We start from the raw sequence: 144,179 nt of genomic DNA on the forward strand, positions 1-144,179 counted from the left end.
CGTCCTGTATTTGCTTGATATTGAAATCAATACCAATATTGATACTATCGATACCAAGGGCAGCAAAATATTATAATTTTGATTAAAAAATTAAAGGCAAAACGACTAAATGACTCATTGTTCTTAGTAAAAACAAAAATAGTATCGGTATCAGTATCGGTATTGTCCTGTATTTACTTGATATTGAAATAGATACCAATATTGATATCATCGGTACCAGAGGTCGCAACAGATTATACTTTTGATGAACAAACTAAAGGCAAAATGACAAAATTAGAAATTAAGAGCTTCGTTAAAATAAGTATCAGTATCAGTATTGTCCTGTGTTTACTTGATTTTGAAATAGATACCGATATTGATTCTATCGATACCAGGGGTGGGCAAACAGATTACGTTTTTCTTTGTTTGTATTTCTTCAGACATTAAAATGCAGACCAACAAACTATAATTTTGATTAACAAAACCAATGACAAAATGATTAATTAAAAATATTAGTATCGTCCTGTATTTGCTTGATATTGAATTCAATACCAATATTGACACCAAGGGCAGCAAAATATTATAATTTTGATTAAAAAATTAAAGGCAAAAACGACAAAATGATTCATTGTTCTTAGTAAAAACAAAAATAGTATTGGCATCAGTATCGGTATTGTCCTGTATTTACTTGATATTGAAATAGATACCAATATTGATTGATACCATCTGTACCAGAGGTCGCAACAGATTATACTTTTGATGAACAAATTAAAGACAGAATGACAAAATTAGAAATTAAGAGCTTCGTTGAAATAAGTATCAGTATCAGTATTGTCCTGTATTTACTTGATTTTGAAATAGATATCGATATTGATTCTATTGATACCAGGGGTGGCAAACAGATTATAATTTTGATGAACACATTTTTTGAGTTTTTCCTTGCCCGGATGTGGGTTTAGATCAGGGTATGTCGTTGTGTGTTTGTGAAGCCCATTGAGGCACTCATGATTGAGGGCAATATCAATAAAATGTGATCGATTGATATTATTTCATAGTATTAACTTTTCTGCTTTTCCTCATTACATTACATTTTTCTTTGTTTGTATTTCTTCAGACAATAAAATGCAGACCAACAAACTATAATTTTGATTAACAAATCAAACGACAAAATGATTATATTGAAAATATTAGTATCGTCCTGTATTTGCTTGATATTGAAATCAATACCAATATTGATACTATCGATACCAAGGGCAACAAAATATTATCATTTTGATTAAAAAATTAAAGGCAAAACGCCAAAACTATTTTTTTTTTTATTTGAGTAATAATTGTACGTGCATCGGTATTGGTCGTCCTGTATGTACTTGATATCGAAATCAATACCAATATTTATACTATCGACACCAAAGGTAGCAAAAAATTATAATTTTGATAAGAAAAAATAAAAATGAAAGAAAACACGACAAAATGATTTAATGTTCCTAGTTAAAGAAATGATCGGTATCCGTATTGGTATCGATCTGTATTTACTTGATATTGAAATCAATACCAATATTGATTCTACCGATACCAGGGCTAGCAACAGACCTAATGTTGATGAACAAATTAAAAGGCAAAACCCTAAAACATTTTTTTAATTTCAGTAAAAATTGTATATGCATCAGTATCGGTATCGTTCTGTATTTACTTGATATCGAAATTGATACCAATATTGACACTATCGACGCCAAAAGGTAGCAAAAAATTATCATTTTGATAAAAAAAATATTGAAAGGAAACACAACAAAATGATTTAATGTTCCTAGTAAAAAAAAAAAAGATTCGGTACCCGTATCGGTATCGTTCTGTATTTACTTGATATTGAAATCAACACCAATATTGATAATATCGATACCAGGGGTAGCAACAGATTCTAATGTTGATGAACAAATTAAAGGAAAAATGCCAAATTATTATTATTTTTTTTTTTTAAGTAATAATTGTACATGCATTGGTATTGGTTTCGTCCTGTATTTACTTGATATCGAAATAGATACCAAATAGGATTCGTCACACAAAAAAAAGAAAAAAAAGGGACAAGCGGTAAGAAAAATATGAATGTATTTGCTTGACATTGAAATCAAAACCAATATCGATACTATCGATACCAAGGGCAGCAAAATATTATCATTTTGATTAAAAAATTAAAGGCAAACCGACTAAATGATTCATTGTTCTTAGTAAAAACAAGTATAAAATTTGTGTCAGTATCGGTAGTTCCCTGTATTCACTTGATATTGAAATAGATACCAACATTGATACCATTGGTACCAGGAGTCGCAACAGATTATACTCTTGATGAACAAACTAAAGGCAAAATGACAAAATTAGGAATGAAGAGCTTTGTTAAAATAGGTATCAGTATCAATAATAATTGATTCTATCGATACCAGGGGTGGTCAAACAGATTACGCTTTTCTTTGTTTGTATTTCTTCAGACAATAAAATGCAGACCAACAAACGACAAAATGATTATATTGAAAATATTAGTATCGTCCTGTATTTGCTTGATATTGAAATCAATACCAATATTGATACTATCGTAACCAAGGGCAACAAAGATTATAATATTGATTAAAAAATTAAAGGCAAAACGACTAAATGATTCATTGTTCTTAGTAAAAACAAAAATAGTATCGGTATCAGTATCGGTATTGTCCTGTATTTACTTGATATTGAAATAGATACCAACATTGATACCATTGGTACCAGGAGTCGCAACAGATTATACTTTTGATGAACAAATTAAAAGGAAAATGACAAAATTAGGAATTAAGAGCTTCGTTAAAATAAGTATCAGTATCAGTATTGTCCTGTATTTACTTGATTTTGAAATAGATACCGATATTGATTCTATCGATACCAGGGGTGGGCAAACAGATTGCGTTTTTCTTTGTTTGTATTTCTTCAGACGCTAAAATGCAGACCAACAAACTATAATTTTGATTAACAAATCAAACGAGAAAATGATTATATTGAAAATATTAGTATCGTCCTGTATTTGCTTGATATTGAAATCAATACCAATATCGATACTATCGATACCAAGGGCAGCAAAAGATTATCATTTTGATTAAAAAATTAAAGGCAAAACGCCAAAACTTTTTTATTTATTTATTTGAGTAATAATTGTACGTGCATCGGTATTGGTCGTCCTGTATTTACTTGATATCGAAATCAATACCAATATTGATACTATCGACACCAAAGGTAGCAAAAAATTATAATTTTGATAAGAAAAAATAAAAATGAAAGGAAACACGACAAAATGATTTAATGTTCCTAGTAAAAGAAATGATCGGTATCCGTATTGGTATCGATCTGTATTTACTTGATATTGAAATCAATACCAATATTGATCCTACCGATACCAGGGCTAGCAACAGACCTAATGTTGATGAACAAATTAAAAGGCAAAATCCCAAAACATTTTTTTTAATTTCAGTAAAAATTGTATATGCATCAGTATCGGTATCGTTTTGTATTTACTTGATATCAAAATTGATACCAATATTGACACTATCGACGCCAAAAGGTAGCAAAAAATTATCATTTTGATAAAAAAAATATTGAAAGGAAACACGACAAAATGATTTAATGTTCCTAGTAAAAAAAAAAAAGATTCGGTACCCGTATCGGTACCGTTCTGTATTTACTTGATATTGAAATCAACACCAATATTGATAATATCGATACCAGGGGTAGCAACAGATTCTAATGTTGATGAACAAATTAAAGGAAAAATGCCAAATTATTATTATTTTTTTTTTTAAGTAATAATTGTACATGCATTGGTATTGGTTTTGTCCTGTATTTACTTGATATCGAAATAGATACCAAATAGGATTCGTCACAAAAAAAAAGAAAAAAAAGAGACAAGCGGTAAGAAAAATATGAATGTATTTGCTTGACATTGAAATCAATACCAATATCGATACTATCGATACCTAGGGCAGCAAAATATTATCATTTTGATTAAAAAATTAAAGGCAAACCGACTAAATGATTCATTGTTCTTAGTAAAAACAAGTATAAAATTTGTGTCAGTATCGGTAGTTCCCTGTATTCACTTGATATTGAAATAGATACCAACATTGATACCATTGGTACCAGGAGTCGCAACAGATTATACTCTTGATGAACAAACTAAAGGCAAAATGACAAAATTAGGAATTAAGAGCTTTGTTAAAATAGGTATCAGTATCAATAATAATTGATTCTATCGATACCAGGGGTGGTCAAACAGATTACGTTTTTCTTTGTTTGTATTTCTTCAGACAATAAAATGCAGACCAACAAACGACAAAATGATTATATTGAAAATATTAGTATCGTCCTGTATTTGCTTGATATTGAAATCAATACCAATATTGATACTATCGTAACCAAGGGCAACAAAGATTATAATATTGATTAAAAAATTAAAGGCAAAACGACTAAATGATTCATTGTTCTTAGTAAAAACAAAAATAGTATCGGTATCAGTATCGGTATTGTCCTGTATTTACTTGATATTGAAATAGAAACCGATATTGATACCATCGGTACCAGGGGTCGCAACAGATTATACTTTTGATGAACAAATTAAAGGCAAAATGACAAAATTAGGAATTAAGAGCTTTGTTAAAATAAGTATCAGTATCAGTATTGTCCTGTATATACTTGATTTTGAAATAGATACCGATATTGATTCTATCGATACCAGGGGTGGGCAAACAGATTACGTTTTTCTTTGTTTGTATTTCTTCAGACAATAAAATGCAGACCAACAACCTATATTTTTGATTAACAAATCAAACGACAAAATGATTATATTGAAAATATTAGTATCGTCCTGTATTTGCTTGATATTGAATTCAATACCAATATTGAAACCAAGGGCAGCAAAATATTATAATTTTGATTAAAAAATTAAAGGCAAAAACGACAAAATTATTCATTGTTCTTAGTAAAAACAAAAATAGTATTGGCATCAGTATCGGTATTGTCCTGTATTTACTTGATATTGAAATAGATGCCAATATTGATTGATACCATCTGTACCAGAGGTTGCAACAGATTATACTTTTGATGAACAAATTAAAGACAGAATGACAAAATTAGAAATTAAGAGCTTCGTTGAAATAAGTATCAGTATCAGTATTGTCCTGTATTTACTTGATTTTGAAATAGATATCGATATTGATTCTATTGATACCAGGGGTGGCAAACAGATTATAATTTTGATGAACACATTTTTTGAGTTTTTCCTTGCCCGGATGTGGGTTTAGATCAGGGTATGTCGTTGTGTGTTTGTGAAGCCCATTGAGGCACACATGATTGAGGGCTACATACCTGTTCTAACTCATTGGAATTCATGTGTCTGCTTACTTAAGTCACTAATATTACATTATTTTGTAAGCAGGGAGGATAATTTATCTTGAAAATAATTAATTTTCCTTCAAACTCTTGTAACTAAGTGATATAATTGTGAAAGACCGGAAGTTCATTTTCAATGCACTGCAGTCACCGCCACTATCTTTAGCCCCTACTGGGAAGTGAGTGGAAGTGCCGCACTTATCTTCCCCGCTGTCATCGAGGCTGCCAGTATTTTTAGGGGACAGCAGCAGCTGCAAAAGCATTTAACAGTATTCCACGGACAATGACACTTGGGGCTGTCTGAGGGCTGAGCGACGCAGAGATCGGGGGGGAACCGTTCTGAACCTGCCAAAGCGGAGACCGCCGAGGATACGGACGTTGGGTAACGACCAAACAGAAAACTTCAAACAATGCACCGGAGTAGACGGAAGGTGGCTTTGAAGAAAACATGTATCTGATTTTGACGTCAACTTGTGACGTTACTCAGCCTTCAGGAGACCGGTGGTATTGCTTCTTAGCTCAAAGACTGATTGCAACTGCGGAATGTATGTTGACGATCGCTGTTGGCAACTGAGGCGAGGTAGGTCATCTGAGGGGTAAACGGCACGCATTCACAAGGGGCAGGGGTCATTTCAATTAAATCAGACATTTTAAACACAGGGGTCAATCTTCTTTCTTTAAAAACACCGGTGGGAATATTGAAGTCCATACCGTGTCAGTATGCCATGTTGCACTGTAAACTTAACACCAGCCTTGAGTATTCCTTTGCACTGCAAGTACATACAAGGAAATATTCAGCAGATATACAAACTAGACCTGGTACTTTTTTGTAATCGTAGGTTTTACTTCCAGTATGAACTAGGCAAAGCAATCCATTTAGAAATCATGGAAGGAGCCGGTCACAAAACTCAAGAGAATGCTGGTAATGTCCTTAGAAAAACTGTATTTTCCTTTTAGACGTTGACTTCCGCACATCCTACTAAAAACTACCAAAACACTATTTTCCAAAAGACAAAGACGGAGGGATAAATGATAACAAATTGCGCAGTTGCCAAGTTATAAACTATTGTCTATAGAATCAATAACAGTGAAATTCAGATTCAGTGTTGAATTCTCCATTCCTTTGGACAATGACAAGACATGCGAAGGCCCGGCATATTTCAAACTGTGAGATCTCATGGGTGGGCATACGGTGAATTCACCCTAGGATTGTGTGAGCACGAGTGTTTCAGAACCTTCTTTGTGATACCTGACACATCATATCTTGTAGGTCTTATATTTAGGTTGAACTATTTTAAGCACTTTCCCACTGAAATACAGCACCAGCTGTACTGGCTGCTGTTGTAATCGGACCAAGGAACCGTCCACCTCACTGGCGCGGTGTGTTTTTTTCTAACGCTAATTCAATTAGGCCTGATAGTCATGCCATCCGCTTTGTGTAGAAACTCGCATCAAGCCTGACTACAGGTTCGGATCATAAGACACTCTTGGTTTGTAACCCTGATTGAACAGTCGATGACTTTGAATAACAGAGGTCCTGGGGTAGGCATGGAAACGTCTCAGAGTCCGACCCTGGAGGCAGGGCTTAAAAAGTGATGGATGGAAGGATCATCAAATTGAAATTTTTTTTCAACTGTTCGAATGCTCCAGTGAATTGCATTCCATTTTCATTGTGTCGATGGTAAACACATGATTAGACTAAAAAGTAGGGCTGTCAAAAATAACGAGTTAAAGGGGTACTGCACTTTTTGGGAAATTTTGCCTATTGTTCACAATGCTTATGAGAGACAAGGGTTTTTTTTTATTTTTGAATTCCAGTTTGTAATAATCATACTTGCCAACACTCCCGGATTTTCCGGGAGACTCCCGAAATTCAGCGCCTCTCCCGAAAACCTTCCGGGACAAATTTTCTCCCGAAAATCTCCCGAAATTCAGGCGGACCTGAGTAACGTGTCGACAGCTTATTTTCACGTCCGCTTTCCCACAATATAAACAGTGTGCCTGCTCAATGACGTTATAACTGTAGAATGATCGAGGGCGAGTTCTTGGTTTCTTATGTGGGTTTATTGTTAGGCAGTTTCATTAACGTCCTCCCAGCGCGGCAACAACACACAACAACAGCAGTTGTTTTCGTCTACCGTAAAGCAGTTCGTTGCCGTAAACAGCAATGTTGTGACACTCTTAAACAGGACAATACTGCCATCTACTGTACATGCATATGTGACAATAGCATCTACGGCTTTTAGAGAGTGCAGTGCACAACTGTGCACACAACAAGGAGACAAAGCAGAATGCATCATCAGAGAGGGTGTTCAGCATGGTTAGAAAAATAGTGACAGAGAATAGAACAAGGATGGACAATTCAACCCTTAACTCAACAATGAGTAGATGAGTGTTATGTGTGTGTATATGTGTAAATAAATGAACACTGAAATTCAAGTATTTCTCTTATTTATATATATATATAATAAATATATATATAAATATATATATATATATATATATTAAAAAATATATATATATATAATTGAAAAAAAAAAAAAAATATATATATATATATATATATATATATATATATATATAGCTACAATTCACTGAAAGTCAAGTATTTCTTTTATATATATATATATGAAATACTTGACTTGGTGAATTCTAGCTGTAAATATACTCCTCCCCTCTTAACCACGCCCCCGCCCCACCCCCGACCATGCCCCCCCACCTCCCGAAATCGGAGGTCTCAAGGTTGGCAAGTATGGTAATAATCGGCTCGTACTCGGTGGCTAGCAACGCCGCTAATGGGAGCATTCCATTCTGTCTCTAAATTACTTTAAAAATGCATCCAAAAACCGCCAACAATACTTCATGCATGTTCCGTAACTTGTCTAATAACCATGCTGTAGCTAAATTGTTTTTTATAAGGGCGAACACTGAATAACTCCTTTTCTAGCGTACTAACACATCGACTTGCGACAGCATGCTACAGCATTAGTCGTAAGCTAGTTACGGCAAGAGGTAAGCTATATACTACGTCAATGTCAGGCTTAGTCAAAAGATAGGACTCAGATGCAGAGTAGGGAATCATTCGGCAGGCTTTTATTTTGAAAGCTTCGTTTCACCTCCAGAGTCAGGGCAATTCAATATATACAATAACTAAACTCGTCGGCGAAAAAGGTTCCAAAAAAAAAAGGAACAACTGAAAATCACTCCGAAAGGAGGACAACACAAAAATAATGACAAACTATTCTTGGCGCCGTATATTCTATGAATGTATTATAAAAACAAAACGCTCCAGAAGGAGGAAGAAACAATGGCTATGAAAAAGTCTACACTTTCTCTAATCTAATAAAAGTTAACAAAAAATGTCACTCAAAAAAATTGAGGAAAAGAAAGGACTGTAAGAAAAACTGACAACTCACCACTTCGGCTGTAAAACTAAATAACACAAAATCCCTCTGCTGAGGAGGAGAAAAAGAAAACTCAAAATAGCAACGAAAGAAATCAGGATCAAGGTATACAAACACGACAGGAGGCTAGAGAGGCACGAATAAACGAGACAATCTGGCATAGAACAAAGAGAGGCTTGGGCTTATAAGACACATGAGGGTAATGGGGAACAGGTGAAAACAATCACCTCAAGGGCCAAGTGAAATTACACGGCGGGCCAAATTTGGCCCCCGTGCCAGAGTTTGACACCCATGGGTTAGACAGTTGCTTTGCGTTTAAGTGCTGAAGGGAACAATTCGATTGGGAAACAAGTGCTGGGAAATGGCAGGGAATGGAAGATGAAACGCCACGCATGATTTGCGAAGATTGGTTGAATTTGCGTGAATCGGTGAGATCGCAAGATTGCAACATCCTGGAGGGACTAATTACAGACACTGCTACAGAATATAGTAGAAAATATGGACATTTTACAGTCACTTACTGTATGATGTCATAACAGGCCTAGGGTTAGCATATGCACAGCTAAAACATCTGCAACTTTCCGCAACATGTTTTCAGTATTGTGAAGTGGAATTCTTGTTGAACATTTCTACTGACACACATGACAGCGCATGATATAATCAAACCAATGGGATACAATGAGAAACCATGGAGGGGACGGCAGATGTGGGGACAACTGCCCCCCACCCCCGGGCAACCGGTGCAATGGACGTCGAGTGGATCTAGTTAATAGTGTGAGAGCCCAGTCTATAGTGGGGCAAGCAGGGAATCATTTTGAGTGGAAACAAGTCAGCAGCGTAGAGACATCCTCAACTGATGCACAGATGAGTGGTCCACCCCGGGTCCCGACGTTGAACAGTAAGCGCATCATCTGTAGTCACCTAATAACAGAGGTGGGTAGTAACGCGCTACATTTACTCCGTTACATCTACTTGAGTAACTTTTGGGATAAATTGTACTTCTAAGAGTAGTTTTAATGCAACATACTTTTACTTTTACTTAAGTATATTTATAGAGAAGGAACGCTACTTTTACTCCGCTACTTTTATCTACATTCAGCTCGCTACTAATTTTTATCGATCTGTTAATGCACGCTTTGTTTGTTTTGGTCTGTCAGACAGACCTTCAAAGTGCCTGCCTTACTGGTGACGTTTTACTTCGTTCCACCAATCGGATGCAGTCACTGGTGACGTTGGACCAATCAAACAGAGCCAGGTGGTCACATGACCTGACTTAAACAAGTTGAAAAACTTATGGGGGTGTTACCATTTAGTGGTCAATTGTACGGAATGTGTACTGTACTGTGCAATCTAATAATAAAAGTTCCAATCAATCAATCAAAAGTGTGAACCGTACATCCCGTCAAAAGCCTAAAGACTGACCGCACATGAGGACGTTCCTGTCTTCACAATAAAAGTGCCGCTCCATTGCGCCTGCGCTTTCAAAACAAGAGTCTCCGAAAGCCAGCGCAAACAAGCTAGCAAGCTACGGAGTTTGACGCCAATATATTTCTTGTAAAGTGTATAAAAACGAATATGGAAGCTGGACAAATAAGATGCCAAAAACTCACCACTTTCATGTGGTATTAGACAGAAAGGAGGAACTTTTCTTCTCCTCCATTTGAAAACGTGGACGTTATCATCACTACTGTCTGATTACAATCAATGCAAGTCATCAGAATCAGGTAATACACCAACTTATATTCTAGTCTTCATGAAAGAAAGGAATCTATATGTTAAACATGCATGTATATTCATTAAAACACCTTTAACATGTAAACAAAAACAGCAAAATAAATACATATAAATTATATACTGTATATATCAATGTATATGTATGTATATATCAATGTATATGTGTATATATATATATATATATATATATATATATATATATATATATATACAGTATATATATATATATATATATATATATATACAGTATATATATATATATATATATATATATATATATATATATATATATATATATATATATATATATATATATATATATATATATACCGGTATATATATATATATATATATATATATATATATATATATATATGATATGAGTGTGTATGTTACTCATCAGTTACTCAGTACTTGAGTAGTTTTTTCACAACATACTTTTTACTTTTACTCAAGTAAATATTTGGGTGACTACTCCTTACTTTTACTTGAGTAATAAATCTCTAAAGTAACAGTACTCTTACTTGAGTACAATTTCTGGCTACTCTACCCACCTCTGCCTAATAACCTCCCCACCCCGGATAGGGCGGCAGAGAGAGACTGGTAGTCACTTTCTGCAATGTGCAGCAAGTGACGTGGAGGGCTCCGCCTCCTCACTAAAAAGCCGCGGAAGAAACAATGAATGAATGAAGGGTTTGTTCAAAGAGACATTATTCGTTCACATTTGACATTAAAAGTTTATAAATCGAAAAGTTTGCAAATAGAGGCGCTTTAATGTGAGGTTCCACTGTATATAAAATTACTCCATTTAACATTTTTGTATTTTTTGTTTTAGAAATTTCCATTGAAGGATCGGGACTGTTCCGGTTGCCTGTGAATAGTTTGGCTGTCCTGAGCAGCTGTACCTGAAACTAGGCTGACGGAGCCAACATGGATGTGTTTGGTGGTGCACCGCGTTTCCTGGCGTATCCCAGACCGGTGGTGGTGCAGAGCGGAGCCGATGCGGTCCTGAAATGTCAGATCGGTGGTGATCCAAGACCTGCAGTTTTATGGGAGAGAAACAATGAAAAGATCGACCTGCAAGGACGATACAGAGTCTTTGAGGATGGAAATGTTTACAACCTGATCATACCTACAGTTGCCATAGAGGATAGCGGGCAGTACATATGTAAAGCCAAAAACAGCATTGGCGAAACATATGCAGCTGCCACACTGAAGGTGGAGGGTGAGGCACAAGAGATAGAGTTACGAGAGGAGAATAAACCACGATTCCTCATCAAACCCTTATCTACTCGTGTTGGACGCGGAGAAGATGCAGTCTTCTCCTGTAAGGTCTGGGGGAACCCGCGACCCGAAGTTACCTGGGAGAAGGACGGCAGGAAACTCAGCGAAATATTTGAAAGCACTCACTTCAGTGTGAGTTACCAGGACGGCGGCTGGTTCCAGCTCAAGATCTCTAAGACTCGTGCGCCGGATGGCGGCGTATACACATGTAAGGCACGGAACGAGTTCGGGGAAGCACTGGCAGGAGCCGTGTTGCTTGTCGACGCGGGCCCCGGACACGAGGACGACGGGAACCGGAACGGCTACGCCAACGGCCACAGGAAAGCTCATCAAGGAAAACACAGGAGCAGCAGGCAGCTGTCCAATCAACACAAAGACGAAACGACGACCATGTCGACCAGGGTGAAGATGTTTGCCGTGACAGAGGGCAAACATGCAAAATTCCGTTGCTTTGTGACTGGAAAACCCAAACCCGAAATAATTTGGAGGAAGGATGGACGGCTCATACTATCTGGAAGGCGTTATTTGTTATACGAAGATAGAGAAGGATACTTTACACTCAAGGTTCGGTACTGCAAGCAGAAGGATAACGGAGTCTACGTTTGTGCTGCGTCCAATACAGCGGGCCAAACCCTCAGTGCGGTGCACCTCTCAGTAAAGGGTAAGTCAAAGATTACTTTGAGATATTATTTACTGAAGCATACTGATTCTGATTCTGATTACACACCAGTCAGAAAGTGAATTTATACCCGCTGTCAGATTGAGAGGGATGTGTGCGTGCGTGTGGTGTCGAGTCCTTGGATAGGATTTCCTTTCATTTGATGCTGGAATGACATCAGTGTGATGGGTCCAAGAAGGTACACTGAGCTCATGAGGTATATTCCAGCAGCAGTGTAATGTCTGCAAAGTCACTGAGCTTGTGGAATCACTGGGAGACGGAGAGAGACAGGGAGAGAGAGAAGGATGGGGATCATATTTCTTACATGGCACTGAGAAGTCCAAACACATACTGAAAACCAGTAGCGGGCCGTGCGTTTCTCACCCAGGACTTCAGTGATGTCCTACTTAGTCCGACTTCACCTCTCAAAACACCGTCAGTTATGTCACCACATGTCATCATCGTCGGCGGTCACTCGAACGAGTATGACGATCCACCTGGTAGGGGTGTATCCCTTTATGGAGGATGCCTGTGCGTGACTTTGTTTAACGTGGAGAGACTGATGCACAGACAGTCACCACACGATCCTTGACAGACTCGGGTCAGGGTCCAGTGGCATGGAGTCCAAAACGACTGGGGACCCTTTTCTGCTGCAGCCTTCTTCCGCCATCGCGGCCGTTGTGGTAGTTCTTAAATCTACCGTCTTCCGCCTGCTCCGCCGTTGAGGTCTTCACCGTATCCCTGGCTAGGGGGCAGTCAAGTACTAGGCCTTTGCCAAGGGCCGTCTGGGAGAACAGTAGTAAAGGGGTTAACCTCCTAGAGCCCCAAGACCCCATAGAGGAGCCTCCACTGCCGGATGCACTTTAACGTCATGCCCAGGACACCACATGTACACGGCTGGAGATACTATACAGAAACACACTTGCACACTACTGCGCATTGAATCCCCTCAACAGTGTACAAAACGGTCTATTTTCCGGCGCATTTAACATTCAATAAACCAGCTTCAGCAATTAAAACATATCTTACGTGGTACTGTCAAAATTAAAACATCCATCCATTCATCCATCTTATTCCGCTTATCCGAGGTCGGGTCGCGGGGGAAGCTGCCTAAGCAGGGAAACCCAGACTTTCCTCTCCCCAGCCACTTTGTCCAGCTCTTCCCGGGGGATCCCGAGGCGTTCCCGGGGCAGCCGGGAGGCATAGTATTCCCAACGTATCCTGGGTCTTCCCCGTGGCCTCCTACCGGTTGAACGTGCCCTAAACACCTCCCTAGGGAGGCGTTCGGGTGGCATCCTGACCAGATGCCCGAACCACCTCATGATGTGACTCCTCTCATGTGGAGGAGCAGCGGCTTTACTCTGAGTTCCTTCCGGATGACAGAGCTTCTCACCCTATCTCTAAGGGAGAGCCCCGCCACCCGGCGGAGGAAACTCATTTCGGCCGCTTGTACCCGTGATCTTGTCCTTTCGGTCATGACCCAAAGCTCATGACCATAGGTGAGGATGGGAATGTAGATCGACCGGTAAATTGAGAGCTTTGCCTTCCAGCTCAGCTCCTTCTTCACCACAACGGATCGATACAGCGTCCGCATTACTGAAGACGCCGCACCGATCCGCCTGTCGATCTCACGATCCACTCTTCCCTCACTCGTGAACAAGACTCCTAGGTTCTTGAACTCCTCCACTTGGGGCAGGGTCTCCTCCCCAACCCGGTATAAAAAAAATGAAACATGAAAAAAAAAGAAATAAAATATTTGAACTCACAATTTGTTGCACCCATGGTACAACTCTTAGTCTGTAGTTGGTCGTAGCCAGTTCATTTCGTGTGAAAGTGGCGGGCAAATAATTTCACCGCCCGGATAGCTACCGGTGTCGGCCGACCGCGTCTCACAAGATGTAGTTACTCTTTCGTATCCTTCTTGAAAATGGCCTTGCAAATATATATCTGACCACCTAATCAACATTTTGCTCTCCTTCTTTGTGAGTACCGATGAGTTTTCTGTGTCTTTCTATGGCTCCCAGTCATACCTGCCAACCCTCACCCACTTTCTGTTTTGGCAACTTGTGATTGGGTACTCACTTGGGACTCCCAAGTGAGTATCCAATCACAGGACGTGTAAATGTCACTTTCAACGTGAGGCCAGCTAGAAGGTCTTACTGACAACAACTCGTGATCTGATTGGCAATTGCAATTATCTATCAACTGTATGTGCCCGTTCACTTACAGTGCACAAACACCCGCATTGTTAATTCTGAAGACCAGCATGGCAACATAAACTAGCTGAATTCTGATTGGATACAAACTCTAACTTTAAAACAACAGCAGTGGAAGGAGCATAATATGACATTAAGAGAATATGAATACTTTTAGATAAGTTAAAACTAGACATATCAGATAATATCGGACTGCCGATATTATCGGCTGATAAATGCTTTAAAATGTAATATCGGAAATTATTGGTATCGGTTTCAAAAAGGAAAATGTATGACTTTTTAAAACGCCTCTGTACGGAGTGTTACACGGACGACGTAGGGAGAAGTACAGAGCAGTTGGGTCTCCCAGTCATACTTGCCAACCCTCACGATTTTCCCGGGAGACTCCCGAATTTCAGTCTCCCGGGGCAACCATTCTCCCGAATTTCTCCCGATTTCCACCCAAACAACAATATTGGGGGCGTGCCTTATAGGCACTGCAATTTCGTGCCAGCCCAATCACATAATATCTACGGCTTATCACACACACAAGTGAATGCCATGCATACTTGGTCAATAGCTATACAGGTCACAGTGAGGGTGGCCGTATAAACAACTTTAACACTGTTACAAATATGCGCCACACTGTGAACCCACACCAAACAAGAATGACAAACACATTTCGGGAGAATATCCGCACCGTAACACAACATAAACACAACAGAACAAATACCCAGAACCCCTTGCAGCACTAACTCTTCCGGGACGCTACAATATATACCCCCCCACCCACCTCAACACCCACCCCCCCAACCCCACCCACCTCATCCTCCTCATGCTTTCATGTCCCAAATTCCAAGCTGCTGTTTTGAGGCAAGTTAAAAAAAATAATGCACTTTGTGACTTCAATAATAAATATGGCAGTGCCATGTTGGCATTTTTTTCCATAACTTGAGTTGATTTATTTTGGAAAACCTTGTTACATTGTTTAATGCATCCAGCGGGGCATCACAACAAAATTAGGCATAATAATGTGTTAATTCCACCACTGTATATATCGGTATCGGTTGATATCGGAATCGGTAATTAAGAGTTGGACAATATCGCAATATCGGATATCGGCAAAAAAGCCATTATCAGGCATCTCTAGTTAAAACATTACTTTTATCTTCAATTATGACCATGTTTTTTGGTTTTGTTAGGCCAGCAGAGAACGCCTTGCTGGCCCTGACGGCACACTATTGCTAAAAACGTTACAATGTAGCAGAGATGCAGTGCATCCCGAAAGTATTCACTTTTCCCACATTTTGTTATGTTGCAGTATCATTCTAAAACTAAATACATTCATTTTTGTCCTCTAAATTCTACAGACAGTACCACTTAATGAAAGGGTGCAAGGTTTTTTTGATTTGTTTTAATGCAAATTAAATACAACTAAAAAACTACAAAAATGATATGTACATAAGTATTGTTCAATACTTTGTTGATGCACTTACAACCTCAAGTCTTTTTGAATAAGATGCCACAAGCTTGGCATATTTATCTTGGGGCAGTTTGTCCCATTCCTCTTTGCAGCACCTCTCAAGCTACATCAGGTTGGATGAGAAGCCTTGGTTTTCACGCATTATGTCTCTGCACATTGCTGCATTCATCTTAGTCTAGTCAGGGAGTTGACCAAGAACCCGATGGTCACTCTGTCAGAGGTACAACATTCCTCTGTGGAGAGAGGAGAACCTTCCAGAAGGACAACCATCTTTGCAGCAATCCACCAATCAGGCCTATATGGTATAGTGGCCTGTCGGAAGCTATTCCTTTGTGGAAGTTTGCCAAAATGTCCATGAAAGACTCTCAGACCATGAGAAACACAATTCTCTAGTCTGACTTCTCTAGTCTGACGAGACAAAGACTGAACTCTTTGGCGTGAATGCCAGGCATCATGTTTGGAGGAAACCAGGCACCGCTCATCACCAGACCAATACCATCCCGACAGTGAAGCATAGAGGTGGCAGCATCATGCAGTGGTGATGTTTTTCAGCGGCAGGAACTGGGAGACTAGTTAAGATAGCGGGAAAGATGAATGCAGCGATGTACAGAGACATCCTGGATGATGACAAAAACTTCTTATTCAACCTGATGTAGTTTGAGAGGTGCTGCAAAGAGGAGTGAGCGAAACTACCCCAAAGATAGATTGTGACAAGCTTGTGGCGTCGTATTCAAAAATACTTGAGGCTGTAATTGCTGCCAAAGGTTTTTCAACAAAGTATTGAGCAAAGACTAGGGATGATGTTTGATAAGATATTATCGAGTTCGAGCCCATTATCGAATCCTCTTATCGAACCGATTCCTTATCGATTCTCTTATCGATTCTCTTATCGATTCCAGATAGGTTGTTGCATATGGAAAAAAACACAATATTTGGTTTAACAAAAGCTCACTTTTATTTTATAAGAAAAAAATAAAATAAATAAATATTGACTGTTACCTCCCTAAAAAAATTTAAATAGTGACTGTTGTTACCCAAAGTATATTAAGTGGGATTTTTCAGAAAAACAAAAATATACAGTAACACATAAACAACCTGTCTCTGTGATCACTATAGGTGTATAAGTAATAATATAGTCTTAAATAAAATCAGTCCCTTGGGCACAAAACTGAAAATAATACAGCTCTCCAAAAAGTGCACTTCTGCTGCTATTGGAACATACTAACTACACACACTATGACACTAAGAACACCACAGTCATCAATCATTAATTCTTCCCCCCTTACATGAGAGCGAAGCCTGGCAATAATTGTATATTGCCTGTTTTGCCCTCACTATACGTGTTGAGGTTATACAGCTTGGCAGACAGCTAACAAACAATCCAAGACGTCTAATAAAGTTCCAAAGCAGATTAATCCATTTAGGCTCTTTATTGTTGTTGCTCTTGCTTCGTCTTTTCTTATCTTTACATTTGTCTTGCACTGGACTGTTATTTTATAAAAAATTTTAAACTGAAATACACACAATGACAAATGTATAAGCTATGTGATTCAATTAACATACTGAAATGTAATACACAATATGTAAATATTAGCTTTACACAAATATACAGTACTATCATCAAACAAATACTTCTGAGTGTTGAAACTATTTAGATGGTGGAAATATACGACTGGCAGACATTTTAAGTCCTCAAATCATCCATTGAAACAGTGCACAAAAATCGTTTTTCAATAAACATCTTAGTATCAAATTGAAACACTTTCCACATTGATATTGATCAATATTAAGGTGGAAAGTGTATAAAATAAACAAGTTACTAACAGTTTACTTACAGACTTTTCTTTTCCTTGGCTTGTAAGAGCTAACACAACTTGTCTACTTCTCAATTGTCTCAACCCGGAAGTGCCCAAACTAATGACGCGTAGTATTTCCATATCGCCACAAGGTGTCAGTAAGAGTCTACAATCAAATGGGCATAACAATGCGTCTCACAGGGCAATTCCTGTGGGAAGGGATTCGTTCTAAGGGATTCGAATAAAGAACCAACTATTTTTCTTTACTATAGTGGTCTCGATAACGGGTACCGGTTCTCAAAAAAGGATTCGAGTCTGAGGACTCGGTTCTTTTCTTATCGAACAACCGGGAAAACCGGTTTCGAGCATCATCCGTAGCAAAGACTGCAAAGAAATTTGCAAATTAAAGAAGCAATGACAGTCGAAACTAAGATTGATCTCTTACTCTCTAAAAGCTATTTGTCGTTTTTCTAATATATTTAAAGAAGACTTGATGAATGCAGTCAATGTATTCCCCCCAACACACATGCTATATGCAGGAGTCCCACCAGGTATTAACTGATCCCCCCCCCAATTCGCCTGCAAGGTTACTCGTCCAGGCTCCTTCAATTCCAATCATAGAATAGACTCTTCGACTATTTAGAGACACCCCTAATTTGTCCATTAAACTGTGTTACAATTGTATTTCTTTTATGATTACAATCGTTTCTGTAGGATTTGATTACAATCGTTTCTGTCATGTCGTAACAAGAAAAAGGAAGTTTGTTATGTACCATATCGTATCTGTAAGCATGTTTGAAATAAACTAAAACCATAATTTTTCTCAAGTAAAAATCACTAAACTTGCACATTTCCTGATCAAATATCGCCAATGTAATGTTTGCAGAAACATTTTTACACCATGATTTTCTAGTTTTTACACTGTGGAATAGATAGCCTGCGTAATATTGATAATGATGATGCAAGTGTGACATTGTTATTGTTGATTACAGACTATAAATATAGAACAATCATGCTGCGAGGTGCTGTAGTACCCTGACTCACCATGAAGAGGGGGGGGGGGGGGGGGGGGGGGCGTACACGAGCAAGCAAGTGCTGGTTGTTTCTGTCTCTTTTTAGAGAAGAAGCCAGCTGGTGTTGTTTTTGGCGGGAAACGAGACACATGCAAGCACGATTTTTTTCATTGCTTTGCTTAATGACTGAATCTGGTTGCCAATATAGAAGAGTATATATCCAAGCTCCGGAACCTCTCCAAACTGAACTTTCAGACAAAACAGAAGGCGATCATATTTTTACAACAAAGTAAGAGAAGAACAGGCAAATGTAATTCCCATAAAAATAAAAGGTAAGATCCCAAATGGTTGATAATTTTACAAAAGTAAATAAATAGGCTGTAACTGTCAGGACTTGGTCCTTGGGCTTTGTTTTTCCGGAAGGCAGCGGAAAGTTAGCTCGAGCAAGACGGGAATGTGAGGACATGATTTATTAAACACTATCAAAAAAGAACAAACGAAAGGCACACACAAGGGCAGAGGTAAAAAACTTGGCTAATGAAAACAAAAGACTTGCACAAAGGCAAAAGACTATGAACAAGAACATGGCATGAAAGACAGCCTGGCAACTCGAACCTTAAATAACAGTGACATGATTAGTGAAAACAGGTGCGTGACTCAAAACGTGAAACAGGTGCGTGACGTGACAGGTGAAAACTAATGGTTGCTATGGTGACAAAACAAGAGAGTGAAACCAGGAACTAAAAAGCGTCCAAAAAAACAAACAGCACATGGCCAAACAAAAACATGATCAACACAGACATGACAGTAACGAAGTATTTGATAGTGCAAGTCATGATTATGTAAGTGAATTATAGCCTTCTATTTCTTGTTATCTTAATGAGCGACCTGTCTTAACATTTATTAGACAGGGGTGTCCGACGTGCGGTCCATAGAAAACGTTGTAAATACCATTAAAAAACAAACATAAAAAGTGTAATGGAAGATCATACAGGTGTAACGATATAATGCTGCAATACTGACACAAAAGTTTTTTGTTTTATAACTGGCATTGCTAAAAATAATAATAAGAAGTGATAATCAATGGATAAATCTGAAGCTGATCAAGAGATTTAAGCATTGGAAGTAAAAATTGTATATATTCATATACAGTATGCAGAGGTGGGTAGTAACGCGCTACATTTACTCCGTTACATCTACTTGAGTAACTTTTGGGATAAATTGTACTTCTAAGAGTAGTTTTAATGCAACATACTTTTACTTTTACTTGAGTATATTTATAGAGAAGAAACGCTACTTTTACTCTGCTACTTTTATCTACATTCAGCTCGCTACTCGCTACTAATTTTTATCGATCTGTTAATGCACGCTTTGTTTGTTTTGGTCTGTCAGACAGACCTTCATAGTGCCTGCGTTTCAACAAATACTGTCACTGGTGACGTTCACTCCGTTCCACCAATCAGATGCAGTCACTGGTGACGTTGGACCAATCAAACAGAGCCAGGGGTCACATGACCTGACTTAAACAAGTTGAAAAACTTATTGGGGTGTTACCATTTAGTGGTCAATTGTACGGAATATGTACTGTACTGTGCAATCTACTAATAAAAGTTCCAATCAATCAATCAAAAGTGTGAAGGAAAAAAGACCATTTTTTATTTCAACCGTAACCCTAAAGACTGACTGCACAGTTCCTGTCTTCACAATAAAAGTGCCGCTCCATCGCGCCTGCACTTTCAAAATAAGAGTCTCCGAAAGCCTGCGCAAACAAGCTAGCAAGCTACGGAGTTTGCCGCCAATGTATTTCTTGTAAAGTGTATAAAAACGAATATGGAAGCTGGACATATAAGATGCCAAAAACCAACCACTTTCATGTGGTATTAGACAGAAAGGAGGAACTTTTTTTCTCCTCCATTTGAAAACCTGGACGTTTGTCATCACTACTGTCTGATTCCAATCAATGCAAGTCATCAGAATCAGGTAATACACCAACTTATATTCTTGTCTTCATGAAAGAAAGGAATCTATATGTGTTAAACATGCATGTATATTCATTAAAACACTATTAACATGTAAACAAAAACGGCAAAAAAAATAAATATAAATTATATACTGTATATATCTATGTATATATATATATATATATATATATATATATATATACATACATATATATATATATATATATATATATATATATATATATATATATATGTGTGTGTGTGTGTGTATATATATATATATATATATATGTATATATGTGTGTGTGTATATATATATATATATATATATATATATATATATATATATATATATATATATATATATATATATATATATATGATTTGTGTGTGTATGTTACTCATCAGTTACTCAGTACTTGAGTAGTTTTTTTACAACATACTTTTTACTTTTACTCAAGTAAATATTTGGGTGACTACTCCTTACTTTTACTTGAGTAATAAATCTCTAAAGTAACAGTACTCTTACTTGAGTACAATTTCTGGCTACTCTACCCACCTCTGACAGTATGACTAATTTTTCACAGTTTTCTGAGTGGGGGCTTATGGATCCGATAGTAGAAAGCTTTCGTCAGATTTTCTTAAAACTGTCATTGTTAAAATAAAAAAAAAAAGAACCAAGATCAATTATTTACCAATTTAAGGTTCCAAATACTTCATATTAAATATGCCATCTTTATAAATGTTTTGGGGAAAATGTTGCATATTTTGTGGTTTTGCCATATAAAAAGGTTTCTTTGAAAAAAAAGGGCATTAAATATAAACAAAATAAAAAGTTCATGGCAACAGATAGATCTGAAATCAATCTACAGAATGTAAAAATATGTTTAATATATATATATATATATATATATATATATATATATATATATATATATATATATATATATATATATATATATATATATATATATATATATTTTGTTTTTAACCTTTTAATGATTGAGACGGGGACCTTTAACATTTACCAAAATTGAGGGGAGCCCTAAGGGTTACAATATTTATCGTACTGGTTTTGAAAAAGAACATGCTTTAATTTTGCAGTGTGCGGTCCTCAGTGAAAAAAATTTGGACACCCCTGGATCAGAGAAATGTCAATTATACATTTAAAAAAACCTTCCAAAAGCATCAATGCCTCTCGTGCAGGGCTGTCTTGGCCTCAGAGGGGGCTCCGGGCTGAGGGGGTTTTGGGGCTCTTCCGCCCCAAACCTCAACCCCCCTGCTCTGAAAAGACAGTTCAGCAAAAAAACTCAAAATTTTACTCAACAGACAGCAACAAAGCAAATATATAATCCATAATTAAAATATATTTATGTTCATGAATACAGAATCAGAGTTCCGCCAACTTTTGTCTTTGATCATGAAAAGTGCAAATTCCTGGATTTTTATATGTTAAGAAGGATTTGAATCAAATACAGAAACATGTTAACACAATTGAATTGACAAATATTTATAGACAATATCTATACCGCATGCAGCTTTTTAGTGCTGCCCTAGTGGCTCCCTGGAGCATTTTTAAAAAAGGATTCAAAATGGAAAAAGATGGGGAAAAAATATATTTTTGTTTTAATATGTTTTTTGTTTGAGGACAAACATGACACAAACCTTCCCAATTGTTAGAAAGCCCACCGTTTAGTATGTGTGTGTGTACGCTTCACTGATGAGAGTATTTGGTAGGGGTGTAACGGTACACAAAAATTTCGGTTCAGTACGTACCTCGGTTTAGAGGTCACGGTTCGGTTCATTTTCGGTACAGTAAGAAAACAACAAAATATAATTTTTTTGGTTATTTATTTACCAAATTTGTAAACAATGGCTTTATTCATTTAACATTGGGAACACTATAATAATTCTGCCCACGTTAATCAACATTAAACTGCCTCAAGTTGTTGCTCAGATTAAATAAAATGACACAATTTTTCTTCAACATATAGCAAGTGCAACATTAAACAGTTTCAAGTCAACTCATCATCCTTAATTTATTACAGCATATAGGAAGCCTGTAGTTGATTTTTATTATGTAAATGTTATATTTTTTATCAACATGTGATAGCAGGGACCCTGCCATTCAAAACTAAGCTGCTCCATTACTAATGATTAATGTAACTATAGCTGAAAAAATAGTACAATAGTAATGGGAGAGACTATTCATCCCTGAACACCATGGAGTTCATGTAGGCTTTATGATGCAGTTACATTATTATATCAACTATCAGAGACAGAAACTCTTCATTTAACATAATGTCCTTTTTTGCTGCTTCAACACAGCTCAATCAACACAGAAAAAGGTAAAGTGAAATAACAGACAGACAGGGCTTTGCTGTCCGTAACACACACACACACACACACACACACACACACACACACACACACACACACACACACTCACACACACACACCGCAAAATAAGCTAACGTTACGCCAAAAGCGAAGTAGCCTTCACCTCAAGCCAGGAAGCGAGCGAGCTGAATCTGCCGTTTATGTTTCTAGAACGTCAACGGGCTCATAGTGATGTTACTAGTAGTTGACTGGGAGGTGTTTATTATAATTGTGGGAGAGTCCGCTGCTTGATGCTTACCTGCTAAACCCTAAGCACTGACTACATGCGCTCTGAATACGCACTGCTAATTGGCTGTTACCGCTCTAAATACACACTGCTGATTGGCTGTTACCGCTCTGTTTGTAACCAATCAGATGGTTGTGTGGGCGGGACAATGCTGGGTGCTGTGTAGAGTACTGACAGAGACAGGCAGAAGGAAGCGGAGCAGCTTGTTAAGACTTTAGCTTAGGCGGCTACTTTATATGTTATTGTGGAAACCCGTTCGGTACACCTCCGAATCGAACCGAACCCCCCTGTAGCGAAACGATTCAATACAAATACACGTACCGTTACACCCCTAGTATTTGTTGAACATCGTTTTGTCCCACTAATTTCGGCGGTTCTTAAACTCACCATAGTGTGGACTTTGACGCAACAGTTTGTTTACAGGTAAAATCGTCCACTCCTTCTTTGTCTCATTTTGTCCACCAAACGTTTTATACTGTGCGTGAATGCACAAAGGTGCGCTTTGTTGATGTTATTGACTTGTTGGAGTGCGAATCAGGCATATTTGGTCAGTGCATGACTGCAAGCTAATCCATGCTAACATGCTATTTAGGCTTGCTGTATGTACATATTGCATCATTATGCCTCATTTGTAGGTATATTTGAGCTCATTTAATATCCTTTACTTTTATCCTCTTTGTATATAATTTAGTTTTGCATGTCTCATGACACATTATCTGTATGTAATATCGGCTGAATTTCAGACAGTTGTTTGTGTGCCATGTTGTTCCAGACCACAGCAAACATTACCTAGCTTGCCAAAGATTGTAATAAATCTATCAAAAGAAGACGGCCTGCCGTTTCCTTCAACTTGTACACACACATTTATACCTTTGGCCATTAAAAAGCCAGTCATTTCCAGGAGTTATCTCACCTTCTGAGTAGCCTCTGATTTACTAATGGTTTCTAATGTTGTAAAAATGTGTAGAATAAAATATTACATTTCAACATTTCTGTCAACGAAGATTTTGCTTCAGCCTGCGACACATGGCCATTTTGATAGTAGGCTATTATAGCTAATAAAGACACTTATATAATGTGTTGTCTTCATTATAAGACGTATACACAGCTTTTCATTTTTTTCAGCTCCAGACAGATTTGTTTTTTGTATTTTTGGTCCAATATGGCTCTTTCAACGTTTTGGGTTGCCGATCCCTGATTTATACATTTATTTTCTGTCACAATTTTTTTTCTTTCCATGATTTTGCCCACTTCACATCTAGTCTTGTAAATACTGTAGGTATTGCAAAACAAAAAAACACAATTCCTTCAATTGTAACTATGAAATTGGTAGATTCCAAGTCAACTTTAAAAGGTTTTATGAATTGAGATTTAATTGGACAATTCAATGAAGGGGCTTTGCACAACGGGTGAGTGCAGTCCACGTTCTTTGGTTTACAACTGTCCGCTACAGACTGACGGTGTCAGTTACGAACACTTTATTTCCAATCTAACACCCTCAATGTGTTAATGATCATCCCATTCCACATCCTTGTCTCATCATTTTGCTCATCTTGTTTGCTACCCAGGAATGCCATGTACAGGAAGTCTGGTAGGACATTAGCGCTTTATCACACACCAGCAAAGAGGACTTTGGTTTAAACAAATATTGTTTTTTTTCCTCCACTGTGCCAGAGCCTCTTGTGCGGTTCAAACAGCCCCTCATTGATCTCGAAGTATGGGAGCAGGACTTGGCTGTTTTGGAGTGCGAAGTTCCAGAAGACTCCGTTCCAATCACATGGTATCTGGAGGATCGACGACTACAGCCAGGAGCCAAATATGGAATGGAGGAGTGGGGAACAAAACGCCGACTAACGATCCGTGACATCGGAGTAGATGATGACGGGATTTATCTTTGTGAGATGCCTGATGGTGGGAGAAGCATTGCTGAGGTAGCAGTGAAAGGTAAACCGTAAGATCAGATAATTGGATCTGAAAGGAATCCTCAACACCACATAATTATATGGCTCCACTCTAACTACTCTATTGATAAAAATACACTACTGTATATCATCCTGAAATGGTATAATGTAACACCACCTGGTTGGGAAACTCCATTGGCAGCAAGAACCTGGTTATGATTATCCCCTCCATTAAAATATTTTTACCGTGTTATATGACATAAAAGACTTAGAAACAATTTCTGTTTATTCGGACGATTCTGATTCCAGGTTCCTCTTTTCGATTCGATTCCAATTGTTTTAAGAGACATGGTAAAAAATTCCCTATGGAATCCACACAGGGCTATTTTTAGTCAGTATATAAAGATCAATCCTTTGGACTTCAAAAATAAATGTTATAAAGTTTATTTTTCACAGGAATACACTTTCACAAACTTTATTTTGAAAATCTCATAAAAACCATTGACACATACATACTTGCCGACCTTGAGACCTCCGATTTCGGGAGGTGTGGGGGGTGGGGGGGCGTGGTTAAGAGGGGAGGAGTATATTTACAGCTAGAATTCACCAAGTCAAGTATTTCATATATATATATATATATATATATATATATATATATATATATATATATATATATATATATATATATATATATATATATATATATATGTAAGATATACTTGAATTTCAGTGAATTCTAGCTATATATATATATATATATACATACACACACATATATATATATATATTTATTTATTTTATTTTATATATATATATATATATATATATATATATATAAGAGAAATACTTGAATTTCAGTGTTCATTTATTTACACATATACACACACATAACACTCATCTACTCATTGTTGAGTTAAGGGTTGAATTGTCCATCCTTGTTCTATTCTCTGTCACTATTTTTCTAACCATGCTGAACACCCTCTCTGATGATGCATTCTGCTTCGTCTCCTTGTTGTGTGCGCAGTTGTGCACTGCACTCTCTAAAAGCTGTAGATGTTATTGTCACATATGCATGTACAGTAGATGGCAGTATTGTCCTGTTTAAGAGTGTCACAACATTGCTGTTTACGGCAGACGAACTGCTTTACGGTAGACGAAAACATGACTGCTGTTGTTGTGTGTTGTTACCGCGCTGGGAGGACGTTAATGAAACTGCCTAACAATAAACCCACATAAGAAACCAAGAACCCTCCATCATTCTACAGTTATAACATGATTGGGCAGGCACGCTGTTATATTGTGGGAAAGCGGACTTGAAAACAGGCTGTCGACACGTCACTCAGATCCGCCTGAGTCTCCCAGAAAATCCGGGAGGGTTGGCAAGTATGCACATATTGTGTTGAATATGTGTTAGTTATGTGATAGAGATAGGGATGTTCCAATCAGGGTTTTATGCTAGAACATGGGTTTCAAACTCATTTTAGATCGGAGGCCACATGGAGAAAAATCTGGACTGGTAAAATCACGGCACGATAACTTAAAAATAAAGACAACTTCAGAATGTTTTCTTTGTTTAAAAATAGAACTAGCACATTATGAAAATGTACAAATTATAATGTTGCGGTTAGTAGTATTCTATCTTTATTTGTCGTTATTTATACTCTCTGAATTAATTATGTGACAATGTTCATCAGTCAACTCATTGGTGTTATTTTTCAATATATCCAGATACAAAAATAATATCAAAATCAAATTACAGGATATTATTTATGTAGTTTGCTCATTTTCCTCGACTGGTGCACAAACATTATGTGGTTTATTTTGTTTTACATATGTAGCATCATCTACAATGATACAAAGAATTGCTATTGCGACATCTAGTGGACACATTTAGAACAGCGGTTTCTCTTATTCAAAGATTTTGGCTTATTTTTATACCTAGCAAACTCTTCCCGCGGGCCGGATAAAACCTGTACGTTTGACACCCCTGCGCTAGAAGTTCCGATACCGATCATCCATCAGTAAAATTGATCGCATGTATTTTTAAAATTCATTGTTAGTGAGTGCTTAGGACAGTTTCAAAATATCAACACTTTTTAAACTCGTTCCTTATTTTCCTTTTATTACATACCATTGTTTGTGCAAATCCAAGTCAATAGTCAATAACTAAACAAAAGCAAACACTCATTTACTGTACATCATTTTGTCCTGTTTCCATAGCCTTATTACCTCAGTTTGTAAACTTTAACAAAAAGGATTTGAAAAAATTATTTTGGGATAATAAAAATATCGATCTACAGTAATATATACTGACTGATACAACCCTTTGGTATTAACACTACCAACTTATGGATCTATCCATCTTCCCCTTCATGTATGCCTGGCAGTGACTGGCCCAACAGTTGTTATATTCAAGTTATAGTATTCTCTCTGTAAACTCTTATTAATCTGCATGTTAATTTCGGTACTTTTCAAATATGATTAATTAGTATTGCGGTACTATACTAATACCGGTATACCGTACAACCCTCATGCACTGCATTGTGCAGCTAGGGATGTGGAGGGCTCCGCCTCAATAAAATGCTGCGCCTACTTTTTGCCTGCAGGCAGAACACACAATTAATGAATAAAGCTTACGGACACAGAGACATTGTTCGCACACGGAGGCTCATTTGGCTCGATCTAAAAGTTCTGAAATCGGAAAGCTCGCAAATAGAGGGGTTCGTAGATAGCATACTTGCCAACCCTCCCGGATTTTCCGGGAGACTCCCGAAATTCAGCACCTCTCCCGAAAACCTCCCGGGACAAATTTTCTCCCGAAAATCTCCCGAAATTCAGGCGGAGCTGGAGGCCACACCCCTCCAGCTCCATGCGGACCTGAGTCCGCTTTCCCACAATATAAAGAATGTCTACAGTAAAGCAGTCCGTCTGCCGGAAACAGCAATGTTGTGACACTCTTAAACAGGACAATACTGCCATCTAGTGCATTTGATGAAAGCACTTTTGTGCGTGCCACACAGCAATGCATAATCAGAGAGGGTGTTCAGCATGGTTAGAAAGATAGTGACAGAGAATAGAACAAGGATGGACAATTCAATCCTTAACTCAACAATGAGTAGATGAGTGTTATGTGTGTGTATATGTGTAAATAAATGAACACTGAAATTCAAGTATTTATTTATATATATATATATATATATATATATATATATATATATATATATATATATATATATATGAAATACTTGACTTGGTGAATTCTAGCTGTAAATATACTCCTCCCCTCTTAACCACGCCCCCGCCCCAACCACGCCCCCCGCACCCACCTCCCGAAATTGGAGGTCTCAAGGTTGGCAAGTATGGTAGATAGAGGTTCCAAAGTTGTTCCAAATCAGGTAAAATAATACTGTATATCAGAGGTCACCAAACTTTTCAAGCCCTAAATCTACTCTACTGTTAAATGAAAGGCAAAGTTATACCCCGCTTTTGAAACTTTACAACTACAACTCGATACTATAGTGGCAAACACAGCCGTAGTGTATCGGTCAGATGGTTCCTTGTGTTTTCAAAATAGCTGTTGACATTTACGGTATAAGAAAAGAGATAGGGAAACTTTTATCTAAGATCACAAAAGTGGTGGTTATTAGCAACCTATTTGCCGAAGAGTACAATCCATCCAGAATGCATCTGTATGTACAGTACTGCATACTTGCCAACCTTGAGACCTCCGATTTCGGGAGGTGGGGGTTGGGGGCGTGGTCGGGGGTGGGGCGGGCCGTGGTTGGGGGCGTGGTTAAGAGGGGAGGAGTATATTGACAGCTAGTCACCAAGTCAAGTATTTCATACATATTATATATATATATATATATATATATATATATATATATATATATATATATATATATATATATATATATATATATATATATATATATATATATATATATATATATATATATATATATATATATGTCTTAATAAGGTTATCCAAAAAATAGTGCTCGATACCGTAGTAGAGCGCAATATATGTATGTGTGGGAAAAAAAATCTTTTTTTCCCACACATACATATATACATACATATATATATATATATATATATATATATATATATATATATATATATATATATATATATATATATATCCTGAAAATATGCAAACAAAACTGTGTTTAGATAATTGATACTTCAAACTTGCATAAATAAATATTAAGGAATATAACATAACTTGGCTTCTGAGAGTTTCAAAATGTAATGAATAAAATGCTAAAGTTGTTGATAAACAAGCAATTATTTTAATAATTAAATATGGTCATTTTAAATGAATTATTATGATAATTTAAAATCAATTATTTGAAATATGTTTATTTTAATGTATAATTCTATGGCTGGATGTAATAAGGAGTCACGAAAAAATACAAATAAAAATACAATTAATTTTGATGTTTTTATCAAAATAAAGTAAAAATGTATTTAGTTTTTATTTTTATTTTTTATTAATAAATATATTTATTTTTAGGTAAAATAAACATAATAATACAATTTATCTCTAGTCTGGATGATTTAGTTCTTGTCACCCTGTTGACCTCCCGTCATGAAAAAAGGCTGTCCTCACTCAGGTCCGCATGGAGCTGGCGGGGGCGTGGCTTCCAGCTCCGTCTGAAAATCGGGAGATTTTCGGGAGAATATTTGTCCCGGGAGTTTTTTGGGAGAGGCGCTGAATTTCGGGAGTCTCCCGGAAAATTCGGGAGGGTTGGCAAGTATGCAGTACTGTATAATTCTGACCCTGTATAAAATGAGAGAAAATCCTAACTAAGGTAAAAATGTAGTTCCTGTCTTTAAAAATAATATTAAAAAATATTCCAATTTGAAAAAGTGCACAAAATCAACATTCAAGCCCAAACTTCTGACTGTACAGGTTTTTCTTTAGTTTGTAAGATCGCTTCATCAGTAGGTCATTTTCAATCTGTGTCTTTTCAGGTCCAATTTTGCGGAAGCTTCCAAGGAAAGTGGATGTTTTGGAAGGGGAAAATGCAGCTTTTTGCGTTGAGGTGGAAAAAGAAGAGATGGATATACACTGGTACAAAGATGGTGTTGAGCTGCGTGAAACACATCAGACCATCCTGAAATCCTTTGGCCGAACTCATATTCTTGTCTTTGTTAATACGATGCCCAAAGATTCCGGCCACGTGATTTTTTTGGTTGGCACATCTAGGACGTCCTCTCAACTAAGAGTGAAGGGTACGTCCCAATAAACTGCAGTACTGTATATCAACACAAATAGAATATTACTACCAGTATTCTGACATTTTTCACGGTCTTCTTTCAGCGGCCAAAAACTGTCCTCCGAGTTGTCCAGTGGGAGTGCATATCAATACAGAACGGGCAAACGCAGCACTTCTCTCATGGACTCCAGCTCAGGACTCACGGAAGAACCCTCCATCTGGCTATGTATTGGAGCGACAGGAAGTTGGCACCGGTTCACAGGAGTGGCTACAGTGTCTCACCACTGACTCTGCTACCTCAGTGGAGATCCTTGGCGATAGTGTGCCATGTGAAGCCGATTATCGGTTTCGTATTTGTAGTGTCAACAAATATGGAAAGAGCAACAACGTGGAGTTCCCCAGAGCAGTTCACTTGGGTAAGTTGAGATCAATGAATTCATGCCGTACTTAATCATTTTTAACTGCTTGAATCTATACCTATTCCAGTTCCAGTAGCCAGAATACAAGCCCCCTTGCAGGACGCACTGGTGCCAGAAGGACAGGACGCAGTCTTTTCTATCGAGTTATCTGCTTCTGTTATTGGATCGTGGTTTTTAAATGGTACACAACTTCAGGATGATGAACGTTTTGCCATGCGTCGCTCAAGAACACATCAGTCTCTTCGGATTCAAGGTGTTCGAGACACAGAAAATGGAGCCGAAATAACATTTATTGCATATGGCATTCGGGATTCAGCAGCACTGTATATTCAAGGTATGTTGGTGTTGTTTACCATTGAACAGATACAAACATATCAAATGATATTTGATTAATAGAAAAAATATTATTCTCATGTATTTTTTTGTAATATGCAGCTCCTCTCGTCAAGTTTTCACCAATGTCAGAAATGGATCGGAACAAATTTGTAGAAATTGGGAACCCAATCGTGCTCTACTGTGAGCTCTCAGACCCTGTAACTCCAGTGAACTGGTATAAGAATGGGGCCGAATTACAAACAACAGATGGTCTTCATATCCAATCAGAGGGTACGATGAGGAGAATTGTCATTCAGTCAGCAGAATTCTCACATTCAGGAGTGTATTGCTGTGATGCCATCGATGACGTCATCAGGTTCAATGTGGAAGTAGAGGGTAAGTTTGAGACATTCTTATGTCTTAGTGTTGCAGACAATTTCTTTTTAAAATGGAAAATTATTTGCAATATTCATCTTTTGAAATATAGATTACTGTCTTATTTAACCCTAAAAAGTTGAAATTATTCAAATATCCTTAGCTCCATCTGGGAGGTTTTCAGCAATTCCTGAAGCTGAGAGGAACAAAACCATCTACGCCGGCAGCCCTATTATTTTACAATGTGAGCTGTCAGACCAGGATGCCCAGGTGCACTGGTACAAAGATGGGGCAAAGCTCTTTCCTCAAAGTGGAGTAGATATTCACACCGATGGCTTGGTGAGGAAGTTGGTTATTCCATCAGCTGACTTTTACCACACGGGGTTGTACTGCTGCAAGACAAAGGGTGACGTCGTCACATTCAGTCTGAACATCAAAGGTGATTTCTTGTTACTTTTGGCTGTATTTTTTTATGCATCCTTTATTTAATATGCAAAGCACCTAACTCTCACAACACTAGTAATGGGAGCTGTTGCTTAACTGTAACCAGTTTTTGCATTAAATATTACTTGATTGAGTGTAAGTTTTTAAGTTTAACTAATTGCTAACAAAAAGTGGTCTTGATGTTTACATACGTTTGACATTAGATATTGGTTTAAATATATCTGTAGCTCCACCTGTGAAGTTCTGCCCAATTGCTGAAGAGATGAAGACAAAACAGACTGAAGCAACAAGTCCTGTTGTACTCCAGTGTGAGGTTTCTGATCCTGTTTGCTGGTTCAAGGATGAAACACAACTCATTTCAGACTCAGATTTAGAAATCCCTTCAGAAGAAAACACAAAGACATTAGTTGTTCAGTCTACAGAGCTGTGCCACTCTGGTGCGTATCGATGTACAACCAAAGATGACACCATGGACTTTCAAGTGGAGATAAAAGGTGACCTTTTTTCTTTTGCCCAAATGTTTGAACCTCACCCTTTCTTCTTCTGCATGACATCCCTTGAGCTCAAACGCTTAATACGTTGTTAAACAAAAACAATACCAAATGGCATAACATATCAATTTATTACTTAACAGCAACTTCATAATCTTCTTAGTAGTTTCTTTGTGAAGGTATTGATTTAGATTTCTGAATTTCTAATGCTAGCCATGCCAGTGATGTCATGCACTGATGTTGACGCTGAGAGAACCAAGTCCTTCAAAATGGGCGAACCTTTGGGGCTGGAAAGTGAGATTGCAGACTCTACTTTTCCTGCACAATGCTGTACAGATGGCATACAGCTCTTCCCACATGAAGAGTTGGACATACCAAGTAATGGCACATTGAGTCAACTCATTGTCCCTGCAGAACTTGGGCATTCAGAGCAGTACAACTGTGATGACCCTCTCCCTGTCAATGTGGATATTCAAGGTGATTATAAATGAATATCTAAATCCTAGAGCAATTTGGCAGACTGTCTTTAAACTAGGACCAACTAACATTTGATGCATCTGTGGCTTCCTTGTTTTTGTAACATTTGTAACAACTGTCTGTTTTTTTACAGACAGTTGAGCAGTTAACCCCTTTTCTTAATCAGTGTAAGGACATGTACTGTTTATCCACAATTATAATTTGAATTATCGCCTTTAGCTCCAACGGTGCCAGTGTCACCCTCACCGAAGTGTATGGAGACACAATCACTTGAGGCACCTTGTCCCACCGAGCAATCATGTGAGATCGCAAACCCTGTTGGCCAGGTGTCACTGCAGAAGGCTAAATTAACAAACTTAAGTTTGGAACAAGATTTTAAACTGGAAGCCATCAAGAAGACTCTTGTCATTGAACCAACTCATCCTTCAAATTCTGGATCATACTATCTTGCAACAGCAGATGATGTTGCTCCATTAGTTGTAAACAATCAAGGTGATTTATTTATCTCTTCTCTTTTTCTATGTGTCGTTTGACTCAATATCAAGCAGCTTTATTCTGTGTTACTTGCTTCTTGTTTGTTATTGTAATACAAAACTGATATCAGAACTCCGCAATGACTTGAAATGATAATACTCCACTCCAAAATGATTGTCCATAGTTCCAGCTGAGACAAATGGCCTAATTGTCCAGAGGGCTGAGTCTACTGAAGTGCCTTGCCCAATTGTTCAACAATTTGAGATTTCCGATCCCATTGCCAAAGCTTGTTGGTACAAAGACGGAACCCCAGTCAACGCAAAAATGGATAAGATTTCCGAACCTAAGAGCAGCGTCCAAGTCTTTCCATCTCCAGTCACATTTGACTTGTCTGGTGATGCAAGTTTTAGCTGTGAAACATCTGGTGCTCCGTTAAATGAGGAAACAAAAGGTGTTTTTACTTATCTTACCTGCAAGTTTACAATTCAAGTATTTTGTTTCGCGCCACAGGATTTGACCAAGCTCATTGTTTTCTCTTTGGCTTTGTCCAAACAGCAAAGCAGTGTCACTATGGTGATGAAATTGATGAGGTTTCTGATGCATCTGTCCAAATCACTGCGGATGTCAAAGGTGATTTTATGTATCTCATCATCAGTCATCCATGTTAACCCAACCCATATACGCCATTAACAATAGTTGTTAGTTGGTTGGTTGGTTCATCAATCTGAAGCACACGATTTGATGAAAGTTGCTTTTCGCCATCTTGTCCTTTCTGGTTTCATATTATTTTGTGTAGTTTGTGCTCTTGAACAAATGTGCGGTTGTTTAGTGGTTGTGTAGTTGCCTCAACTAACATATACTGTACTGTATGTTGTGTTTGTCATTACTTTCTTAACTGTAACAAAACATATTTGCTCTCAAAATGCTGCTTACAATCTTTGAGCTCATTCCATGTGTTACACATCGCCAGAGCCTCTCATTCATCTTACAGCCACAAACTTTTACCCTGTTGCAATGACAACAAACTCTTATAAAGGAATGCAATATACTTCTTCAAATAAATAAGTAAGTATCAGTGTTTTGTGTAAATGTTAATTCTATAGTATATAAGGGGGAACTATAAGCTTGATTTCAGACCAAAGCTGGTCGACCATCTTGTTTGTCTTTGCAATGGATTGCAGCTTAACTTCATCCTAACCCACACAATGATGTCAATGAAATTGTGTTATGAGAAGAAACACTGAGACCAACAACCACTGAAAACCTTTCTGCTTATAGCTACACTGCCAAGGTTTGCCTCTGAACAAGATCAGAAGGAAGGAGCTTGTCTTGAGGAGTGCCTTTTCCCAAAGTCCAAGTCCAGCATTTTCAACAATAAGAGTGGAGATACCAGGACGTATGAAGAACATTCCAACCACAAGACAACACTGTCAAATCCTGAAAATATCTCCAGCCCGATTTTAAAAAAAGATCAAAAAGAGCTTAACAACCAACAAGCAATAAATACCAAATCGCCATCTAACTGCAACTTAGTAAAGCCATCTATCACGGAACGTGACATATACTACCAAACTAAACATCTCACAGAATCCCAAGGTGGGAAGTCATTTTTCCACACACAGGAGCCAGAAGAGACACCCATTTCTGAACAGCTTATTGCTTCCTTGCAGACAGTCGCCCCATTAGATGTTTGTAGTTTTCAACAGAGTACATGTGTTCAATCAAAGGAATATAAGCTCAAGACTCAAACTGCCCAATTAGAAGAGCATAATAGCTCAGCACAGATGGCTGTCTTGTCAGAATTAGGTCACCAGCAAAATATTTCAAATCCTAAATCAAGGCGTTTTATTAAGGATTTAAAGCCTGCAACTGTTCCATTAGACAGGTTCAGTAACTCTGAAAAAATTCCCCACTCTGAGAAACGTTATAGCTCATTACAGTCCACAACCGTTCAAGCAGAGGAGCTCTGCAATTCCACAGAAATGCCAGTCATAATGACAAATAATCTTCTTAATTGCATCCAAACTATGACAGTCTACGCAGACAAACCGAGTGACTTGATACAGACTGATTTTTACCAATCTGAAGAAGTAAATAGCCAGCTGGATAGACCAACTGTTTCTGCAACAACAAAAAATACACCTGACTCTCCATGTTTTTTGGAACTGCGTGACTCTGTACAACCAGATTTTGTGCAATCAAGGGGCCACTCCAATTTCCAAACGTCATCTGTCAAACCGGAGGAGATCTTGCAAACAGAACCAGCTCTGTGTACCAAACAATATCCATCCTTGCTGGAAACAACAGTCCGGAGAGATCGTCATCGCAATACAGATACTGCTAAGGACCAAATATGCAGCACACTAAACCATGGGAAGGAATCTTCAAGGCAGTTTTCAGATTCCACCTGTTCCAAGCAGGCATCCCGTGTCCCATCAGAGTGCTATCCACCAAGGACATTTGAGAGTCTCAACAGTGTCGCTGCAAATAAGGTGGCTGTTGAAGGTGATTTAAATGGTTATCATTACCAAAAAAGAGCACTTCTTTGCAAAATTATCCAAAGTGAACATTTAATTGATAATCTGAGGAGAATATGAGCAAACAAAGAAATCATAATATGAGAAACATCAACCAAATTGAATAAAGCTCGAATAAATAAAAAGAAAGCTACTTTGTATGCAGTTGTGTTCAAAAGTTTGTACATACGTTTGAATCTCATATTAATTTTCTGACCTTTAATGTTTATTTGGACCATTTTTTCCAGGGTCAAGTATTTATACAACAAAAACAAAGTTTTTGGATTTTCTCTTGGATGATCAAAATTATAATGACCGGCTAAAATATAAATTGAGTACATATCACTAATATTTGTTTTAAATGTACCTTAGCCAGTTGTATTTCAACTAGATGCTTTTTGTAGCCATCAGCACGTTTCTGGCACTGACCCGGCTTTTAGGCATAGTCTGCGAACGTACAATAGAGTTGAGGTCAGTGCTTAGGAAAGGCCATTTCAGGAGATTCATGTTAGCGTGCTTTATCTTTTGCATAAGTAGTTCTAATAGATTGATGGCCTTTAGAAACACCCAAATGGTTCAACGGTTTCAGCTAACGTAAAGAATTTGGAGGTCGTCCTCCTTTTAGAGCCACGGAGCAGGAAGTTAGCACTAATCCGCTTGACGATTGGTACATTGTTCTTAGGTTTGACAGCACACACGTTGACGTGCACTGATGTACGCTGTATAATCATTCCACCATGGTAACAAAAGGTTCAAATAAGTCATTAAGCCTGGAATTAGTATGACATTCATGCCCATGGTGTCGCTATGTAAACTTCTGATTGCAACTCTTGATTAATTTTGATTACAATATTTATTTTGAATTGAAACTGTCATCTGACTTTTGAGTTTCGTCAAACAATTGTTTTGTTGATTCAGAAATAGTGATGCAATCTTCTCTTGATGTACCTCAAAACATCTCCAGCTCCAGCTGTGGAAATGTCAACACCGTGTCAGACTGTAACGGAGAAGTCAGTGGAAGTTGACGAGCCCACAGTGATGTGGAGTGAAGCATCAAATCCTAATTCCGAAGTCTCTTGGGACCAGGATGGCGTAAAACTACATGAAGATGCTGGGCAAGACATGCTGGTAGATGGTTCCATAAGCCAAGTGGCTTTACATTCGGCCACACAGTCTGATGCAGAGGTTCATGGCTGCACGACAACAGACGATACAGTGCAGTTTCAAGTGGACGCCAAAGGTGACACATTGTTTTAGTCTGATCTTCAAATAGATTTCCATCGAGATAGCATATGTGTAATGTGCTTTGTTATTATCACATGGGTTGGAATATTTCGGACAATGTTTTGCTGACTTTTTCTTGACTTCTCCCTGAGACGTTTGCTCTTGTGCCCCCATATTCTCCCCTGTTTGTAACAATGCCCAGTCTTCCTCAACCTCTTTGGATTTCCTTGCACACCCCCCTCATGAGTACTTTGTGCAATGGGGCAGTCATCCAGTTACTACAAATGGAAAACAACTATCTAAAAATAAGACACAATTGGTTGTTTACCTTCTGCTGGATGAACTGCCCTGAACTCAAAAAGCTGAACTGGCTCCCTAGCCCACTTGTAATAGCATGCTAACTTCAAACAGATAACCATATAACTAGACGCAATCGTGGTACACCAACATATGAAACTTGTACTAATGTCTTGCGTACCAGCAGTGTAATAACATGCTAAAAATCTTTTGTACCTTTTACTATGCTTTGGGGAACATATTGATTGATTGGTGAGCTGTTTGTGGGTTTTTTAGGTGGAACATTGTAAAAACAGCAGCTGGGTGCTGTGAAATTCATGTTACTGCATTAAAAATAACAAGTAACACACCATTTACCAACTTGATAATCCAACTTGTCTTAGTCTAAATCAGGGGTCGGCAACCCGCGGCTCTAGAGCCGCATGCGGCTCTTTAGCGCCGCCCTAGTGGCTCTCTGGAGCTTTTTCAGAAATGTATGAAAAATGGAAAAAGATGAGGGGAAAACAATCTATTTTTTGTTTTAATATGGTTTCTGTAGGAGGACAAACATGACACAAACCTCCCTAATTGTTATAAAGCACACTGTTTGTATTAAACATGCTTCACTGATTCGAGTATTTGGCGAGCACCGTTTTGTCCTACTAATTTTGGCGGTCCTTAAACTCACCGTAGTTTGTTTACATGTATAACTTTCTAGGACGTGTTTTATGCCACTTCTTTTTCTGTCTCATTTTGTCCACCAAACTTTTAAAGTTGTGCATGAAAGGTGAGTTTTGTTGATGTTATTGACTTGTTGGAGTGCTAATCAGACATATTTGGTCACTGCATGACTGCAAGCTAATCGATGCTAACATGCTATTTAGGCTAGCTATATGTACATATTGCATCATAATGCCTCATTTGTAGCTATATTTGAGGTCATTTAGTTTCCTTTAAGTCCTGTTAATTCAATTTATATCTCATGACACACTATCTGTATGTAATATGGCTTTTAACTTTTTGCGGCTCCAGACAGATTTTTGTTTTGTATTTTTGGTCCAATATGGCTCTTTCAACATTTTGGGTTGCCAACCCCTGGTCTTAATGTATCGGACAATAAGCAATTTTATAGTAGGGCACTTTTTCATGAGTATTTACATTTTGTCATACATCGACTTAAACATTGGATGGTAATCTTTATATACAGTACTCATTTGCAAAAGTGTATTAAGAAGCTGAGTGAGTTTTTACAATGTTCAATAATGCTCATAGAGATGTGTTAATGCTGTGAGTGATTTAGTTAAAACCAATAAAACCGAAGAGGTTAATTCTGTCTTCTAATTGAATACACGTTTAGTTAATTTTTTTCCTGACATGTTTCACTGTATATTAGATGATGTTTTATCTTGACATGTTTTGACTGTCACCTGCAGTCTTCATCTGAAGACTGACAGTTCAAACATATAAAGGTAAAACACCACCTGACAGACTTAAAATCATGTCCGTAAAAAATGTTCAACTAAACGTATCCTTTTCAAATCTAATCTCATTTTGCATTCCATCTTTTAGTTCCACTTCAGAAGTTTTCCACTGTATCAGAGGCTGACCAGACAAAGGCAGTCATGGCAGGCTGCCCCATTGCTCTGCAGTGTGAGCTGTCAGACCCCAGTAGACAAGTCACATGGTATAAAGATGGAACACAGCTCCAAACTCAAGGTGGAATAGACATCCAGTCCAAGGAAAACTTGAGAAATCTAGTTATTCCGACTGCCAAGGTGGTTGATTCTGGCGTATACTGTTGTGAGTCGAAGGATGACGACATCCAGTTCACTGTGGAAGTAAAAGGTGATGTTTTGATTTGTATTTTTAACTGGACTTGAACTATTAACTACCTGGAACCGAAAAATTAATGCTGAACAGGTTCACTAACCCACTTGATAACTCCAAACAGATAAATAATCACATAACTTACTGGAATCATGGCACACCAGCATTGGAAACTTGTACTAATGTCTTGCGTACGAGCAGTATAATTACACGCTAAAAGTCTTTTGTACTTTTTACTAGGCATTCAGCAACATTTTGATTGATTGGCAATCTGTTTGTGATTTTTCTGGGGGAAAACATTGTAAAAACAGCATGTGGTTGCTGTAACATTCATCTTGTGTCAATAACAAATAATACCCCATTTACCAAATTCATAATCCATCTTGTGTTAGTTTAACTGTACTAGTGTCTGGACCATAAGCAATACCCAAATCATCAACTTAAACAATGGGTGGGAATCTTTATGTACAGTACTTATTTACAACATTTTATTGATTGCATCAAAGGAGAAGCTGAGTTAGTTTTCAAAATGCCAAATGTTCAATTATGCTCATGGGGATATTTTAATGCTTTAGAACAGTATTTTTTTCTTAATTGCTTTAAGTGATTGAGTTGGTACCAGTTAACCCGAATAGGTCTATTCTGTCCTCTGAATGTATTTTTAGTTTCTTATTTTCAGACCAGCAGTCTTCACCTGTGACGTCGCAGGTGAAGACTACAGGTGACAATTAAAACATGTAAAGGTGACATCCCTAAAAACATGCCTGAAAAAAAACTAAAAATACACTTTTCAAAACTAACTGCGTTTTGCATTCCGTTCTTTAGTTCCACTTCAGAAGTTTTCAGCTGTATCAGAGGCTGACCAGACAAAGACAGTCATGGCAGGCTGCCCCATTGCTCTGCAGTGTGAGCTGTCAGACCCCAGTGGACAAGTCACATGGTACAAAGATGGAACACAGCTTTTACCTCAAAGTGGAATAGACTTCAAGTCAAAGGAAAACATGAGAAGTCTAGTTATTCCATCTGCCAAGGTGGCTGATTCTGGCGTATACCGTTGTGAGTCGAAGGATGATGACATCCAGTTCACTGTGGAAGTAAAAGGTGATGTTTTGATTTGTAACTAACTGGCCTTGCACTATTAACTACCTGGAACAGAAAATGTTCATGTTTTCAACCAAACTCACAATATTGTCAATTCATTTGCTTCTACCAAAATATTGCTTAGAGTTGCTCTACTTAATCATTGAAACCTACAGTACATATGCAGATACGGCAGGGGAAATAAGTATTTGATACATGCTGATTTTTAAGTTTACTATCTTACAAAGACATGGACAGTCCATATTTTTGATGCGGAATTTATTGTAACTGACAGACATGAGTTAAAAATAACCCATAACATTTCAAACAGTCAATTTCCATTGAAACCTCTCCATCATCATAGACAAGACCAAAGTGCTATCACAGGACCTTAGGGACAATATTTTAGACCTACCTAAGACTGGAAAGGGTTATAGGCCTGGTGAGAAAGAGACCACCAGATGGTATAATTAATCTCAATGGAAGAAGAGCTGATGAATTTCACTTGATTCGGTAAAGATTATTGTGAGAAAAGTGAGGGATCAGCCCAGAAGTACTACAAGAGTTAGATGAAGATATCAAGGGAGTTGGGCTACTATCACCGAGAAAAACATGAATAACACACTTTACTGGAATGGATTGAGATCTTGCAGAATGCCTTCCTGTCGAAGGTTTGCCAGTGAGCACCTGAATAAATCCAACCAGGCTTGGGAGAATGAGATGTAGTCAGATGAGACCACAATTGAGCTCTTAGAAAAAGGTGGATACATTCTGCTTTGGGTCTGTTTCTTTGAACAAAGTCACTACTGGAATGTATGCAATCCTTATGCCCAACGACAGGAAACGTCGAACCTCTGTTCTTGCCAACAAGGGTTTCTACACCAAAGTACTAAGTCAAGTTTGGTTAATGAGAAATACCTATTTCCCCTGAGTGTGTTAAACATACTTGGCCAATACAACTGATTCTGAAGAAATGTTAATAATTGTATAGCCTTTATTTTTTTGATTATTTTTTTAAGAAATTGTTTATTTGGGTTATAGTGAACTTAATATAACATTTATGGGCTGTTAATATTTTTGGACTGAACATTTGAGTTTGATTTCACTCTAATGCCAAATTTTAATATATACAGCAGGGCAAATACGATTTGGAGAGTTAGACAAACTGTAGAAGTCATCTTTGAAAAAGTGATGGGTTTGCATCAGTCATTACAAGTACAGTCATCCAACTTGAGCCATGGCAGTCTACGTTTGACGGAATAGTTCATCTATTTGAACAGATCATCATGTTTATGGCAGTTATATTTTAAGAGACAACACATTAAATGTTTTATGGTATTACGTTGGGGAGACTGGCTCAGGCACTTCAGTTTCTTCATGAGCCACTCTTTTATTGCTTTGGTTGTATGTTTGAGTCATTGTCATGCTGGAAGTCAGATCTTTGACCAAGCCTCAGTGTTCTCGCTGAAGCTAGGAGATTCTCTGCTAAGATTTTAAGGTACAGGTCTGTGCAATAAACAGAGGGGGGCAGATGTTATAGGTTTATACTTCTTTCTGCTCCTTTTCATTCATCCATCCATCTTCAACCGCTTATCCGGAATCAGGTCGCGGGGACAACAGCTACAGCAGAGACCCCCAGACTTCCCTCTCCAGAGCAACATTAGCAACTTCCTCCTGGGGAATCCCGAAGCATTCCCAGGCCAGAGAGGAGATGTAATTCCCCCATCTGGTCCTTGGCCTGCCACGGGGTCTCCTCCCAGTGGGACGTGCAACGAGGACCTCCCTAGGGAGACACTCGTGAGGCATCCGCACGAGATGCCCGAACCACCTAAGCTGGCTCCTTTCCAAGTGAAGGAGCAGCGGCTCTACTCCGAGTCTCTCTCGGGTGACTGAACTTTTCACCCTATCTCTAAGAGAGATGCCAACCACCCTTCTGAGGAAACTCATTTCGGCCGCTTGTATCCGCGATCTTATTCTTTTGGTCATGACCCACACTTCATGACCATAGGTGAGAGTAGGAATGTAGATAGCTCGGTAGACCGAGAGCTTTGCCTTCTGGCTCAGCTCTCGTTTCGTCACAACAGTGCGGCAGAGAGACTGCAATACTATCCCAGCTGCTTCGATTCTCCGGCTGATTTCCTTCTCCATCTTTCCCTCACTCGTGAACAAGACCCCGAGATACTTAAACTCCTCCACCTGGGACAGAGTCTCGTCCTCTACCTGGACTGTACAAAAAATCGGTTTCCTTTTCATTCATGATTTATTTTAACGCTATGTTGATTGTTTTTTGTTTGTTATTGAAATAATTAAATAAAAAACAACAATGGAAATGGAACAGATGAACTTCCGTTAAGCGGAATATTCGTATCCACATGTTTAACGATGGAGATAATATTATTGGCGTCTTTGGGTGCACAAAAAATCCATTGACATGGGTTGGAATAACGGGCAATGTGCTTTGCTGACTTTTCCTTGACTTCTCCCTGAGACTTTAACTCTTGTGCCCCCAGTTTCACAAGTGCTTGTAACAACACCCAGTCTTCCCTAATCTCATTTGACTTTCCTGCACATTCCCTTATGAGTAGCTTGAGTAAGGGGCAGCCATCCAGTAGCTACAAATGAAAAAGAGTTATCCAAAAATAGGACAGAATAGATTGTTCACCTTTTGCTAGATGGACTGCCCTGAACCCAAAAACATATTATTGCTGAACTGGTTCGCTAACACGCTTGATAACTCTAAACAGATAACTAATCACATAATTTAGCGGAATCATGGCACACCAGCATTGGAAGCTTGTACTAATGTCTTGCGTACCAGCAGTGTAATTACACGCTAAGAGTCTTTTAGACCTTTTACAAGGCATTGAGCAACATTTTGATTGATTGGTGAACTGTTTGTCGGTTTTCTGGGGGAAAAACATCGTAAAAACAGCAGTTGGTTGCTGTAACATTCCTTTTATGTCATTAATAATAACAAATAACACCCCATTTGTCAACTTCATAATCCAACTTGTGTTAGTCCTAATGTATTAGTGTTTAGACCATAAGCAATACGTGAAGCATCGACTTAAACATTAGGTGGCAATCTTTATGTTCAGTACCTCATTGGGACAGTATTTTTTTTCTTGATTGCTTTAAGCTATTTAGTCGGTACCAGTAAACCCGAATAGGTTTATTCTGTCCTCTGATTGAATATATTTTTAGCTTCTTATTTTCAGACCTGCAGTCTTTACCTGTGAAGTCGCAGGTGACAATTAAAACATGCAAAGTTGAAACAATACCTGACATCCCTAAAAACATGTCTGGAAAAAAATGGAAACTAAAAATACCATTTTCAAATCTAATTGCGTTTTGCATTCCATCCTTTAGTTCCACTTCAGAAGTTTTCAGCTGTATCAGAGGCTGACCAGACAAAGACAGTCATGGTCGGATGCCCCATTGCTTTGCAGTGTGAGCTGTCAGACCCCAGTGGAAAAGTGACATGGTATAAAGATGGATCACGGCTCCTATCTCGAAATGGAATAGACATCCAGTCAAAGGAAACCTTGAGAAGTCTAGTTATTCCATCTGCCAAGGTGGCTGATTCTGGCATGTACTGTTGTGAGTCGAAGGATGACGACATCCAGTTCACTGTGGAAGTAAAAGGTGATGTTTTGATTAGTAACTTTAACTGGCCTTGCAAAATACAGGTCTGTTTAATACACAGAGAGGGGCAGATGTTATAGTTTATACTTTTTTCTGCTCCTTTTCATTCCTGATTTTTTTAACGCTATGTTGATTGTTTGTTAATGAATTGATTAAATACAAAACAAAAATGGAAATAGAACAGATGAACATCCCTAAAGCGGAATATTCGTATCCACATGTTTAACGATGGAGATAAAATTATTGGTGTCTTGAGGTTCACAAAAAATCCAGTCACATGGGTTGGAATAACTCAGACAATGTGTTTTGCTGACCTTTTCTTGGCTTCTCTCTGATACTTTAGCTCTTGTGCCCCCAGTTTCACTCCTGTTTGTAACAACGCCCTGTCTTCCTTAAACTCTTTTGGCTTTTCCGCACACTTCCTTATGAGTAGCTTGAGCAAGGGTAAAAAAGGCTACGAATGGAAAACATTCTGTTATGAACTGGTCAAGGGGGGTGACCCCAGGATGCAGAGACGGAAGGCAAGTTTGAAATACAAAAAGGAATAAATTTAATAAGTCAAAAAGTGTAACAAAAGGCGATGGGGCAGAAGTGCACACCATGAATACTAACAAAACAGGTTCCTCAGTGGTTAGCAGGGGTAAAAGCCAGGGCGCACGAAGCACCGCATAAAGTCTTTGCTGCCTCAAAGAGGCTAGGGAACAAACACAAAGAAGTTAGAAATAACAGGACAAGGGAAAGCAACGTACCATGAGGCGAAGTAGGCGCATGCACGTGCGGAGTTCAGGAAACAATGACCAGCAAGGTCAAGCTGTAGGTGACGAGCCTAAATACTGGCGGGCTAATTGCGAGCAGGTATGTTAACAGGTCCGCCCCTCGCCGAGGACGAATCACTAAAACACAGGTGCAGACAAAAAAGAAGGCAGGAACACACTAAAACACAACACATTCATCCAAAAATAGGACAAAATAGATTGTTCACCTTTTGTTGGATGGAGTGCCCTGAACCCAAAAACATATTGATGCTGAACTGGTTCGCTACCCCGCTTGTATTAACATGATAACTCCAACAAATAAATAATAACATAACTCAGCGCAATCATGACACACTACCATTGGAAGCTTGTATTAATGTCTTGCGTACCAGCAGGGTAATTACACGATAAAAGTCTTTTAGATCTTTTACAAGGCATTGAGCAACATTTTGATTGATTGGTAAAATCTTTGTGGGTTTTCTGGGGGAAAAACATCTTAAAAACAGCAGATGGTTGCTGTAACATTCATTTTGTGTCATTAATAACAACAAATAACACCCCCTTTACTGATTTCATACACCAACTTGTGTTAGTCTAAATGTATTAGTGTTTAGACCATAAGCAAAAAGCAAAGCATCGACTTAAACATTGGATGGGAATCTTTATGTACAGTACCTTTTTGCAACGATTTTTCTATTGCATCAAAGGAGAAGCTGAGTTAGTTTTCAAAATGCTACATGTTCAATTATGCTCATGGGGACAGTATTTTTTTCTTATTTGCTTTAAGCAAATAAGAAGCTTATTAAAACTATCCACCATGGGTGCCCGAGCTTTCAGCTGCTCTGCCCTACATCTTTGGAACTCTTTACCACCAGACCTTCGTAATTTAGACTCAATATCCCTCTTCAAATCAAGACTCAAAACACACCTATTCCTGACTGCTTATTCATTGTAATCATCTTATCTTATCTATCTTTGTTGTTGTTGTTGTTGTTTTTATCCAATTTGATTTTATTGTTTTGATTTTGTTCGGTGTCCTTGAGTGCCCAGAAAGGCGCCTTATAAGTAAAATGTATTATTATTATTAAGTGATCTAGTTGGTACCAGTAAACCCACATAGGTTTATTCTGTCCTCTGATTGAATATATTTTTAGTTTCCTATTTTCAGACCTGCAGTCTTCACCTGTGATGTTGCAGGTGACAATTAAAACATGTAAGGGTGAAACAATACCTGACATCCAAAAAAACATGTCTGGAAAAAAAATGGAAACTAAAAATACACTTTTCAATTCTAATTGCGTTTTGCATTCCGTCCTTTAGTTCCACTTCAGAAGTTTTCAGCTGTATCAGAGGCTGACCAGACAAAGACAGTCATGGCAGGCTGCCCCATTGCTCTGCAGTGTGAGCTGTCAGACCCTAGTGGACAAGTCACATGGTATAAAGATGGATCTCAGCTCCTACCTCGAAGTGGAATAGACATCCAGTCAAAGGACAACTTTAGAAGTCTAGTTATTCCATCTGCCAAGGTGGCTGATTCTGGCATGTACTGCTGTGAGTCGAAGGATGACGACATCAAGTTCACTGTGAAAGTAAAAGGTGATGTTTTGATTTGTAACTTTAAATGGCCTTGCACTATTAACTACCTCGAACAGAAAATGTTCATGTTTTCAACCAAACTCACAATATTGTCAATTCATTGGCTTCTACCAAAATATTGCTTACAATTTCTCTACTTACTCATTGAAACCTGCAGTACAGATGCAGATACGGCAGGGGAAATAAGTATTTGATCCATGCTGATTTTTATGTTTACTATCTTACAAAGACATGGATTCTGATGCGAATTATATTGTAACTGACAGACAGATATAAATTGAAAATAACCCATAACATTTCAAACAGTCAAACCTCTCCATCACCATAGACAAGACCAAAGTGCTATCAAAGGATATTAGGGGCAAGATTTTAGACCTACACAAGATTGGAGAGGGTTATAGGCCTGGTGAGAAAGAGACCACTAAAGATGGAATAATTCATCCCAATGGAAGAAATACAAGATAACAGACAGAGCTGGTGCCCGAGTTTCTAATTCAAGAATTTTACTTCATTCGGTAAGGATGATTGTGAAAAAAGTAAGGGACCATCCCAGAATTACTACAAAAGAGTTAGATGGAGATATCAAGGGACTTGGGACTACAATCACCGAGAACAACATGAGTAACACACTTTACTGGAATGGATTGAGATCTTGCAGAATACCTTCCTGTCTAAGGTTTGCCAGTGAGCACCTGAATAAATCCAACCAGGCTTGGGAGAATGAGATGTAGTCAGATGAGACCACAATTGAGCTCTTAGGAAAAGGTGGAAACATTCTGCTTTGGGTCTGTTTCCTTGACCAAAGTCACTCCTGAAATGTATGCAACCGTGATGACCAACGACAGGAAACGTCAAACCTCTGTTCTTGCCAACAAGGGTTTCTACACCAAAGTACTAAGTCAAGTTTGGTTAATTAGAAATACATATTTCCCCTTAGTGTGTTAAACATACTTGGCCAATGAAATGGATGGCAGGCTCCAATTAGGAGATTAATCTTGTCTCTAATTTTGAGAAGCTATGACAGTATTTGGATGTCAAGAGACGGGGAGCGAACCTGCAACTCTCAGGTTTCCAGCACGGCCGCTATACCCACTACGCCATGCCGCCCCAATGTTGGGGAGACTGGCTCAGGCACTTCAGTTTATTTATGAGCCACTCTTTTATTGCCTTGGTTGTATGTTTTGAGTCATTGTCATTCTGGAAGTCAGATCTTTGACCAAGCCTCAGTGTTCTCTCTGAAGCCAGGAGATTCTCTGCTAAGATTTTAAGATAAAGGTCTGTGCAATAAACAGAGGGGGGAAGATGTTATAGGTTTATACTTCTTTCTGCTCCTTTTCATTAATGATTTATTTTAACGCTATGTTGATTGTTTTTTGTTTGTTATTGAAATAATTAAATAAAAAAAACAACAATGTTAATGGAACAGATGAACTTCCCTTAAGCGGAATATTCGTATCCACATGTTTAACGATGGAGATTATATTATTGGTGTCTTGGGGTCCACAAAAAGATGGGTTGGAATAACTCGGACAATGTGTTTTGCTGACTTTTTCTTGACTTCTCCCTGAGACTTCAGCTCTTGTGCCCCCACTTTCACTCCTGCTTGTAACAACAACCCGTCTTCCTTAAACTCTTTTGACTTTCCTGCACATTCCCTTATGAGTAGCTTGAGCAAGGGGCAGCCATCCAGTAGCTACAAATGGAAAATATCCATCCAAAAATAGGACAAAATAGATTGTTCACTTTTTGCTGGATTGACGTTTCTGAACCCAAAACCATATTGATGCTGAACTGGTTCGCTACCCCGCTTGTATTAACATGATAACTCCAAACAAATAAATAATCACATAACTCAGCGCAATCATGACACACTACCATAGAAAATTTGTACTAATGTCTTGCGTTCCAGCAGTGTAATTACACGCAAAAAGTCTTTTGTACCATTTACTAGGCATTGAGCAACAGTTTGTGAGTTTTCTGGGGGAAAAACAATGTAAAAACAGCATGTGGTTGCTGTAAAATTCATTTTGTGTCAATAACAAATCATACCCCATTTCCCAACTTCATAATCCATCTTGTGTTAGCCTCACTGTATTAGTGTTTGGACCATAAGCAATACCCAAAGCATCAACTTTAACATTGGGTGGGAATCTTTATGTGCAGTACTTAATGTGCAACATTTTATTGATTGTGTCAAAAGAGAAGCTGAGTCAGTTTTCAAAATGCCAAATGTTCAATTATGCTCACTGGGATATTTCAATGCTGTAGAACAGTATTTCTGCTTAATTGCTTTAAGAGACTTAGTTGGTAGCAGTCAGCTCGAATAGGTTTATTCTGTCCTCTGAATGTATTTTTAGTTTCTTATTTTCAGACCAGCAGTCTTCACCTGTGACAATTAAAACATGTAAAGGTGAAACAATACCTGACATACCTAAAACAATGTCTGGAAAAAAAATGGAAACTAAAAATACCATTTTCAAATCTAATTGCGTTTTGCATTCCGTCCTTCAGTTCCACTTCAGAAGTTTTCAGCTGTATCAGAGGCTGACCAGACAAAGACAGTCATGGCAGGCTGCCCCATTGCTCTGCAGTGTGAGCTGTCAGACCCCAGTGGACAAGTCAAATGGTCCAAAGATGGATCACGGCTCCAACCTCAAAGTGGAATAGACATCCAGTCAAAGGAAAACTTGAGAAGTCTAGTTATTCCATCTGCCAAGGTGGCGGATTCTGGCGTATACCGTTGTGAGTCGAAGGATGACGACATCCAGTTCACTGTGGAAGTAAAAGGTGTTGTTTTAATCTTGCAGTATTAACTACCTTGAACAGAAATTGTTCATGTTTTCAACCAAACTCACAATATTGTCATTTCATTGGCTTCTACTCAAATATTGCTTACAGTTTCTCTACTTAATCATTGAAACCTACAGTACATATGCAGATACGGCAGGGGAAACACGTCTTAGATCCATGCTGATTTTTCAACATATCTTACGAAGACATGGACAGTCCTTATTTTTGATGCGGAATGTATTGTAACTGACAGACAGGAGTTAAAAATAACCCATAACATTTCATACAGTCAATTTTCATTCAAACCTCTCCATCACCACCGACAAGATCAAAGTGCTATCATAGGATTTTAGACCTACACAAGACTGGAAAGACCACTAAAGATGGAATATTTCATCACAATAGAAGAAATACATGATAACAGTCAGAGCTGGTGCCCGAGTGTGTAATTCAATAATTTCACTTCATTCTGTAAGGATGATTGTGAAAAAAGTGAGGGACCCAGCCCAGAATTACTACAAAACAGTTAGATGGAGATATCAAGGGAGTTGGGGCTACATTCCCCAAGAAAAACCTGAGTAACACACTTTACTGGAATGGGTTGAGATCTTGCAGAGTACCTTCCTGTCTAAGGTTTGCCAGTGAGCACCTGAATAAATTCAACCAGGCTTGGGAGAATCTGATGTAGTCAGATGAGACCAAAATTGAACTCTTAGGAAAAGGTAGAAACATTCTGCTTTGGGTATGTTTCTTTGAACAAAGTCACTCCTGAAATATATGCAACCCTGATGACCAACGACAGGAAACGTTGACCCTCTGTTCTTGCCAACAAGGTTTTCCACACCAAAGTACTAAGTCAAATTTGGTTAATTAGAAATACCTTTTTCTCCTTAGTTTGTTAAACATACTTGTTCACCTTTTGCTGGATGGATTGCCCTGAACCCAAAAACCTATTGATGGTTCGCCTCCCCACTTGTATACATGATAACAAATAAATAATCACATAACTCAGCACAATCATGACACACTACCATTGGAAGCTTGTACTAATGTCTTGCGTACCAGCAGTTTAATTACACGCTAAATGTCTTTTGTACCTTTAGCTAGGCATTGAGCAACATTTTCATTGATTGATAAACTGTTTGTGGGTTTTCTGCGGGAGAAAACATCGTAAAAACAGCAGGTGGTTGCTGTAACATTCATTTTGTGTAATTTATAATAACAACTAACACTCCATTTACTAACTTCATAATACAACTTCTGTCTAAATGTATTAGTGTTTGGACCATAAGAAATACGCAAAGCATTGACTTAAACATTGGATGGTAATGTACAGTACCTTTTTGCAACAATTTATCTATTGCATCAAATGAGAAGCTGAGTTAGTTTTCAATGACAATTCAGTGACAATTAAAACAGCCATCCTTCCATTTTCTACCGCGTGTCCCTTTCAGGGTTGCGGGGGGTGCTGTGAAGGTGAAACAATACCTGACATACCTAAAAACATTTCTAGAAAAAAATGGAAATACCGTTTTCAATTCTAATTGCATTTTGCATTCCGTCCTTTAGTTCCACTTCAGAAGTTTTCAGCTGTATCAGAAGCTGACCAGACAAAGACAGTCATGGCAGGCTGCCCCATTGCTCTGCAGTGTGAGCTGTCAGACCCTAGTGGACAAGTCACATGGTACAAAGATGGATCACGGCTCCTACCTCAAAGTGGAATAGACATCCAGTCAAAGAAAAACTTGAGAAGTCTAGTTATTCCATCTGCCAAGGTGGCGGATTCTGGCGTATACCGTTGTGAGTCGAAGGATGACGACATCCAGTTCACTGTGCAAGTAAAAGGTGATTCTTTGATTAGTAACTTTAACTGGCCTTGCAGTATTAACTAAGTTAAAGTGTTCATGTTTTCATCCAAACTCACTATTTTGTCTATTAATTTGTCTTAAATCCTTAAATATTGCTTAAAGTTTCTCTAACTAATCATTGAAACCTACAGTGCATATGCATATATGGTAGGGGAAATAGGTTTTGGATCCATGCTGATTTTAAGGTACATGGTCTTGTGACCCCATCTTCTCTTCTGCTTGCAACAACGCCCAGTCTTCCTTAAACTCTTTTGACTTTCCCGTACACTCCCTTATGAGTAGCTTGAGCAAGGGGCAGTCATCCAGTAGCTACAAATAGAAAACAATTATCCAAAAATGGGACAAAATAAATTGTTCACCTTTTGTTGGATGAACTGCCCTGAACTCAAAAACGTATAACTGCTGAACTGGTTCGCTACCCCGTTTGTATTAACATGATAACTCCAAACAAATAAATAATCAATAACTCAGCGCAATCATGACACATTGGAAGCTTGTACAAATGTCTTGCGTACCACCAGTGTAATTACATGCTAAAAGTATTTTGTACCTTACACTAGGCAATGAGCAACATTTCGATTGATTGGTAAACTGTTTGTGGGTTTTTGTTGGGGAAACAATCGTAAAAACAGCAGATTGTTGTTGTAACATTCATTTTGTGTCATTACAAATAACAAATAACCCCCCATTTACTAACTTGATTATCCAACTTGTGTTAGTCTAAATGTGTTAGTGTTTGGACCATAAGCAAAACAATGGGAATCATATACAGTACTTATTTGCAAAAAGTGTATTGATTGCATCAAATGAGAAGCTGAGTTAGTTTTCAAAAAGTATATTTTAATGCTGTAGGAACAGTATTTTTTTTTTAATGCTTTAAGTGATTTTGTTGGTACTAGTGAAACCGAATAGGTTTATTCAGTCTTCTGATTTAAGACATGTTTAGTTTCTTATTTTCAGGTCTGCAGTCTTCACCTGTGACGTCGCAGGTGAAGACTGCGGGTGGCAAAACGTGTAAAGGTGAAACAATACCTGACATTCCTAAAATGATGTCTGGAAAACAATGGAAAGTAAACATACCCTTATCAAATCTAATTGCGTTTTGCATTTTATCCTTTAGTTCCACTTCAGAAGTTTTCAGCTGTATCAAAGGCTGACCAGACAAAGGCAGTCATGGCAGGCTGCCCCATTGCTCTGCAGTGTGAGCTGTCAGACCCCAGTGGACAAGTCACATGGTACAAACATGGAACACAGCTCTTACCTCAAAGTGGAATAAACATCCAGTCAAAGGAAAACTTGAGAAATCTAGTTCTCTCGTCTGCCAAGGTGGCTGATTCTGGCGTATTTTGTTGTGAGTCGAAGGATGACAACATCCAGCACACTGTGGAAGTAAAAGGTGATGCTCGGATTTGTAACTTTTAACTGGTTTTGCACTATTAACTACCTGGAACACAAAGTGTTCATGGTTTCAACCAATCTCACAATATTGTGATTAATTTGCTTTACCTTAAATATAGCTTACAGTTTTTCTACTTAATCATTGAAACCTGCAGATACGGTAAGGGACATAAGTCTTTGATTCATTCTGATTTTTATGTTTACAATCTTAAAAAGACATAAACAGTCTATATTTTTGGTGCTAAATGTATTGTAGCTGACAGACAGAATGTTGAAGAAAACATACAATTTCAAACAGTCTATTTCCATTCAAACCTCTCCACAACCATAGACAAAACCAAAGTGCTATCAAAGGACCTTAAGGACAAGATTGTAGACCTACACAAGACTGGAAAGGGTTATAGGCCTGGTGAGAAAGAGACCACTAAAGATGGAATAATTCATCCCAATGGAAGAAATATAAGATAACAGACAGAGCTGGTGCTCGAGTGTGTAACTCAAGAATTTCACTTCATTTGGTAAGGATGATTGTGAAAAAGGGAGGGACCATCCCAGAATTACTACAAAAGAGTTATATGGAGATATCAAGGGAATTGGGACTACAATCACCGAGAACAACATGAGTAACACACTTTACTGGAATGGATTGAGAGCTTGCAGAATACCTTCCTGTCTAAAGTTTGCCAATGAGCACCTGGAATGGGTTACAAGTTTGGTGAGAAAGAGACCACTAAAGATGGAATAATTTGTCTCAATGTAAGGAATACAAGATAACAGTCATAGCTGATGCTCGAGTGCTTCACGCAAGAAGTTCATTTAATTCGGTAAGGATGATTGTGAGAAAAGTGAGGGATCAGCCCAGAATTACTACAAAAGAGTTGAATAGAGATATCAAGGGAGTTGGGACTACAGTCACCAAGAAAAGCTTTGGTAACACACAATGCTGGAATGGATTGACATCCTGCATTGTACCTTCTTGTCTAAGATTTGCCAGTGAGCACCTGAATAAATCCAACCAGGCTTGGGAGAATGTGATGTAGTCAGATGAGACCAAAATTAAGCTCTTTGGAAAAGGTTTATTACAAGTAAAGTCACCAAACTTGAGGAATGGCAGGCGCCAATTGATAACAGCAGGAGATTTATCTTGTCTCTAATATTGACAAATTTATATTGGAAACAAATACCATGACATTACCACTTCTAGAATTACAGTGAGGGAATTATATATAAAAAATGAATAGTTGATCTGAATAGTTGGTCTATTTGAATAGATCATCAAGTTTATGGTAGATTTATTTTAAGAGAGACAATAAATTAAATATTCTATGTTATTATGTGGCAGCACGGTGGAACAGAGGTTAGTTCTGGTGCCTCACAATAAGGTCCTGGGTTGGAGTTTGCATGTTGTACCTGGGGGTAGGTTGATTAGCAACACTAAATCAGCCTTAGTGTGTGAATGTGAGTGAATGTTGTCTATCTGTTGGCCCTGCGATGAGGTGGCATCTTATCCAGGGTGCAGCAACCCCGTGACCCCGAGAGGGACAAGCGGTAGCAAATGGATGGATGTTATTCCGTTGGGGAGACTGGCTCAGGCCCTTCAGTTTCTTCATGAGCCACTCTTTTGTTGCCTTGGTTATGTTTTAAGTCACTGTCATGTTGGAAGTCAAATTCTGGACTAAGCCTTAGTGTTCTCTCTAAAGCCAGGAGATTCTAGGTACAGGTCTGTGCATTTAACAGAGAGAGGCAGATGTTCTAAGTTTTTTATTCATGATTTATTTTGATGTTACTACGTTGATTGTTTTTTGTTTTTTTATTGAATTATCACATAGAAACAAAAATGAAAATGGAAAAGATACAAATGACCATCCCGAAAGCGGAATATTGGTATCCACATGTTTAACGATGGATATAATATTATTGGTGTCTGGCGGTGCACAAGACAATCAATTCACATCTGAATTGCGATTCTTATTCATCTGGATTCTAAATGGAATCATTATTTTTAAAGATTTATAAAAAAAAAAATACATTTTTAAACAGATGCGACCAGAAAGAGCTTTTCTAACCTCTTTTGTAAAAATATCATTATAATTATTGTACCAAATATTACATTTCAAAAAAACGTCTCGAATCGAGAGTCGAGAATTGATTCTGAATTGAATCGTCATCCGAGGAATCTGAATCGTTAGTATTCCCTAAGATTCACACCACTATTGGTGTCTTATTCAGAAAGCCTTCTTTGTGTCATTGGCTGTTTCTTGTGTCAAATTTCAGACGGTTCTGTCCATTTTCATGCACTCCAGGAGCTCATCATCCTATGGGAAATTATGTTACCTACGGTTTTCTTGGTGACTTCCTTAAGATAATTAACCAGCTCCTCTCGTGTAATTCTCACTATTCTATGAACCATGCTTATAACACGAAGTACGTCTTTTAAATCTGAATTACAGTATTACTCTTTTGCTCATCAAGCTTTGTGTTGCTAGCCTTGTAGCCCATTCAGGTTTTGTTCAGGTCTACAGGTCATGTCTTTAAAGGGGAACATTATCACAATTTCAAAATGGTTAAAACCATTAAAAATCAGTTCCCAGTGGCTTATTTTTTTTTTCGATTTATTTTTAAAAATTTTACCAATCACGCAATATCCCTAAAAAAAGCTTCAAAGTGCCTGATTTTAACCATCGTTATAAACACCCGTCCATTTTCCTGTGACGTCACATAGTGAAGCCAACACAAACAAACATGGCGGAAAGAACAGCAAGCTATAGCGACATTAGCTCGGATTCAGACTCGGATTTCAGCGGCTTAAGCGATTCAACAGATAACGAATGTATTGAAACGGATGGTTGTAGTGTGGAGGCAGGTAGCGAAAACGAAATTGAAGAAGAAACTGAAGCAATTGAGCCATATCGGTTTGAACCGTATGCAAGCGAAAACGACACGACAGCCAGCGACACGGGAGAAAGCGAGGATGAATTCGGCGATCGCCTTCTAACCAACAATTGGTATGTGTTTGTTTGGCATTAAAGGAAACTAACAACTATGAACTAGGTTTACAGCATATGAAATACATTTGGCAACAACATGCACTTTGAGAGTGCAGACAGCCCAATTTTCATCAATTAATATATTCTGTATACATACCCTCATCCGCGCTCTTTTCCTGAAAGCTGATGCGTCCAGTTTTGGAGTTGATGTCAGCAGGCCAGGGAAGCTAGGGTCAATATTCTTCTCTTGATCATCTTCGGTGGAATAAGGGACGGTGTGAGCCAAGACATCCAGGGGGTTTAGCTCGCTCGTCTGCGGGAACAAACTGCCGCCATTGCTTGCCGTGCTACCGGGGTCCTTTGTCCCTGAATTGCTCACACACTCCGGCAGATTCAATGGGGGTCTGGCGGCAGATTTCTTTGACTTTATCGTTGGAAATGCATCTGCTTTGAGTGTCGCTGGATATCCACACATTCTTGCCATCTCTGTCGTAGCATAGCTTTCGTCGGTAAAGTGTGCGGAACAAACGTTCAATTTCTTGCCACTTTCGCATCTTTGGGTCACTGGTGCAACTTGAATCCGTCCCTGTTCGTGTTGTTACACCCTCCGACAACACACCGACGAGGCATGATGTCTCCAAAATTCACCCATTTAGAGTTCGGAAATCGGTTAAAAAAAATATGGTCTTTTTTCTGCAACATCAAGGTATATATTGACGCTTACATAGGTCTGGTGATAATGTTCCCCTTTAAGGTGTTTTGTCAACTACGCCTAGCAACGATTGCTTTTGCCAACAACAACAACAACAACAACTACTAATAAAAATGATGGCAGACTTTGTGAGTGCCAACAATGACTAGATTTAGGATTTGGAACCTATTCCTTTTGAGCCTGAATATACAGAGAATGAGCTACCGGCTTCAGAAGCTGTTTGCTAAGCCGATGCAGCTATGGTGAAACACTAAACTATCATGTAGCACTATTTCAAGTGGACGTTAAAGGTGACACGTTGTTTTTGTGTGATCTTCAAATAGAATTTCATCGAGATAGATGTGCCATGCATCTGTTGTTCTTATCACAGGGGTTGGAAAAACTTGGACAATAAGCTTTGCTGACTTTATCCTGACTTCAGAGAGAAGTCTTATTTCAGACCTGCAGTCTTTACCTGTGACGTCGCAGGTGAAGACTGCAGGTGACAATTAAAACAAGTAAAGGTGAAACAATTTCTGACATACATAAAAGAATGTCTCAATAAAAATGGAAACTAAAAATACCTTTTTCAAATCTAATTGCGTTTTGCATTCCGTCCTTTAGTTCCACTTCAGAAGTTTTCTGCTGTATCAGAGGCTGATCAGACAAAGACAGTCATGGCAGGCTGCCCCATTGCTCTGCAGTGTGAGCTGTCAGACACCAGTGGACAAGTGACATGGTATAAAGATGGAACACAGCTCCTACCTCAAGGTGGAATAGACATCCAGTCAAAGGAAAACTTGAGAAATCTAGTTATTCCATCTGCCAAGGTGGCTGATTCTGGTATATACCGTTGTCAGTCGAAGGATGATGACATCCAGTTCACTGTGGAAGTAAAAGGTGATGCTCGGAACTTTAACTGGCCTTGCACTGTTAACTACTTGGAACAGAACGTGTTCATGTTTTCAACCGAACTCACAACATTGTCAATTCATTTTCTTCTACCAAAATATTGCTTACAGTTTCTATACTTTGACCATTGAAACCTACAATGCAGAATCCCACTACTTGCATTGTTAACCGCTTCTTGTTAACAGTTTTGTACAATTTAAACACAGACACAGAAAATAGAAAGGCGTGTGTGTGTTCTTGTCTCATAAGAAAAGTGAACGATGGGCACAAGTTTATTTTTTTTAAAGTGCCGTTCCCCTCTAATGCTTTGGTTCTGGATTTGTCTCTCTTGACATGTTTATGTAAAGAAAATACAAAATTAGGAGGGGGTAAAATAATGATTTCCCCCTTTGCATATAAAATGAATTATTTCTAGGGATGTCCGATAATGGCTTTTTGCCGATATCCGATATTCCGATATTGTCCAACTCTTTAATTACCGATACCGATATCAACCGATATATACAGTCGTAGAATTAACACATTATTATGCCTAATTTGGACAACCATGTATGGTGAAGATAAGGTACTTTTTTGTTTTAATTGATAAAATAAAATAAGATAAATAAATTAAAAACATTTTTTTGAATAAAAAAGAAAGTAAAACAATATAAAAACTGTTAAATAGAAACTAGTAATTAATGAAAATTAGTAAAATGAACTGTTAAAGGTTAGTACTATTAGTGGACCAGCAGCACGCACAATAATGTGTGCTTACGGACTGTATCCCTTGCAGACTGTATTGATATATATTGATATATAATGTAGGAACCAGAATATTAATAACAGAAAGAAACAACCCTTTTGTGTGAATGAGTGTAAAAGGGGGAGGGAGGTTTTTTGGGTTGGTGCACTAATTGTAAGTGTATCTTGTGTTTTTTGTGTTGATTTAATTAAAAAACAAAAAAAAAAAAAAAAAAAAAAAAAAAACCTGATACCGATAATAAAAAAAACGATACCGATAATTTCCGATATTACATTTTAACGCATTTACATCTCTAATTATTTTTCTTTGGGATCCTGGAATTGTGGTTCCATTTTGACAGCAGTGACATTTCTTTAAAAAAAAAACTAAACAGAAAGAAAACATCTTTGTCTGCATATTGTAACAAAACGTCAAATCTTGCTGCTGACTTTCTTTTTTGTCTACCTGTAAATCAAGGAGTAGTCATGTTATCAGCCATCTTTTTTTAAATTTATGAAAGAAAAAATAACTTGTCAAAAACATTATGTCTGTTTTGGTTAGAGTCCTTTTTTGTGGTTGCTTGCAGCCAGTGTACTTTTACCTGTGGTTAACACATACATTTGACTCCTGCACACCTGCGAAGTCAATTACTGATTGCATGGTTTGTATTGGTGCTCTCAGTTGCTTACTGCTGTTTCTTGAAATCTTTTGGAATTACATGGATACTCAATACTCATATTTCTATGTATTAAGACTCTCTTTTTCTTGCAATATCTTAACTCTATAGCTCTTCCCACAAAGTTCTCAGAGGTCAAAGAGGCAGAAAGGAACAAGACATTTCAAGAAGGCAATGCCATTATCCTCAGCTGCGAGCTTGCTCAGGATTCTGTTGCTAACGTTGACTGGTACAAGGATGGGATTAAACTACAACCACAAGATAATCTGGAGATTCAGACAGAGGGTCGAAGACGAACACTAGTCATCCCTTCAGCTGAAAACACACAAAGTGGGGTTTACCACTGTGCAACAGCAAATGACACCGTCACATTCAAAGTGGATGTAAAAGGTGATCAGTTTCTTTCTTGACATCTTGTGTTACCACACACATCTTCATCCAAGGTAAGACTTTCTGGAGGTTGTACTGTCAACTCAATTGTTCTCTTCCCTTAGGCCGACTGCCACAAATTATGCCAGTCCCGCAATCAGAAAAATACAGAATGGTTGCAGTTGGTTGTCCAATCATTCTCCAATGTGAGGTATTGGATCCTTCTGCCCAGGTTTCCTGGTTTAAAAATGATACAGAACTTTTTTGCAAAACGGGTCTTGACATGAAAAGAGGTGGCAGCCTCAGAAAATTAATAATTCATTCAGCTAAGATGTCAGACATGGGCCTCTACAGCTGTAAACTCGCTGAAGATGTTGTTACATTCCATGTGGACATCCAAGGTGATTTCTTTGTTTTTAGGTTTGAGAAGTATAATGTACCATATGATTAATTTTGCTCAAAATCTTTTCCACCTACCAGCTGCTCCTGTAAAATTTGCAGCCATTCCAGACAAAGAAAAAAACAAATTGGTAGAGGCAGGCTGCCCAGTTAGGATGCAGTGTGAAGTCTCAGAGCCAACCGCCCAGGTCCAGTGGCACAAGGATGGAGAAGACCTGTGTCCAAAGAGTGACTATGAACTCCATAAAGAAGAAAAATCGAGAGCGTTGGTTATTAAAGCCGCAGAAGTCAGACATGCTGGGGTTTACTGCTGTGATTCTGCAGATGACCACATAGAATTCAAGGTGGATGTCGCAGGTGATTTATGTATTTTTAAAATCATTAACCTTTTCTTTAATTTGTTACACCTTAAACAACTTAGATCACTACAAGGGTACACACACTAGAAATGAATGAACTACTTCTTGAGGACACGAGAAGAATCCTGTGAGATATTTATTTTTCCAAGCTAAATCATCAGCAAATACAGGACTACACTAACATTTCAAATGTAGCCCATTAGTTATTTTAAACCCAAAGGTCACAAACCAGATGGTAAAAGAACATTTTAGTTATAATAACCCTGCTATCAAGTTAAAACCCCTTACACCTATTGCAGAAGGGAAAACGTGGAGTGTCCTTGTTTTTTTCACTCGTATTGCCTGAAGTTTGGTTTGGTTTGATCTAACTGTTGTCATAAACCCTGGTTTTAACTCAAAATCTCAGAAAAAAAGGATTGCATGCTATCTGAACTGCATCATACAGCAAAAAACCTGAGCATAATGATGTAATTTAGTCAGTTGGTTCTGGTAATATTTTGTAATGTACTAGGAAAATACATAGCTGGTAAATATTTCATAGTAAATGCATCGATCTGATGACATTACTTAGGGCATATTTCTGCAAATTATTATGCTTTTTGTTCTGAGATAATAGTGAGAACAAGCATTGACAAGATGCTGGCTGATGCAGATCTCGAGCTGCAAAACTTATTAATTTAATGTTGAATGAACTGAAATTCTTGAAGCATTGATTTGATTCTCAGCTTTCCCGGAAAATAAGGCAAGGCAGTCTGTTGAAGCAGGCAACCCAGACACAACCTATTGTATTGAAGCAGGCATCCCAGACACAACCCATTGTGAGGTCTCAGACTCTATGGGCAAGAATTGCTTGTGTAAGGATGGAAAAAATCTCTTTACGCAATCAGGAACAAAGATCAATTCAGAAGGCTGTACAACGACACCTGATGTGGACTCAGCGGTCTCTTCATTGTCTGGGGTGAACAGTCGTAAAACTGATGATGAGTCACATTCCAACGATTGCGATACACAGGTGGAAGGTGATAAGCTTAGTTTTTCTTGTCACAACCTCTAATACCCGCAAAAGTGTAATCATACGTCAAAACGCTCTAATGCATCACATGTATCACCCTTCTCACTGTGCTTCAAATGTCATTAACATTCATTTCTAATTTTTTGTGGAGTGGTAGCACAGTTAATGAAAACATCTTGAAGTCTGCATGTCTTAACAGCCATGCAGCTGCAGTGAATATGAGCTCCAAGAAAGAGTCGGTCTGTCAAGTGTAAACGTTTGTTATGTCCCTACTCTGCAGCACCACCGGTGACATTTGCAAACATCCCAGAGGAGGAGCTTTTCAAGAGCACCGTGGAAAAATCCCGACTCGATCTGTCATGCCAAGTTTCACAGGTTGATGGAGTTGTTAAGTGGTACAAAGATGGAGCTGAAATCCACTCAAACAACAATATAACAATGCAAGCAGAAGGCACCCAAAGAAATCTCTCAATCCTTTCAGCCCAACTCTCTGACTCGGGCACGTACACATGCCGTGCAGGAGATAACACAATAATGTTTAAGGTGAACATACGAGGTAAGGGAAGACCTTTTGTGAACCTAATTTGCAAGATGCAAATATTATGAGTACATAAAATGTACAGAACAGCCAGTTGACTGAGTGCGCATTTCCTATCAATCTCTCACAGAACCTCCGGTAATGATAATTTACCCTAAGGAAGATGTCCACCTTGACCGCCATGTACCTGAGGAAATTATTCTCAGCTGTGAACTCTCGCGTTCAAATGGCATAGTGAGCTGGTACAAAGATGGCCAAAAGCTCCAGGACAGCGAGAACATTAAGCTAAAGATAGAAGGTCCTTATAGACGACTGAAGATTCTGACTAGTGGAGTCGAGGATTCTGGAGAATACGTCTGCGATACAGCGGATGATTCAATATTCTTTAACCTCGGTATTACAGGTACGAACCATGACATTGCATGTTGTGCATGCATTGTTTTAATGTTGTACTGGATGTAAAACCTGCTCAGTGGCCTTGTGGTTTGAGTGTTTGCCCTGAGATCGGTAGGTCGTGAGTTAAAACCCCGGCCAAAGACTTGAAAAATGGGACCTCCCTGCTTGGCACTTAGCATCATGGGTTGGAATTGGGGGTTAAATCACCAAAATAATTTCCGAGCCCGGCCACCGCTGCTGCTCCCCTCACCTCCCAGGGTGTTGAATAAGGGGATAGGTCAAATGCAGAGGGTAATTTCACCATACCTAGTGTTTGTGACTATCAGTGGCACTTTAACTATGAATGCAAGTTTTAAAAGAGAGATTCGGCATATAAAACAATATGGATCTTGATAGGCTTCATGCAATGTGATGTTATTTCTTTACACCACCATAGATACAATAAAAAAAAAAAATCAGTCCTAAATGCCCTAATATTACCAATAAAAAAAATGGCTAAAATCCTTCCATATGATGCATTAAAAAAAACTGCATTTGATGATGTAGTATGTGGTGAGTGATGAGTAGAATGACCAAAGAAGAATGGGATAATTAGCCTACGGTATACTGTGTTTATTGATTGTATACAGGCCCTACGATGTAGTAATTGTAACAAAGCATGCAGAGCGTACTGTACATATCTTAACATATAGCTATCTTATTCTTTCATTCCAATGCAATTATGCATGCTGTGTAAGGAAATCATAAAAGTAAACATTGATTGCATTCAGTAATTTACTTACTCTACAAAGGCTAAACCCATGCCACACAGCACTCTTCATATAGTTTGTATCAGGGGTCTCCAACAGGTTACCAGTACTCATAAGCTACCAGAAGCTAAAAGAATGTTTACATAAGATCTTAGTATTTTATTATGCTTTCATTTAATGACGAATTACCACAAAATAGCATAAAGGCAGTGACCTCTCATATATTTTGGCTTTATATTGTACTCATTCCAGATCCATTAACTGTTGTCAAACGATACTGACAGATAACAGTACACGTCAGATTAACTGTAATCTGAATAGAAAACTTGTAGCAATGGCACTAATGGAGTAATGTCTATTTCTAGAACCTCCAGTACGGATTGTGTCGCCAAGTCAGTCTCAAATGGAACTGTGCCAACAAACATCAGAGAGGATGGTTCTGAGCTGTGAGATCTCACGTCCGCATGCAGTGGTCCGTTGGTATCGAGACGGACTTGAAGTAGAGGAGAGTGACAACCTCATACTAGAGGTGGATGGAGTCTACAGAAGGCTTATTATACCCGAAACAACTATTAAAGATTCTGCAGAATATGTCTGTGACACGATAGATGAATCCATGACATTCTTTGTAAATATAGCTGGTAAGGAAGTCAGAAAGCTTTGACAGGAAACGTGTCAGTGTGTAACCGTGTCTCACAATACTTTTTGACATTTACAGAGCCTCCTGTCCGCTTTGTTCGACCACGAAAGACATTGAGCAGGCTTGAAAAAGTGGTTGGAGAAACCTTGGTTTTGGACTGTGAGGTATCCAGACCAAATGCTGTAGTTTTCTGGAAGAAGAATGGAGAAGAAGTGGAGGGTCTAGCAACTGTCACCATAGTTGAAGATGGTGTATTGCGTCAATTAACAGTTCACTCACTAACACTGGAAGATTCAGGAATATATGTTTGTGATGCAAAAGATGATGTGATGGATTTCCATGTAAAGGTGCAAGGTAGGTCATATGAAGAGTTAAACCTAACAGTTAGCCTGAACTGTGCATTGTTGACTTGTTTCTGTAGGAAACAGGATCATTTATTTATTTTTCAACGTTTGGCTTTGTCTTTTCTTGTTCCTTTTCAGAGTTGCCTGTAAGAATTATTGGAAAAACAGAAGCAAAAACCGAAAAGCAATTCTTAGTGTCTGATGACATTATTCTAGTATGTGAACTATCCAGGGCAAACGCATCTGTCCGCTGGTACAAAAATGATCAGCCAATTGATGACAGTGAGCAATACTGTAGTGAAGAGCAGGGTGTTTTCCGTTCATTGGTAGTCCTAAACGCCTCGCTCGAGGATTCAGGAGAGTACACTTGTGATGCACTGGATGATAAACTGGTGTTCCATATCACTGTTGCAGGTATTTGCGTTGATAATTAGGATTGCAAAAATGTTTCGTTGAGCAGAAAGAAATTGATTGACTATTTGTTTTTGTTTAGAGCCTCCAGCTAGGATCGTTGGAAATTCTGGCCACCCAGAGCATCATATATTACTTACAGGAGAAGAACTTATTTTAGAGTGTGAGGTGTCTCGGCCCAACGCCACTGTTCAGTGGCTATGGAATGGCAAGATATTGAAACCAGACACTCGTGTCAAAATTTACAGCCATGACGTCATGAGGAAGCTTGTTCTCTCTGGTCTTGAGCCATCAGACTCTGGAAAATATGTTTGTGATGCCACAGATGACAAATTGATCACAATTGTTAAGGTCCAAGGTAAGTATAATATATTTGCAAATATCATAATAGAAACTAGTAAAGCACTCGGAAAGCGCAGACCTCTGCCAGACCTTACCTCCCAATAGTCAAAAAGTCTTGAATCTAGATTGTGATCCGACTCACCCCCAAAATGTAATCACTTGTTTGTATTTTTTTTAATTTATTACATGTCTTGAAACTTTTTGAGCTATTTATACCAAAATTAAAGATATGGAGTGAAGACTGTCTTTGTCTCTGTGGGTGGAGGCGGCGCCACTAGCACACAATTGAAGAAGTTGAGGGTTGTAACATAAACATAACGTACCCACGGCCGTAACTACCATTGAGGACAGCGAGGTCATGTCCTCTGTATTCATCCCCTTGCTTTGCAAAGGAGGAGGTCTTGGGTTCCATCCTGGTCATGGAAGAAATTTTGGTATGGTTTTTAAATTATGTTTAAATGATGTTAAAATTGTTTAATATGCTAAGCTTCAGCATATTAATAAAAACGTGAACTGTTACACAATCCTGCTGATTTTCAAAGATGTTAGATGATATAAAATGTGATAATTCTACCAATGAAAGCTATTATTGTTTATATGGTGCTGGGATACGCATGATTTCAGCCTTTCAAAGCTTGGACAACCAATTGTTGACCTCGGTATTGTCAAGACTTGGTCCTTGGGTTTAGTTTTTCTCGAAGGCAACGGAAAGTTGGCTCGGGCGAGACGGGAATGAAGGTACATTTTTATTTAAACACTACAAATACAAAACAAGGAAGTAAACAAAAGGCGTGCGCAATGTCGGAGAACAAACTATGAAACCAAACACTTGCACAAAGGCAAAAACTATGAACAACAAAAAACACTAACTGTGGCAATAATAAACAAAACTTACTTGGCATGGACAAAAAGGAGCAGCGTGAACGATGGACATGAAAAAAGAGTCAGAAATGTGCAGAGCATAAATGTGGGGATGTCACCAGAAAGACAAACTGAAAAACAATTAACTTAAATACTACAGACATGATTAACGAAAACAGGTGCGTGACTCAAAACGTGAAACAGGTGCGTGACGTGACAGGTGAAAACTAATGGGTTGCTATGGTGACAAACAAGAGTGCACAATGAGTCCAAACGTGGAACAGGTGAAACTAATGGGTAATCATGGAAACAAGACAAGGGAGTGAAAAGCCAGAAACTAAAAAGTCCAATAACTAAACAAAACATGACTAAGACAAAACATGATTACACAGACATGACAGGTATTTGTCAAATCCTAGTTACGGCCCTGAAAGTACCATTGTAGAAATTATCCGGATTAGGCCCAAACTGTAATCAGTTGTTTCTTATCCTATTGTAGACCTTTTCTGAAAGTTTTACAATGTTTTTTTTTAAATTATGTTGGTAACAAACTAAATAACAGACAAACCAACTGCAACGATTACATAACCGCCTGGCAGGGGTAAAAAGAGGTTTATTTTTAATTCGACAAACTGAAATTTAATAATAGCTTTTTATATTGTATTTTTTCCCCCACAGATGTACCAGTAAAGTTTGTGAATAAAAAGGCAAATAATAAAATCTTTGCCTATGAAAATGAGAGTACAACACTATGCACTGTTGTGAACCAAGACAAAGCTAATGTGCGGTGGCTGAAAGATGGCCAACTACTGAACAAGGACAACATTCACATCTCCAGTGAGGGCAATACCCACAAGCTCACTATTAATCCCCTGCAGCTGTCAGATTCTGGAGACTATGTCTGTGATCTAAGCACAGATGAGATGTATTTTAGTCTTTTTGTCAAAGGTAAGAATCTGACACCCCTAATCAAAATGAGCCCCTGATTCCACAATATATAATTCCGTGATGATAACTGTCACCAAGGTAACTTCTCTAAAATGATATTCTATATCCCCTCATCAGAAATGAAGGTGAAATTTATCCGACCGCTGGAGAACGTTGAGTCTTTGAAAGGCAGTAGCGTCACATTACGATGTGAGATCAATAAGCCAAAAGGAGATGTCCTGTGGCTGAAGGATGGCCAAGAAATCTTGCCAAGTCCTCGTTACAGAATAAGGGCACAAGGTCGAGAGCGAAGTTTTACTGTCCATGAACTATTGGATGAAGATGCTGGTGAATATGCCTGTGAAAGCACAGATGACAGAACCTCAGCTGTTGTCTCGGTTAACAGTAAGTAAATGTCCATCATTCAAGTTTATAGATTAATGTTTATGGGGGGAAAATGAATAGGTAATTCGTCTACTGAGAAATATTTGCCAATTTAAAATGACTGACTGATTGCTTTGCTTTCAGCTCCCCGAGTTGTGGAGTTCATAGGGGAACTTCATAGCGTTACTGTTTGTGAAGGAGAAGATGCAGTATTTAAGTGCATGATTTCACCAGAGGACGTTAAATTGGTGTGGTGCCTGAATGGCAAACAGGTAGCCCTGAATGAGCGCACTGTTGTTTCCAGCATTGGACTATGCCACATGCTCTGTATCCATAACTGCATGGTTTCGGATAGCGGCATAGTGACAGCTGATGCAGAGGGATTGGTATCAAAGGGCGAACTCCAGGTTCAAGGTGAGTGTTCTGTCCATCAACATAATATTGTCGGTAATATAATGCATTTGTCGTCATCACATGTATCCGTGGCTGTTACTATTATTATTTTTTTCCAATTATTGCCTTAATCCCATAATGTGTCAATGTTGAATATTTTGACTTCCATCCAAGAAACATTATACGGGTCATTGTCTTCAGTTTACAACGACATTGTTTAATGGTCATTGTGGCCACTGGTGTGATTTTTTTTGTTGACATTTGCCGAACTACACTGTCAAAAGCCAGCACTTTTTGGCTAAACCAAGCTTTAAAGGGGAACATTATCACAATTTCAGAAGGGTTAAAACCATTAAAAATCAGTTCCCAGTGGCTTATTTTATTTTTCGAAGTTTTTTTCAAAATTTTACCCATCACGCAATATCCCTAAAAAAAGCTTCAAAGTGCCTGATTTTAACCATCGTTATATACACCCGTCCATTTTCCTGTGACGTCACACAGTGATGCCAATACAAAAAAACATGGCGCATAGAACAGCAAGGTATAGCGACATTAGCTCGGATTCAGACTCGGATTTCAGCGGCTTAAGCGATTCAACAGATTACGCATGTATTGCAACGGATGGTTGTAGTGTGGAGGCAGGTAGCGAAAATGAAATTGAAGAAGAAACTGAAGCTTTGAGCCATATCGGTTTGAACCGTATGTAAGCGAAACCGACGAAAACGACACGACAGCCAGCGACACGGGAGAAAGCGAGGACAAATTTGGCGATCGCCTTCTAACCAACGATTGGTATGTGTTTGTTTGGCATTAAAGGAAACTAACAACTATGAACTAGGTTTACAGCATATGAAATACATTTGGCAACAACATGCACTTTGAGAGTGCAGACAGCCCAGTTTTCATCAATTAATATATTCTGTAGACATACCCTCATCCGCTCTCTTTTCCTGAAAGCTGATCTGTCCAGTCCAGTTAGAAATGCATCTGCTTTCAGTGTCGCAGGATATCCACACATTCTTGCCATCTCTGTCGTAGCATAGCTTTCGTCGGTAAAGTGTGCGGAACAAACGTCCAATTTCTTGCCATTTTCGCATCTTTGGGCCACTGGTGCAACTTGAATCCGTCCCTGTTCGTGTTGTTACACCCTCCGACAACACACCGACGAAGCATGATGTCTCCAAGGTACGGAAAACAGTCGAAAAAACGGAGCATGACAGAGCTGATTGGACTCGGTGTTTGTAATGTGTTTGAGAAAATGGCGGATTGCTTCCCGATGTGACGTCACATCGCTCCGAGAGCGAATAATAGAAAGGCGTTTAATTCGCCAAAATTCACCCATTTAGAGTTCGGAAATCGGTTAAAAAAATATATGGTCTTTTTTCTGCAACATCAAGGTAAATATTGACACTTACATAGGTCTGGTGATAATGTTCCCCTTTAACATGTAGCTGAAGCTATGTTAGCCTAGCCTGAAGTTACCTACGGGAGGCAAGCCTTTGAAAACAACTGTTATACAAGATCAGAGGTGGCCAAGGGCGGCCTGCCGGCGTCTTCAGTCTGGCTCGTGAGACGTCACAAGTTTAATAAGAAGGTTGGCCCGCGATACATCTCTGAGTTATTTTCAACTGTCTTAAAGGTTATTCATTGTCAACACGCTACCATATTATAGACAACAGTAGCACCTTCTACCATCCTAGTCACGTCCGTTGTGTCCTTGGGCAAGACACTTCACCCCTTGCTCCTGATGGCTGCTGGTTAGCGCCGTGCATGGCAGCTCCCGCCATCAGTGTGTGAATGTGTGTGTGAATGGGTGAATGTGGAAATAGTGTCAAAGCGCTTTGAGTACCTTGAAGGTAGAAAAGCGCTATACAAGTATAACCCATTTATCATTTATTTATTTAAATTTGGTCCATGACTGAGTTTTCGCAGATAACTTGCTGGCATAGCATTTATTTATATCACACAACTATAACACACTACTTGCTTATTGAACTTTGCGGCTATTATAAAAAATGTCTAAGTAGTATATAGAATTAAAAAATTAAACCCATTTAAATCCACTACCAAGCCTCATCGGTAAAAAGCAAAACACTCAGCATTTTAGCTGCTTGAAATTTTTGACTGATTTCGAAACTTTAAGGAGGTTGTCACAGAAGTAAACTTTCCCACACATGTTTATGCTTCAAATTGTAGTGTCGTCAGGGTTTGATTGTTCATAAAAAGTCAGGCTTTTGTCCGCAATGTCCAACAGTCAGAAAGTCGTCCTCTCGTTAATGATGAATTCATGAGCTTCAGACGAGTCCCTATGGTCCATTTCATCTTTAAATAACAATATATAAATAATAAATGTCAGTGTTTATCTCACGCCGACAACACAAACACATCGGCTTTAGCGTCAGCTTGATAGCATTAGCGTTCTGTTCACTTGGGCTGAGGCTAATAACTACACAAATGAAGTGTTACTGACTACTTTTACAACATGTAATAAAGTAAACAGTTAATATTTTATGTTATTTACTTTGGAATATATTTACATATGTAAATATATATATATATATATATTTATATATATATATATATATATATATATATATATACAGTGTTGGGACTAACGCGTTGTAACGCCGTTAGTTTCGGCGGTAACTAGTAGTCTAACGCGTTATTTTTTATATTCAGTAACTCAGTTATCGTTACTACATGATGCGTTACTGCATTATTTTACATTATTTTTTATGTAGTATCGGCTAGAAACAGAAGATCTGAGTGTGTTTTATTGCAGCGCTGCGGTGTCTTCCTTCTGTGTCACAAGGAAAAGAAGAGGCGTGCTTTGTGTGGGTGGGGGGGGGGGGTGGCCTCCCAGACCGTAGTTGAGGGGCGAAGGGGAAACGTTCCTCCAGGGCATATGTACTTCGGGGCTAACAACCTTCACTTTACCCGGAAGTGGGTCTTTACAGCTGAGGGTGAATGACGAGGCCGGCGGTTTGTTGCAACTTTGTGACTTTATTGGACGCAGCCATCCACCAAGCGAGAGCACCTGCACACACTCACTGTCGCCCGTCCCTCACCTCTCTCGCCCACTCACTCACTGTCACTCACCTCACATGCTGTCATATCTTAAAGGGCCAGACACACACACACATATACGCTACTCTCATAACAACAACAAGACATCATGGTGAAACCAGAAGTCGAGTTTCTTAACATGGAGACATTCTCAATACTTTTCTTTTGTCGAGCACAAAGAAAATAACATTTTAGTTAAATGTGAGTTGTGTCTTGGATCAAAGATCCTATCTACTTAAAGTCAAAGTTAAAGTTAAAGTGCCATTATGTTGCAGCTATTTAAAATAGTTTTGTCAATTTGTTCTGGCCTGAAATAAATTGGCCCTTTGAAACATATCTTTGTCTTTGTGTGTTGTATGTAGACCACACTGCTTAGCAGAGTTCAGTGATGCAAATGCATGTCAAGTTGATCAACAGATTGTATTATTCCCCAGTGCAATAACAGTACTGAAATGAAGGCTAAAAGGGCATTAATGGGAGCCTTAAAAAAAAAAGGAAGAAAAAAAAAAGGTAACTAAATAGTTACTTTTCACAGTAACGCATTACTTTTTGGTGTAAGTAACTGAGTTAGTAACTGAGTTACCTTTGAAATAAAGTAACTAGTAACTGTAACTAGTTACTGGTTTTCAGCAACTAACCCAACACTGTATATATACATGTAAAATTTTAAATGTGCTTTATAAATAAAGTTGATTTGATTTGATTTGATATATACAGCTCGTCATCAAACAAAGCCAGGACATCCTTCCGCTCCCTGAACGTTCGCGCACGTCTCTCTCGCCTCAGTGCCACCCCCCGCTGGCAACTCCTAACCACTTAGGACACCTCTGAAAGTCTCTTAAATATCGTGGAGAGTAGGAGTGATTCTTAGACTTAAGAAAGTTGATAAATCGCTTTTATTCTTAAGTTTGAGAGTAGGACTAAATTTCGCAAATTCTCAGGACTTAAGTGTAAAATGGCACTCTAAGACGCTTAATAAACACGGCCCCAGGAGTTCTGTCCTGAGTGTTTAGAACAATGTCCACGACTGCCAATCAGGAACCATTAGTACTCCAGCTAGTACAGTATACTTACTGTATGTGATAAATAAAGAGCCTATCAGACAATTTAAAATTGTTGAAAAGGTGCCTTTGATGGCTAGTGCTTAGCAGCTTCTCCTGTTAACCTCAGACTGGTAACTGACAGAGACACGTGGTTTGGCATAGTTGGAGAGTCAGATTCCTGAGAGCTTTCAGCATATGCGCTGTACTTGAATTTGCACCGTACAGTACATTGCTGAATTTGTTTGGTATATATTGTGTTTCACTTTGCCTGGGTGTGGTTTCCGAGTGTGCAGTGTCAAACAGTATCTATTAATGTGACTGATTTGTTTGGTTTTTTAGAACAACAGGTGATGTTCACCAAGAAAATGGCACCACTTACATCCGAGGAAAACAGTGAGGCAACACTGGAGGTGGAGGTGAGCCTAGATTCCAGTGAAGTGCAGTGGATGAAGCAAGGGGTGCTGATCCACCCAGGGCCCAAGTACACCCTGAAACACAAGGGTCCTAAGCACAGCCTTACTATCCACAAACTCGCCAAGTCTGACCAGGCCACCTATAGCTGTGAGACCCTTCATGACCGCACGCAAGCCCAGCTCACAGTGGAACGTGAGTGCGCTCGTGTTCTCACTATGCCATGTTGTTTGTTTACCGCCGTTGCCGATGGCGCCCCCGTCAGTTTCTTGTAAAGCAAGTTCAATTCAAACTGAGTAAGAGTAATTTGAGTGACTGAGGACTGGCGCAGCAACTCGTACTGCAACATGATGGCAACGGACAGCTGCCTGCCACCCTGCAGAATTAAACTTTGAGAGCAATGCCACTGTTTTTGTGGATCATAAGAAACAACAAGCTTGTCCACTAAAGTAATTAACCAGCCACATGACGATTACAAGTACCTTCAAATTATTATTTTTAATTCATATTTACTAAAAATGTTTTTCTTGCATGTTTCTGTTATTCCTGTGATCTTCTGTGAATTAAGGGCTGTTCTTTCATCACTAGTAGGGATGGGAAGGGGAGAGTCAGGACCTTAGGCTGTTCAGGCTGCTGGCACCGCCAATGAATTTGGATCTCCTCTCATTGCTTCTAAATTTACACACTGGCCTTCAAAACTAAGGTTGTTGTCATCGGGTCGCCACAATAAAACTCCCTTTTTTCACGGGGAATGGTTGTCTATGTTAGAAATAATTAAAAATGTTGACAGTTTCACCATAATCGAATGTCCTACATGTTGATTCTACGATTCCATGCACTAAATTAGTCTGGTTTCTCAAAGAGTTAGTTTTTTTTTTTGTATTTTCACGCATACATCCTACGTCCCACTGTCCGTGCATTCTCTCTATTAGTCATAAGTCGTGTGTCCTTTTAGCACGGATAAATGTATTGCCTTTCCAGTTGACCTATGACGTCAAACCAAAACATGTAATCATCTCAGACATGGACGAGTCCATAGCCCAGTTCTTGTTCGTACCTTATGTCCGCTGTAATATTGGTACAGATTAGAAATATTATGTCCGTAATGGATTTGCTGATGTTAAATGGCAGACAGCATCAACAAATGATCCTAGATTTGATCCCACGAACATGACACTATTACCAAGAAGGTCCTCCCGGAGTTGCTGGTTGTGTATTCGAAGCAAAGACTGGTGGGAGAGTGTTGTTTTGTAGGAATTTTTGGATGGAAAATTGAAAGAAAAACTTTCCAATATCTAGAAGTTTATACAATAAGTTCTGTGGATCGACGGAAATAGTTTTAAGTACGAAGGAATAGACTGTTTGTGCCCCGATACTGCTTCAGATGAGGGTTGCTAGCCAGTTGTGCGGAATACAGAGTTATTTCTAATCAGTTTGCACCGTGAAGAGGTATGTGCTATTTCTTTAGCCTTGTAATACACCTGCTTCATTATTTTCCATACAGGGAGCGGTTGCTCAGTGCCAGAGCTTGGTCCGCATTGCCGGCAGTAAGTCGGACACGTTTCCAGTGAGGGTTGGACTCCGCCAAGGCTGCCCTTTGTCACCGATTCTGTTCATAACTTTTATGGACAGAATTTCTAGGCGCAGTCAAGGCATTGAGGGGATCTGGTTTGGTGGCTGCAGGATTAGGTCTCTGCTTTTTGCAGATGATGTGGTCCTGATGGCTTCATCTGGCCAGGATCTTCAGCTCTCGCTGGATCGGTTCGCAGCCGAGTGTGAAGCGACTGCGATGAGAATCAGCACCTCTAAGTCCGAGTCCATGGTTCTCGCCCGGAAAAGGGTGGAGTGCCATCTCCGGGTTGGGGAGGAGATCTTGCCCCAAGTGGAGGAGTTCAAGTACCTCGGAGTCTTGTTCACGAGTGGGGGAAGAGTGGATCGTGAGATCGACAGGCGGATCGGTGCGGCGTCTTCAGTAATGCGGACGCTGTATCAATCCCTTGTGGTGAAGAAGGAGCTGAGCCGGAAGGCAAAGCTCTCAATTTACCGGTCGATCTACGTTCCCATCCTCAACTATGGTCATGAGCTTTGGGTTATGACCGAAAGGACAAGATCACGGGTACAAGCAGCCGAAATGAGTTTCCTCCACCGGGTGGCGGGGCTCTCCCTTAGAGATAGGGTGAGAAGCTCTGCCATCCGGGGGGAGCTCAAAGTAAAGCCGCTGCTCCTCCACATCGAGAGGAGCCAGATGAGGTGGTTCGGGCATCTGGTCAGGATGCCACCCGAACGCCTCCCTAGGGAGGTGTTTAGGGCACGTCCGACCGGTAGGAGGCCACGGGAAAGACCCAGGACACGTTGGGAAGACTATGTCTCACTTGCATTTGTTCTGGAGTCTGAATGAAGCCGACGTTCTCTATTTCCTTAGCTACCTTTTTAAACAATTTGTCAAGCAAACATACAGAATCCTCTTCATTCCAGTGGTTGACAACATTTTTGAATGAATGGGATATGCTTGCGGGTTGTATTCCCCACGTTGAGACTGGCACATGCACGATACGAAGGGTCCCCGCCAGCAGCACACACCCACTCGAGAGAACTGGTTTTCAATCGCATTATGTAGGTGTGTTAGTCCAATTTTTTAAAAGCCAAACACAATTAGATTAAGGTGTTTCCATTGGTTATCGAATGCTTATTTTGAGTCGAATTACTTTAGTGCATGGAAATATAGTCAATGTGACCCGTTTTTAATGTTTATGTACACTGAAGAAAAATATAAACATAACACTTTTGTTTTTGCTTCCATTTTACATGAGTTGAACTCAACATCTAAAACTTTTACTATCTACACAAAATACCTATTCCTCTTAAATTTTGTTCACAAATCTGTGTTACTGAGCACTTCTCATTTGCCAAAATAATCCATCCAACCTCACAGGTGTGGCATATCAAGACGTTGACGCTGTTAGTACAGGTTGTAGAGAGCGTTAAATGCTGTACCATCACGGCACGCCCTTCTTTTAATTGTTAGGGTGAAAATCTGAGAATATTTGCCCCGGGAGATTTCTGGGAGAGGCGCTGAAATCCAGAAGTCTCCCAGGAAAATCAGGAGGGGCGGTAAGTATGCAGCTGAGCCGCATCAGAGTGATCAAAAAGCCGCATGCGGCTCCGGAGCCGCGGGTTGCCGACCCCTGGCCTAACCAAATCATTTCTGCTCAACTGTCAGAAACTGTCTCAGGGAAGCTCATTTGCATGCTCGTCTTCCTCATCGGGGTCCCCACCTGACTGCAGTTTGTTGTTGTAACTGACTCGAGTGGACAAATGCTCACATTCGATGGTGTCTGGCACGTTGAAGAGGTGTTTTCTACCCGGCTGAATCCCGGTTTTCACTGGTCAGGCCAGATGGCAGACGTTTGGAAGAGTAGTTTGCTAATGTCAACGTTGTGAATCAAGTGGCCCATTGTGGGGTTGGGGTTATGGTATGTTATGGACAACGAATGCAAGTGCATTATATTTATGGCATTTTGATACCGTGACGAGATCCTGAGGCCCATTGTTTTGCCATTCACCCCGAGACCATCACCTCATGTTGCAGCTTGACAATGCACGGCCCCATGTTGCAAGAGTACACAACTCCTGAAAGCTGTAAACATCCCAGTTCTTGCATGGCCAGCACACTCACCGGACATGACACCCATTAAGCATGTTTGGGATGCTGTGGATCCGCATATACGACAACGTGTTCCAGTTCCTTACAATATCACGCAACTTCGCACAGTTATTGAAGAGGAGTGGACCAACATTCCACTGGCCACAATCAACAACCCGATCAACTCTATGCGAAGGAGATGTGTTGCACTGCGTGAGGCAAAGGGTGGTCACACCAGATACAAACTGCTTTTCTGATATCTCCCTAAACCCCAATAAAGGAAAAACTGCACATTTCAGAGTGTTATTTTATTGTGGGTAGCCTAAGGCACACCTGTGCAATAATCAGTGTTGGGACTAACTGTACCGGCGTTAGTTTCGGCGGTAACTAGTAATCTAACGCGTTATTTTTTATATTCAGTAACTCAGTTACCGTTACTACATGATGCGTTACTGCGTTATTTTACGTTCTTTTTCATGTAGTATCGGCTAGAAACAGAAGATCTGAGTGTGTTTTATTGCAGCGCTGCGGTGGGGAAAAAAAGGCGTGCTTTGTGAGGGTGGGGGCGGGGAGGGAATCCCATAGCGCAGTTGAGGAGCGCAGGGGAGACGTTCCTCCAGGGCCTATGTACGTCTTCGGGGCTAACAACCTTCACTTTACCCGGCAGTGGGTCTTTACAGCTGAGGGTGAATGACGAGACCGGCGGTTTGTTGCAACTTTGTGACTTTATTGGACGCAGCCATCCACAAAGCTAGAGCACCTGCACACACTCACTGTAGCCGCTCGCTCACCTCTCTCGCCCACTCACTCACTGACATCACTCACCTCACATGCTGTCATATCTTAAAGGGCCAGACACACACACACATACGCTACTCTCATAACAACTAACAAGACATCATGGCGAAGCCAGAAGTCGAGTTTTTTAACATGGAGACATTCTCAATACTTTTCTTTTGTCGAGCACAAAGAAAATATCATTTTAGTTAAATGTAAGTTGTGTCTTGGATCAAAGATCCTATCTACTTAAAGTTAAAGTTAAAGTGCCATTATGTTGCAGCTATTTAAAATAGATTTGTCAATTTGTTCTGGCCTGAAATAAATTGGCCCTTTGAAACATATCTTTGTCTTTGTGTGTTGTATGTAGACCACATTGCTTTTTGAGTTCAGTGATGCAAATGCATGTCAAGTTGATCAACAGATTGTATTATTCTCCAGTGCAATAACAGTACTGAAATGAAGGCTAAAAGGGCATTAATGGGAGCCTTAAAAAAAAGGGGGGAAAAATAAGTAACTAAATAGTTACTTTTCACAGTAACGCATTACTTTTTGGTGTAAGTAACTGAGTTACTTTTGAAATAAAGTAACTAGTAACTGTAACTAGTTACTGGTTTTCAGTAACTAACCCAACACTGGCAATAATGCTGTTTAATCAGCATCTTGATATGCCACACCTCTGAGGTGGGATGAATTATCTTGGCAAAGAAGAAATGCTCACTAACACAGATTTAGACAGATTTCTGAACAGTATTTGAGCGGTATTTGAGTTCAGCTTGTGAAAAATGGGAGCTAAAACAAAAGTGTTGTGTTTATGTTTTTGTTCAGTATAAATACTGCTCCTTGCAATAATTAATCCGGGGCAACCTATAGCCACAGTGCCTGCTCACGCTTACCATTAAAATCAGTGTTTGCAAATTAAACTTACCTTTTGTTTTACTACTTTTTGCATACTGCGGTTCTCTGAGGGAATTTGACGTTTCAATTTTTCCATACAGGTCGAAAAATCACAATCAAGAAAGGCTTGACTGACATAAAAACCATGGAGAGAGAAACCATCTCCTTTGAAGTTGAACTGTCACATCCCAGCGTGCCCAGCACCTGGTGGAGAGATGGAATCCAGCTTAAGCCATCGAATCACTTTCGATTGAGCGCCAAGGGACAAGTCCACAGCCTGACTATTTCAAACCTCTCAGTGGAAGACACTGCCACCTTCATGTTCTGCGTGGATAATCTGAGGACATCAGTGAAGCTTGTCGTCAAGGGTAAGTCATTTCAAGATTTACCTCATCAATATGAAACAGCCTATTTTTTTTCTCAGATTTACAGTAAAATTCTAAATTAAGTTTGCACTTACAAAATGTTAATAATCCATTTTGTGAACGTTGTGTGGCTAAAAGGTACATTGGCCTCAAAGTGATTTTCAAGATACAGTACATTAATATTTTAACTAAAAGAGGCCTTTATTAATTACGTATTTTAAATGATATCTGGATGCTAAACCTATTTCAAATTAACTCTCAAGTTATATCACTATCCGAGTTTGTTTATAGAAATGGAAGTAGTTATGATTATGACTATTGAAATAATAAATCACACATAATCATTTTTTGTCAAAACATAATAAAAAGTTGGGTTTTTTTCAGGATGAACTTAAAATACTGTTGCCAGGTGAACTTAATTTGACCTTTCCTAAACATTTTAGTGCACATATCTGTTCAATGTTTCAGTATATTGTCCGAAGGACAAAATTCACAACAGATGTATTTTACCATGACTGTGGACCCCGACTTAAACAAGTTAAAAAACATATTTGGGTGTTACCATTTAGTGGTCAATTGTACAGAATATGTACTGTACTGTGCAATCTACTAATCAAAGTTTCAATCAATCAATCAAAAAATGGACCATGAATGTATCAATACATGTTTTAATTAGAATTGGCATTAAAACCTCTACATCGTGACGTTCACATTTTGACGACATGTGAGATATAGCCATGTCCACACAATGACAAATATTTTAAGAACACTTAATTTTCTATTTAATACATTCATTGAAATGCAGGTTTTTGTCTTTAAAAAACTGGCATTTTGGAAAACTCCAGCCGGAGTGGAGATTTAAATACACACTATCTTCAGCATTTGTATGGAGAAGGGTAAAACAGCTTTTTGGTTTGTGTAATCACAAATGTGCAGCATTATTTTGTGTTTTTCAACCTTATTTAACTACAGAATATGACATTAATAACTTAAGTTATCAACACTGAGCGACGCATAGGTGTTTGTTTCATTTTGTGCCGCAGTAGACACAGCAAAAGCACAAACATTTAAAAAAAACTGTCAAAGTTTTCTGGGCTCTGTGTAAGTGTGGTCTGATATGAAACAAACATTATTGTGAATTTATTATGATAGAGTTGTTAAAAGATAATGTGGGCCTTTTCAGGCTTCTGATTGGTCAACATGTACATGTGTTTTTAATAGGGCTCTCAAATGATTAAAATATTTTTTGCGAGGAATCACATTTTGTACGGAGCCCCTAAAGGGACATGGGGGAAATTTGTTTTTTATAAAAAAAAATTATTTTTATTTTTTTTAGACATGTATCATTTTATAAAGTTATAAAAAAAAAATAAAAATAAAATAATTTTTTTATTAAAATTTGTTTTTAGACATGTATCTCGTGCGCACGAGAAACTATCTCGAGAAACTATCTCGTGCGCAAGAGATACTTTCTTGTGCGCACGAGACACATGTCTAAAAAAAAAATAATAATAATAATTATACATTTAAAAAAAAAATTTTTTTTAAACTTTATAAAAAGTTTCTCGTGCGCACAAGAAAGTTTCTCGTGTGCACGAGATACATGTCTAAAAAAAACTAAACAAAAAAAAAAAAACATAAAAAAAACAACCTCTCATTCGCACGAGGGTTGTTTCTTTCAGTTATTAATATTTCTGGTTCCTACATTATATATCAATATATATCAATACAGTCTGCAGGGATACAGTCCGTAAGCACACATGATTGTATTTTTTTATGACGAAAAAAACAAAAACATACCCCCCCCCCCCCTCTCCCCCACACACACACCTTGTAGCGTCCCGGAAGAGTTAGTGCTGCAAAGGGTTCTGGGTATTTGTTCTGTTGTGTTTATGTTGTGTTACGGTGCGGATGTTCTACCGAAATGTGTTTGTCATTCTTGTTTGGTGTGGATTCACAGTGTGGCGTATATTTCGAACAGTGTTAAAGTTGTTTATACGGCCACCCTCAGTGTAACCTGTATCACTGTTGATCAAGTATGCGTTGCATTCACTTGTGTGTGCGTGCAGAAGCCGCACATATTATGTGACTGGACCAGCACTCGTTGGACTGGATGAAAAGCGGATGTGGCGATTATCGGGAGGGGCACTGAAATTTGGGAGTCTCCCGGGAGGGTTGGCCAGTATGAGAATTAGCGGTGAATGCGCTGTTACCGCGGCACCGCCGCTGTACATAATCGGCGGGCCAGCTCTGGTGTTAATTGGATATTACCTCAAGGGCCAAGTGAAATTACACGACGGGCCAATTGTGGCCCGCGGGCCAGAGTTTGACACCCATGATCTAAAGGATATTTCTGTATGGAGTTTGCATGTTCTCCCCGTGACTGCGTGGGTTCCCTCCGGTTACTCCGGCTTCCTCCCACCTCCAAAGACATGCACCTGGGGATATGTTGATTGGCAACACTAAATTGGCCCTAGTGTGTGAATGTGAGTGTGAATGTTGTCTGTCTATCTGTGTTGGCCCTGAGATGAGGTGGCGACTTGTCCAGGGTGTACCCGCCTTCCGCCCGAATGAAGCTGAGGTAGGCTCCAGCATCCCCCGCGACCCCGAATGGGACAAGCGGTAGAAAATGGATGGATGGATCTAAAGTATCAATATTTTGATTTAGGCATCAACATTAGAGCATGAAAATATGGTATCGACTGTATCGATATATCAGTATCAAGCCGCATATTATTAGTCAAAAAAAGTGGTCTGTCCGTGTGGTCAACGTTATTTAATTGTTCTCACTATAGCAAAAGTTAAATGTAAAATAAAAGTAATGAATGAGCACACACTGCATAATTTAAAATATATAAATGGTGGGGGTAAATAAATATGTCTCGATAACTTATATTGGCCACAAAAGTGGCCCACACAGAGCGTATCAAATGACAGACGACGGGGGCGTGATAACAGAACGGAGTGGCACTTTGGCCCGGCTACTGTTGCCTTTATCCCGGCTCACGGTCCCAACACAAAATAGCCTCGCATGACCCAATGTAAAACAGAAGCTTTGCTCAGTCTTCTCTGTCAGCTGTTAGTTTAACCTCATGCTGGAAAAATAATCAGCTCACTGCCAAGTCACTCGGTATTCATTCTTGTGAGCTCGGGATTCGGAATTTCATCCAGATGATGACAGCAGAATCACAATGTCACCAAAGTAAAGAATGCATAACTTAACGGAATAGATATATTTTTGTCATCAGGGGTGGACTGGCCATTGGGGTACCTGGAATTGTCCTAGTGTGCTAATTGATCATGCTGATTAAAAAGCTGTTTTTTAATTTATTTTTGCTGTTCCTTACTTTGGTAAAAATGGTAACTCTCCTGCTAGGGCTGGCGTGAAGACATGCCACTGCAGACACAACAAAAAATATACAATTGTGTGTTTATATGTACAAAACCCAAAACCAGTGAAGTTGGCACATTGTGTAAATCGTAAATAAAAACAGAATACACTGATTTGTAAATCCTTTTCAACCTATATTCAGTTGAATAGACTGCAAAGACAAGATACTTGTCAGGTTCAAACACTGATGACATCTATTAATCAGATAAGAAGCAAGGAATCATGCAGAGACAGAGTTCAATTCAGCTCATGAGGAGAACGCATGGAGCTGCACACTTAGTCACAGTCTCGCCCTACGCTCTCAGGTACAGCTTCCGCGTCCCTCTATTTATTCAGGAGTTCCTTAGTCAACATCACTGAGGCCGCCTCTAAAAGGAGTGGTCACATATATCATGCAAAGCAGGTCCAGTATGCGCAATACGTGACGGAATGTGCTGGGGCCTTGTGATTTCGCCTTGTCTCTGCTTCGTCTGCGTGCTGTCGTCTTATCTTGGTTGAGGTCCTTGAAGTCCTTGGCTGTTAGCGGGCTAAAACAAAGATAACATCTGCGGCTGAGGCCACCCTTCAGACAAGAAGTTTTGTCTTTGCACAGATAAGAAAAATACAGCTTGAGCACAATAGCTAATAACTATGGCAACGGACTTTAAGCATACTAAAGTTGTGTGATAATATATATACATGATTATTCTAACAATACTTAACGTTCGAACTGGTAAATGTTGTTATTTTTTGCAAATATTAGCTCATTTGGAATTTGATGCCTGCAACATGTTTCAAAAAAGCTGGCGCAAGTGGCAAAAAAAGAATGAGAAAGTTGAGGAATGCTCATCAAACACTTATTTGGAACATCCCACAGGTGAACAGGCTAATTGGGAACAGGTGGGTGCCATGATTGGGTATAAACGTGGACGCATGTGGAAAAAGTGCAATATATTTATCTGTACAGTAAACTATTTATTTATTTATTTATATTTATATATATTTATTTATTTTATATAAATATATTTATATATTATTTACACATATTTATTTAAAAATGCACCTAATTGCTTTTTTATCCTACACTACAATGAGCTTATGTAACAAAATTTTGTTCTTATCTGTGCTGTAAAGTTCAAATTTGAATGACAATAAAAAGGAAGTCTAAGTCTAAAAGCAGCTTCCCTGAAATGCTCAGTCATTCACAAACAAGGATGGGGCGAGGGTCACCACTTTGTGAACAAAATGCGTGAGCAAATTGTCGAACAGTTTAAGAACAACATTTCTCAACGAGCTATTGCGAGGAATTTAGGGATTTCACCATTTACAGTCCGTAATATCATCGAAAAGTTCAGAGAAGCTGGAGAAATCACTGCACGTAAGCGGCAAGGCCAAAAACCAACATTAAATGCCCGTGACCGTCGATCCCTCAGGCAGTACTGCATCAGAAAGCGACATCAGTGTGTAAAGGATATCACCGCAGGTCACACGTTTTTTTTGTGCTGAACTCACGGGCCACCAGTTGAATAGCCAAAATGATGAAGAAGAGAGGACTTAAAATTGGTGGTTAAGAGGGGAGGCGTATATTTACAGCTATAATTCACCAAGTCAAGTATTTCATATATATATATATATATATATATATATATATATATATATATATATAAAGAAATACTTGACTTTCAGTGAATTCTAGCTATATACTGTATATATATTTATTTTATTATATATATATATATATATATATATATATATATATATATATATATATATATATATATATAAGAGAAATACTTGAATTTCAGTGTTCATTTATTTACACATATACCCACACACAACACTCATCTACTCATTGTTGAGTTAAGGGTTGAATTGTCCATCCTTGTTCTATTCTCCGTCACTATTTTTCTAACCATGCTGAACACCCTCTCTGATGATACATTCTGCTTCGTCTCCTTGTTGTGTGCGCAGTAGATGTTATTGTCACATTTGCATGTACAGTAGATGGCAGTATTGTCCTGTTTAAGAGTGTCACAACATTGCTGTTTACGACAGACGAACTGCTTTACGGTAGACGAAAACGTGACTGCTGTTGTTGTGTGTTGTTACCGCGCTGGGAGGACGTTAATGAAACTGCCTAACAATAAACCCACATAAGAAACCAAGAACTCGCCCTCCGTCATTCTACAGTTATAACGTGATTGGGCAGGCATGCTGTTTATATTGTGGGAAAGGGTACATGAAAAGAGGCTGTCTACACGTCACTCAGGTCCGCATGGAGCTGGAGGGGGCGTGGCCTCCAGTTCGGCCTGAATTTCGGAAGATTTTCGGGAGAACATTTGTCCCGGAAGGTTTTTGGGAGAGGCGCTGAATTTCGGGAGTCTCCTGGAAAATCCGGGAGGGTTGGCAAGTATGATATTAATGTTTGGCACAGCCAGGAGGGGATAGAAAGAAGACAACAAAGAAGACAGGGGGAAATTGCGGGGATGAAGGGGGATGAGACCGAGAGACAACTACAACAAAAAATAAAAGCAGCAACGTCAGCAAATACAATATATTCAAATATAATACCAAAAAGTATAACAAAGAATGGAGCAATACAAATTCCAATCAAAAACACTATTGATAATGAGTAGTAATAACTACAGTAATACAATACAACAATACATAAATGTAATGAATACTTGAACTACAAAGGAAAGTAGATAGTGTGTGTGTGTGTGGTGGTGGTGGTGTGGGGAGGGGGGGGTTTATAGTAACCTTATAGATTGTTATAGTAAAATAGTAAAATAGGTTAAGCTTTAGCAGTATTCTGCGTTTCTCCTGAGTTCCCCCAGCTGGGGGGGGGGGTCGATAGTAACCTTATAGATTGTTATAGTAAAAAATAGGTTAAGGTTTAGCAGTGTTCCGCTGTTCTACCCAGTTCCCCCAACTGGGAACAATGAACAACTCCCCATCTTTCTTTGATTACCATCAAAACTAAAGATGTCCGATAAATGCGTTAAAATGTAATATCGGAAATTATCGGTATCGTTTTATTAATTATCGGTATAGTTTTTTTAATTTAATTTATTTATTTATTTTTAAATTTATTTTTTATTAAATCACTAAATTGGCCCTAGTGTGTGGATGTGAGTGTGAATGTTGTCTGTCTATCTGTGTTGGCCCTGCGATGAGGTGGCGACTTGTCCAGGGTGTACCCCGCCTTCCGCCCGATTGTAGCTGAGATAGGCTCCAGCGCCCCCCGCGACCCCAAAGGGAATAAGCGGTAGAAAATGGATGGATGGAACATAAAAAACACAAGATACACTTACAATTAGTGCACCAACCCAAAAAACCTCCCTCCCCCCACAAAAAAGGGTTGTTTCTTTCTGTTATTAATATTCTGGTGCCTACATTATATATCAATATATATCAATACAGTCTGCAAGGGATACAGTCCGTAAGCACACATGATTGTGCGTGCTGCTGGTCCACTAATAGTACTAACCTTTAACAGTTAATTTTACTAATTTTCATTAATTACTAGTTTCTATGTAACTGTTTTTTTATTGTTTTACTTTCTTTTTTATTCAAGAAAATGTTTGTCATTTATTTATCTTAATTTATTTTATTAATTTTTTTTAAAAGAACCTTATCTTCACCATACCTGGTTGTCCAAATTAGGCATAATAATGTGTTAATTCCACGACTGTATATATCGGTTGATATCGGTATCGGTAATTAAAGAGTTGGACAATATCGGAATATCGGATATCGGCAAAAAGCCATTATCGGACATCCCTAATCAAAACTGACAAGCTGAACAGTCGACAGGAGTTGTGGTTTCATACCATGAATTGATTAAAGTGCACCCCGACTTAAACAAGTTGAAAAACTTATTCGGGTGTTACCATTTAGTGGTCAATTGTACGGAATATGTACTGTACTGTGCAATCTACTAATACATAATCAATCAATCAATCAATCTCACTCGCCTGACAAAGAGCTCTGAGAGCAGGAGAGTCCAAGGATGTGTTTGTAGTGGGCCAGCCTGCACCCAAAAGTTCAGGCCCAAATTGTTGTCCCGGTCCACCTCTGTGGACCAGTATAGTTGAACATATGTATGCATTTTTGAATTTGTGGAGGACGAAAAAAGTCAATTATTTTCATTTGCCTCACTTTACCTGTCTTTTCCCTGCCAGAGCATCCAGTGACAATTTTAAGAAAACTAGAGGACCAGAAATTCCCTGCGGCTGCGACACTCTCCATCGAGTGTGAGCTTTCAAGGCACAATGTGGACGTGAAATGGAAGAAGGCAAGTCCATACTCAGGAGTGTAAATAATTGTTAAATTACGTTTCCATTTGTAGTCCTCGATCAAACTTCATTGATTAACTCCTTAGCAAGTTGTCCCTTCTGGTGGACATTTATCAACATAAAATCATGTTTGCAAAGGTAATAGCCTAATCTATTGCAGGTTATCAAAGTAATAATAATATAATATATATTATATAATATCACAAATATTATATAATGCACCTGGGGTCTGCCCTTCTCATTACAAAAATATTTTCCTGAAGCATATTTTGTGAAGGTCTCTTTTCACACTGGAATTTGATTTATTTCGGGTTGAGCATATTGACAAGTACCTTATTTTTTGGACCATAGGGCACACCGGATTATAAGGCGCACTGCCGATGAATGGTCTATTTTCGATCGTATTTCTTATATAAGGCGCACCGGATTACAGGGCGCATTAAAGGAGTCATATTATTATTTTTTCTAAATTGAAAGCACTTCCTTGGGGTCTACATAACATGTAATGGTAAGATGGAGTTAACTGTTTTAATGACATTTACTTAAATCAATAACGGAGCAGCATTTCCTCATCCGAAAAAAACAACAAGGCCGGAAATATGTTCCGTGAAAAACCGTCCGACCGGAACTCTCTAATAACTAAAGTTGCTTGGGTAGATAATGTCAACTCACTACACCGGTATGTTTTAGCGTTTTCATGGTGAGTTTACTGACAGATATAAGTAAGAACTTTACACTACTTTTATATTAGAAATGGCAACAGCCGTGAGGGAGGGGCAGAGACAGAGAGAGCGAGAGAGTTATGATAAACGCGCATGCGTCGCCAGGCTCTGCTTTTTATCCATAGACTTATCAGATTACATTTTTTATTATCTGTAGCAGGGGTGTCAAAAGTGTGAACCCGGAGGCCATTTGCGGCCCACAACTAATGTTTTAAAGGCCCACGGCACATTCTAAAAATACTTTTAAAATAAACAAAAACATAACAAAAGTGAAATAAAAAAGCTTAAAGGTGCAATGTTGACTAATAAAACAAAGCTGTTTTTTTCTCTTTCAAACTGTCATTGCTCAAAACATAATATTGAATCAAAATCAATGTTATTATGAATTATTTACCTATCCAAGGTTCCCATTACTTCAAGGGGAACATTATCACCAGACCTACGTAAGCGTCAATATATACCTTGATGTTGCAGAAAAAAGACCATATATTTTTTTAACCGATTTCCGAACTCTAAATGGGTGAATTTTGGTGAATTAAACGCCTTTCTAATATTCGCTCTCGGAGCGATGACGTCACAACGTGGCGTCACATCGGGAAGCAATCCGCCATTTTCTCAAACACCGAGTCAAATCAGCTCTGTTATTTTCCGTTTTTTCGACTGTTTTCCGTACCTTGGATAAATCATGCCTCGTCGGTGTGTTGTCGGAGGGTGTAACAACACGAACAGGGACGGATTCAAGTTGCACCAGTGGCCCAAAGATGCGAAAGTGGCAAGAAATTGGACGTTTGTTCCGCACACTTTACCGACGAAAGCTATGCTACGACAGAGATGGCAAGAATGTGTGGATATCCTGCGACACTCAAAGCAGATGCATTTCCAACGATAAAGTCAAAGAAATCTGCCGCCAGACCCCCATTGAATCTGGCGGAGTGTGTGAGCAATTCAGGGACAAAGGACCTCGGTAGCACGGCAAGCAATGCCGGCAGTTTGTTCCCGCAGACGAGTGAGCTAAACCCCCTATCGACCTTAGCTTCCCTGGCCTGCTGACATCAACTCCAAAACTGGACAGTTCAGCATTCAGGAAAAGATAGCGGATGAGGGTATGTCTCCAGAATATATTAATTGATGAAAATTGGGCTGTCTGCACTCTCAAAGTGCATGTTGTTGCCAAATGTATTTCATATGCTGTAAACCTAGTTCATATTTGTTAGTTTCCTTTAATGCCAAACCAACACATACCAATCGTTGGTTAGAAGGCGATCGCCGAATTCGTCCTCGCTTTCTCCCGTGTCGCTGGCTGTCGTGTCGTTTTCGTCGGTTTCGCTTGCATACGGTTCAAACCGATATGGCTCAATAGATTCAGTTTCTTTTTCAATTTCGTTTTCGCTAACTGCCTCCACACTACAACCATCCGTTTCAATACATTCGTAATCTGTTGAATCGCTTAAGCCGCTGAAATCCGAGTCTGAATCCGAGCTAATGTCGCTATAGCTTGCTGTTCTTTCCGCCATGTTTGTTTGTGTTGGCTTCACTATGTGACGTCACAGGAAAATGGACGGGTGTATATAACGATGGTTAAAATCAGGCACTTTGAAGCTTTTTTTAGGGATATTGCGTGATGGGTAAAATTTTGAAAAAAACTTATAAGCCACTGGGAACTGATTTTTAATGGTTTTAACCATTCTGAAATTGTGATAATGTTCCCCTTTCACATCAAATATTCCACTAAGAAAAATATTTTTGGTGGAGGATTTTGCAAATTTGGTAAATAAATAACCCAAAAATGTATATTTTGTTGTTTTCTTACTGTACCGAAAATGACCCGAACTGTGACCTCTAAACCGAGGTACGTACCGAACCGAAATTTTTTGTGTGCCGTTACACCCCTATATAGAACTGATTTTCTTTTTGATAGATTTAAATTGTATTTAGAATCAACTTGTTTACATATATTTATCCTCGATTTTTTTCTGCCAGAAATAAACCCATACATGAATTAAGTTCCACTGTTTGCTAACCATGTGTTTATTTCACACAGTCAATGGGCTGCAGTTTTGGATAAAAAAATCAGAAAAAAGTTACTGTTTTGATATATAAAGTTCTTGAATCGAATCACGTCGTATCATTCTAGATGAGTTAAATTAGAGCAATGAAAAAAATATAGTCATTACATTTGTCTATTCTACAAAGTCATCACTGTTCAGTCACATATGTCCTGAAGTTGTTGGTGAATAATTCAATTTCATTTTATCAACTGTTGTTTTGTTTTCTTCTTCAGAATGGCAGCGAGGTGAAGCCTGGCAAAAACGTACGCATTTATTCAGTCGGACGGAAGCGATTTCTTCAGATTACAAAATGTCACGTCTGTGATTCTGGTGTGTACACCTGTGACACCGGAGACGTGACGACATGCTGCACAGTGGAGGTCTATGGTAAAGCCTGTTGTTGTTAAATAACCATTTAGGTGTTGTCAAGAAGGCATCTGGTTGATTTACAAAAAACTGGAAACAATCTCCATCCCTCCATGATCTATATCGCTTCTCCTGTGCAGGGTCCCCAAAGGCAAGAGCCTATTCCAGTTGATACATTTGAGAGACAGGTTAAAACCCAGAAATAATACAGTACCAAGCAATGATGGGGCCATTATAAAATAATGGCAGCCTTCCCTTTCACACTACACCCTCAACATAGAGCATGTTGTCTAAAACTAACCAACTTGCATGTTTTGGTTCTGAGGATTAACCCACAACAAGCAGAAATTAGAACATGCAGGCAATGAGCTTCAACTTGCAAACTCTACACAGAAGGGTGGATCAAACAGAAACATCTCCATGTGAGGTTGTTACGTTCCCAGATGGCTCAGAGTCTAGGGATCGTAGGAGAACGCAACATAAAAGTGTATAAACCAAATGAGTTGTAAATTAAAGACACCGAAGCCAAGAATTGAAAACAAAAACTAGTGTTATTGAAAAGTAACCATAGGGGGGTGGGGAGTTACAACAAGACACACTAGCCTAGCTTGGGAATACAGGTGCTGTCAAAGAAATGAACAAAACATACCAAAAGACACCTCTGAAAAAGAAAGGTAAGATACTAACTAAAGCTATTTAATTAGCATAAACCAAAAACTTACCTACCTACTCTAGCCAAAGAGGGGGTCCAAAACATACAAGGGTGACAGCCACCACTAAGCCTGGTGTCTCTATACACAAACAAATCCTACATGTGTAGTGTATATAGGCCTCTGTCTAACCTTTCCCAAGACTACGCTGGATAGTCGAACCTCGGATTCAGGAGGAACAGTGTGGTTTTCGTCCTGGTCGTGGAACTGTGGACCAGCTCTATACTCTCGGCAGGGTCCTTGAGGGTGCATGGGAGTTTGCCCAACCAGTCTACATGTGTTTTGTGGACTTGGAGAAGGCATTCGACCGTGTCCCTCGGGAAGTCCTGTGGGGAGTGCTCAGAGAGTATGGGGTATCGGACTGTCTGATTTTGGCGGTCCGCTCCCTGTATGATCAGTGTCAGAGCTTGGTCCACATTGCCGGCAGTAAGTCGGACACGTTTCCAGTGAGGGTTGGACTCCGCCAAGGCTGCCCTTTGTCACCGATTCTGTTCATAACTTTTATGGACAGAATTTCTAGGTGCATTCAAGGCATTGAGGGGATCCGGTTTGGTGGCTGCAGGATTAGGTCTCTGCTTTTTGCAGATGATGTGGTCCTGATGGCTTCATATGGCCAGGATCTTCAGCTCTCGCTGGATCGGTTCGCAGCCGAGTGTGAAGCGACTGGGATGAGAATCAGCACCTCCAAGTCCGAGTCCATGGTTCTCGCCCGAAAAAGGGTGGAATGCCATCTTCGGGTTGGGGAGGAGACCCTGCCCCAAGTGGAGGAGTTCAAGTACCTCGGAGTCTTGTTCACGAGTGAGGAAAGAGTGGATCGTGAGATCGACAGGCGGATCGGTGCGGCATCTTCAGTAATGCGGACGCTGTATCGATCCGTTGTGGTGAAGAAGGAGCTGAGCCGGAAGGCAAAGCTCTCAATTTACCGGTCGATCTACGTTCCCATCCTCTCCTATGGTCATGAGCTTTGGGTTATGACCGAAAGGACAAGATCACGGGTACAAGCGGCCGAAATGAGTTTCCTCCGCCGGGTGGCAGGGCTCTCCCTTAGAGATAGGGTGAGAAGCTCTGTCATCCGGGGGCAGCTCAAAGTAAAGCCGCTGCTCCTCCACATCGAGAGGAGCCAGATGAGGTGGTTCGGGCATCTGGTCAGGATGCCACCCGATCGCCTCCCTCGGGAGGTGTTTAGGGCACGTCCGACCGGTAGGAGGCCACGGGGAAGACCCAGGACACGTTGGGAAGACTATGTCTCCCGGCTGGCCTGGGAACGCCTCGGGATCCCCCGGGAGGAGCTGGACGAAGTGGCTGGGGAGAGGGAAGTCTGGGCTTCCCTGCTTAGGCTGCTGCCCCCGCGACCCGACCTCTGATAAGCGGATGAAGATGGATGGATGGAAAACTTACCTACCTACTCTAGCCAAAGAGGGGGTCCAAAACATACAAGGGTGACAGCCACCACTAAGCCTGGTGTCTCTATACACAAACAAATCCTACGTGTGTAGTGTATATGGGCCTCTGTCTAACCTTTCCCAAGACTAGGCTGCAGATACTTACAAAAGTTGAAAGGTAAAACAAAAAGGAAGACTCAAAAACAGGTGGCACAAGTTTAGCAAAGAGCGTAACAAAAATGATTACAAAACAAAATAGCGTCAAAGACAAAGTAGCGTCTCGCAAAGCTCCACACAGCATGTCAGAAAAAGAATCCCCCTCATCCAGTGGTGAGCAGGTGGTTTTAAACAGGCTGGGAGGATGAATGGTGGACTGGGATTGGCTGGCTGATCAACAGGTGAAATGAGCAGCAGCTGGGAACAGGAACCGGTTGATTGGCAGCAGAGGCAGTGATTGAGTGTGACCTGTACAAACAAAAGAAGAAGAAGAAACACAAAACAAACAAACCACCACTACGTGGAACGCAACAGAGGTGACAATGCTAACATCTACCAACCCATCATTAACAAACACCACCAGACTATAAAGTATCACACAATTTGAACACATTTGGAGATTTAAAAAGAGGGGAGACTTGAATATCTTGATTTCTGATAATCAAGAAGAATACTGGAGGTCCAGAGCTTCCCTGGATAGTTGTATTGTGCCTTCACCAGAAACGACCGTTTAGTTCTAGTTTGACTTTATGACTATTGGCATCTTACGCATATACTTTTCAGTTTCTTCCAGTCAGACAACTTGTCTGACTGTTCGACAAGAAGACATAATGAACCTCTTTGAGCTCAAGAGCCTAATTGGATGCAATATAAATCGCCCCCCAGAAATACTGTCTGATCCAACAGCCATAGAAACCAAGAGACACAGTAAAACACCCAAAGGCATGTTGACAGACTACTTTAACTTTATGCCATAAGAGGCGAATGTCACAAAACGAATAATACGAAAAATGGGGCGAAAGTGATATACTGTATCAATATATTTCAAGCGTCAGATCTAGTTTACAGTACATGGGCTACAATTTTTAATCAAGGGTTAACCCTTGTGTGGTGTTCGGGTCTGTGGGACCCGTTTTCATTATTTATTAAAAGAAAAATTATACAATGAATTAATTTTTCAAACTGAGACTCACTGACTTTGGCTCATTTTCTGTGAAGAACATGTATCAGAATACATATTTAATGACCACACACCATAACCCCCCCCCCCCCTACACATTTCTATTACATATAAGATGTCCGGGTCCACTGGACCCGGGGCTAATAGAAGTGTGGAAATTGATGTTCTGTGTACCACACACACACACACACACACACACACACACACACACACACACACACACACACACAGCAGGCCTAGACAGGAGGAGGACAGAGTGTAGGTACACAGAACATCAGAGGGTCAAATGTGCGAGAAAATGAGAGCAGACAGTGTTGACAAACAATGTTGCAACCTTGTGTGGGAACCGCAGGTGCAGAAACACAAAAGAAGAATCCCTGTGGGATGCAGAAACTGTCAGAGAAATTTTCCGTGCAACTTTCATATTGTTGTTACTCAGCCAGCGTTTGTGGGTCTGATGGACCCGTTGCATTGTGTGGCTTTTATTGCCTCACAATCAAACACTTTTGTGTTAAAATACTGAACATATGTTTATTGGGATAAGGTAAACACAAGGGTTAAACACTTTTTGGCCTTCTGCTAGCTGCAAGTGTGTTTTTTTATAAGTGACCTCTGATCAGTACAATTCAAAGGACATGAAAATATTGACATAATAATACATCAGATGTCTGATTTATAAAAGTGTGCATTGGAATACTTGTGTACGCACGTAAGCCGAAAATAGTGAATGCACAAAATTATTCAGACGTATTAACAACATGCATTCCCAAACCTGCGTACACTCTTCCTTTAATCAATCACACTCAACCTGCATATATGCAAGGTCCGCCTCATATCCCCCGACATGCCCACTTCCCACCATAAATGGTGAAGGTACAACCTCTGAAGTAAAATGCAAATCAATGAGCCTGTTGACCGATTACATTTCGCTATCAATCAGCAAAACAAAGACCAACAAACATATTCAACAACACAGATATTGAGGTGATTATGGATGAGATAGAGATTTAATTGAAGTAATAGTGGAAAATATTGCATTCCAAACTCATGATTTAACGTTTTTGAGAGTTAATCAAGTCAACTTTGAGTGAAGCATTCTTCTTAATGCAATGTTTTGTTAGAACAATGTTTTTACAAACAATATACACTTGAGTTTGTTGTGGGAAATGCTAACAAAACTTGAACGTTGCAATGCAGTCCAACACTGCCATCTGCTGGGAATTTACAATCATTACAATAACGCTGATCAGTCATGTGTAAGTCAAGGGCTGCTGTGGTTTGCAAACTGAAAATATAGCACATGCATTTCAGGGAATCGAACAGGAACCACATATTTGTATTATAGCCGTAAATGAATGTTGGACATATGTATTGACAGAACGAGAGCTGGAGATCCTGCAAGCCCTGGAGGACGTAAGCATCCTGGAAGATCAGAATGCTGTATTTGTGTGTGAGATCTCACTGGAGGATGTGCCGGGGGAATGGTACAAGAACAGGGAGATGATACAACAAACTAGTACCATCAAGATCCGCCAGGAAGGTTTGTGTACATTTTGATTCATTATTTTTTTTTCCGAAATTGAGCAAATCGTATATGTCTGCGGGTCGCTAAAAGTCTTGACAAGTCTGAAATACAACTTTCAGTTGTTGGTTTTTTTTTTTTTTAAAAATGTGTTTATTGGATTTTTTTTTACATAAACAGTCCAGAAATGCATGTCAAATATTATTTTTTTGCTCCCCCAAACAAGCAACCCACGGACATTATATATAAAATAAAATTAAAATGACAAACTAGAAACAAACAAAAATCGTTTCCACAGAGTGTTTCCAGAGCGGCCAGCCTGAAATGTGGGTGTCAGGGACAGATGCGGAAGGAGATTTTTACAACAAAGTTCTAAAGTTTAGTGATACATCAGATAAATCAGATTGTAGGTGGGGGTTTTTTTACCCTTTGCGTTCATATTTCGCTGTGTTTGTTGCATTTTTGTTGCGTTTCGCTTGATTGTAAAATATGTCGATCGAAAAGGTGTGTGACGTTCATATGTTGTCAATATTCAGTGTTTTATCGTTCATAGTTAATATTGTAAATCTCACATTCTTTATCTACATGTACATTCTCATTCAGTAAAAAAAATAAAAATTCCATTCCGTTTTTTCAGGCGGTCTGTCATTATCGTGAGGTTTTGTATTAGTGTTCCTAAAAATCAGATATACCAGCCCCCAGCCCCCTTTTTTCGCAAAATGTAGCCCCCCGAGTCAAAATAGTTGCCCTGGCCTGATCTAAAGAATGGTTGTCCAAGTTAGGAGTTGGTTAGGGTTAGGGTTAGGGTGAGGGAAACAGAAAAAAGCAGAATAAATAAACAATAGCCTACTTACCAATATATCTCAATTGTTTTCTTCAAACAATATGATGTACAATTGTCATTATGGAAAGAGGAGTAACACCCATACTTGCCAACCTTGAGACCTCCGATTTCGGAGGTGTAAATATATATATATATATATATATATATATATATATATATATATATATATATATATATATATATATATATATATATATATATATATATATATATATATATATATAAATACTTGACGTTCAGTGAATTCTAGCTATATATATATATATATATATATATATATATATATATATATATATACGTGTATATATATATGTATTTTATTATATATATATATATATATATATATATATATATATAAAATAAATACTTGAATTTCAGTGTTCATTTATTTACACATATACACACACATAACACTCATCTACTCATTGTTGAGTTAAGGGTTGAATTGTCCATCCTTGTTCTATTCTCTGTCACTATTTTTCGAACCATGCTGAACACCTTCTCTGATGATGCATTGCTGTGTGGCACGCACAAAAGTGCTTTCATCAAATGCGCTAGATGGCAGTATTGTCCTGTTTAAGAGTGTCACAACATTGCTGTTTACGGCAGACGAACTGCTTTACGGTATACAAAAACGTGACTGCTGTTGTTGTGTGTTGTTGCCGCGCTGGGAGGACGTTAATGTAACTGCCTAACAATAAACCCACATAAGAAACCAAGAACTCGCCCTCCATCATTCTACAGTTATAACGCTATTGGGCAGGTATGCTGTTTATGTTGTGGGTTAGCGGACTCAGGTCCTCATGGACCTGAGTCCGCCTGAATTTCGGGAGATTTTCGGGAGAAAATTTGTCCCGGGAGGTTTTCGGGAGAGGCGCTGAATTTCGGGAGTCTCCCGGAAAATCCGGGAGGGTTGGCAAGTATGGTAACACCACATATGGTATGCCTTATGAAGCTATACGCGATTGGTCCATGAATCGCAATCTGGGAACCACCATTGGGCATTCTTGTGTCATCACGTCTGTGATAGGGTTACTTACAGTACAAGTGATTATTGTATGTTTTCAGGGACCAAACACTTTCTCCTAATGTGCAATGTGCGGCCAGAGGACTGTGGCGAGATTAGATTTGTGGCCAGACATGTGCACTCTGTGGCTCAGCTGAAAGTAACAGGTAAAACAATACAACTCTCAGTCCTACCACAGCTTTTGTAACTTCAAAATGTCTAAAACGCTGTGCCGTCGTTTTCAGAGATTCCCGTCAGCATTGTGAAACCTCTGCAGGATAAGACCGTCCCGGAGACGAGCCGAGTGATCTTGGACTGCACCGTGTCCAACCCGAGATGTAGTATTCGATGGTACAAGGGGAGCAACGTCATCCTGCCTTCGGAACGCTTCGAGATCAGCAGCGAGGGAGGCTATCGCAAGCTAATCATCCAACAGGTGGCGGTAGCTGACGAAGGCACCTACAGTATGCAGGTCGGGGAATATACATGTTCGGCAAAACTGACCGTGGAGCGTAAGACTAATCATGAATAAAATATATATATATATATATATATATATATATATATATATATATATATATATATATATATATATATATATATATTATATATTATATATATATATATATATATATATATATATATATATATATATATATATATATATATATATATATATATATATATATATATATATATATATATATATATATATATATATATATATAAACAGTGTAACTGCACTATAAAATATGTCTGTAATATATTTGTTTCCTTATTTAGTTCTTTTAAAGAGTATTTTGGCATTGTGTGGGTGTACCTACCGAAGGTGCATGTTGAAATAGTTGTTACTGTACTATACTGATGTACTATGAATTCCTCCAAACAACACAGCAATGTTTTCTCTGTTGAAGTAACACATGAAATATGTGAACAAAGTGGTCAAAGTTAGAAATCGGAGCCGTGTAGAGAGAGTATGGTCAACTCAGATTTAAAGTTAGTAGCCAACATGACGCCTGTAGTCACATGAGGGGCTTTTGACCAATCATTTAGGAGATCCTCTGGCCAAACTCTCTCTGATTGGTCAAAAGCTCTTCACGTGAGTACAGGGCGCCATGTTTGCTACCAACTTCTGAAACTGGGATGGACATACCGTCAGAAATAACCTTGCCCCGCCCTCTAGACATTTAACACGAACACAGTACCGTATTTTTCGGACTATAAGTCGCCGTTTTTTTCATAGTTTGGCTGGGCTCCAGTGCGATTTATATATGTTTTTTCCTTCTTTATTATGCATTTTCGGCAGGTGCGACTTATACTCCGAAAAATACGGTATTTGTCTTCTATACATTTATACAAATATGTGTATACCATATATAAAGAGTATTACATCATACCTTCACTGATGACAATTGCTGACAGCCTAACCGCCTTTTACATGGGCCACTATGTCATCGTGGAAGAATTAAATTGTATTATTTTATTATGAAGAGCCAAATATTTACACACATATCAGTACAATGTTAAGTCGAATGTAAAATATGTTGGCTTCACTGTATCCTTTATTTTCTTTCATTTCGTGGGCGTATGGGAGTTTGGAACGTCCCCAAACGCTGCTACGCCAATTTCAAGGAAGTGTAACAAGTGGTTTATTGACAAGAAATAAATTCTTTTTTTTATACAATCGCATTGTTCCAATGTTTTTGATGAAAAGAGTCATTCTAGAAATATATGTCATCCCCTAACACACATTTATTTTACATGGCCATCCATTTTCTACCTGCCAGTGTTGCCAACTCCTCAATAAGGAAAGTAGCTATTGGCCGTCCTAAAAGTCACTAGATGACATCATGGCCTCATTTGCATAATTACTCAAAACATCCATTAAAACAGTGCACAAAAATTGTTTTTCAATAAATATCTTACAATCAAATTTAACCACTTTCCACCTTAATATTGAGTTACATAAACAAGTTAAACAGTTTACTTACAGACGTATTTTTTCCAAGGCTTGTAAGAGCTAACACAACTTGTCTACTTCTCAATTGTCTCATGAACTGAACTGACATTGTCAACCCGGAAGTGCCCAAACTAATGAAGCGTAGTATTTTCACATCGGCACAAGGTGTCAGTAAGAGTCTACAATCAAATGGGCATAACAGTAATTATTGACTAGAACTCCATATGAACTTTCTTCTGTTGAATCTTAGTTGTTGTCCTTTAAATTTAAGTCAATTTTATTCTACATTGTTAAAGGGGAACATTATCACAAATTCAGAATTGTTAAAACCATTAAAAATCAGTTCCCAGTGGCTTATTATATTTTTCGAAGTTTTTTTCAAAATTTTACCCATCACGCAATATCCCTAAAAAAAGCTTCAAAGTGCCTGATTTTAACCACCCGTCCATTTTCCTGTGACGTCACATAGTGAAGCCAACACAAACAAACATGGCGGAAAGAACAGCAAGCTATAGCGACATTAGCTCGGATTCAGACTCGGATTTCAGCGGCTTAAGCGATTCAACAGATTACGAATGTATTGAAACGGATGGTTGTAGTGTGGAGGCAGGTAGCGAAAACGAAATTGAAGAAGAAACTGAAGCTATTGAGCTATATCGGTTTGAACCATATGCAAGCGAAAACGACGAAAACGACACGAGAGAAAGCGAGGACGAATTCGGCGATCGCCTTCTAACCAACGATTGGTATGTGTTTGTTTGGCATTAAAGGAAACTAACAACTATGAACTAGGTTTACAGCATATGAAATACATTTGGCAACAACATGCACTTTGAGAGTGCAGACAGCCCAATTTTCATCAATTAATATATTCTGTAGACATACCCTCATGTCAGCAGGCCAGGGAAGCTAGGGTCGATATTCTTCTCTTAATCATCTTCGGGACGGTGTGAGCCAAGACATCCAGGGGGGTTTAGCTCGCTCGTCTGCGGGAACAAACTGCCGCCATTGCTTGCCGTGCTACCGAGGACCTTTGTCCCTGAATTGCTCACACACTCCGGCAGATTCAATGGGGGTCTGGCGGCAGATTTCTTTGACTTTATCGTTGGAAATGCATCTGCTTTGAGTGTCGCAGGATATCCACACATTCTTGCCATCTCTGCCGTAGCATAGCTTTCGTCGGTAAAGTGTGCGGAACAAACGTCCAATTTCTTGCCACTTTCGCATCTTTGGGCCACTGGTGCAACTTGAATCCGTCCCTGTTCGTGTTGTTACACCCTCCGACAACACACCGACGAGGCATGATGTCTCCAAGGTACGGAAAACAGTCGAAAAAACGGAAAATAACAGAGCTGATTTGACTCGGTGTTTGAGCAAATATTAGAAAGGCGTTTAATTCGCCAAAATTCACCCATTTAGAGTTCGGAAATCGGTTAAAAAAATATATGGTCTTTTTTCTGCAACATCAAGGTATATATTGACGCTTACATAGGTCTGGTGATAATGTTCCCCTTTAATAAGGTAAGTAGCTATTGGCCGTCCTAAAAGTCGCTAGATGACATCATCGCCTCATTTGCATAATTACGCCGGAGGAGAGAGGAATAGGGGAGAGATATAAAGGGAGTTTAAAAACATGGTAATTGTTCTGCCTTCACTATACGTGTTGAGGTTATACAGCTAGGCAGACAGCTAACAAACAATCCAAGATGTCTAGTAAAGTTCCAAAGCAGATGAATCCATTTAGGCTCTTTATTGTTGTTGATCTTGCTTTGTCTTTTTCTATCTTTACTTTTGTCTTGCACTGGACTTTTATTTTTGTAAAACTGAAATACACAAAATGACAAATGTATAAGCTATGTGATTCAATTAACATACTGAAATGTAATACACAATATGTAAATATTAGCTTCACACAAATATACAGTACTATCATCAAACAAATACAAACTATTTCGATGGTGGAAATATAAGACTGGCCGCCATTTTGAGTCCTCAAAACATCCATTAAAACAGTGCACAAAAATCGTTTTTCAATAAATATCTTGCAATCAAATTTAACCACTTTCCACCTTAATATTGAGTTACATAAACAAGTTAAACATTTTACTTACAGACGTATCTTTTCCAAGGCTTGTAAGATCTAACACAACTTGTCTACTTCTCAATTGTCTCATGAACTGAACTGACATCGTCCACCCGGAAGTGCCCAAACTAATGAAGCGTAGTATTTTCATATCGGCACAAGGTGTCAGTAAGAGTCTACAATCTAATGGGCATAACAGTAATTATTGACTAGAACTCCATATGAACTTTCTTCTGTTGAATCTTAGTTTTTGTCCTTTAAATTTAAGTACATTTTATTCTATATTGTTAAATGTTAGAGCAGGGGTCGGCAACCTAAAATGTTGTAAAAGCCTTATATAAGTCTTATAATAAAGGCAACACATGATGTAAATGTCCATATTAGCCGACTATCAAAATGACTATGTGTCGCAGGCTGACGCAAATCTTCGTTGACAGAAATGTTGAAATATAATATGTATTCTACTCATTTTTACTACATTAGAAAAACGAAGGGTTCTCCAAGGATGGGATAACTCCTGGAAATTACTGTCTCAGAATGGCCAAAGGTATAGATGTGTGTGTCCAAGTTAAATGAAACGGCAGGCTGTTTTTTTCTAATGGATAACGTTTGTTGTGGTCTGGAACAACATGGCACACAAACAACTATCAGAAATGCAGCCAATATTACATACAGATAATGTGTCATGAGACATGCAAATATAAATTAAATACATAAGTAAAGGAAATTAAATGAGCTCAAATATACCTACTGTAAGCTTTGCGTACTCACAGACTCACGGATATACACTCTGGAAGCCAGTTGTGCAGGGTTAAACAAAGGTTTAATGTTTTTTTTCCAGTTCTCACTCGTATTATTGTCCAGACTTTTCAGTCTCACCAGTCCTCCTTCTCTTCCTGCACCCGGCTGCTCACTGTTAAAGACAACAGATGATTAGATTAACACGTACCACCTGCGCAATCTAATCATCTGCCCGCTGTGTCTCGCCGTCAGCACATGCCACGCCCCCGTCTGATGGCGCTCTGTTTTCAGCACCATGGACAGAGGCGGTGACCTTTACTCCTACAAGCGCGCTGATCACACTCCCTTTCCACACCTACAAACAAGGTATAAGGATGCAATATGTACATACAGCTAGCCTAAATAGCATGTTAGCATGGAGTAGCACTTCAACAAGTCAATAACATCAACAAAGCTCAGGTTTGTGCATTTACGCACAGCATAAAACGTTTGGTGCACAAAAAGAGACAAAACAGGAGTGGCATAAAACACGTCTTTCTATGGTGGCGTCGGGGAAAGTTGTACATGTTAACAAACTATGGTGAGTTCATGTACCGCCGAAATTAGTAGGACAAAACGGCGCTCGCCAAATACTCTCGTCAGTGAAGCGTGTTTAATATAAACAGTAGGATTTCTAACAATTAGGAACGTTTGTGTCATGTTTATCCTCCTACAGAAACCATATTAAAAGTTTTTTTTTTTCTCCTATCTTTTTCCATTTTCATACATTTTTATGAAAGCTCCAGGAAGCCACTAGGACGGCGCTAAAGAGCCGCATGAGGTTCTAGAGCTGCGGGTTGCCGACCCCAGTGTTGGAGTATAACATTTGATCAAAAGACTGGAGAGTTGTGATATTCACAAACAAACCGAATCTATTGACTGACTCATTAATACATACTTGCCAACCTTGAGACCTCCGATTTCGGGAGGTGGGGGCGGGGGGACGGGGGGTGTGTTTGGGGGCGTGGTGAAGAGGGGAGAAGTATATTTACAGCTAGAATTCACCAAGTCAAGTATTTCATATACTGTATATATATATATATATATATATATATATATATATATATATATATATATATATATATATATATACATAAGAAATACTTGACTTTCAGTGAATTCTAGCTATAAATATATATTTATTTTATTATATATATGTATATATAATTATTTTATATATATATAAAATAAATACTTGAATTTCAGTGTTCATTTATTTACACATATACACACACATAACACTCATCTACTCATTGTTGAGTTAAGGGTTGAATTGTCCATCCTTGTTCTATTCTCTGTCACTATTTTTCGAACCATGCTGAACACCCTCTTTGATGATGCATTGCTGTGTGGCACGCACAAAAGTGCTTTCATCAAATGCACTAGATGGCAGTATTGTCCTGTTTAAGAGTGTCACAACATTGCTGTTTACGGCAGACGAACTGCTTTACGGTAGAAAACAACGTGACTGCTGTTGTTGTGTGTTGTTGCCGCGCTGGGAGGACGTTAATGAAACTGCCTAACAATAAACCCACATAAGAAACCAAGAACTCGCCCTCCATCATTCTACAGTTATAACGTGATTGGGCAGGTACGCTGTTTATATTGTGGGTTAGCGGACTCAGGTCCGCATGGACCCGAGTCCGCCTGAATTTAGGGAGATTTTCGGGAGAAAATTTGTCCCGGGAGGTTTTCGGGAGAGGCGCTGAATTTCGGGACTCTCACGGAAAATCCGGGAGAGTTGGCAAGTATGCATTAATATGAACGATGGGAAAGAGACGTTACAGTGACATGAGGGTGGAAACATTTTTCATTTACATCTCGCTCTGTAAAAAAAGACGGAAGAAGCAGCAGTTTAGCGAGAAAGTCACCAAGTTGTCAACAATAATCACGGTTCATACAATCAGTGACGTCATCATGGCAACCTTTTTTTTTTTTAATCATTACTAAAAAAAAAAAAAAAAACTTATGGTAAGTATTTACTTTTATAATTCCAAGTTTTCTTTATTTTGTACTTGTGGCTGGATGTTGTCAAGCTTAACATGTCCATCCTGTTGAAGGAAAATATTAACGAATACAATAATATTTAGTAACCTTTATGCACTGTCACCTTCTATAATGGGTCATTTAGCTAATTCATGGTACCCAAACATGTTCATGAAAAAAAATTAAAATAAAAAAATCTAATTTTTCGCGGCTCTTATTTGTAACGATTCTTAATCAATAATTTAAAAAAAAAAATTATAACTTTAAAAAAAAAAAATTAATTTGTCCTTTCCAGACACTCAGGCAAATCATATTGTTGATATAGATGCCCAAATCTGCTGGACAGATTTACTTTAGAAAAAATAAATGTTGGATGTTCCTCTTTATCAAATGTTTGGTTATAATCTTATTTTAAAAAACAGTTTTATTTTAAGTAATACAGAAATGAGTCAGAGCTGTGTATCTATAGAGGAATGTAGTTAGTCATAGAACTGGCTCCAAATGTTATCCAAAAAAAGTATGGATTTTGAATTGAGAATCGATTCTGAATCGGTATCGTTACTCTCAAGAATCAAATCAAATTAGAATTGTGAGATGCCCAATGATTCACAACCTTAGTGAACATGCATACTTTTTTTTGCCAAGTTCTGGAGGTATACAGCACAAAATAAGTTATTTGTTATTACAAATATCATAGTTGTCCACCCTGTCATGTTTTTGTCCCCCCTCCTGTTTTCATGTTTTTTTTTCAGTGGTTCTCAATCTTTTTTCACCAAGTACCACCTCAGAAAACACTCACAAGTAGTACTATAATGACCAACTGTCATGTCTGTGTGACCATGTTTTGTATTAGTCATGTCTTGTTTTGTTTAGTTATTGGACTCTTTAGTTTCTGGCTTTTCACTCCCTTGTCTTGTTTCCATGGTTACCCATTAGTTTCACCTGTTCCACGTTTGGACTCATTGTGCACTCTTGTTTGTCACCATAGCAACCCATTAGTTTTCACCTGTCACGTCACGCACCTGTTTCACGTTTTGAGTCACGCACCTGTTTTCGTTAATCATGTCTGTAGTATTTAAGTTCATTGTTTTCAGTTTGTCTTCCTGGCGACATCCCGCATTTATGCTCTTCATACCCCTGTCACACTCTGTTAACCTCTGCGCACTTCATGCCATGTCCAAGTAAGTTTTCTTTATTCATGCCATAGTTTGCAAGTTTGTTTCTTTGTTCACAGTTTTCTGCCTATGTGCAAGTTTTGTTTTCAATAGCCTACCGCCATTGTGCGCACTTTTCGTTTGCTCTTTTTTTGATATATAGTATTAAAATAAATCATGTACTCCCCTTCACGCCACATCTGGTCCAAATCTTTTGCACCTCGGGAGAACAAACCACGCCATAGTCCCAGTCGTGACACCAACGTTAAAATACAATACGGTAGCTTAGTAGGCCCAAGTATTCATTAAAAACAAGGCAGAGGTTTATTTAATATTGTTGTCCTTTACACACAATGCACAAACATCAACAACAACTACTACTCCACTACTGGTATGCATACTCCAGTTTAATGCAATTAAACAAATTATTTTCCCAAGTCAGCATTCATAACCTAATATTTGTTGCACATGAGTAAAATAATTTGCAACTGTCATCGATTATAAAGAAAAGCTGAACTTTCGCAGTCATTCCATTACGATCAACATATTTTTTGTTGACTGAACTATAATTCTGAAGGGACAAAATGTCTTTCTGAAAACGTACGCAGTTGGAATATGTTTACTTGTCTGTGACAGAGTGGACATATTTTACACAGTTTGTGTGTACAATGTTTGTTTACATTTAATTTACAGACAGTTCTGGACCTTGGCCAACATGCATTTCTAACAACTTGGGCTTTGTTTACTAGAACAGATACAAAGCAACAGTTAATCAATCAATCAATCAATCAATCAATCACAGCTTTTTTGTAAAGCCATTAATCACAAGTGCTTCAAATGTCTTCACTAACCACACTGATTTTCTCTGATCCGAACCCACATCCAGGCAAGGAAAAACTCTCAAAAGCCCTGTAATACAGGCTAGTTCTGAAGCCTAACCCATGAATCCAAATAATTTACCATGCAAAATATCATTTTTGAGACAGTATGTATCTACTTTGACCAAAATACATTTTGTTGTATGGTAAAAACGTTGGATAGCAAAGTGATGCATGTACTGTATGTTCCATAGCTGCAAGACTATTCCTTTGTAAACCACTAGATGTCAGCCTTAACAAAGGTTTTATTTGTGTTCAAATGGAACTGTTAACTTATGAGCTATTAAAACTATACACAATGCGTCCTCCCCTAACATAACACAGCAACATGCAAAATGTGGAGGATGTGGCATCGCACCAAGCTACCAATACCTACACTACCATGTGTTTTGCAAAAATCTGGGTTGTTAATTTTCAAAGTCCTTAAAACCAAGAGTTGTAGTATTGTTATATTTCATGTATTCCTCATAAAACATGTTAGTGACATGAGGCCATTTTGCATTTTTATTGATTTTTTCATTAATTTTAAGAAAGTTTTTGTATCACTAGCCCACTCTTCCACAAGTGGGTTCAATAATGCATACTTGCCAACCCTCCCGGATTTCCCGGGAGACTCCCGAAATTCAGCGCCTCTCCCGAAAACCTCCCGGGACAAATTTTCTCCTGAAAATCTCCCGAAATTCAGGCGGAGCTGGAGGGGGCGTGGCCTGAGTGACGTGTTGACAGCCTGTTCACACGTCCGCATTCCCACAATATAAACAGCTAATGATCGAGGGCGAGTTCTTGGTTTCTTATGTGGGTTTATTGTTAGGCAGTTTCATTAACGTCCTCCCAGCGCGGTAACAACACACAACAACAGCAGTCAAGTTTTCGTCTACCATAAAGCAGTTTGTCTGCCGTAAACAGCAATGTTGTGACACTTTTAAACAGGACAATACTGCCATCTACTGTACATGCATATGTGACCCACCCATAATGTGTCACATTTTTGTGTTGATTTATTTATTTTATTTTGTGGTTTGAATTCGTTTTTGGAGCTGTCATTACACATTTATCAGTATTCACATTGGTCAGTAGGGGGCAGTAGGGCGTTTCTTTCCAATTGAATGCTATCACCTGCAGACCGGAAGTGTCTTGTCATTCTGATGAGCGCGACCAGTCTGTGAACAATTGAAACGTCCTGTGTGCTTTTTCCTCCTGTAAAACAGGTTAGTTTTGGTGAATCAACTCACTGAATAATATCCATGTGATATTTATAAGTTTAAGTACACATTCTGATGGTGGAGCCTAACTCTAAAGTGTTTGTGAGTTGTAGTTTGTATTTGTGAATGAATCCAGTGCACAGCTGCAGTAATCAATACAAAAAGGCGACGTGAGTGCGCAATGTTTATATAGGAACTTCTGATCCTAATTCAGACTCCCAAATTAGAGCTCCCGTTTTCTTATTGATTTTATAATGTATATTTGTATAATGTGTGTGTTCTGAAATAGTGACAGAGAATAGAACAAGGATGGACAATTCAACCCTTAACTCAACAATGAGTAGATGAGTGTTATGTGTGTGTATATGTGTAAATAAATGAACACTGAAATTCAAGTATTTATTTTATTTATTTATATATATATATATATATATATATATATATATATATATATATATATATATATATATATATATATATATATAGCTAGAATTCACTGAAAGTCAAGTATTAACCACGCCCCCGCCCCACCCCCGACCACGCCCCCCACCTCCCGAAATCGGAGGTCTCAAGGTTGGCAAGTATGCAATAATGACCGCAAGCAGTTTCTATGGAATGTTCTATGAACCTTTAATACTTTGCAACTCTGACTGTCCCACTTACACATCTGATGTCATCTCTCACATCTGATGCAACTTGATTGTCAATACTGTCCCACTTACACATCTGACGTCATCTCTCACATCTGTAGCAACTCTGATTGTCAATAAAAAAAAAAAAAGTTAAGGAACCACTGAAATTACCCTCTGCATTTGACCCATCCCCTTGTTCCACCCCCTGGGAGGTGAGGGGAGTAGTGAGCAGCGGCGGTGGCCGCGCTCGGGAATCATTTTGGTGATTTAACCCCCAATTCCAACCCTTGATGCTGAGTGCCAAGCAGGGAGGTAATGGGTCCCATTTGTATAGTCTTTGGTATGACTCAGCCGGGGTTTGAACTCAGGGGCGGACACTCGAACCACTAGGCCACTGAGACTGTCAATAATGTCCCACTTACACATCTGATTTCATCTTTCACATCTGATGCAACTTTGACTGTCAATACTGTCCCACTACATGGCCATCAAACACAACTTGCCATGTGACTCTTCTGCCAACATGGCCACCAAACACAACTAGTCATGTGGAATATACCTGGAATATGAAAATATTACAAGTCTTCGTTTTAAAGACTTTGAAGAACAACAAACCTTGGGGTCATTTTGGTGCATGTAAGGCAGGGGTCGGCAACCCAAAATGTTGAAAGAGCCATATTGGACCAAAAATACAAAAACAAATCTGTCTGGAGCCGCAAAAAAAATTAAAAGCCATATTACATACAGATAGCGTGTCATGAGATATAAATTGAATTAAGAGGACTTAAAGGAAACTAAATGACCTCAAATATAGCTACAAATGAGGCATAATGATGTGTACATATAGCTAGCCTAAATAGCATGTTAGCATCGATTAGCTTGCAGTCATGCTCTGACCAAATATGCCCGATTAGCACTCCACACAAGTGTGAAGTGAAGTGAAGTGAATTACATTTATATAGCGCTTTTTCTCAAGTGACTCAAAGCGCTTTACATAGTGAAACCCAATATCTAAGTTACATTTAAACCAGTGTGGGTGGCACTGGGAGCAAGTGGGTAAAGTGTCTTGCCCAAGGACACAACGGCAGTGACTAGGATGGCGGAAGCGGGGATCGAACCTGCAACCCTCAAGTTGCTGCCACGGCCGCTCTACCAACTGAGCTATACCGCCCCAAGTCAATAACATCAACAAAACTCACCTCTATGTATCCATGCACAACGTTAAAAGTTTGGTGGACAAAATGAGACAGAAAAAGAAGTGGCATAAAACACGTCCTAGAAAGTTATACATGTAAACAAACTACGGTGAGTTCAAGGACCGCCAAAATTAGTTAGACAAAACGGCGCTCGCCAAATACTCGAATCAGTGAAGCATGTTTAATACAAACAGTGTGCTTTACAACAATTGGGGAGGTTTGTGTCATGTTTGTCCTCCTTCAGAAACCATATTAACACAAAAAATGTATTTTTTTCCCCTCATCTTTTTTCATACATTTTCGAAAAAGCTCCAGAGAGCCACTAGGGCGGCGCTAAAGAGCCGCATGTGGCTCCAGAGCCGCGGGTTGCCGACCCCCGATCTAAGGGGTAAGTGAAGGAGATTTGTACTATATTCTCTGCAGGTAGTGTGTCCGCACTACAATCAACATTATTGTACAATATACAGTCCTGGTGGGTGAAATTATACACTAGTCTGGCTTTCATAGCTGAGGGTATGGTTTTGACTCTCGGACAGGGTTTCATAAGGACCTGTACACAGTGGTTGTAGTAGGAATCTACAATATTATTATATTTGGAGTTGCTTTTGCATCAAAAGAATGATCCACAACCACAATCTATTCCTTAACTCTTCAATTTTGAATCGTCAAGTTCAATCAATACTGAGTGCCTGACCACAATAAAAAGCCATCGCCAATGGAGCTTTCATCCTATGATTCACCATGGCAACGGCAGACAGAAAAATGTGACCTTCTTTACCCACCTGCAACTGAATATTTTCATGGGTGATTAGGGTGAGTGTAAACACATTTTTAGGAAGTAAATAAATACGTACCTAAAAATAATAGGATAAAACTGACGTGAGGGACAATTGGATACATTTGAATGCAGTAGCTTATAGACTTATTTTTGATCTAGTGCTGTTGACTTATTAATACTTTTAATCAGGATTAATCCCAGGATATTATTCACTTGCAAAACAACTTTAAACATGAGCCCAATATGGGCACTATCGCAATTTTAATGTCAGAAAATCATTTTTTAAATGGACTATATTTTTCAGACACTAAAGCAGACTTAAAATGTAATTAAAATTCTACAATAATTTTAATTTGTTTTAATAATATTTATTTATTCATTTGATAGGGAAATCATATTACAGGTACTGAGAAAACAGACACTTGTCCCCCCCAAACCCCCCCCCCCAAAAAAAATTAAATAAAAAAAACAACAAATTATTAATAAGGAATAAAAAAAAAAAACTATTAAAAATTACAACAACAAAAAATATAAAACATTACAAAATAAATAAATATAAAATAAGAATAACACCCCCCGTCCTACATAAAATCCTTCTACGAGCTATTAATGATGCTAAGGCGATACTATACTTAAAAATCCATCCATTTTCTACCGCTTGTCTTTTCTAATCCATTTTCTACCGCTTGTTACTCTCTGTGTCTCCTCGCATATTGTCAAAAAATGCATTTTCCCATCGATGGATCTCGTTCTTTACTCATTTACTGTAATCGTATATGTTTTATTACAATATTTATTGCAGCAACATTTGTAGTTATATTTATTATACATTATATTTAGCCCCTGACTAAATTAACCACTTGTGTCAAACTTTTTAATTTTTGTGCACTTTTTTAAATTTATGTGAAACGATTTAGTTCAGGGGTCTCCAAACTACGGCCCACCAGCGTCCAAAATCAGGCCCGCGGGATGTCCCAAGTTTAAAAAAATAAAATAAAAAACTTTTTTTTTTTTAATTATAATTTTTTTAAATCTGTCCTTTCTTTTTCATTTTCCACCGCTTGTTACTCTCGGTGTCCCCTAGTATATTGTCTAAAAATGCATATACGTTAGGTCAGGAAAAAAAACAAGAGGCTATATCATCCCTACAAGCCTGTTTTGCAGGTTTCCCTGCTCTTCAGGGGATTTAACAGGCTTGTAGGGATGATATAGCCTCTTGTATTTTTTTTCCTGACCTAACGTATATTCCGCTCTACCCCGTTATTGAGCACTGTATAACGGATAAACCACAGAAACTTTGACTGTATATATACATATATACATATATATATATATACAGCCCAGCCCTCGGCCAAGTTTTTCAACCCAATGCGGCCCCCGAGTCAAAATTTTGGGGACCCCTGCACTAAAGCATTAAAAAATAACAAATAAAACATTGAAACAACACAATTTTACGGTAAAACTCTGCTGCATGAATTTTACCGCTAAAAACAGTGGTATTGTTTCTCCATTCCATTCCATTTATTAAATGTTTTATATGCTGTAAAAAAATAATAATAAAAAAACACTGCTTTTACGGCAAAATTCTGGTGACTAAGCTGCCAGTTTTTAAAGTAATTTTTTTTTTTTTTTTGCAGCTTATGTCAAAAAAAATATTGTTAATGTATTATATATATATATATATATATATATATATATATATATATATATACTGTATATATATATATACATACAGGTATATTCATATATTGGTCACTGTTAAACTCTCTGAGGGCAACCTTAACTGCAATGTGGCCCTCAATGAAAACCAGTTTGACACCCCTGATATGCACAATATTCATACTGTTCATGTTGGATCTCACACGTCCAGCGGGATTATTTGCTGACTCCAATGGGGGAAGAAACGTCACGGGAATACTTAGTGAAAAGATGCATGACAGAAAATAGTGAAAGGGTGTCAGGCGTGATCTGGCCTGACATGCAGAACTTAAAAATAGGGTAAATATTTTGCCGTGGAGAGTGTGACATTTTCCAAAATGTACGGGGTGTTATAAGTATGTAGGTCAGGCTGGAAAAGAGCACATGTGATCTATAGAAAAGTGCGTGAGAGTATTTTTTTTTTTTTTAATTTGACTATAATCCCCTGGTTTAGTTAATAAAGCTTTTATTATTATTATTTATTTTATTACTAAATTCAATCAACTTTAAAGTGTTTGTCGTCAAGCATTAATTTGTCGTGAAAAAAAAAAATTTGCACAATTTATAAACCAATTTTTGGATGTTTTTCAAAGTGTGTTAATAAAGTGTTTATTTGGACAGAATAAGGTCAAACTTGTGGACTGATGACATTCAAATTGTCATCAATTGGCTGTCGTCAATAAATGTGATTAGAAAAAAAATATACGCGTAATTTACACCAAAGTATGTCCTGTGCACACAAGGAAGTGTGTAAAATGTAGGTTAAAATCATCATAGGTCGCATTTAAAGGGAGAATAAATGCACACTTAAGTGCACTCTGAGTTATGTTTACGGATGGTTTAGTAAAGTGGTTCTCAATTATTTTTTTTACCAAGATTAGATAAAAACTTGGCTCTACCACCATAATGGCCAACATTAGAATGCAGTAGCGTAGTAGGCCTAAGTATTCATTAAAAACAAGACAGGTTTTATTGAACAAGTATATTTGATACACTTTGTATGAAAATAGGAAAATAAAACTGTACTTCTTTAGGGAACCACTAGATGGAGTTATACTAGTCTGAGAATCACTGGTTTAGTACATTATTTATTGAAACGTCAGCACCTTGTTATTTGCAATAATAACGTAAATAAATGACGTGCATTCAAGTAAACATTTGAAAAATGCTCTCGTATGACATTCTGACGATTTAATTGCATTTGGGGGGAATGTCGGTGTCTTTTAAAAGTTAATTTAAACTGTGCAAGCTAGGGATTAAATAAATAAATGATAAATGGGTTGTACTTGTATAGCGCTTTTCTACCTTCAAGGTACTCAAAGCGCTTTGACACTACTTCCACATTTACCCATTCACACACACATTCACACACTGATGGCGGGAGCTGCCATGCAAGGCGCTAACCAGCACCCATCAGGAGCAAGGGTGAAGTGTCTTGCTCAGGACACAACGGACATGACGAGGTTGGTACTAAGTGGGGATTGAACCAGGGACCCTCGGGTTGCGAACGGCCACTCTTCCACTGCGCCACGCCGTTTAATTGTGATTAATCACAATTAAACAGCATTTAAGTGAGTGATTAGTCCATATTTAGGACCGGTTGCATTTATTGTGAGTGGTTTTAAAACAGAGGGGTCAAAAGTGTGGCTTGGGGGCCAATTTCTCAACACATTCTAAAAATAGTATTTAAAAAAAAAAAAAAAAAAAAGATTAGAAAGTGTAATAAAAGAGCAATCAGGTGAAATGTAATGGGGGAAAGCTGCATTGTTGACTGTAATAATCCAAATATGCCATGTTTAGTTTTCTTTAAAGCTGTCATCCATCCATCCATGTTCTACCGTTTGTCCCATTGTAAAAAAAAATAAAAAATCTAAAACATTGGTATTAATTATTAACCTATTCAAGGATTCTATTACTACACATCAAATATTTTACTTTGAAATATTTTTTTGGGAAAATATTGCATATTTTGTGTGTCTGCCATATTAGAAAAAACTGTTTTTTCTTCAACGAAAAGGGCAAAAAAAACAAAAACTTAGATATTTTTAATATTTTTATGAATGGGGCACTTTTGGATCCCCAATAATTTTAGTAGAACTTTTTTTAAACTGTCACTGCTAAAAAATTTTAAAAAAAACAGCAAAAAAAACAATGGTGTCATGAACATTTCACCTATTTACAGCCCCAATTACTTCACATCAAATATATCACTCTGACTTTTTTTGGGAAGGAATTATCGCACATTTTGTGTTTTTTTTGCCATAAAAAAATGTTTTTTAAATAGCGTAAAACAAAAATACAAAACTGAAATTGATCTAAGGATTTAAGCTTTTTAATAACATTTTTTAATAAAACATTACTTATTTTAAAAATATCTATGACAGACCATTGTGGGTCCCTGAGACAAAAAATTAGGGGGAGCCCTAATGGTTGAAAAAAATCTATACATTGCATTTAGTTTTGAAAATGAAAAATATCAAAATGGACCCCGCATGCTTTGATTTTACAGTGGAAACAGTTTGGACACCCCTGGCTAAAGAAAATACATATCTATGTCATACAAGCAAACCTATACATATGTCTCATGGTTATACACAAATGATTGAAAATTTGTCTGTGGAGGGGGGCGTGGCCTGCGGGCCTGCCGCGGAGCGGGGTGTGCAAGGACCGGCCTCGAAGACAGCGGCAGGTGAGTAGATTGCCCGGTTGGGCCTTGTTATCTAATCACCTGTCGCCTTTATTAGCAGCAGCCGGAACGAGACAAGGGGCTGGAGTTGGAGTTGGAGTTGTAGTTGGAGCGAGAGAGAGAGATAAGTCGCAAGACAGAGAGCAGAAAAAGATGAAAAAGACGTCGAACAGTGTGCTGTCCTGGCGCGTGTGCGCACAATAAAATACATTATAAAACCAGACTACCGGGCTCCCGTGAAGGTCTTTTGGGATCAGGAGAACCCACAGGAGGGCAACGTCTACAGAGTCATTTAAAAAAATATTGACAAATAAATGTACTTTTGGTCAACATACTTTCCCTTTTCTTTTACATTTTCAGCAACGCACAAGTAGATAGTTAATTTTGCATAGCCGTCAAAGATGTTATATTTGAACCACAAGCTATAGTGACCTTTTATTTTGACTCTTGATTATACATATGTTGGAATCAGCAAACTGTTGTATGATTGGTGTGTTATATATTTAATACTGCATAAATAAACATCTTATAATGACTTAAAGCAAAACATATGAACCAGTTTAAATTGTTTGTGTAACAGCTTTGGAGCAGTGTTTGTGATCCCAGAGTGCAGAGGGCGGCAAGCGACGTGCAGGTAAGAAGAGTCTTATATTGAAGCATAGACTGACTTCAGTGATAGCAAAAGCAATTGATGTCCTTAAGCATGACTGTGGAGGGGGGCGTGGCCTGCGGGCTTGGTTATCTAATCACCTGTCGCCTTTATTAGCAGCAGCCGGCATGAGACACGGGGCTGGAGTTGGAGTGAGAGCCAGAGAGAGACACAGAGGCAGAAAAACATTTTTGCTGGAAAGCAAAAGACTGGCACTATTAATAGAAAATAAAACAGTGTTGTACCCTGAAATCCGGGCTATCGTGGCAGTGTGTGGTGGTCCGAGGAACCCACTAGAGGGCAACCTCTACAATGGCATAATCTAAGTAAACAACACAAAACATTTTGCATGTAGCAAGCAATAATCCAGTGCCCAATAAACGCTGGGATTGGTATATAAAGCTCTCTGATTAGAGCTCCGCGACATGCGACAAGTGTGCTCATTCAGCGCTCCTAGCAACAAGTGGCAACCAAAGGAGGAAAGGAGCGCTAAAAATAGAAATAAAAACTAAACATAGGAAAACAGTTACCTGCAGTAACTATAAAAATGTGACCCTTTACCTCCCTGCTTGACACTCAGCATCAAGGGGTTGGAATTGGGGGTTAAATCACCAAAAATTATTCCCGGGCGCGGCCACCGCCGCTGCTCACTGCTCCTCTCCCAGGGGGTGAGGGTGAAGGGTCAAATGCAGACAATAATAATAATACTCTTGATGTACGGTATTGATACAAACTTTAATCATGACAAAAGTAATGAAATACTTCACTTAATAATGTAGTCATTGTTCACAAAAATGCATTATTCACAAATAAGGCCGATAATAAATCAGACCAGAGTGCTACTGGCAAACGCTTCTCTAATGAAGCCATTAACAAAATGATAAAATCACACTATCAATACACATGATTTGACATGACATGATATTTAACAGCGAAGGACAACCTCAAACTACAAAATAAAATAAATAAAAAGTTAAACTTTGAAACAAAATATGCACTTAATATCACTATTTTCACGATTAAGAAAGTTAAGAAGTCACAAAGAAATCCACTTAATGGGTTTCAACAAACAAAACAAGGCATTAAGAATGTCAAATTACAAAGATTTTATGCAAAGAGCTGGGAGTTATTTTACAGCATGTATTAAAAGCCCCATGCACTAACGAGTACTTCTTAGATACACTTCATCTTCACAAAAATAAACTACTGGCACACTGCAAATTGCTCCAAAAAGCAATACATCAAATGTTAAGTTTTTGCATTACAAAGCATTGCAGTAACTTTTAAGTCCGTCCAAGTTGAATTGACACCGTCAAGAGCCGCATACATTCTTTACTTTTATTTTAATCATAATACCATCTGCAATACCTGTCAGTACCCCCCACTTGGCCCCAGAGCAAACAGAAATTAGTTACAAAAAATGACAATCTGGTTTTTGTATCAGATTGGTAGCAAAATGTAACGCGTTTCCCCCTTAGCATTATTTTCGGATTAAGGTTTTGGGTAATTTTGCGAACAAAACCGTACCGTATTTTCCCGGCTGTAGAGCGCCACAACCACCACATTTTTAAAGAAAAGAAATGTCCATGTATTTGTCATGATCTGTGGTCTGGATCATGTTTTTGTTATTTTCTGTTACTTTTAAGACCCCATAGTTCCTGTTTTTGTACATCCTTGTTTGTTTTAGTTTCCATGGCGACTGTTTTTTTTTAAATAGGCTTAAATAATAGTCTCTGACTAGAGCAGGTGCGTGTCCCGAACACATGAGGCAGGTGAAACTAATCAGTCGCCATGTAAACTAAAACAAACAAGGATGCACAAAAACAGGAACTATGGAGTCTTAAACTAACAGAAAATAACAAAAAGCATGATCCAAACCACAGATCATGACAGATTCCCCCTTAAGGACAGATTCCAGATGTCCAAAAAAAAACCCCAAAAAACAACAGTCGCCATGGAAACTAAAACAAACAAGGATGTACAAAAACAGGAACTATTGGGAGTCTTAAAACTAACAGAAAATAACAAAAACATGATCCAGACCACAGATCATGACAGTATTAGCCGCACCGGACTATAAGCCGCAGATATATACGTTGCTTAAGTTATTTACACAGAAAATTTTTGTAAATGTTTATTTACATACTTTAATTGTTTTCAAAAGGTGTCTGTAACATGGCAGTAAAACGGCGGATCAAACAAAACAGAAGTCATCATCATGGACCCACTAGCTGCCGATGCTAGCTCTCCAATCAGCTAAAAAAAACTCAATAACTCCATGTTGACGTTTTGGTGTATTTGCGAAACTGAAACAATACAAAAAGAATGCCATTGTCAGTTAATAATACTAATGCAGACACTAGAAAACATTCAGTATTAGTGAATGCTAACAACGCTGGCTTCCTTACATTACGATAGAACATACGGATATGCATGAAAACACTCCTAGAGACATCACACATGTGACGGTTTAGTAAATATGAATTGTTTTAGTTGTATTGTAAATTAGACAAACATTGCTTGGAGTGATGAATGAATAATTATTTTGAGTAGAAACTATGAAGCTATGGTGTAGATTGCTCAAAAAGGTTAATTATGTCTTCTTATTCATATACTTTTGAACATTTTCTTGTAATCAGACCATATTTTGGGTATATTAGATGGAAATCTTTGTTTCGACTGTCATCTGCAGTTTTCTTCAGAAGGGTCACCTGACCACTGTGACGTCTTGCCTTTCAGCTGTCCTTATAGGCGTGGCCAACCAGGCAGACCTGGCAAGTCAGGTAAAGATTCTATCTAATGTACCGAAAATATGGTCTGATTACAAGAAAATCTGAAAGAGTATAGTGTAGATGACTAGAAGAGGGAATGGCACTTCTACTTCCGGTTGAAAGTTCAGTCTAAACAGAAGGGCAGTGCAGCACCTGCAATAGCGAACTCGTTTTAAATGAAATAACACACCTGTCGTTGCTATTTTAATTTTTTTTAACTACTTGCATTGTGGCCTGTCAGGGAAGAACAATCCAAAAATCGGCCGCGCCGTTTTGTAAGCCGCGGTGTGCAAAGAGTAGGAATAAAGTAACGACTTATAGTCCGGAATTTCCGGTACGTAACCATCTTGCCTCGGGCTTTCTCGGTCCGTGTTTGTACTCGATTCCCAGTTTCTTCGAAAAGAGACAGACATCACACAAGTGACGGTTTAGTAAGTATGAATTGTTTTAGTTATATTGTAAGACTTACAAACATTGTTTGGAGTTATGAGTGAAGAATCCGTACCAGTAGAAACTATGAAGCTATAGTGTCGATGACTAGAAGAGGTAATGGCACTTCTACTTCCGGTTGAAAGTTCAGTCTAAACAGAAGGGCAGTGCAGCACCTGCAATAGCGAACTCGTTTTAAATGAAATAACACACCTGTCTTTGCTTGTTTAATTTTTTCAAACTATTTGCATTGTGGTCTTTCAGTGAAGAACAATCCATAAATCCTCCATGCCGTTTTGTAAGCCGTGGTGTGCAAAGCGTAGGAATAAAGTAGCGGCTTATAGTCCGGAATTTATGGTACGTAACCATCTTGCCTCAGGCTTTCTCGGTCCGTTTTTGTACTCGATTCCCAGTTTCTTCGAAAAGAGACAGACATCAAGTGACGGTTTAGTAAGTATGAATTGTTTTAGTTATATTGTAAAACTTACAAACATTGCTTGGAGTGATGAATGAAAAATCCGCACCAGTTGAAACTTTGAAGCTTGTTTAATTTTTATAACTATTTGCACTGTGGCCTTTCAGTGAAGAACAATCCATAAATCAAACAACGCGGTGTGCAAAGCGTAGGAATAAAGTCGCGGCTTATAGTCCGGAATTTATGGTACGTAACCATCTTGCCTCAGGCTTTCTCGGTCTGTGTTTGTACTCGATTCCCAGTTTCTTTCGAAAAGAGACAGACATCACACGTGACGGTTTAGTACTTATGAATTGTTTTAGTTATATTGTAAAACTTACAAACATTGCTTGGAGTGATGAATGAAAAATCCGCACCAGTTGAAACTATGAAGCTTGTTTAATTTTTATAACTATTTGCACTGTGGCCTTTCAGTGAAGAACAATCCATAAATCAAACGACGCGGTATGCAAAGCGTAGGAATAAAATAGCGGCTTATAGTCCGGAATTTCCGGTACGTAACCATCTTGCCTCAGGCTTTCTCAGTCCGTTTTTGTACTCGATTCCCAGTTTCTTCGAAAAGAGACAGACATCAAGTGACGGTTTAGTAAGTATGAATTGTTTTAGTTATATTGGATGGATGGATATTTGCATTGTGGCCTTTCAGTGTGCAAAGCGTAGGAATAAAGTAGCGGCTTATAGTCCGGAATTTCCGGTACGTAACCATCTTGCCTCGGGCTTTCTCGGCCCTTGTTTGTACTCCATTCCCAGTTTCTCGGAAAAGAGAACATGAGATACGTACGCTCTGGTGCAAGTTGCAGGCAACAAATTCTTGTTCAACTTTCCATGTCACTCAAATGACACAGCGGTAAAACATGCACATGATTCCCCTTCATCCGAGAGCTTTCTGTTGCTTGAGAAGATCGTAGATGTCATCGACGCTGCTTAGTCTTTCGAAGAAGGGGATGAGGTCAAGGAGCTCGCTATCTGACGTGTCATCAAACCAGGAGGCAACAGGAACCTGTAGGATTCAGCAACACAGTGGAAGCAAACGTTGAGAAAAACTGTACGTCAGTTTATGGCAGAGAAGGAATTCGTGGAGAGCGTACCGCGTTGTCTGGGTGAAAGACGTAGGAGGCCGGGGAATTGTCGATGATGATGACTTTGTTGAGGTCTCTTCCTAAGTGACTCAGGTCTTTGACATAGTTTCCTTTGTGAAAGACGCAGGCCTCCCTGAAGAGACGGCTCCGGAAAGCGCCGCATCTATCCAAGATGTCCGACACGGGGTCCGCGTACTGTTGCAACAGAAAGAAACTTACCGGTTAACTCAGGGGTCGGAAACCCAAAATGTTGAAAGAGCCATATTGGACCACGACTACAAAAAAGTAATCTGTCTGGAGCCGCAAACAAATTAAAAGACTTATATAAATGTTATAATGAAGACAGTCCAATATTTATAAAGTTTCACAAATTCCTCAGTAAATTCGCTGAGTCTGTTTAGCTGATAGTAGAGCTAGCTTTCTATTTTGAAATTATTAAGGTATGTACAAAACATTGACATAATATTTCTGTGTAAATAACTAATTTCACAATGTTTTTATCTGCGGTTTATAGTCCGGTGCAGGTAATATATGGAAATAAAAAAATGTATTCTAAAGTTTAGTGGGTACGACTTATATGTGCGCTCTACAGTCCAGAAAATAGTAATAAGATTGCCACACAATGTACTTTCATTGGCAGAAGAAACATTAGATATTGTTCTGGCTTCTTCAGAGCCATATTATTTTTACTTGAGTGTTAAAGTATGTTTATCTTCTTCCTTCTTTTTTTTTTTAGAATGTTTTATAATGACAAATAAACAGGTTTGGGGTACATCACTTCCAGTTTTATGAGTATAGAGCGATCATTTTCTCGACAAGTTTGTAGTGGGGAATGTCGTCCCTAGATGATAAAAGACAGTAAGGTCTCTCCTATTTGTGTTAGCATTTAAGCTAACTAATGAGCTAACGCTATCATGCTTCTCCAGTAAATAAGCAGTATCACCGGTCCTTTAATGTATTCAAGAGTTGTCAATCACAGTTTAACGAACATTTTAATTCAAAACGATAATACCAACCGTCAGGAGTTGTACTGCCGTCTATCATTCAATCCAATCCAATCCACTTTATTTATATAGCACATTTAAACAACAAAAATGTTTCCAAAGTGCTGCACAACAATATTAAAAACGATATTAAAAACAATATTAAAAACAATAATAAAATCAATATTAAAAACAATATTCAAATCCCACCTCCAAAGACATGCACCTGGGGATAAGTTGATTGGCAACACTAAATTGGCCCGAGTGTGTGGATGTGAGTGTGAATGTTGTCTGTCTATCTGTGTTGGCCCTGCGATGAGGTGGCGACTTGTCCATGGTGTACACCGCCTTCAGCCAGATTGTAGCTGAGATAGACTCCAGCGCCCCCCGCGACCCCAAAAGGGAATAAGCGGTAGAAAATGGATGGATGGATGGATATCCTTAGCTCCACTAATGACTGAATAAAAACAAAAAATAAATAAATATAAAAACAATATAAAAACAATATAAATATGATTAAAAACGATTTTAAAGGGTAAAACCAATTAAAACAGTAAATAGAAATCCAAATTTATAAAAACAACACAGAGGACAACAGAGGACAGAGGACCACACAACTCAAGTAGTGTTAAAAGCCAAAGAATAAAAGTGGGTCTTAGGACATCATTATACTCTTTATTGTTACATCCCTAACTACAACAACTAAATATTACATTTGTTTAAATATAAACAAAGTTAGGAAAAAGTGTGGTTATTTTATTTGAAACTAATATATAGCGTCAATTTATTTGTCTGTGACATAACCTCATGATCAATGTATAACAATCGTTACCAGCAAAAAATCCCAGGTCAATGGGGGTTACAATGGGATGGTATAGCTCGGTTGGTAGAGCGGCCGTGCCAGCAACTTGAGGGTTGCAGGTTCGATTCCCGCTTCCGCCATCCTAGTCACTGCCGTTGTGTCCTTGGGCAAGACACTTTACCCACCTGCTCCCAGTGCCACCCACACTGGTTTAAATATAACTTAGATATTGGGTTTCTCAATATAAAGCACTTTGAGTCACTTGAGAAAAAGTGCTATATAAATGTAATTCACTTCACTACAATAAATTATCAACTGACTGCAGCTACTTACTTTAAAATATGTGGTTGTCGCTTCCATGCCTCAAACCACTTTTATTTCTGTTTTATGGATTTTAGAACAAAGTTAAAGAACAATCCAGAACTTTCCAACCTTCATCAAGGAGCATTGTTCCTATTTCCATCTAAATACTTGTGTGAGACTGGATTTTTGGCTCTGACCACAACCGAGAAAATGGACAGTAAAATCCCAGGACTCACTGAAGATGGGTACCTTCCACTTTTGTATCTATATACTATACGGTACCAATTACCGGCGGTACTCAACGGTACCAATTTCCAAAATATATATTTTTTTAAATACATACACATATATATATATATATATATATATATATATATATATATATATATATATATATATATATATATATACATATATATATATATATATATATATATATATATATATATATATATATATATATATATACATACATACATACATACATACATACATATATATATATATATATATATATATATATATATATATATATATATGTGTGTATGTATTTTAAAAACAATTTTTTTTTTTTATTTATTCATTTAATTTTTTAATTTTTTTTTATTTTTTTATTTATTTAGTTATTTATATTTATATATATTTTTAAAACATTTTTATGTTTATCTTCTTAAAAGACATATGTCATATTTTAAAATGATGGTTTTGTGGGAGCCAAGCACAGATACGTCAATTTCCAGTACTTCTCCAGCAGACATTGAAACATTGTTAAGAACTCGGTGAACTAGGTCCTGACGTTAAGCAACTTCGTCAATGTTGGGTTCTGACTTTTGACGTTGATTAGACCATTGAATTTTGGTCTTTTACCAACTAATATTCTAAAACACAAATACAATGTTGAAACAACATGCGTTTTGACGATGTTTATTAAATATCAGGTTGTCACGTTGATTTGACAATTGAAATGTGGTCATTTCCCAACCAACAAAGTGAATTAAACGTTCAACGTTGTTTCAAATTCAGTTTTAAAGGACATGAGTCAATATATTGTGCCTGCTGGGTCTGTGTGTGAAAAAATATCATTTTTCATTTAACATTAAACAATCAGCTGATAACAATAACTGTGCTGTCCAGTTTATGTACCGTATTTTCCAGACCATGGGTTGCACCGGATTATAAGGCGCACTGCCGATGAAAGGTCTATTTTCGATCTGTTTTCGTATATAAAGCGCACCAATTATAGGGCGCATTAAAGGAGTCGTATTATTATTTTTTTTTTCTGAATGTTAAACACTTCCTTGTGGTCTACATAACATGTAATGGTGGTTCTTTGGTCAAAATGTTGCATAGATTATGTTTTACAGATCATCTTCAAGCCGCTTTCTGACAGTCGCTTCCGAACGCGCCGTTTTGTGGGCGGTCTTATTTACGTGACTCACCTTCGGCAGCGTCTTCTCCCTGTCATCTTTGTTGTAGCGGTGTAGCGTGCAAGGACGGGAGTGGAAGAATTGTCAAAAGATGGAGCTAACTGTTTTAATGACATTCAGACTTTACTTCAATCAATAATGGAGCAGCATCTCCTCATCCGCCGGAAATGTGTCCCGTGAAAAGCTGTCTGACCGGAACTCTCTAATAACTAAAGTTCCTTGGGTGAATAATGTAAACTCACTACACCGGTATGTTTTAGTGCTTTCATGGCGAGTTTACTGACAGATATAAGTAAGAACTTTACACTACTTTATATTAGAAATGGCAACAGCGGAGGATGAATATTCCATAACAAGAAGATAAGTAAGTAAAAGAAGAAGCTTATCGGCTACGGTGTCGACACGGACTACACGGCGGATGCGCGGAATTTTTCAGGACTTATGCAGATCCCAAATAGAGATCAGCAGGTACCAGAAGGTAAGAAAAGTTGCTTTTGTATAATATTGCGAAACAAAACGGCAGATAATATGTCTTTCCTTATACACACACCATAATAATACTCATATGTTGAAGCACAGTACAATCAATCAAGCGGTGCGGCTTCATAGCTTACCAAAGTCGTACTAAAACATTTTGATCGATTTTCGAGCGCCGTGTGTAATGTTCTATATTTTCAATGGAACATATAAAATGTTGGTGTTGTTTACTTGAGTCGCCTACACGTATCTCTTATGTTTGACTGCCATCTACTCGTCACACTTATCATTACACCATGTACCAAATAAAATAGGTTCGAGGCCGGTAAGCAAAACCAGAATTATTCCGTACATTAGGCGCACCGGTTTATAAGACGCACTGTCGAGTTTTGAGAAAAAAAAAGGATTTTAAGTGCACCTTATAGACGGGAAAATACAATATGTTGTTTTGTTAAACTTCTGAGTTTCATTTGCGAGTATTATATACTAGGCTTTGCATGCGGTTGCAATTTCAAGACATTAAATGGCAGTGGTGTAAAGGCTAGAGTGTGTTGCCGTAGCCCGGAAGTAGCCATGAAGCTGGATGTGCCAGTCTTGTTTTTTGTTGCGCCCTAAAAAGTGTTTTTTCTGTAAGTATTGTACTTAGCACACACCATCTTAGTTGTAGTTTTTATTACCAAATTTAAAGGTGTTGAAATCACCATGTAAAATCGCTACTATCTAATCGGTAGCATGAAAATGAGCATTGAGTTAGCGCGTTTTGAAACGTGGAGCCGTACTGTACGTTCATGTGTTTTTTTTCTGTGAGGCATTCTTGCTTTGTTGGCATGGAAAATTGCAGCATTACCTAGAAGCAGTCCAAGTGTTTGAGCCTGCAATCGGACGTGACGTCACGTGCAAATAAGTTACCAAAATATGGCATATTTGATTTACGTGAATCAATACCCGATCGTACTGACGGAATTTGGCCGATGCCTGTAGAAGTACCGAATTCAGTACCATTCTCTAGGACTCACACACATAAAAATGTTTTATTTTACCTTATTATAAGACAACTACAAGCTCTAATCGATGACGATTGTTTTGTAAAGTGTTTTATTTGGATATTTTGCTTTTAAATGAAAATAACGTTAGTTTCCTGTAAAGTCTGCCCCCGTTTTGCTCCCCTCACGTAGTTAAAGGCAACAAACATATCAGTGACAGCACTTAGCGGCAGCCAATAAATATTTCTCTGACAAGTTCAATTAATAATTATCTTTAGTATCTTTTAAAGGCTACATTTTTTAAACAGCTCTCAGTGCTATGTGCTCCCTATAGCGTTGCCCTTGGCTGTAAAATTGGACCTAGAATTATTTATGTAAGCCGTACCCTTTGTGTGCGAAGTGTTTTATGGTAAGTCAACAACCCACGACACGCAAAATGGACCCCCAGTAATTCTGAACATCGGATTTTACGACAGCAGCTGCCGAATTCCTCATGGTGTAGACCACGTTCTTAGCCGCGCACCTTTCAGTCAACTTTGTGCAGCTCTGTTTCAGAGCCAACTAACCTTTGAGAGGCTCGCGGTGAATAAAACACATTCAAACATCTCCCCCATCCGCTTGAGGAATTCATCAACATGGGGTCTCTTCGACACATAAACCTGGGTAGAAAGACAAAAAGATGAGAAAGAAGTGAAAACTTCAGTCTGGAGCATTACAGATACTGTAGATACAGTATATAGAACACAGAGAAACAGTTCTAATTGACCATTGACCATCATGAATACTCTTTATTTAAGATATGCATTAACATTAGTGGTGGCACCTAACGATTCAGTCCGATTCCTATCCTTGGGTGGCAATTCGATTCAGAATCGATTTTCGATTCTAACCGATTTTCCCAATATACCATTTCGTAAAATAATTACAATACAACTTTTTAAAATGAGGTGACAGGTTAGAAAAGCTGCTTTGGATTGCATAGGGATTGCCTAGACAACGTCTTTTTAAAAAAGTAGTCTTAAAAAAATATATATAAAAAATTATATATATATATATATATATATATACATATATATATATATATATAGTCGAGGTAATTGTGATTCAGCCGTTATACAGTGCTCAATACCGGGGTAGAGCAGAATATACGTTTGGTCAGGAAAACTCCCCTGAACAGCAGGGAAACCTGCAAAACAGGCTTATGGAGATGAAATAGCCTCTGTGTTTATTCCTGACCTAACGTGTGTGTGTATATATATATATATATATATATATATATATATATATATATATATATATATATATATATATATATATACGGTTTATATATATATATATATATATATATATATATATTTATATATATATATATATATATATATATATATATATATATATATATATATATATATATATATACAGAATATATATATATATGTATGTATATCTATATATTTATATATGTATGTATTAATATATATATATATATATATATATAACTATATATATATATATATATATATATATATATATATATATATAACTATATATATATATAATATATATAATAAATGCGGTATATATATATATATATATATATATATATATATATATATATATGTACTGTATATGTATATATATATATATATATATATATATATATATATATATATATATATATATATATACCGTATTTTCCGCACTATAAGGCGCACCTAAAAACCTCCAATTTTCTCAAAAGCTGACAGTGCGCCTTAAAATCTGGTGCGCCTTATATATGGACCAATATTGAGCCACAACAGGTCTCGCAACCCCAGCCTCTACTGTAGCGTCTATTCTATGCGCCTTATAATGCGGTGCGCCTTATATATGAACAAAGTTTTAAAATAGGCCATTCCTTAAAGGTGCGCCTTATAGTGCGGAAAATATGATATATATATATATATATATATATATATATACATATATATATATATATATATATATATATATATATATATATATAGTATCAAAAATACTAATTCATTGATTTTTGAAAATTATGAATCGATGTGTAAATAGGAATCGTGAGTTAACATTAGCAGTATCATAGATTAACAATGTTACAAAAACATTTTTGTTCAGCATAAATTGTAGCTAAATGTTGTTAGTTTGTACACTTAACAACACACTACAGAAAAAAACTTGATATTTGTCATAAAACAAGTCATTAATTCCATCAGAGACTTTTGTCAGAAAAGCACAAGTCTTCATATACAATATTGGTTTGATTTCATCTAAAACGTGGCACTTTGTTGTTGTTTTTGAAAAAACTAACTAAAAAAAAACTCTCAAAATTTGGATGTACATTGTTGTATGTAAATATAAGCATTTAATTATTTTTAAGCGTAGAGGGTGACATGATAATGTAGATTATTATATATTTTATCTATTTTTTACAGTTCCAAGGTACCTTCTGAGGGCAGTCGTAACTGTGACGTGACCCCCGACGAAAATGAGTTTGACACCCCTGCTGTATGGGGACTATTTACCGTGATGCAATATAATTCCTCAGTACAAATTAGGGAATAATACACACCACAGCGTGAGATTTATGGCCAGTGATGTCTGTGGGAGCTCATGCGGCATAAGCCACTGAAATAGCTGCATGCTGTTTACAACCATCCAAAGACTCAGGCTTATTCTCAGCAAAACCGAAGCAATCATGATTTATTTGGACATAAGACAAAACATTAGCACTGTAATAATAACATATATGTATATATATATATATATATATATATATATATATATATATATATATATATCTTTATATATATATACTGTATATGAATAAGGACCATACCTGGTGAACTGCTCCATCAATGTCTATTGGAGTGATGAAATCAGCATTGTTTACTGGCTGTTAAAGAAAAAAAACATAAGTGTTAGGAATGAAGATTAAAAGATTGTACTGTTTGTTAGATATTTAAAACAAGCAGAGGTAACAACAGAGGTAACAAATGGGAGGTGAATATGTGTATTTTTTTAAATAACTCATATATATATATATATATATGTTAGACCAGGGCTGGGCAATTATTTTGACAAAGGGGGCCAAATTTAGAGAAAACAATATGTCTATGGGCCTGTATATAATGTCTGATTGAATGCTAAAAACGTTATGACAGACCGCCTTAAAAACAGAATGGAATTTTACTTTTTTTTTTTACTGAATGCGACACCCAGGATGTACATGAAAATAAAGAATGTGGGATTTACAATATTAACTATGAACGATAAAACACTGAATATTGACAACATATGAACGTCACACCCCCTCACATATTTTACAATCAAGCAACCGCAGCAAAAATGCAACAAACACAGCAAAATATGAACGCAAAGGGTAAAAAACAAAAAAAAGTATATATATATATATATATATATATATATATATATATATATATATATATATATATATATATATATATATATATATTTGCCGCTTCATGCTTATATTTGTCATTTTAATGCAGTTTCATGGGAAAGATTGACCAATGATGCATTATTGTTATTATTATATATGTTTCTGAGAAACCTTCAGAAAAGGGATTTGTGCTTCCTTAAAAATGTAAAATTAATGTTTGCAGTTGTATTGTTCCATTATGTTTTTTTCTGAAAAGAATCAAGTCTCATTCTTAATTTTTTAAGGAAAAGTACTTTAATTGCTTGTTAATATCTGAATAAAGTAGTTTATTAATCCAATACAATGGCACCCATGTTACGGCTTTAAATTGCGAGTACAAATTTGGGTTACGAGCCTCCCCACCACTCGTTGTCGTAGCAAAAGTCAAAATGAACCCCCATAAGATCTGACCAAAACATCAAATGTCTGACTGCCGAGCATGAACTTTCTAACTAGAGATTGACATAACTTTGTTTTTCTGAAGAAAGTAAGTGTGAAAGAAGAAGCCGATGGTATTTATTTTAATCTCAGGGCATTCAATCGATTGCACCTGGGACTGTTTGTTTTGGTCCAGCTGCGAATGTCCTGAGATTGCAAAACCTTGTTGCCGACTTGGCAAAGCAGTTTGAGCATAGAACTGCTAGTCTGCATAAAGTGTCAATAGAGCCAGCAAAAAACGTTAAAAACAATATCCGAATGGAGGAGATTTATCTATGGAAATATGGAGAAGCTGCTGATGGTGTGTTTGACAGAGAAGCTGCTTGAAATAAATACCGTAAAAAGTTAAAAAGTTAAAGTACCAATGATTGTCACACACACACACTAGGTGTGGCGAGATTATTCTCTGCATTTGACCCATCACCCTTGATCACCCCCTGGGAGGTGAGGGGAGCAGTGGGCAGCAGCGGTGGCCGCGCCCGGGAATCATTTTTGGTGATTTAACCCCCAATTCCAACCCTTGATGCTGAGTGCCAAGCAGGGAGGTAATGGGTCCCATTTTTATAGTCTTTGGTATGACTCGGCCAGGATTTGAACTCACAACCTACCGATCTCAGGGCGGACACTCTAACCACTAGGCCACTGAGTAGGTAGAAGAGTGCTCTCCAATGAAAGCGCCGCACTGCAAAAAAGAGCTGACAAAATATAAGATAAAAAATACTGTCCATGCAGCTAGTTCATTTTACTTGATAAGACATCCTAAATTAAGATTTGCATATATTGAAATTAGCAGGACTTTTAAAGATGTATATATATTTTTTCCTGAAAAACAAGCATTCAAATTGCTGTTCTTAAATGAAGCATCCTCGGGATGTTGCAGAATCTTTAAACAAGATTTTCTAGGTTGTGAAAACCAAAATATCTTATTCGAACAGTTATTTTCCCAATTTTAACATTTTTAAACTGGAAACAGACAACATATAATTGTTAATGCAAAAATCAGGAAAATAATCTAAAATCAATGACTAAAATTAGGTAAATAGCTCTTAAAACTAGGAACATTTCTAGGAATAAAATTAAAAATCTTGGCAAGCGGCAAATCATTTGCAGTGGGTACGTTACTATTACAACACTTCATAAAACTACTGTAGTTTTTGTAGTATAAGGTACTGTACTGTTTTTAATTAAATATATATATGTATATATATATATATATATATATATATATATATATATATATATATATATATATATATAAATAAATAAAGAAAAATATTTTTAAAAAAAATACATACATACATATATATATATATATATATATATATATATATATATATATTCTCTTTTGTAAAGTAAATCTGAACAGCCGATATGGGCATCTACATCAACTACATGATTTGCCTGAGAAGCTGGACAGGACAAAAAATACATAAATAAATAAATAAATAAATAAATAAAAATAAAAAAATTAAATAAAGACAAATATTTTAAAAAAAATACATACATATATATATATATATATATATATATATATATATATATATATATATATATATATATATATATATATATATATATATATATATTATTATTTTTTTTTTTTTATGTTTATCTTCTTAAAAGACATATCTCATATTTTAAAATGATGGTTTTGTGGGAGCCAAGCACAAATAAGTTGATTTCAATTAATTTGAAATTTAACTAATGTCGGATAAAATACTGTATATGCTGTGCGTTGATCATGAACCATAACAAGAAATGGTGAAAAACACTAGATAAAAAATGTATCTAAGTCAACAGATTGTTTTTATGTCTAATAATTGTATTCCAACAAGCTCGAAGGGTTCAACTCGGTCTATGTGATGCACGGCCTCACATTCATATTCCAGTATAGATAATTTATTACCCTCAAAACTATACATGGAACTCTGTAGCTAGTGTGGAGCAATATACCACATGGAAGCTGCTACTTCACTCTACTTCATTTTAAATTGTTTTGCAATTGATAATCTCCTCAGAGATGCGATTTGAAAAACAAACAGAAATAATGTTGCGTTACGTTTTGACGGTTTTGGTATTTTTATTTGTGGATGACTTCTCCATTAATGTTATTACAAGAGTTACTTTGTCTAAAGCCGCATGCGTACACACATGGCTCAGTCTTACCTATATCCAGTGACATCTTTTAGGACAGTCTGTTTGGAATCCATGACATAATTTCACGGGACACGGACTTCACTTTTAGAATTGACGACTTCGCTTGGTAAATCATGGCATGAAAAAGTACACCCTTGGTTCATGCAAAGGTCTTACACATACTTACACCAACACATTAAGAATAAACCATCTTACCGAATGATGTGAATGTCAGAATGGGTTATATTATAGCTGTGATTACAGTTATGATTAGGGCTGTCAAATAATTAAAACATGTCTTCACAATTAATCACATTTTGTTCATAGTTTTACTCAAAATTAATCAAGATTATTTGCAGATAGATATAATTGTTCACCTTTAAGTGTACCCATGACGGATAATTTAAACGTTTTTAATACCGACACTACACTGCAAAAGGTCAGTGTTCAAAAACAAGAGAAAAAAATATATATACAAAAATTAGGGGTATTTTATTTGAACTAAGCAAAATTATCTGCCAATAGAACAAGAAAATTTGGCTTGTCAAAACTTTCCAAAGCAAGTAAAATTATCTAACATCAATGAACCCAAAAATACCTTAAAATAGGAATATTCTCACTAATAACAAGTGTACTACTATATGAGTACGTATTTTCTATTGTTTCATTGAAAATAAAACAGCAAAGTCCATTTGACTGTCATCTGTTTTAATTATGAGACACAATTGTGTCAAAGTCATGATTTTTTTTTCCCATGCTTGAAATAACAAATTATTACTTTATAAAGGTAGTTCTATAAACTACACTACAAAAAGTCAGTGTTCAAAAACAAGAAAAAAAATTACAAAAATTAGGGGTATTTCATTTGAAGTAAGCAAAATTATCTGCCAATAGAACAAGAACATTTGGGTTGTCAAGACTTTCCAAAACAAGTAAAATTAGCTAACCTCAATGAAATAAGTATATTCTCACTATTAACAAGTGCACTTTTCTTGGTAGAAAACAAATGAGACCTTTTTGCTCAATATGTTGAAAAATATTCTTGAATGAAGTAAATGCTAGTGCCATTATCTTGACATAATGATATGCGCTCGGCATCATGATTTTTTTTTTTCATGCATGAAATAAGAAATTATTACTTTAAAAAAGTAGTTCTATAAACTACACTACAAAAAGTCAGTGTTCAAAAACAAGAAAAAAAATTACAAAAATTAGGGGTATTTTATTTGAAGTAAGCAAAATTATCTGCCAATAGAACAAGAAAATTTGGCTTGTCAAGACTTTCCAAAACAAGTAAAATTAGCTAACCTCAATGAAATAAGTATATTCTCACTAATAGCAAGTGCACTTTCCTTGGTAGAAACAAAATGAGACCTTTTTGCTCAATATGTTGAAAAATATTCTTAAATGAAGTAAATGCTAGTGCCATTATTTTGACATAATGATATGCGCTCGGCATCATGATTTTTTTTTTTCATGCTTGAAATAAGAAATTATTACTTTAAAAAAGTAGTTTTATACTTGTGCGTGTTGATGACACAGCTTTGCAACAGTTGATATTCTAGTTTCAAGCATGTTTTACTCAATATAGGTCATACAATCTCAGCAACAAGCTGTAATATCTTACTGAGATCATTTAGGACCAAAACCCTTAAAACAAGTAAAACACTCTAATATAAAATCTGCTTTGTGAGAAGAATTATCTTATCAGACAGAAAATAAGCAAATATCACCCTTATTTGAGATATTTAATCTTACTTAGATTTCAGTTTTTGCAGTGTAGACTGTTTGTTTTAATTAAATGTTTTTTAAACATTATACTTTCTTTAAATAGCGCAACAAAAATAAAGGACATAAACACGCTTTTAATGACAATTAAATTTTTTTTTTATTTTGTAGGAATACATAATGGGTATTCCTGCTGTTGGAGCACTTGCTTAGAGAAGAGGAGCTACAATATGTTTAGATACCAGTTTCATGCAATAATAACACACAATGTGGATTGCTAATGAAGTGAATGAATTAACTCATACTATGTAAACATTTATATTCACCTCGGAGAAAGCAAACCTCCAAGATTAAGTAAACAGTGGTATTTCAGTTTGAGCACATAATAAGATAGGGCCCCTTAGTTTGATACTCTCAGATGGATTGGATCACTTCTCGTAGGAAAGAGGCCATAAGTGGGACTTCGGAATGCAAAAGTGATAACCATATCCTTGAGAAGAGACTACCTGTCTAGCTCAACGCCAACGTTTAAGTTCTTTTCCAGACACTTACCCACAAATATCTCTTTTTATGGTCAGGATGTGCTCTCCTGACCCAGCGCACACATACAGACAGGAGGTAGGAATATAAGACTGGTGGTTTGGCTTTTCCAGTTTAGGAGTCCTTCATTTTTTTTAATCTAGATTCCTCCGGGTACTGCAGACCTGTTTAAATGACGCTCGCTTGAATTAAAGCAACTTTTTGTTCAGCAAAGCGTCTCCAACGTCTCTTTTCATCCAACTATGCAGCCGTGTCGCCCTTCTGCCCAGGAGGGGGTGACAAGACAAAAAATCACTTTACTACAATTACTATATTGTTAAAGTTGTAATGGTAATGTAATCTGTGATATTTTTTTTCGGAATAAATGCTTCTGATATTCTGTTCATTGCATGTTAACGGTCTTCATGTTGCTGCATGACAATGTTTTACAATTCTCTATTTATCAAAAAAAATATTCAGCCAGCTAAACATTCTGTAATTGAGGACTATCAACCAAAACATGTTTTAAAAATATATACACCATTTTTCAGCCTGCCAGAGAAACTACCCCATAATCTATATCCCTTAACTGATGTACTAGCATTTATTAACCGTATTTTTCGGACTATAAGTCGCAGTTTTTTTCATAGTTTGGCCGGGGGTGCGACTTATACTCAGGCGCGACTTATGTGTGATATTATTAACACATTACCGTAAAAAATCAAATAATATTATTTAGCTCATTCACGTAAGAGACTAGACGTATAAGATTTAATCGGATTTAGCGATTAGGAGTGACAGATTGTTTGGTAAACGTATAGCATGTTCTATATGTTATAGTTATTTGAATGACTCTTACCATAATATGTTACGTTAACATACCAGGCACGTTCTCAGTTGGGCATTTATGCGTCATATAACGTACACTTATTTAACCTGTTGTTCACTATTCTTTATTTATTTTAAATTGCCTTTCAAATGTCTATTCTCGGTGTTGGCTTTTATCAAATACATTTCCCCCAAAAAATGCGACTTATACTCCAGTGCGACTTATATATGTTTTTTCCCTTCTTTGTTATGCATTTTCGGCCGGTGCAATTTATACTCCGGAGCGACTTATAGTCCGACAAAAAAAATCACAGATTACATTACAAGATATTCTTGAGAAACCATGATTGTTTTGTTATTTTAGTAAGAACGGCTCTAAAGCGTAGCGCTTTTATTTCAAAACCCGAAAGCGTGCGATTGGTCTGAGAAGAGGTTTCTTGACATGATTTGACAGACCTGACTGTTTGCAATAACAGTTACATATACAATCTAAATGTTATGTTATTAGTGCACCTTTGTTCACTGCTCTCTGTACAAATCCTACCAAGTCAGACCTACACTGTTTCAATGTCTATTGCTCTGAAGATGCAATTGTTGATGACTGAACCCCTACATCCTACCCCCCGGATTGTAAATAATGTAAATAATTCATTGTATATACTCTGATGATTAACTTGTGTGATGACTGTATTAAGATGATAGTATATAATTGTACCATGAATTGATTTAAGTGGACCCCGACTTAAACAAGTTGAAAAACTTATTCGGGTGTTACCATTTAGTGGTCAATTGTACGGAATATGTACTGTACTGTGCAATCTACTAATAAAAGCTTCAATCAATCAACCTTAACTGTAATCTAAACCCACAAGTGGAGCTCCACACATCTCTTTCAACGAAGCCGGCAGCAGGCCATGACTTTGGACCTGATTTTTCTATGTTGTATCAGAATCAGAATACTATTTATTGCCATTGTTTGAGAACGGATTCACAAACTAGGAATTTTACTTGGTGCAACATAAAACACATATAACACAGAGTACACTTTTCTTCGGCCATTTCTGCTCACCGCTTGTTGCTCATCAGAAACAAGTGAACACAGCCACATTTTACCATGCTACGGAATGGCCCCAGGGTGAGAAAGAGAATTAGTGCCGTTAAAGGAACTTATAGTTAACGCATTGTTACCGCATTATCTTTGACAGCCCTAGTTCTGATTAAAGGGGGACATTATCACCAGACCTATGTAAGCGTCAATATATACCTTGATCTTGCAGAAAAAAGACCATATATTTTTTTAACCGATTTCCGAACTCTAAATGGGTGAATTTTGGCGAATTAAACGCCTTTCTATTATTCGCTCTCGGAGCGATGACGTCACAATGTGACGTCACATCGGGAAGCAATCCGCCATTTTCTCACTTTCGTCGGTGTGTTGTCGGAGGGTGTAACAACACGAACAGGGACGGATTCAAGTTGCACCAGTGGCCCAAAGATGCGAAAGTGGCAAGAAATTGGACAAAATTTGTTCAAAATAGGAGGGTGTGGGGAAAGCCGACGGAATGGTCAGTCGTTTGTTCCGCACACTTTACCGACGAAAGCTATGCTACGACAGAGATGGCAAGAATGTGTGGATATCCTGCGACACTCAAAGCAGATGCTGACATCAACTCCAAAACTGGACAGATCAGCTCTCAGGAAAAGAGAGCGGATGAGGGTATGTCTACAGAATATATTAATTGATGAAAACTTTATTCATTACTCGCGGTTTTACGTAAATTATTATACATAAACGGTGTTTACCAATGATTTAGCTTAAAAACATTTATTTTTTTCAATCATTCGAGTAGTCTTGTGTAATGCAGTATTTTGTGTCTATTTAGGTATGGTTAACCTGAGTGCTGAAATCGTGGAAAAATATATGTTCTTAGCGTGCCTGAAATGGGCTGTCTGCACTCTCAAAGTGCATGTTGTTGCCAAATGTATTTCATATGCTGTAAACCTAGTTCATAGTTGTTAGTTTCCTCTAATGCCAAACAAACACATACCAATCGTTGGTTAGAAGGCGATCGCCGAATTCGTCCTCGCTTTCTCCCGTGTCGCTGGCTGTCGTGTCGTTTTCGTCGGTTTCGCTTGCGTACGGTTCAAACCGATATGGCTCAATAGCTTCAGTTTCTTCTTCAATTTAGTTTTCGCTACCTGCCTCCACACTACAACCATCCGTTTCAATACATGCGTAATCTGTTGAATCGCTTAAGCCGCTGAAATCCGAGTCTGAATCCGAGCTAATGTCGCTATAGCTTGCTGTTCTTCCCGCCATGTTTGTTTGTGTTGGCATCACTGTGTGACGTCACAGGAAAATGGACGGGTGTTTATAACGATGGTTAAAATCAGGCACTTTTAACCTTTTTTTAGGGATATTGCGTGATGGGTAAAATTTTGAAAAAAACTTCGAAAAATAAAATAAGCCACTGGGAACTGATTTTTAATGGTTTTAACCCTTCTGAAATTGTGGTAATGTTCCCCTTTAAAACAAAGTGGAACTTGTGATTTTGACTATCTTGTGTATGACCAATCAAAATGTCATGTTGGCGTATTGCATTCACTCTCCTTGTCCTGTGGTCATTGTATCGCGTAAATTACTAGTTGTTTTAAAGCCATTTTTTATAATTCATCATTATTTGTTGTCTGATGCTCGGCATCGAGCGATGTGAAGTGGCATTGTGATTTGTTTAGATGGCGCAGTGTTTGCCATTTGGAAATTACATTGCACAAATATAAATCAAGATTTGGTTGTGTATTGTGATTGATTGGATGTCTCATTTGCACAGTCAGCAAGACAGAAGTCAGGTCGCTAATCTCAGCTATAATGTCACAAAGCCAGCTGGCAATAACTCACGTTATGCCTGGCTACTCAAAATCTGAAGAGATCTGAGGCTAGGCTCCAGTTCCTCATCAACTTCAAAAAGGATAACGTAAATGTATGGAGTGCTTCCAACTCCCAGTTGAGTTTGCACTTTCATTTGTACTTCTGACGCTGTATGTTGCTACGAGTAATGTGTGACATCCATTGCTTTGGAAGTGTAGATTTGAACGTTCATCCTAGCAAATTTACTTCCCTGCAGGCTCTTAGATTGTTTTTTGTTTTTTAAAGGGGAACATTATCACAATTTCAGAATGGTTAAAACCATTAAAAATCAGTTCCCAGTGGCTTATTTTATTTTTTGAAGTTTTTTTCAAAATTTTACCCATCACGCAATATCCCTAAAAAAAAAAGCTTCAAAGTGCCTGATTTTAACCATCGTTATAAACACCCGTCCATTTTCCTGTGACGTCACATAGTGAAGCCAACACAAACAAACATGGCGGAAAGAACAGCAAGCTATAGCGACATTAGCTCGGATTCAGACTCGGATTTCAGCGGCTTAAGCGATTCAACAGATTACGAATGTATTGAAATGGATGGTTGTAGTGTGGAGGCAGGTAGCGAAAACGAAATTGAAGAAGAAACTGAAGCTATTGAGCTATATCGGTTTGAACCGTTTGCAAGCAAAACCGACGAAAACGACACGACAGCCAGCGACACGGGAGAAAGCGAGGACGAATTCGGCGATCGCCTTCTAACCAACGATCGGTATGTGTTTGTTTGGCATTAAAGGAAACAAACAACTACGAACTAGGTTTACAGCATATGAAATACATTTGGCAACAACATGCACTTTGAGAGTGCGGACAGCCCAATTTTCATCAATTAATATATTCTGTAGACATACCCTCATCCGCGCTTTTTTCCTGAAAGCTGATCTGTCCAGTTTAAGGGACGGTGTGAGCCAAGACATCCAGGGGGTTTAGCTCGCTCGTCTGCGGGAACAAACTGCCGCCATTGCTTGCCGAGGTCCTTTGTCCCTGAATTGCTCACACACTCCGGCAGATTCAATGGGGGTCTGGCGGTAGATTTCTTTGACTTTATCGTTGAAAATGCATATGCTTTGAGTGTCGCAGGATATCCACACATTCTTGCCATCTCTGTCGTAGCATAGCTTTCGTCGGTAAAGTGTGCGGAACAAACGTCCAATTTCTTGCCACTTTCGCGTCTTTGGGCCACTGGTGCAACTTGAATCCGTCCCTGTTCGTGTTGTTACACCCTTCGACAACACACCGACGAGGCATGATGTCTCCAAGGTACGGAAAACAGTCGAAAAAACGGAAAATAACAGAGCTGATTTGACTCGGTGTTTGAGAAAATGGCGGATTGCTTCCCGATGTGACGTCACGTTGTGACGTCATCGCCCCGAGAGCGAATATTAGAAAGACGTTTAATTCGCCAAAATTCACCCATTTAGAGTTCGGAAATCGGTTAAAAAAATATATGGTCTTTTTTCTGCAACATCAAGGTATATATTGACGCTTACATAGGTCTGGTGATAATGTTCCCTTTTAAATACTACAGTTTCATTCCGGAGTTTTTTGTTTCTATTGTGTTGTATTTCCTACTAAAGTACAGGGAAAATCAGTGATATTTACAGTACAGGCCAAAAGTTTGGACACACCTTCTCATTCAATGTGTTTTCTTTATTTTCATGACTATATACATTGTAGATTGTCAGTGAAGGCATCAAAACTGTGAATGAACACATGTGGAGTTATGTACTTAACAAAAAAAAGGTGAAATAACTGAAAACATGTGTTATATTGTAGTTTCTTCAAAATAGCCACCCTTTGCTCTGATCACTGCTTTCCACACTCTTGGCATTCTCTCGATGAGCTTCAAGAGGTAGTCACCTGAAATGGTTTTCACTTCACAGGTGTCATAGTTTCGATGCCTTCAGTGACAATTTACAATGTACATGTAAAAGCCAGTAAATTAGAATATTTTGAAAAACTTGATTTATTTCAGTAATTGCATTCAAAAGGTGTAACTTGTACATTATATTTATTCATTGCACACAGACTGATGCATTCAAATGTTTATTTCATTTAATTTTGATGATTTGAAGTGGCAACAAATGAAAATCCAAAATTCCGTGTGTCACAAAATTAGAATATTGTGTAAGGGTTAAATTTTGAAGACACCTGGTGCCACAAACTAATCAGCTGATTAACTCAAAACACCTGCAAAGGGCTTTAAATGGTCTCTCAGTCCAGTTCTGAAGCCTACACAAACATGGGGAAGACTTCAGATTTGACAGCTGTCCAAAAGGCAACCATCGACACATTGCACAAGGAGGGAAAGACACAAAAGGTTATTGCTGAAGAGGCTGGCTGTTCTCAGAGCTCTGTGTCCAAACACATTAATGGAGAGGCAAAGGGAAGGAAAAACTGTGGTCAGAAAAAGTGTACAAGCGATAGGGATCACCGCGCCCTGGTCAAGATTGTGATAAAAAACCCATTCAAAAATGTGGGGGAGATTCAGAAGGAGTGGACAGCTGCTGGAGTCAGTGCTTCAAGATCCACCACCAAGAGACGCTTGAAAGACATGGGTTTCAACTGCCGCATACCTCGTGTCAAGCCACTGTTGACCAAGAAACAGCGCGCAAAGCGTCTCACCTGGGCTAAGGAAAAAAAGAGCTGGACTGCTGCTGAGTGGTCCAAAGTCATGTTTTCTGACGAAAGCAAATTTTGCATTTCCTTTGGAAATCGTGGTCCCAGAGTCTGGAGGAAGACAGGAGAGGCACAGGATCCACGTTGCCTGAAGTCTAGTGTAAAGTTTCCACCATCAGTGATGGTTTGGGGTGCCATGTCATCTGCTGTTGTCGGTCCACTCTGTTTCCTGAGATCCAGGGTCAACGCAGCCGTCTACCAGCAAGTTTTAGAGCACTTCATGCTTCCTGCTGCTGACCTGCTCTATGGAGATGGAGATTTCAAGTTCCAACAGGACTTGGCGCCTGCACACAGCGCAAAATCTACCCGTGCCTGGTTTACGGACCATGGTATTTCTGTTCTAAATTGGCCCGCCAACTCTCCTGACCTTAGCCCCATAGAAAATCTGTGGGGTATTGTGAAAAGGAAGATGCAGAATGCCAGACCCAAAAACACAGAAGAGTTGAAGGCCACTATCAGAGCAACCTGGGCTCTCATAACACCTGAGCAGTGCCAGAAACTCATCGACTCCATGCCACGCCGCATTAACGCAGTAATTGAGGCAAAAGGAGCTCCAACCAAGTATTGAGTATTGTACATGCTCATATTTTTCATTTTCATACTTTTCAGTTGGCCAACATTTCTAAAAATCCCTTTTTTGTATTAGCCTTAAGTAATATTCTAATTTTGTGACACACGGAATTTTGGATTTTCATTTGTTGCCACTTCAAATCATCAAAATTAAATGAAATAAACATTTGAATGCATCAGTCTGTGTGCAATGAATAAATATAATGTACAAGTTACACCTTTTGAATGCAATTACTGAAATAAATCAAGTTTTTCAAAATATTCTAATTTACTGGCTTTTACATGTAAATAGTCATGAAAATAAAGAGAATGAGAAGATGTGTCCAAACTATTGGCCTGTACTGTACGTGGTTAAGTTTTGGAGGTTTAGTTGGTGAGTATGGTGGCTAATTTGTGTCTTTATTGCAAAAGTTTTTTTCGGATACTGACTTTATGTAACTGAATTTTTTCCATTTAAATTTTGTTAAACTGAATTTTTCCTATTTTTTTTTTATTTCGTTCAATAAACATTTGTGAGCAAAATTGGTGTGCATTGTGTAAAAATGTCATGTAAAAATAAATCAGTGTAAAAAAAAATCGAGTGTAAAAAAATTTAATATAAAAACATTCAGTATGTAAAAATTCGGTGTAAAAAAAATTCAGTGAAGAAATATTTGTTGCTTCAAAACTCAGGACTCACTTCAGGCAAATTAAGAGTGAAGCACCTAATTGGCTCGTGCTGAGATAGGATCGAAGTGAGTTTTGAAAAAACAAATATGTGTGCACTCATTTTTTTTTACATTGATTTTTTACACACAGGATTTTTACACTCTGTATTTTAACAAACTGAACGTTTAAACATACACATTTTGCTCATGTATGTTTATTCAATTACATTTTCAGCATAATTTGATGTAAAAAGAAAATCCAGTTCACAAAATTCCAACGCAAACTCTTCAGTTACATAAATTCAGTGTCCAAAAATAGCTTTCGTATGAACACACAAATGACCCTTCATAGGTGAGCAAGTGTTAATAACACACCAACCACTCCATTTATTTCATTCCGCTGTAGATAGCTCAAAAACGTCATAGGCGGATTTCAGGAAATGTCCGCAATGAAAGTAGGAACAAGTGGCTACGTATGCTCGAGATTCCGCCTCCACCCACAGAGACAAATCAAGTTGCTGACAAGAGGCTTCACTGTGTTTCTTTAATTCTGCTACACTGTAGATCAGGGGTCACCAACGCGGTGCCCGCGGGCACCAGGTCGCCCGTAAGGACCAGATGAGTCGCCCGCTGGCCTGTTCTAAAAATAGCTCAGATAGCAGCACTTACCAGTGAGCTGCCTCTATTTTTTAAATTGTATTTATTTACTAGCAAGCTGGTCTCGCTTTGCTTGACATTTTTAATTCTAAGAGAGACAAAACTCAAATAGAATTTGAAAATTCAAGAATATATTTTAAAGACTTGGTCTTCACTTGTTTAAATAAATTCTTTTTTTTTTTTTTTTACTTTGCTTCTTATAACTTTCAGAAAGACAATTTTAGAGAAAAAATACAACCTTAAAAATGATTTTAGGATTTTTAAACACATATACCTTTATACCTTCCTCTTCTTTCCAGACAATTTACGGTAAATCAATGTTCAAGTACATGTATTTTTTTTATTGTAAAGAATAATAAATACATTTTGATTTAATTCTTCATTTTAGCTTCTGTTTTTTCGACAAAGAATATTTGTGAAATATTTCTTCAAACTTATTATGATTAAAATTTAAAAAAAATATTCTGGCAAATCTATAAAATCTGTAGAATCAAATGTAAATCTTATTTCAAAGTCTTTTGAATTTCTTTTAAAATTTTTGTTCTGGAAAATCTAGAAGAAATAATTATTTGTCTTTGTTAGAAATATAGCTTGGTCCAATTTGTTATATATTCTAACAAAGTGCAGATTGGATTTTAACCTATTTAAAACATGTCATCAAAATTCTAAAATTAATCTTAATCAGGAAAAATTACTAATGATGTTCCATGAATTATTTTTTTAATTTTTTCAAACAGATTCGAATTAGCTAGTTTTTCTCTTCTTTTTTTCGGTTGAATTTTGAATTTTAAAGAGTCGAAATTGAAGATAAACTATGTTTCAAAATTTTATTTAAATTGTTTTCGTTTTTTTCTGCTCTTTTATAAAAATGTTAGTGGCTAGCTAGTTAAAATGGTATATTGTGATTTCACAAGACTGTCTTAGAAGTGATCATTTGAAAATGTTCAATTTGAAAAATGTGCACTTAGAGAAAATATAAAAATAAAGTGTTGCAAATTGATATTTATCTGTTTCTATATCTATTTATTGTGAGAAATCATTAAGATGATCAGTGTTTCCACAAAGATAAATATCATTAATTATTAAAAATAACATAGAGTTAAAGGTAAATTGAGCAAATAGGCTATTTCTGGCAATTTATTTAAGTGTGTATCAAACTGGTAGCCCTTCGCATTAATCAGTACCCAAGAAGTAGCTCTTGGTTTCAAAAAGGTTGGTGACCCCTGCTGTAGATAGCTCAAAAAATTGTGGCTGGATTTTGATTTAACTGTCAAGAAATATCAGAACTATGATAAAGAATCAAATTTTGGAGTTTATTCGGAGATAGGGCCTGGCAGAGGTCTGCACTATCCAAATGTTTTATTAGTTAATTTATGGCATACTTTCTATGAGTGAATCATTCATATATACACATTAAATGCTCAACCTTCAAGATGTCGTAATGCACTATAAAATTCCTTGAGTTTGATGAACATAGATACAATCTACACAAAAAAGTAAGTCTTACCGTAAATGAGCTGTGCACTAAGGTTTCATCCAAATCAATGACTACGCATATCTTCCCTGTATCGTTGGATTTCATCTGTGGGAGCAGTGGTTTTGCTGATATCTAGGGGAAAAAAAGACAACACCGCAAGGTGTTAGACAGGAAAATATATCAGACTTTAAACATGCGCATGATTTTTCCAGAAAAAAGCGAAAAATGCTACTTTATTCCATTTTTTAACTTGTCAGAAATGTGGTCAAAATGGCTACATGCCCTATAGATTGAAAGTGATACCATATAATGTCCAAAAATTTTAGTTCAGGCAGTGTTTATAGTTAAATTTAAAGTCTAAATACCGTATTTTTCGGACTGTAAGGCGCACTTAAAATCCTTTCATTTTCTCAAAAATCGACAGTGCACCTTATAACACGGTGCGCTAATGTATGGCATAATTCTGGTTGTGCTTACCGACCTTGAAGCAATTTTATTTGGTACATGGTTTAATCTTAAGTGTGACCAGTAGATGGCAGTCATACATAAGAGATACGTGTAAACTGCAAGATGACGCCAGTAGACAACACCACAACTTTAAATGTTCCATTGAGAATATAAAACATTACACACGGCGCTCAAAAATCTGTCAAAATATTTTTAGTACGACTTTGGTAAGCTATGAAGCTGCATTGCTTGACGTATTGTCGGCACATTAAACATACGAGTATTATTATGGTGTGTGTGTATAAGGACCGCACAATGGCACCTATTAGCAGACATATTATCTGGCGTTTTGTTTCGCAATATTATGCAAAACCAACTTTTGTTTCCTTCTGGTACCTGCTGATGTGTATTTGGGTTCTGCATAAGTCCTGAAAATGTGCGCGTGTCCACCATTGTACTCCATGCCGATGCCGTAGTCATAAGCTTCTTCTTTTTCACTACCTTCTTATGTGGCATTCATCTTACGCTGTTGCCATTTGTAATATAAAGTAGCATGAAGTTCTTACTTATATCTGCCAGTAGACTAGCTTTCAAAGGGCTAAAAACTGTAGTGGTTTTACTTAATTCAACCACGGAACTTTAGTTATTAGAGGGTTCCGGTCGGACATTTTTTCACGGGACACATTTCCGCCGTTGATGTTGCATTATTGAGCCACGGATGAGGAGATGCTGCTCCGTTATTGATTGAAGTAAAGTCTGAATGTCATTAAAACAGCTAGCTCCTTCTTTTGACATTTCTTCCACTCCCTTCCTTGCACGCTACATCGCTACAACAAAGATGACCATGACATAGGTAAGACCGCCCACAAAACGGCGCATCCTGAAGAGACGCTCAGAAAGCGGCTTGAAGATGATCTGTAAAACATAATCTATGCAACACTTTCACCAAAGAACCACCATTACATTTTATGTAGACCCCAAGATAGTGTTTTGAATTTAGAAAAAAATCATAATATGACCTCTTTAATGCGCCTTATAATCCGGTGCGCCCTATGGTCCAAAAAATACGGCAGTCCATTTATAGTGTGGTGCTCCATCTCCCAGTTCGTGCTAACCTACACTTACACTGAGCATTTAGGCCCATAACTTCTATCCTAGGGCTCCAAATCTTTGGGTGTCCCACAATTCGATTCAATATCGATTCTTGGGGTCACGATTCGATTCAAAATCGATTTTTTTCGATTCAACGCGATTCTCGATTCAAAAACAATATTTTCCCGATTCAAAAGGATTCTCTATTCATTCAATACATAGGATTTCAGCAGGATCTACCCCAGTCTGGTGACATGCAAGCAGAGTAGTAGATTTTTGTAAAAAGCTTTTATAATTGTAAAGGACAAAGTTTTATCAACTGATTGCAATAATGTAAATTTGTTTTAACTATTAAATGAACCAAAAATATGACTTATTTTGTCTTTGTGAAAATATTGGACACAGTGTGTTGTCAAGCTTACGAGATGCGATGCAAGTGTAAGCCACTGTGACACTATTGTTATTTTTATTTTTTTTATAAATGTCTAATGATGATGTTAATGAGGGATGTTTAATCACTGCTATGTTGAAATTGTAACTAATATTGATACTGTTGTTAATAATATTCATTTTTGTTTCACTACTTTTGGTTTGTTCTGTGTCGTGTTTGTGTCTCCTCTCAATTGCTCTGTTTATTGCAGTGTTGCTGGGTCGGGTTTGGTTTTGGAATTGGATTGCATTGTTATGGTATTGCTGTGTATTGTTTTGTTGGATTGATTAATTAGAAAAAAAATAAAAAATAAAAAAAATAGATTTTTTAAAAATGAGAATCGATTCTGAATCGCACAACGTGAGAATCGGGATTCGAATTCGAATCGATTTTTTCCCACACCCTTATTCTATCCTGCTGTAATAATGCAATTTTCCACAAATGTGCCTGTGCAAAGTGCTCTGGCCCGATTGTTCCAACCGTATGCCTTGAAATGGAACGTGAACACAGATCACAGCACTCACACTAAAGGTGTGACGGTGGCCTAGTGGGGAGGATGTAAGTGCGATTTTCTCGTTTGATAGAATCATTAAACAAGCTCCTTGAAGTCAAAAAGGGGTATTTACCTGCTTTGTCGGTGGTATGCAGTACTCGCATTCACAGAGTTCATAGTAGTCGTTATCACTGTTTTCCTCCTCTGAGTCCTCGGTCCAGGTGTCTCCTTCCTCAATCTTGTGATCTTCTGACACCACACTGTGAATAATATCTGCTCTCACTTCTCTTGGAATTGCATTGGACGCAGAATCTCCATTGGCGTCTTGGCGTTGTTCTCTTGTAGAGCAGGGGGTTTGGACTTCAACACACTCGTTCTGGGATGAAACCAATGGGTCTTCACTCCATGATGATGTTCTTGTGTTGGTTTTCTGTTCATTCAGGTATTGTTTTGGTGGTGTCTGAATTCTTTGAATCTGATAAACATAGTATTCTTCAACCTCGTCCACATATGCATTGTTTTCATCCTGGAGGGACGGGCAGATCTCAGATGCATTTGGTGTAGCAGACCCACATGGTATGGCATCAGAAGTTATGTCCTTATTCACATGATTCTCATTGTAAAGATCATCATCAAGTTTTGTTTTCAGTTCTTCACGCCGGGTCTCTGACTTGCAAAACCTGCATTTGGTGTCCCTTCTCAGACAACCATACATATCATCACATGCCTTGTCAGAAAAACAAAAGCACCTATTAGTCACTCGTGAATTGATTTCTTCCACGTTAAACGTATTAGGCGTGTGTTTGTGTTCTTTTAGTTGTTCCTCACGCAGGCGCTCATGGATATCTCCGCCATCGAAGCAAGAGATGTAATGCCGTTGGGTAAAAGCAGGGCGCCGATCGTCCCCCATGTCGAAAAAATCAAAGTAGTTTTCGACAACGAAATCAACAGTGGAGGTTTTATTTTCGTTATTCATAAGCCGTCGCACATTTCCCTGTGCTATGTCGTCCTCTTCCTCAAAGGACTCCCACTGGGTCTGTTCATCGCTTGAATCTTCCTGGGCTTTTTCAGATTCCCCCGATGAATCCAAGGAGTTTTCAGAGTCGTCAGGGCAAGTCTTGAATGATTTACTTTCAGACGATGAGCAGTCAGAGGAGCTATCCTCTTCAATACAGAACCCTTCGAAGTTTTTGTCTGAGTTGTTCTGCTCCGATGTCCTACAGCGTTGACTTGTTTCATACTCTTGGTTGGAGTCCTCATATCCCCTTAGATCATAGTGATCTTTGGGCACGTCTGCCTTACTAGTCCACTCAAAAGTTCTGTCAGTGTCCACATATCCCTCCCTGTCATCATAATAAACTTTCATCTGGGCTTTTTGTAAGTGCAAACAGTTGACATAGTCTGATAAAGTACGCCTCTCTTTGCTATTGTCCTCGTCTTGGAAACCATCTGTTGAATAGCTCTCAACATCGTCTTCTGTGATACTACCATTTTGGATGTCATCACACTTACAAATTTCAGCACCACGGTCCGAATCATCCACTGACTCCAAAGTGTTCGGCGTGAAACCGGCCGTCTCGTATTTCTCATCATCCTCAGTTGATGATCCTGGCAAAGACTCAAGGAACTTCAACCGCATACCAGAGGGCTTGTATTGTTGTGACAACGCCATGTGCTCAATGTTGTCAGACCTACAATTAATGGTTTCATCCTGCTTAAAACCGTCACATCTCACATCTGATTTACCTACCACTAAATCCAAAGACCCAGATGGGAAATCTGTGGGCTCAGGGGGTTGTTGTGTGCAGTGTTCGCGGCAAGAACTATCATTCCGAGCTAAACTATGATTAACACACTGCTCAGAGGT

At 38.1% G+C, this 144,179-nt stretch overlaps 1 protein-coding gene and 1 long non-coding RNA gene across 2 annotated transcripts; both read left to right on the forward strand.

The window, feature by feature from the left end:
- The first annotated feature begins 11,447 nt into the window (after window positions 1–11,447).
- On the forward strand, window positions 11,448–94,922 carry obsl1b (obscurin like cytoskeletal adaptor 1b). Its single transcript, XM_072911989.1, has 41 exons — window positions 11,448–12,462; window positions 25,208–25,477; window positions 30,415–30,675; window positions 30,764–31,075; window positions 31,146–31,412; window positions 31,514–31,789; window positions 31,932–32,207; window positions 32,440–32,706; window positions 32,917–32,997; window positions 33,118–33,180; window positions 37,135–37,410; window positions 39,240–39,515; window positions 40,177–40,218; window positions 40,323–40,598; window positions 43,947–44,222; window positions 46,298–46,573; window positions 49,085–49,360; window positions 50,933–51,208; window positions 52,192–52,251; window positions 52,352–52,627; window positions 56,750–56,809; window positions 56,932–57,207; window positions 58,731–59,009; window positions 59,114–59,389; window positions 59,469–59,744; window positions 61,039–61,314; window positions 61,427–61,699; window positions 62,807–63,082; window positions 63,160–63,435; window positions 63,564–63,839; window positions 63,919–64,194; window positions 65,718–65,987; window positions 66,105–66,371; window positions 66,495–66,764; window positions 71,192–71,458; window positions 76,682–76,948; window positions 84,500–84,612; window positions 87,617–87,770; window positions 92,397–92,558; window positions 94,453–94,557; window positions 94,636–94,922. Exons 1-41 carry the CDS (start codon window positions 11,448–11,450, stop codon window positions 94,920–94,922), a joined length of 10,380 nt encoding a protein of 3,459 aa, XP_072768090.1.
- Window positions 33,974–35,104, forward strand: LOC133574211 (uncharacterized). The gene is made up of 3 exons (XR_009811382.1): window positions 33,974–34,105; window positions 34,210–34,284; window positions 34,933–35,104. It is a non-coding gene; the product is annotated as an uncharacterized lncRNA (long non-coding RNA).
- Window positions 94,923–144,179: the final 49,257 nt, after the last annotated feature.

This window comes from Nerophis lumbriciformis, linkage group LG31 (genome assembly GCF_033978685.3).
Source record: "Nerophis lumbriciformis linkage group LG31, RoL_Nlum_v2.1, whole genome shotgun sequence".
Classification (NCBI taxonomy): Eukaryota; Metazoa; Chordata; class Actinopteri; order Syngnathiformes; family Syngnathidae; genus Nerophis; species Nerophis lumbriciformis.

What these genes read in the sequence shown, in the direction of transcription:
- obsl1b (XM_072911989.1), top strand. Translation starts at nt 11,448, where the DNA reads ATGGATGTGTTTGGTGGTGCACCGCGTTTCCTGGCGTATCCCAGACCG. An exon ending in GTCGCAGGTGAAGACTACAG is followed by an intron (nt 40,219 to 40,322) that starts GTGACAATTAAA and finishes TCCGTTCTTTAG; the next exon opens with TTCCACTTCAGAAGTTTTCA. An exon ending in ATTCAAGGTGGATGTCGCAG is followed by an intron (nt 59,745 to 61,038) that starts GTGATTTATGTA and finishes CCTACTCTGCAG; the next exon opens with CACCACCGGTGACATTTGCA.